This window comes from Peromyscus leucopus, chromosome 5 (assembly GCF_004664715.2).
Source record: "Peromyscus leucopus breed LL Stock chromosome 5, UCI_PerLeu_2.1, whole genome shotgun sequence".
NCBI lineage: Eukaryota > Metazoa > Chordata > Mammalia > Rodentia > Cricetidae > Peromyscus > Peromyscus leucopus.
In genome coordinates this window covers 1,491,526-1,635,704 of record NC_051067.1, presented here as the reverse complement: position 1 = coordinate 1,635,704, position 144,179 = coordinate 1,491,526, and the positions used below count along the sequence as shown (strand labels likewise).

Genomic DNA, 144,179 nt, shown 5'->3' with positions numbered 1-144,179 from the left:
CCCTTCAGTGAGACATATGTTAAGTAATGCTTAAGAGGACTAATCTGGTAGCCATATGTAGAAGGGACTAGAAAGAAGAGGATGGCATAAAGATCAATGGAAATTCCATGGCAAGACCAGCAGTGTGGAATCCTGATTGAAGAAAGTGGAAAGCATGTGTGAGAGGAGGGAGATGGCAGGCACCATGATGAAGAGAAAAACAGTTTTTGGTGCCTTGATGTCAATGGGGTGGAGACAGTTAGTTCTCAGAGTCTTGAGTCTATCTCTAAGATTTTGTATTTGCTCTTCCTACAGCCCTGGATTCCTCCTCAAACACCACTAATTAACCCCATGAGTAGCCTGTGAGTTTGGCTGGGACTGCTGAGAGACCATGACCTTTCAAGATACATCAGGACACAACAGGTTCCTATTAACCAAAAAATTACAAATTACACCCAGCTCTGCTGAGACTGGAGTAATGGGAGTAGTACATTAAATACATGAATGTGCCAAACTGCCATTTGTTCCTGAAGTAGGCCAACAATGCTTTCTTTTCCACCTCTCCTATGCTCCTATGAAGCTAACTCTTCCAAATTCCTCCAACACCTTGCAAAGGAAGATCTCAAGATACAACCTGTTGGTTTTCATTCCATGGCATTGTATTGGGATCCTCCCATGGATCCAAGGCATGAAAAGAGGAAGTGGCTGGAAACATTAGTTCTAGCTGGTTTGTAGCTATAAAGAGGGAATTGTGTAATGTGATGCATTTTGCAATTTCTTGGATTCTTTGGTCTTGAAGTCCAATGTGGGGGAGGGGTGGTGGAATGGGGGAAGAGTAGAGAGAGAGAGATGGAGTTGCTTAAGGAGATACATTTTTGGTGCCCTATGGTGTCAATTAGACATTTCTTTTCAGTCTGCTTGACAGCACATTTTAATGAAGAAATAGAGTGCATCAGAGCCTGGTAGTATACACTTCTTGCAGTTTATGAGCTGAGCTTCTCTTGGCAACCTACATCTGGTTCTTTCTGCGAGTGTCAGTAGAACAGTGTATAGGCACTTTCTTCTTGACAGGTTTGCTGTTATTAACAGCTCTGCATTTTCCTCTGCTTAATTCATTAGGACTGTTCAACTTCATGAAATTGCTTTCCTTATGTTAAAAAAAAATGCATAGTGTTGGTCAGTCTGAATAACAATGGGATAGTATGGGAATGTGCTAGCTTGTGACAAAAGAGGCTGTATTTTAAGGGTTATAGAATGTAATGTTTGCTTGTTTCTTAAGACAGTGTCTTATGTAGCCCAGGCTGGCCTCAATCTTTTACAGTTCTCCTGCCTCGAACTCCCAAGTGCTAGGAGTACAGGTGTACAACACCATACTTGACTTTGGGAATTTTTTAAGTGTCCCCCCCCCCATTCCCTTTAAATGGGATGCTTCCTGGAAAGTGAGAATAAATCCTACAGGAGTCCTACACCATCTATGACCCATCAGAAGCAGAAGGTATGTGTGAGACATCCTGATCACCTAAAAATGTGAATGCTTGGAACAATGTCTTTGGAATGTTTTATTTTGTAAGATTTCACCTGTTTCTGTTTAATAGTAGGCCCTTAATAATAAACACATCTTGGGCTAGAGAGATGGTTCAGTGATTAAGAGGACCTGGGTTCAATTCCCAGCACCCACATGGCAGCTCACAACTGTCTGTGACTTCAGTTCCAGGGAATCTGACACCCTCACATCAATGAAATGAAAAGAAAGTTAAATTACTATAAATGAATAGATACAAACAAACACATCTTTAGCTTTTCACCTCCACCCATGAGTGAATGTCCATTACCACCAGAGAGTAATGGAGAACCATACATTTTTATAGATGAGCTAGGAAAGGCAGTTGCAGGAGAGAAGAATTCATGCATCTTTCCCTTCTGGGGACAGGAGTGGCTTAGAGCTCAGGATAAGACTGAACCAATAAACTGAGGGGTAAGTGACTCCAGTAGAAGGCTACAGAGGCAGAGCAGGGTAGGTCCTCATAAGCTTCTTCAGGGGAATGGAAGAAGCATTGAAAACACCCCCAGGAACTGCCTGGAATGCATAGTTCTCTTAAATAAGAGAGCTTTGTGACATTCAGAATCAACAAAAGGAGAGGAAAAACCCACAGCTGCCTTCTTCCCTGTTCGGCTAGTACTGTTCTGTCTAGGTGGTTCGTAAAGAGCCCTCCACCACAGTCCTGGAATTTTGTGAACTGCAGAAAAGGCTTTTGTGCCTTACTGAGGACCCTGTGAAGAATCCAAGCCCAGCTGTTCATCCACCTGCCTTTCACCATTATCTGCATCCAAGTTGCTCAGGTGTGAAAAGTGATAGAATTCATCTTCAATAGCTGCAGACAAGTGCTATTGCAGACAAGGAGAGTGCCAAAGTTGAGGACCCATTCAGTGACATTTCACTGATGAGAGCTGGGCCTTGTCACTCCCACACCTCCCTCCTCTAGCTGTGAAGGAAAGAGAAATTTATAAGTTTTTATTACATTTTTTTTTTTACTTCTTGTGTGTGCATGCATGTGTGCATATGCATGCTAAAGCACACATGTGGAGGTCAGAGGACAATTTTCAGCAGCCATTTTTTTTCCTTCTACCATGTGGGTCCCAGGGATAGAACTCAGGTCATCAGACTTGGTGACAAGCACCTCTACCTGTTCTGCCATCTTGCTGGTCCCAAAGGTGATCATTTTGAGGGCTGAGTCCACACTGAGCTCTTGGATACCTCTGTATCCACATAGTGCCTACAGCACTGTTTTGTTTTTTACTTGCAAATGCATGATGCACTCTGAATGTCTTATTTTTGCTTCTGGTACTGGACTTGTCCTGTGTGCTTGGTTCTATAACAGATAGCTGCTGTACTTGAACTGACTCAGAATTATCTCTCCCACACAGGCAGGCATACGCAACTCCCCTCAAACACAAACCCCATTTAAATGAACAGCTGCTCTTTCCTCCATGCCTAGACCTCACTTTAAAGTTAAGACCTGAATTGCTCAAGAGAAATGGGATTTGAAGCCTCTTGCTCTCCACATGGGGAGTTGGAAGCTGGCTAGAGTTGGGGTTCTAGGCCTGGAGCTGAGCCAGAAAGGTGACCAAAATTGCTGTGAGATGGTCTTTCTGTATGTTGTGAATATGTGTTGCTGTTATTGGTTAATGAAGAAGCTGTTTTGACCTATAGTCAGGCAGGATGAGAGCCAGGCAGGAAATCCAAGAGAGATCCAGGGAGAAGAGGGCGGAGTCAGGGCAGATGCCAGCCCACTGCCCAAGGAGCAACATGCCAACAGACTGGTAATGCCACGGCCCCGTGGCAAAACATAGATTAATAGAAATGGGATAATGTAAGATGAAAGAGCTAGCTAGCAAGAAGCCTGAGCCATAGACCAAACAGTTTGTAATTAATATTAAGCCTGTGACTGATTATTTGGGTACCGGCGGGCAGGAAAGATTTGTCCAGCTACACAGAAGTTAGTGGGTACCTAAAGCTGATTCAGAAAAGAGCTGAGGGAAGACAAAACGCCCGGGAGCAGAGAGGCCAAAGTTCTCCAAGCAGAGAGGTCTAGTGTAGATGAATCGCTAAAGGGTCTTATTAATAAAAACTTGGAGCCAGAAATTGGGGTTAAAGCCTGAGAGAGATCAGAGGAATATGAAAAACCACAGCTAACCTCACCTCACCAACTCTGCAGCTCCCAAAGGCGAGCTACTTCCTGTCTACCCACACCTATTTGCCTTCCTTGCTGTTCTGCCATCTGATTTGCTCTTTCTGTCCAGCTATACCACTTCCTCTTCCTGCCCAGCACTGTCACTTCCTGTCTGTCTGTACAGACCTCCAGACCTCCATGGTTAATAGTGTTGGAATTTAAGGCATGTGCCACCACGCCCAGCTGTGTTCCCAGTGTGGCCTTGAACTCACAGAGATCCAGACAGATCCCTGCCTGCCAAGTGTTAGGATTAAAGGTGTGTGTTACCATTGCCTGACTTTTATTAGTGCCTGGCTTTTTCCTCTGATCTTCAGTCAAGTTTTATTGGGGGACACGGTATATTGGGGGGTACAATACATCATCACATTTCCCCTTTTTTGTCTAAAATAAAAGTAAAATAAAATAAAGTTATAACTAATAAGAAAAACTATATACAATAAGTACAATAACTATATACAATATATATAAGCAATAAATACATCAACAATGTCTAGTCTAATTGCATTTGACAAATTCAGAGAAAATAATCCATTATCTATCTTATTTTTGTGAATCCAAAATGTATCTAATTCACTTTCTATCCTATCTTGTATTACCAACAGAAAACTATTTTATGATGTCTTTCAAACTTATACACCTAACAACACCTCTTAGTGAGTTTCTTTTTCTTTTTTTGGTTTTTCGAGACAGGGTTTCTCTGTGTAGCTTTGCACCTTTCCTGGAACTCACTTGGTAGCCCAGGCTGGCCTCGAACTCACAGAGATCCGCCTGCCTCTGCCTCCCAAGTGCTGGGATTAAAAGTGTGTGCCACCACCGCCTGGCCCTTTTCTGAATTTCTTAACAAAGAAAACTATAACTATCTAATCTTCAACTCCCTCAGAGACCCGAGTAGAACAGGAAGTGCAAATAAGTAATTTCCAAAAAAAAAAAGTGAGTTATGACAGAAACAACCAGCTTTCTGGACAGTCACCCAAGGTTTCCCTGCAACATTGAGGCATCATCTTCGGCCTACAGGCTTAGCATATCTGACAGACTCATTTGTGAAGCAAGTTGTACGCAAGGCCTACAGCTAACCCCACATTCAGTGTAAGTATTCCATTTATAAACTTGAATTCTGCCAGTGTCCTGTCATGATTTAGGATTTACATTCTGGAAATTGCTGTTGTTTTTGGAATTTGGCTGCCCATTCTTCTCGGCTTGTGGGTGGCTTCATCTTCTTTATTAAATGCCAGTCTACCATCCAGAGGCCAGACTCTGTCAGCCTAGTTACTCCTCCAAGAATAACTGTTCCAGCTGCTGTCCCACTGCACATCAGGAGCCATCAGCCCACTGCCTGCCTTCAAAGGAAGGGGCACTGTACTTTTTCCAGATTGCAAAGCCACTTCAGCGATGGTGTCATATTGTCCTGGCCTCAGAGGACGCCTGTTACGAAAGCTGCAATCACACTTGTCTTGGCAAGGATTGGCAGCCGCGTGTGTGTGTGTGTGTGTGTGTGTGTGTGTGTGTGTGTGTGTGTGTTGCTTGTCCATTTTGGACAGCATGTTGTCAGCAGTCGATGTGAGGGCACTTTCTTGCCCAGTCGCTAACTTTTGCCACAGTGGAAGTAAGCTCCAGGTGGAGGATCTTCAGTGCCCATACCTTCTCTGAAGTAGATTGGTGCTGCCAGGAGCAGACATGTCTCATAGTCATAAAAAAAAAAAAAAAGAAAAAAGAAAGAAAGAAAAAAAATCTATGTTATTAAAACAACTTAAATGCCATATTCTATAGATCTCTGAAGGGTTTGAAGATGACTTGTCTATCTAAAATATATTTCTGCTTGACCTTGAAAACATACCTAATATGACTACAAGTTCAATTGTAATGACTAGCTACTAACTTTCATTTCTTTATATCCTAATTGTTGATAATAATAATTTTCAAGGACTAGCATTTTGCATTATATTGTTAAATGAGCTGTATAGGTACAATATCTTGAACAAGATTAGAAATATATGTACAGCATTTTCTAACAAAATTGATCTCAAATTTGTATCAATATACATAATTTGTATACAATACACAAAAACCCAATCCAATGTAAAACATTTAAAATTAGTAGTTGCTTTCTAAAAGTAAATTCAATAATCTACCTTTTTATCTTATCATATTTATATAAATCAATCTCAAATTTGTAGCAATATACATAATTTGTATATAATACACAAAAATCAATCCAACATAAAATATTTAAAACTAGTAGCTGCCTTTTAAAAGTAGATTCAATAATCTACCTTTTTTATCTATATCATATCTATATCCTCTCTTTTTTCTCTTTCAGAGTAAATTCAATAATCTACCCTTTTTTCTATCATTTCTATATTTTTTTCAGAGTAGATTCAATAATCTACCTCTACCTCTTATTTATATCTTCTTTTTCTTCTTTTTCTTGTTTTTTTGAAACAAGAACCTTAAATCTAATTTCATTTGTTTAATATTTTTCCTGACCATTAACAATTAACCATGACAATATCCATAACACAAATGACCAAAAACCACCCACCCCACCTCTTGGGAATGTGGGTATTGGGTTCTTAAAATTACTTCCTGCTGTCTGAGAGTGAAGGCATCTATAGGGGATCCTGAAAAGAAAATTTTTTGGGTTAATTGTCAAGTCCTGAGAGATTTAGCAGTATCATTTGTCCAGTCTCTGCACAATGAGAAAGTGCAGGACTTGTCTCAAGTCCTTGCTTGAGTAGTTTTATTCTAAACAAAAAAGGGGAAATGTGGTTGATATATTGTGCACCCCAATAGCCTAGGGGAAAAACATGCGTGCCCTAGCTCCTGGTGAGTGTTTGGCAGTGGCAGCCACCAGCTCAGTGCCTAAAGAACTAACCAAGTTACTCTAGCTTTTCTGAAAGATTCCAGGCTCCTGGAATGTGTAAAATTCTTGAAACAAATAATGATTGCACCTGTGAATGTCTTCTTGTAAACATCTTCTCAGTGACTCTTACATCCGGGCCATGTTTAATATAGCCTCAACCCTTCCTATTTTGATGTTTAAATACTCCTAACATCTGGTTTGAAATTCTGTCACAATGTTGTTGTGGGCAATTTCTTGTTCTTTTTCAAAGGACACTCTCGGGTGCTTTGCTTAGGACTTTGAGTTCTCAACTGTCTGACAGAGGAAAGGAACCTTTTTCTGAAACTGATGGGCTGTGATTAGCTCACTCAGGGATCCCCTTTCCCAAGGCAATTAACACAGTGATAATGCAATAATCTTATCACCAAGTTGATCCTAGGCTTGTGATTGATCAAACCCATTGTCAAGGACCTTCACTCCTAAGCTATCCAAAGTCACCTGCCAGGTAACAAGACGCCCCTTTGATGAAGTCAAACAGTGCAGCATAGGCGGCTGCGGGCCAGCCAACTGGACATGAAGAAAAGCCATAGGCAGATGACTGAAACTTACCTTCTTATGGAAATGGGATACTGGTTGACTAGACTGATCTAAATTGCTTGAGACTTGAGATCCAGATTCTAGAATATTCGCACACACCATCATGAAGTATCTTGGGGATGGCATCAATGCCTAAGCACAAAACTCACTCATGTGTTATACACACCTTATGTATAGAGCTTAGAGGAAATTGGCATAATAAACTATTTTAAATTTTGTACATGAAACCAGGTTCCATGGGATGGCACTTTCCTGTGGCATCTTCTCTACAAGTTTTGCATTTTAGGATTAGAGGTGGTCAGCGACTGACTCACACTATGTAGAGAACTAGGTATCACAGTAATTTAAGTTCAGTTCTCATACTGGAAGTGTTAGGTAAGGCGGCATCATTATGACTGTCAACATGAGCAGCATTAAAGCAGCCCAGCACTGTGTGCAAGCTACATGTAAGCTGTTCATCTGTCAGGGTAGACACATGGTATCGGTATTTATTCCCATCACCATCTCATCCAAGGCCACAGCTCATCATCAGCTACAGAGCTGAAGCTGTGACCCATTTCTACCAATTCTGTTTTGGGTTCTGGAGACAGGGCCTGTCTCTACAGCCCAAGCTGTTGCTCCTGCCTCATTCTCCTGGTGCTGGATCATGGCACGTGTCACCACAGTTGGCTCAAATCCTGTTATGGCTGCACGGCAGTGCAGAGGAAGCAGCACCTCTTTTGTTGGAAACGTTACGTTTTTATTAACGCATCCAAGCACTCCACTCACTCTTACTAGCAGCTCATCTGAATTCAAAGTCCTATAAATTCCAGAAGCCCTTTCCCTGTTATGAACCTTCCTACTCCTAACTCACACAGATGATATTCATGTCCATCTTCAGTGTGTTGTCCTGACTGAGCCCCCCCCACTTGTGTGTGGAAATTCCTCATGTGTGTGTGCATATGTGTATGTGTGTGCACACTCATGTGTTTTCAAGACAGGGCTTCTCTGTGTAACAAACAGTCCTGGTTGTCCTGGCATCTGCTTTGTAGACCAGTCTGGCCTCAAACTCACAGAGATCCTCCTGCCTCTGCCTCTGGAGTGTTGGGATTACAAAATCCTTCTCTACCAGGTGTTCTGAGCCAGGCTCCCTGGTGTTAATTATCACTGTTACCAGGTGACTCATCTGAGAGGCTACTTTTGAGCTGCTTTGCATAGACCACCCGGTGCACAAACATTTTCATCCAAAACTTCGAACTCTGTGAAGCTAGGGATTAACTGTCCTCGGCCCAGCACGGGGGTGGGGTTCAACTGACCATGGCAGGGAGGACCCTGGTGCTTGCGTGCTTGTGTCTTCTCTGGCTCCCTTTCCAGAAGGCAAGATCCTATCTCCTCATAAAAGAGAAAATTTAACAGGAAAAAGTGCAGAGCAACCTATCCAGTTTCCATGGAATCAAGCACTGAAGAGAGGTCAGAATGGAGCTGGGGGTGGGGGTGGGGGTGGGAGGCAGATGGGACAAAAATTGGAATTAAAATATTTTAAGTGTCACCTTTAACGTGTCAGAACAAAAATGGACCAGATTTGCCATGGCCCAGGAGGAGAGGTGGCCATTCCGGCAGAACACCAGCCAGATGCTCACAGGAATTCTACTCATCTGCTTAATTTGCAGGCAAAGAATAATATAAACGTCATTGTTTGAGGGGGCAAAACCTCCTCTTAGGAAAACAGAACAAAAACAAAGCCGATCTTCACTGCTCCGTGCTTATTTCTCCTCTCTGCTCTGATGAAAGTGTTCGCACTAATTTTCCAGGGAGACCAGAAAATATGTACGGTGTGTTTTGTCTCTGGTGGCATCCTGGGTCACTGAGCACCGTCATTCAATGAGATTTGTTGATGGATAGATGGAAGAATCGAACCTTTCAGCTTAGGGGGTTGGGGGGAAAAAAAGGTAGCCTGAACTCAGTGTTCTTAGGAACCCACAGAAAAAAAAATCACTTGAAATGTTAAAATCTTAAAGTTTCAGAACACTCAGGCCACAGGAAAAAAGCCTGGGCGCTGTCCTGGAGACGGCACCAGCTGGCTGTGCCTCTGCTGGAAAAGGTGCCTCTAGAAAGCGCTGGGGGTACTGACAAAGTGAGAGCCTTCCACGTGGTGTCTGAATGGCCCAGACTTGGGCCCTCAGTCAATTGTGTACAGAGAGAAAGGCCCAAACTGCTAGCCAGGGCTGCCCCAGAACTGGTGGGCTGTGGGAGTGAAGGGGGGCAGGGCAAGAGAGGGGAGGGGATGCTGTCTATTCAGAGGAGTGAATTCTCTACAGGCTTCTTCCCAGCTGAGAGCAGAAAGGCAACATGTCCCCATACCCTCCCGAGTTCCCAAGGGAACCAGAAACAGCTTCAGCTCTCTTGATTGCCTCTTGGTTCAGGGACTGAATTGGCCACTTCCCTGGGGTGGGCCAGACACTAGGCAGTCTCCCCACATGGGACCTGCTGCACCTTGTATCGTAGAAAGCTGGGGAGCCTGATGGTCTCCTCCCGGAACAGGTCACAGGTGGAGGCTCCTGGGAGCCTGGATGGGGTGCCTCATTCCCTCAAGAGGGCTGGGTTCTGGAGTGAGGCACAGGAGCAGTGTTTAGAGCCAGGCCTGCTCTAAAAGGCTTTGTAGTGATTCTCTGCCTCAAATCAACCCATTTGACAGATGAGAATGGCTTGGGGCAGTACGCAGTATGTAGAAATCAAATATTACATCAGTGTGAGCAAAAGATATCTGATGAGCTTGGCCCAGAAAAGCAAGGGCCTGGGGGGGGGGGGTCTTACCCAGCCAAATCTCCAGGATTTGCTTCATTTCCACATAGACATTAGTCTCCTAAGGCCTGAATGTAACTACTATCAACATGACAGGGAGTGTTGAAAATGTTGCTTCCTGGGAGAACTGCCTCTGAGAGTTGTGGGACATCATCTACAGAGAGGATGAGAAGGAGTCAGGACCCCTCAAATTATGTTTTTCTCACAGGTCATCTACATTCATCCCATCCTAAAAGGATTGAACATATTCCAGCACCTGAAGTATCAACTAAATATTGTCTAAACTAGATATAAATGACTTCTCAGCCTTCTGGCTAAATGTAAATCAGACATGGGTGAGATTTAAGGTATGATTCATTCAGAGGCAGAATTCCTTGCCTGTCAGCTATGGGTTTCCAAAAGACAATGATGGGGGCAGGCACAGGATAGGCAGCCCAAATCCAAGGGGGAAGAAATAAAAATTAGGAAGGATTGAGAAATCCCAAGTAAGTTCCACTATAATGCAAACTCCATGATATCTTAGTACTCAAAAACTGATCCTCTATGACTCACTGTCCTGCCTTCCTGAGCAAGAGGGCATGCATGCCCCAGCATTCTATTGCAGGGCTTGTCCTCAGGTCTGTTTAGGCAGATATCAGGTTCCTATATTCTTGATTGGAAATTGACTAGTTAATTAAATCCAAAGTTGGTGCTCTCGGCAGCCCCCAAACACCTTTTTGGTCTTTTGACTTCTCTTGGGGAACAGCTTTCCTTCTTTCCATCCAATTTTTCTCTGCTTCTCATCTCCCTAACGTCTGTGGAGGTGGCTAATTAAGCCTATGAGTCATAGCCACACTTATTTTACTATCAAATGATTGGCCTACAATATCAGATTTGTATATACAAACTATACAACATATAGATGTGTAGATATCTACTATAGATCAGATTACAATTCATCACTTTTTATAACATGGAAGATAATCCATAATAATCCATTGTCTGTTGACCTCCATATGCACACACATGCACTAAAGAGAAATACAGGGCTGGCCAAGTGACTTATGTAGTTTAAAATGTTCTAGTAGTCACATCAGAAGTGAAAAGGAACAGCTGGCCATTCACACTTGTACTAAGTCTGGATTTGAACCAGCCACATCTTCAAGTTTTGGTGAACCATACAACATTAGCAGCTACTGCACTGAATCCAGCAGAGAAACTACCCTATAAGATCCTACAGTTTGCTACTTTTAAGCTGTAGTGGTGAAGACAGGGTAGGTTTTGGGTAGAACTGCTGTCTCTTTAGTTACCAGCACGTGCAAACTCACCCATCCTGTCAATCCCAGAGACTTCACACAGCACCATGTACAGCAGAAGAGTGGAGCAATGCTGTATTTGCCTGGGAAGGAGTTAGATGTTCAGTTTATTGTGGAAACAAGCAAGCTATTCATCATTGCAGAAGCAGCACTGGTATACTGGGGGAAGCTACAAATGGTGCCTAGCTCAGGGGAACACCACATGCTTAACATGCTTGATGCCTCCTCAAGTTCAAGCTCCAGCACGGGGCGGGGGGGGGGGGATTTTTGCTACCCAGAGATCGTGTGTGTCTGTGTGTGTGTCTGTGTGTCTGTGTGTGTGTGCATGCCTGGGTCTGTGTGTACATGCATGTTTGTGTGTATGTGTGTCTGTGTCTATGTGTGTGTACCTGCTCTTTAGAAGCAATGCAGAGCAAATAGTCAAGAATGAGGAAAAATTAAAACAATTAAGAAGGCTGAAAAGGAGCTGGGGAGATGGTTCAGTAGAAAAGAACATGGCTGATCTTGCAGAGGACCAGGGTTTAGTTCCCAGCACCCACGTGGTAGCTCACAACCATCTGTAACTACAGTTCCAGAGAATCAGTGTCCCCTCTGGCCTTTGTGGGCACTGCACATGTGTGGTGGACATATATGCAGGAAAAACACTCATATACATAAAACAAAAAATAAATAAATCTGTTTTAAAAAGAAGACCAAAAGTCTCATGTTGCTTTGCTTAGGAATTTTTTACCTTACTGGTATTTTGCTTGTACATTATGATTCCTGGTTTTGTGTTTTTGCGTTTTTTAATGTGTGGGTATCTCTCTGTGTGTATGTGTTTCTTGTGTTTTTTTTTCTTTGTTTTTTGTTTGTTATGCTACTTTATTTGCTTTTTTCCTTACCTGTTTGTTTTTTAAAGAGAGAAGAAGATATGATGTTGGATAGGTGTGGAGGATCTGGGAGGAGTTGAAAAGAAGAAACCAGAATCAGAATATATTGTGTGAAAAGAATTGATTTTCAATAAAAAAAAAAAAGACTAAAATGTCTTAAGTTAATCTTCACACTCCACAAGAAATATTACCCAAGGTATGAAAATAACAAGATTATAAAAGCTGATAGGTTCGAATTTTCAAGGTTGCTTTGTCACAAATTAGAGTTATCTGGGAAGTAGAACCTCATTGAGAAAAGGCCTCCACCAGATTGGCCTGTATGCAAGTCTCTGGGACATTTTCTTGGTTAATGATTGATGTGAGAGGGCCCATCCCACTGTGAATAGTACCACCCTGGGGTAGGTGGTCCTGCATGGTATACAAAAGCAGGCTGAGCAAGCCAGTAAACAGCACTATTCCATGACCTCTGCTTCAGCCCCTGCCTCCAGACTCTTAGTTTGATGTCCTGCCTTGATTCCTTTAATGTAGGAATTAATGTAGAAAATAAACCCCTTTCTCTCCAAGTTGCTTTTGGTCATGGTGTTTTTCACAGCAATAGAAAGAAAATTGGGACATAGTTGGATCAACTCACCAAACCTACTTACTTGGAGTTGTAAGTAAGATATCCACTAACATATTAATTAGCCTTGCCTGGCAGTGGTAGTATATGCCTTTAATTCCAGCATTCAGGAGGCAGAGGCAGGCAGATCTCTGTGAGTCCAAGGCCAGCCTAGTCTACAAAGCTAGTTCCAGGGTAGCCAGGGCTACACAGAGAAACCATGTCTCAATAAACAAAACAAACAAACAACAAAAAACTAAGGCTGGGGCCTAAGTCTTACTTAAAGTGAGGTAAGTAAAAGTCTCAGGGGTTTATATCAATAGGGCATTGGAGAAATAAATAAATTTAAGAAAATATAAACTAATGCCGGAAGGCTCTCCACAATTGGGAGGTAATACTGACTGACTGGATCATTTATCCTCAAAGATCCATGCCAAAACCATAGGACTACCATGGAGTGCTGATAAAACCACACAGGATCCATGTCTCCATGTTAGGTGGAGAATACTCTGAACAGAGAAATAAACACCATCTCTCAACTTACAGATGCTGAACTTCAGAAGATGGAGAGCTTTTGTTGTTAATTTTTGTTTGTTGGTTTGCTTTTTGGTTTTTTGAGACAGGGTTTCTCTGTGTAGCCTTAGCTGTCCTGGAACTCACTCTATAGACCAGGCTGGCCTTGAACTCATAGAAATCCTAGTTTGACTCTCTAGAACCCACATAAAAGGCACATAGGGTGAGCATCCCAGTGCTGCCACAGGGAGATGGGAGCAGAAGACTGAAGGATCTCCAGAGGCTAGTGCACCATAGTGAGCACATGCAACAGAAGAACGACAAGGTGAGCCTGTCTCACACAAGGTAGAAGGTGAGGACTGGCACCTGAGGTTGCTCTCTGAACTCTGCGTGCACACCATGGCATGTACTCACACACGTGAATGCATGCACACACATAGACACAGAACTTCACATCAATAAAGCTCTATAAAATCACTCTTTAACTAGGACACTGCCTATAAAATACCTAGAAATAAAAGAAGGAGGAGGACAGGCGGAGGTGGAAATTCCTTTTTATAAGGTACTTTTAAAGATATTTAATTTTATATTTATGTGTGTGCACTTGAGTGTGTATATGTGCATCACCTGTGTGCAGGAGACCAGAGACATCAGAAGAGGCTTCGGATCTTCTGAAACTTGTCTGTAAGCTATACTTGGAACCATACCTGGGTCCTCTGCCAGGGCAGCATCCCTCCTAATGCTAAGCCATCCCCCAAGCCCCTCAAAAGGTAATTTAAAAAAATGTAGCATTAAAAACTGGATTAAGTATCCTAAAATCAATATCTGGAGACAGATTATTGTTTAAGAATCCTAGAATCTCAATTTCCTTTAAATGACTAGAAATGGACACAAAACAGGAAAACATGCAACATGAAGTGTTTTATTCAAGAAAAGTATTGGGGGAAATGCATTATTTCAATAATGAAAAATAAATTATAGTCTCCATGGAGAATTTCACAAGGGACATTGAGAAAAGGTAGGCTAATAAGCAAGAGAATTAAAATGAGAATCATAATTCAAAATATCAATAAGAGATGTATCTTAGTCACTGTTCTATTGCTATGAAGAGACACCATAACTACAACTCTTGTAAGTGAAAGCATTTTACTGGGGGCTTGTTTAAAGGTTCAGAGGCTTAGTTCATTATCATCATGACAGGCAGCATAGTGCTAGAGAAGTAGTAGAGAGCTTCATCCTGTTCCACAGGCAGAGAGGAAGAGATTGGAACTAGCATGAGCTTTTGAAACCTCAAAGTCCATCCTTATTGCAGGCCACACCTCCTAATCCTTCTCAAATAGTGCCACCACCTGGTGACTAAGCATTCAAATACATGAGCCTAAGGGGGGCATTCTTGTTCAAACCACCACATGATGATTTTGAATGTTTGTGTCACAAAGAGATGATACATGTTTGAGATGATAGACAACCAATACAGTGTATTCATCAATGCACAATGTACAAATGTACATAGCATCACATTGTACTCTATAAAGACATGCAAACATTATTCTTCAATAAAAAAAGAAATTCAAATGTGATAAAGAAACTAAATGGCTAGTCCAAAAGGGTCTGAAAAAGAAGCCATACAGAGAAGGTCCAACATAGGATAATTGTGTCATATAAAGCAGCAAACAGGACATTGGAATAGAGTTAATATTCCATTTTACATGCTAACAACTTTCTGCAAAACAAGGAAAATTTCAATCTTTATAGAGACTGGGATTATGACACAACTGGAAAAGTCAGCAAATAGGCTCTCTAAAAGATAGCCTATAGAACCCACCAAACTTTAAAGACCAAGGAAATAAACCCTCAGAATTTCCAGGCAAAAGACCCAGCTACTTATCAGAAGGAAAGTCAGACATGATGCTGGAAGAAGTAGTTCAGTGGGAAAGCAGTTGACCAGTGTGCATGAGACCCCAGGTTCAATCTGCAGGGGCAGGGGAAAAATTTAAAGAAGAGGAGGAGGAGGAAGAGGTCAGATGCACTATCGCATTTCCACAAGCCATAAAAAATTAATGTGAGTGTGAAGCAGCCCTCCCATGAAACTCAAAGGCAGAAGTAGATTGCATGTCCATCTAACCAGCCAGACTTTGAAATACTGTGCTGATGACTTACAGGATGCCGCACAGAATGAACTTCACCCAATGAAGTGATGTAGGAGAACGTCAGCAAAATAACCACAGTGATTGCTGAGCGGCAGGAAGCCCAGAGACTGAGCAGGAATGGAAGATGTACAAGGACTTCCTGACAGAAAAGAAAAAACACAGAGAAGAGAGAGGTGGGAGGAGAGCAGAGCAAGGACACTGCTCATAGAAGTGAGAGAAGATTCTCTGAGTGACCGACAGCAAACGGTCAAGGGAAAACCGAAAAAGAGCTGGGGAATTGTAAGATATAAGAGTAATAATTAAAACAGAAAATTTAGGGCTGGAGAGATGGCTCAGCAGTTAAGAGCACTGGCTGCTCTTTCAGAGGATCTGGGTTCAATTCCCAGCACCCACGCGGTGGCTCACAACTGTCTGTAACTCCAGTTACATTCATTGATACAGTCCAGGGGTCTTGATAGGGCTCATTTGCTCTGTCCATTAAAGAATTAAAAGGCAGGAAAAATCTGAAGCACAGCAGGGCAGAAAAATCTCTGCAGACAGAATCAGCAGCTGAAGAAAGGTGTTTGTTCGGGGTGAGAAAACACACATGTGCAACAGGCACACACAGAAAAAGACCCTCCGCAAAGCAGAGGGAGACCTGGAAAGCCAAAAAATCCATCTCTTCTTGAGGGTTGGGGATTTTAAAGCCTCTGAAGAGTTTTCCTCTGCTAATATTTCGGTTGGTCAGTTTAAAGACATATAGGACGGTTGTCCACAACTACTGTATAACACGTCCTCATCCAGCCTTGAACTGGCCAGTCCCTCAGCAGGAAGCCTGCTGATTGGGGACAAAAGCTGCCAGGCTTTAATCTAAGTCACAAGGTTAAGAAGAAGCTGGCCATCTTGGAAATTCACCACCTTTATTATGAGCTAGTCACAGCCTCTCTCCCTTTCTGTCGCCTACCAGGAGACTGCCCAGCTCCTGGCCTCACCCTCTCTGGCCTTCTCTGGCACCAGACATACGTGAGCTACATACACATACAGGCAGGCAGAACAATCATGCACATAAAAAATAATAATCTCAAAATAAAATTAAGTATTATTGCCAAGCTTGGTGGTAAACACCTTTAATTCAGAGGCAGGGGCAGGGCAGTAAATCTTTGTGAGTTCAAGGCCAGCTGGTCTACAGGGAGTTCCAGGCCAGCCAGGGCTACATAGATAGACCATGTCACAACAAACAAACACCAAAAACATTTTCAGTAAATTATTATTATTATTATTATTATTATTATTATTATTATATTATTTTGTTTTTTCTAGACAGGGTTTCTCTATGTAGCTTTGCGCCTTTCCTGGAATTTACTTGGTAGCCCAGGCTGGCCTCAAACTCACAGAGATCCGCCTGGCTCTGCCTCCCGAATGCTGGGATTAAAGGCGTGCGCCACCACCGCCTGGCTCAGTAAATTATTAAAGGCTAAAAAAAAAAAAATCAAACCTATGGTCTGAAAGCAGAAGACTCCATAAATGCTAGGTGGCTGCTGGGATGACCCACTTTTCATTCTTTGTCCTCACTGGACAACCATGAAAATGTTCCCAGGAGTGCCAACCTGTACCTCACCCTAGTTCCTGAGAGTTGGGAAGAGTACATTTTTTAATTAATCGGAACTGGTCTCGAAACTCTAGCTCCGTTTTCCTTTTCCTCTGAGTTCTGTAAGTTGTCCCAAAGCTGTTCGTTCATACTTCGTATTTAACGCAGTGTTCGCTGGCGCATGCGCAGGCGCACACACATGCACCTGTGTTCTCCGGAAGAATCAAAGCTGGCTCCCACTGCTGTGGAGGTCTGCTGCTGGTTGAGTGTTTTAGGGTAAGAAAAAGGCCATTAAAATTCTCTCTGATGGTGGAGTTACCCCGATGGGGGAGGGGACAGACGCAGACAAGGGAAGAAATTTCCTGGTAAGCGGAGCCCACTTAAAAATTTTCCCGTTCTTTGTTTCTCACTTTTTCCCCCCTTGAAGCAGCTCTCCCTGGAGTCAAAGCATTTTACAAAACAAACCACTCCAAAGCTTTCAAGTTGAGGGAAAGCCCAAGCAAAGTTAATTAACATGAAGGTTCTCACAAAAAGTTAATTAACATGAAGGACTCACAAAAGCTGTCTGTGGCATCTGCTGGCCTGGCCTGTGCAGCAGCGGTTCCTTTGTAGCGACAACCGCGAGCCAGCCCAGCCCAGCCTCGCGCAGCATCTGGGACTCTGAGGCCTCCATCTCCACGCAGTATGCAGACTCTTCTACCAAGCTGCATGTGCTGCAGAGTCCACGGGGCAACGCTCTGCTGGAAGATTTCCGCTGCCTGCTAGAGATGGAGGGAGAAAAGCTGGCTAGGCATGTCCACTTGAGAAGGAAGAAGGGACTGAATTTCGAGAGGGCAGGAGGCGGGGGGACAGGAAAGCAAGAAGACTGGGAAGTCATCAAATCTCTTAGAAAACTGCTGCGTGTGAAAGGAGATTGTTTGGAGCAGAATAATTTTAAAAATACCACATATATGCAAAACACACACCACTGAAACAATAACATGAAGAAATGCCAAATGAAGAACACGGGACACACTGTATAGTGCGGTTCAATAAATAAATAAAGCACAGAATAGCAAATCTCTTGGTATGGGTGATGCGATTATAATGAAAATCCTCATACCATCTCTGACCTTTGGCTCTGTGCTATGAGACTATAATATAGACTATAGTTATGAGACTATAATACTCTACTCTTTTTGCATTGTTTGAATTCTCTTCTCTTCCATTCCCCACTGCCCTCCCACACCACACCCCGTGTGTGTGTGTGTGTGTGTGTGTGTGTGTGTGTGTGTGTGTGTGTGTGTGTAGGTTAGAGTACAACTTTTGGGAGCTAGTTCTCTACTTCTCCCCTGTGGATCCCAGAGACTGAACTCCGGCTGTCAGGCTAGGTGACAAGCACTTTTCCTACTGAGCCTTCTTTCTGTCCAGTGCTTTCCTTTTCTTAGGAACCTGTCAGGAAGCCTGAGGTATCCACCAACTAGGTAAAGCCCCCCTTTTCTACCTCACTCATTGATCCATTTTGCCAGCCAAATGCTTTGCTTTTTGATTGACTCATAAAGGATCTTTTGATGTCAGTAAATATTACATTGTCCCTGCAGATACACAGGCTTTCCTAATCTTCCAGGTGATCAAATCACACATATCATATAGGTGGTATTTCCACGCCACTCTTAGATGTGCACTGTGTCTAGTGTGTGCAGTGCTTATTTATCCAACACACAAAGCAAGGTGACCTTTCTTTTGTAGTTCTGGGGATGAAATCCTTGCCTTGTGCCCAGTAGACTAGTGATCCACCACTCAACTATGGCCCTGGCTCTTCTCGCTCTCTTATTTTCTGTGTGTGTGTGTGTGTGTGTGTGTGTGTGTGTGTGTGTGTGTGTGAAGACAGGGTTTCTCTATTAACAGAGCCCTGGCTGTCATGGAACTCAGTGTGTACAGCAAGCTGTCCTTCAACTCACAGAGATCCTCCTGCCTCTGCCTCATGAGTACTGGGATTAAAGATGTGCGCCACAATGCCCCAGTGGCTCTTCTCTTAAACAAAGGTTTAGTGTGGTGATTTTTTTACTTCCCTAGAATGAAGCTGTACAGTGTGTTTGTATTATAAATTTGGGCTTTTATGTCATTTTCTTGGAACTTTGATATTGCAGACATCTGCTAGGAATCTGAGTGGCTCCCTGGAGGAGTGATGGTTCATATGTCACTCTTTCTGTCTACTGAGTGGACTATGTTCATCTCTTCACAGGCTCCTGGCCCCTTCAGCCATGCATTTGCCCAGAAGTTGCCCAAAATGGTCAGGGAAACTTCTGTTGGGTTGTTGAGAAATCTGAAGGTATAGGAAAGATGTAACTGAGACACGAGAAAATTATGGAGGCAGGCTGGGTTATCATCCTGGTATATTGGCTTATATTTCTACATATTATGTGGCTTATATTTCTAACCACTCCTTAGAGGTCTGGGCTCAATTGCACTCTAACTTCCCTAAACAGAAACATTTTGATATGGTTGGTTCTGGACAGAAAGTTGCTCCACATCTACAGCCTTCCTAAATCCTCAGGCTATGTGCATGGGCTAGAAACACATGAAATAAACTTTAGGTTTATTTCTTCCTGTGCAGAATATCCCAGAAAAGTCCACCAGTATGACAGGAGCAAAAAGATGCCCAGTCAGAGCCTGGAAGTCATGGGACCTTGGCTCGAGACTCCCAAAGACACCCAAATCTGATGTTCAAGTCAAGTGTTAATATTCTGATCCCGCCCCTTGGCACCACCCTATGCCCTGTAGAATGTAGAAGCCTATTCTTAAGGGGAAACTCCACCCATTTCTCTCTTCTACTTTCCTCCCATGAGGTGCCCACCTCTTGAACACCTCGCCTCCCTCCCTCTCTCTCTAACCCTCTCTCTCCCCTCCATCTCCCTCTTTCTGTCTTTCTGCCTCTTCATCTTTCTATTATAATAAACCATGTCCATGTGGATGCAGAGTCTGGGTTGTGTATCTCCACTCACCACCCTGCCGCCATGCCCACATGAACTGGGCCGCCCAACAGCCTGCTGCTGCATCTGGGGGTCCCACTATGTACAATTCCTAACACCGAGTCATTCACATAACGTGGCTTAACACTTGCCACTCATTCATATATGATGCATATACACTCCTCTGTACATTCTCCTATGCATACTCCCCTATATAGCGTTTGAAATTATTTCTAGGTTACTCATAATGTCCATGCTATGGTGTGGATTTTGAGTATCCTCCATGTCTTAGTTTGCTTTCTATTCCTGTGATAAACACTGTGACCAACAGCAACTTGGGGAGGAAAGAATTTATATCATCTTACAGTTTGCAGTACATCACTAAGGCAAGCTAAGGCAGGAACCTGGAGCAGGAACTGAAGCAGAGACTATGAAAGGATGCTACTTACTGCCTTGCTCTCCATGGCTATGCTCAACCTGCTTTCTTATACAGCCCAGGACACTTGCCCAGGGGTGATACCACCCACAGTGGCTGGATCCTTCTACATCAATCATTAATCAAGAAAATGCCTCACAGACTTGCCTATAGGCCAATCTTATGAAGACATTTTCTAGGTTGAGAATCTCTCTTCCCAGGTGACCCTTGCTCATGTCAAGTTAATTTTAAAAGCTAACCAGTAGTACACCCTAAAAACTTGATGCTATTAGAAAATGGCAGAAGATCTAAGAGATGAGCCATAATAAGAGGCTTCTGGGTCATTGCCTGGTGTGTCCTTGATAGTGAAGCAGGGTGTGGTGGTGTACACCTTTAATCCCAGTACTCAAGGCAGACACAGGTAGATCTCTGGGTTTGAGGCCAACCTGGTCTATATAGAGAGTTACAGGACAGCCAGGGCTACATAGGAAACTTGTCTCAGAAAGGGGGTGGGGGTGGGAATAAAGAAAAGAAAAAGTAAAAAGAAAGAAACTACTCTTCTCTCTGTGTGTCTTCCCCCTCACCCCACCCCAGTGGCTCCTATGTCTAGTGACAAACTTTGCCAGCAGAGTTAACTCTGTGACAACCATTGATGTGTCACCGTTTGTAGAACCAGCTACCATACTCGGTGTTTCTTTCCCCGGTACGTTTCTGGTGTGATTAGAGTGGACTATGAGGATACTGTCTTTGAGACTCAATCAAAGGATAGGGCTGGCAAGATGGTTCAGAGGGGAAGGCGTTTGCTGTGCAAACCTAATGGCCCGACTTCAGTCCTTAGACTCCATGGTAGAGGGAGAAAACTGACTCCTGAAATTTGTCCTCCACTTCTACTCACGCACCATGGCATGTACACACCCTCGCCCCCACAATAATAATAATGATGATGATAAACAATACTATTAAAAATAGTTAAAGGGGAGCTGGGCAGACAACTTAGCAGTTAACACTGGATGCTCTTGTGAAGGATTGGGGTTCCACTTTTAGCACCTACATGGTGACTTACAACTCTCTGTAACTCCAGTTCCATTAAATCCTGATGCCCTCTTCTGGTGCACATACATGCAGGCAAAACACCCATATACATAAACTAAAAGGGCAGGGGGAGAAAGAAAGGAAAAAACCTACTCTCTTCTCTCTGTCTCTCCCTCACTACCCTGGTGGCTCCTGTGCATGTGGCACCTCAGTGTATGTTTGTGCACCATGTGAATGCCTGGTGCCTGTGGAGGTCAGAAGAGGGCATCAAACCTTCTGAGACTGGAGTTATAGACAGTCATGACCCACCATGTGGGCACTGGGAATTGAGGCTTGGTCCTCTGGAAGATCAGCTAGTGCTCTTAACTGTTGAACTATTAACTGAATCTCTGCAGCCCCTCCCACTTTTTATTCTTGGGTGGAGACCACCCTGCTAGGAAATGATCTCTGGCACCACCCTAATCCTCCACAGAACCCTTATGATGACCCTGCCATGACAAAATGATGACCAGCCTCTGAGTTTCTTAACTCTGATAACCTCTTCTTGGAGATGAACCTTAACCGGCCTCCTAGGATTATTGAATCATCAGCTGTTCTGCCTTATGCATCACTTACCCCTCCCAGATACCACTCAGGTCATCAGAAAGATGTTGCCATATGCTGGTTATCATAATCAACTCCCAGTTTGTCAGAAGTTGCACAATAAACTTTGCAAGCAAAATGTATGTTATTAGTATCCAAGGACCCTTCCTTACCTGTTGCCATGGTTGGTTTCTCTGTTGCTGTGGTAAACACAAAACTAAAAGAATCTTGGAGAGGAAAAGATTTACAGGTTACAGTCCACCACTGAGGGAAGTCAGGACAGGAAGTCAGGGCAGGAACCCAGAGGCAGGAACTGAAGCAGAGGCCATGAAACAACACTGCTCACTGGCTTGCTCCTGGTGACTTACTCAGCTTGCTTTCTTATACAAGTCAGGCCCACCTGCCCAGGTGTGGCACTCCCTACAATAGACTGGACCCTACATCAATAAGCAGCTGTGAATATGCCAGAATAGACATATCCAATGAGTGTGTATGATAGAGGTAATTCCTCAACTGAGGTTCCCTCTTCCCAGGTTAGTTAAGTTGACAATAAAGCTAAACAGGACACCTGTCCTTTAAGAAAAGGTGGTGATAGGAAGAGGTGGAGACATGGACAAGGCTAAACCATGGCCACTCTGAAGAGCATGTGGTACATCTGTTGAAATGAAATCTTTTTTGTTGTTGTTTTGGAGACAGGGTCTTTCTAGATAGCCCTGGCTATCCTGGAACTTTGTAGACCAGGCAGGCCTCTAACTGAGAGATCTACCTGCCTCTGCCTCCCAAGTGCTGAGATTAAAGGTGTGTGCCACCACACCTAGCTTGTTAAATAGAAATTTTAAGGGGCAGATAAAGAACACAACACTGTGGTGGTATTGTGCTCCCCAATATAGTGTGCATCTTAATAAACTTATCTGGGGTCAGAGGACAGAACAGCCACAATATTAAACATAGAGGTTGGGCAATGGTAGCACACACCTTTAATTCTAGCATTCAGGAGGCAGAGATCCATCTGGATCTCTGGGAGTTCAAAGCCACACTGCAAACAGCCAGGCATGGTGACTCAGCCTTTAATCCCAGGAAGTGATGGTAGAAAGCAGAAAAGTATGTAAGGCGTGAGGACCAGGAACTAGAGCTGGTTAAGCTTTCAGGCTTTTGAGCAGCAGTTCAGCTGAGATCCATTTGGATGAGGACACAGAGGCTTCAAGTCTGAGGAAACAGGATCAGCTGAGGAATTGGCAAGGTGAGGTGGCTGTGGCTGGTTCTGCTTCTCTGGTCTTCCAGCATGGACCCCAATACCTGGCTCCAGGTTTGTTTGTTTTTTAATAAGACCTTCTAAGATTCTTGTTGCACAACACCCTTGGGTTTGTCACCCTTATCTGTCCTCCAAGGGCACTGCACACAAAGGGAATCCACTCACATAGACACACATATATACACAGGAATAAAAATAAAAACAAATCCTTAAAGTAAATCTTAAAACATAAAGAAAACAGAGGCTCTGCTTTTTACTTGTTTGTCTTTTCACTTGTATCTTAGAATATTGCTGTGGGATGGTCTGTATGTCAAATTACTCTGATTGGTCAATAAACAAAACACTGATTGGCCAGTGGCTAGGCAGGAAGGATAGGCGGGACTAACAGAGAGGAGAAAAGAAAGAACAGGAAGGCGGGAGGAGTCACTGCCAGCGGCCACCATGACAAGCAGCATGTGAAGACGCCAGTAAGCCACGAGCCACATGGCAAGGTATAGATTTATGGAAATGGATTAATTTAAGCTATAAGAACAGTTAGCAAGAAGCCTGCCCCGGCCATACAGTTTGTAAGCAATATAAGTCTCTGTGTTTACTTGGTTGGGTCTGAGCGGTTGTGGGACTGGCGGGTGACAGAGATTTGTCCTGACTGTGGGCAAGGCAGAAAAACTCTAGCTACAGAATATTGTTTCACGAGAAGACTTGGCTGTGTGGTGAGGAATCGGTCAAGGCCTCATACCTGCGGAGGCCTCCTCATTCAGCCTAGTTTACCGCTGCACTCCTCAGATGCTGTTTCTGCTCCTGTCACCCTACCTCCACCCTCCTCACCTTTAATTGCTGCCATAGCTCCCGCTGCTGCTGGTTCATGGTGAGTCTTTGCAGATGAGCCCTGCTTATTGAGTTCATTAGATGCATCACCTGAGGCCTGTCACGCATCAAACAAGAAAAAGGGAGTTTCGTTTCACGGCTACACAGGGATGGGCTTAACCATCTTCATCTTTTTATCTGTGTGTGTGCATACATGCATGTGGGGACAGTCTTGGGTGTTGCTCCTCCTGCACCCTCCACCTTGATTTTGGATACAAGGTTTCTCACTGGGACCAGAAGCTTGCTGATTAGGCCAGTGAGCAAGAGGGGTCCTCCTGGCTCCGCCTCCCCATTGCTGAGATTATAAGCATGTGCCACCCCGCCCAAATTTTTACATGGGTAAAATCCAACTCAGGCAATCCAACTCAGGTTCTTATGCTTGTGTAGCAAGCACTTTAAGGAAAGAGGTCCCCCCACTTGTGTCTTACAGATGAATTTCAGTAGACTTTAGTATTGGGAGTATCTAGCTTGACTGATGAAAAGAAAAGCATTGAGAGAAGCAAATGAGTCAAAAGCATTTGAGGAAACGGTGCATGTGTATGGAACACGTTGATCTTTTTCTTGTAGCTATATTCTAAGTTATACAGGATATCAATTTCCATAGACTTACATTGCAATGGTCATTATAAGTAATACAGAGATGATTTAAAGTCTGCAGTAGGATGAGTGCAGGCTGTATACCAATGCCACACAATATTTTACGAAGCACTTGGGCATCTGAGGATTTAGGTGTCTGTGGAGTCCTAAATGCTGAGGGATGGCAACAGAGAGTGGTAAATCCAGAAGGGGTCAAATGTCACAAATGCACTTCTTTGGGGGTGTTTGAGCAAGCATGTGTACACATGACATGTGTTTTACAGTAGATCTTGGCTATGTAGTCAGCAATGGAAGAATAATTCATAAGTTCAGACATTCTTCCATTCCAACACTTTGAAAATCTCCCTGTAATTGTGTGCGTCTTATGATTACAGGCCATTAGAGACCATTAGTAAATGAAGTTGGAGATTTCAATCGTGAAATGTAAACTCTTGTGAAATGCAAACCTAGTTTCATGTATTAATTGCTTCTAATTAAGGAGGAACATTTTAGCCAATTAGCTTTTGGAATTTAGGTGTAATCAGAAGGAGAATTCAGAGATTTGCTAATTGCTTCCCTCACTGCCACTGTTTGCATTAGCACAAACATTTGCTGGGCATGCAGGGTAGTGTACATGCTCCTGGAGGTGCAAGACTCAGAGGTTCTTTGGCTTCAACAGCAGTGTGGATGGGAGTCCCCTGTCCTTGAAATTAACACATCAAACAAACGGTGTAAGATGAAGACAAGGAGGTAACAAACATCATATTAATCCAATCAATGGTCCACCTTGATTGCTGTGGGTAATGGCTTACGTTAGGCACGCCATATTGATTCTCCAGGTTATAAAGTGTCAAGGGTCCCTGGAAGCCTTAATCTTCCATGAGTCAGACATCTTTGTTCCTGGTAGCCTCCCATGATGCCATATGAAGTGGGAACTGTGAGGAAGTGCAAAAATGCCCATCACAAGAAAGGCAAATGCGCCGGGCGGTGGTGGCACACGCCTTTAATCCCAGCACTCGGGAGGCAGAGGCAGGCGGATCTCTGTGAGTTCGAGGCCAGCCTAGTCTCCAAAGCGAGCTCCAGGAAAGGTACAAAGCTACAAAGAGAAACCCTGTCTTGAAAAACCAAAAAAAAAAAAAAAAAAAAAAAAAAAGGCAAATGCATCTCAGAGTTCAAGCATGAAGGGCTACCTCCCGTCTTGCAGACCACAGACCTCCTGTAGGCCTTTGGCCGGCTCTTGACATGCTTCCAACCTTTGTCAGTATTGCCTCCTCATTTGGCCTTTCTTTGAAGGGTGTGTTGGTCTGTTTTGAGATGCTGGCCTTACTTTCTGCTCATCTGACCTATTCCTTTCTGATGGTGCTTCTTTGATCCTGGTCTGCAGCAAAGGGCCTCTTGCTGTTCTCCTTTCCTGCTTCATCTTGCTTCTCCGCTGGCTGCAGAGGCTTTCAACACTAGTTCACCTGCCTCTGCCATTGGTTCACATTTGTAATTACAAAGAGGAGTCTTTGGCATCTCAACTTGGGCTTACTCCCGCAATCCTCATTATTATATAATAACTCACCAGTCAGAACTTGCTCATCAAGTCTTCCTCCATCTACATAGTTTTTTCCTTTATACAAATAAAACAGGTTATTATCCACCCCACCCTGCTTTCCAAGAGAACATAAGCTGTTGTCCGTTGTGTGTAAAGATGGTGTCATTGATAGAGACATTTCCTGCAGTTGTTCTCTTAGGAGCAACTTGACTTTCTTGTTGCCCTTGCTGCACACTCTGACATCATGTGCTGGTACCCTCAGATGAATTAAGATAACACTCTCCAGGAAAATGGAGTGTCATGGGGCTTCCCATGCTTCTCCCAGCAGGCACTGCTGCTTGCTGAGGTCTGACTCTGTCTTAGGGAAAGGACTGCGTGTCTCTGTAGTGGTGGTTCTCTCTTGCAAAGTGTCTAACTTTTCAACATTGCAATTTCAATATGACATTGTGATTTGTGAAGTTCATGCTGGAGACCTGCACAGTCAAATTACTCAGTCCTACCCCCAAATAACCTCATGAAAAAGCTCTCATGTTTTAAGTTTATGGATTTTGTTTGGGGTCCTATTTATTGCCTTCTTTGGCCACACGAGGCTGCATTCACAGGCTGCACAGACACCTGCAGCCATGTGAGCTCTGTTTTCTTTGCTTCATGGGGGAACCCTTACAGAGAAGCCTCCTTTCAGTCTTGGCAAGTGGAAAGTCCCAGCTGTGCCATGTCAATTGTGATTTGGGTCACCTACATTGGGCACACTTCTTTTTGTAGCAGAGCCCCAAGACCCTCTGTTTGCTGGAGTTCCATGATCTGAACAGGGCAGAGTATCTCTCACAGAGATTCATGATGACAGTTGTTCTAATTTCCTGGCAGGAAACATATGCAGAAAATGGTGTCCAACACATCCTCCATCATGACTATGTGAATGATTAAACAGACTCATGCTTACAGTGTGTTCTCATTATGTACGACCTTCATTAAGAGCAATTAAAACCTGGCCAAAGTTCTTTTCAGACGATTAGTAGACCCATCTCCATTTCTTCTTTGGAGAGGTCAGTTACCAAAAACAAAACAGCTGTCTCTATATCAGCATGGCTGGTGCCTGGAGTTCAGAGGCCTGGAGCTTCCCAGTAGCTGTGGTATAGTTGTTGTGGAAAGGAAGAGAAAGAAAGGAAGAGATGGATAACGGGAGGAGAGTGGGGGAGAGAGGAAGGAGAGAGGAGGAGAGGAAGAGAAAGAGAGAGGGAGGAAAGGGAGTGGGAAGAGAAGAGAAAAAAGAAAAGGGGTCCTAGGTCCTGAATTAAAGTGGCAGATCTTGGTAAACAGTTTAATTAAAATTTGTCCCAGGCCAACGTGATTAAAAATGAAGTTACTTATTAGCTGTAACTTATTAGCATCAACAATAAAACGTATAAACTGGCTGACAGGATGGCTCAGTGAGTAGAGGCGTTGCTGCCAAGCCTCAGGACCTGAGCTCTTCTATCCTTAGGCCCACATGGTAGGAGAGAACTGATGCCCCCACGTTGTCCTCTGACCTCCACATATACAGTAAATGTAAAAATAAGATTAAAAACTTAAAACTGGCTTTTAAACCTAGTGCTCAGGATAGAGAAGCAGGTGAGCTCTGAGTCTGAGGGCAACCTGGTCTATAGAGCAAACGCCAGGACTGCCAGGGCTGCTACACAGAGGAACCCTGTCTAAAATAATCCCCAAACCAAAACCCAGCCAAATAAATAAAAACAAATCATCTTGTGGAACAAAGTATGTCTCAACAAAGGCTCCTCATGGCTTGGGTTCTAATTAATGCAGGGAATATTTCCCATGGTCAGATTTGGAGAGTCCACATTCTCCTTGACTTGAATTCTGGAACCAAGTTAGCATTGTTTATGAAATTCACTATAGGACTTCAGAACGAACAGGTCACTAACTCTACCAGGAGGAGAGAAGATACAGTTCTAAGACATAAAGCAATGCTTAACTTTTTTTCCTGGACAGTGTCTACTATGGAGGTCATTGTATTAACTGAGTGTTTGATTCTTTGTCTGTATGTGTGCTCCTGCAAAGCTTCAGTGTTGTTTCTCAGGAACCATTCACTTTGTGTTTTACGGCCAGTGGTTCACTGATTGGTTAGGCTGCCCAGCAAACACCAAGGATCCTTTTATCTCCACCTCCTCAGCAAACACAGCAAAGCCTGGCTTTTGATTCACCTGGGTCACGCTTGCACTCCATCCCTGGCTGAGCATCCCTCCAGCCCAGCCCCACCTGGAAATCACCTTGGGTTTCAATATAATGGCCCCAGTCCTCTCTGAGATGGGAACCCAGGTCAAGAGTCATTGTAGAATGTGTGGGATGTGGTTGATCCCATCCCCACTCACCCAGTGGCCCAAGACTCCACCACCATTCTTACCTTCAGATATCACCCTCAGAGAGCATTTGTATTTCATTTATGGATGACACAGGCTTCCAAGGTTGCAAGGGACTTGCTCTGAGTTGGTCAACTGGATGCTAGGGAAGTCCCTAGGCAGGAAGGGCAGACAGAGGGCCCCACATCCCCTGCGTGTTCTATCAGGGATGCTCACAGCTGTGAGGCAGAACACTGGGAAGGGAATTCCTCTGCCTGGACTCCCAGACATAAATGCAAAGTTCACAGGTCTTGACTCTTTCCCACAGAGGAACATGTGTTTTTGTGGAAAGACCACACAGAAGAGTCAGGATCTCCCTGTTGTTTCCAGAATCCGGCCTGTGCTGGCCTCTCAGCCTGAGTTGCATTAGGGAACCAAGGCCACATCCGCCTGGAAGGAATTTAGAGATTGTTTCTGCTGGTGCTTCAGAACCACTGGAGCTGCTCAGAGCAGACTCCTGGGCTTCCCTCCCACAGACTGATTTAGTGGGTCTGGAGCAGCATTGGATTCTGGCTTTTCCAGCAAGCTTCCAAGGCATGCTGATTCATGGACCACACTTGAGTAGCACTGGCCAAACACTTCCTTGTCTTAAGAGGGACTGGCAGGCTTCTTCCTAAAGGCCAGAGAGTAAATATCTCAGGGTCTGCAGGCTAGTCAATCACCATTGCAAACTACACAATTCTGCCATTATAGCGTGAAAGCAGGCATGAACAGTGTGTATAGACACAGATATGGCTCTCTCCTAACAAATCCATACAAAACCAGGAGGCAGTCTTGGCTGCAGCTGGCTGATTGCTCTCTCTAGGACTTCCCACATGCTTAGAGGATGGTTTGAGCCTTCCTGACCGCTTATTTACAGTTGCAAAAACAACACATGATTAAAAACAGGGGTATTAAACTGCCTTTAATCCCAGCATTGGGAGGCAGAGGCAAGTGGACCTGAGTTTGAGGCCAGCCTGGTCTACGGAGTGAGCTCCAGAATAGTCAGAGCTACATAGTGAGAACCTGTCTTGGAAAACAAAAACAAAACTAAAACATCCAAATAGAGGTGATGTTTTAAGTCATGTTTTCCTCATGCATGATGACAATGATGAAATCAAGTAAGTGATCACTCAAAAAAATTAAAAAAATCACCCAGTACTAGGTCAGTTAGTACTACATTATCAGCTACAGTGTTAATATTCGTGTCTTGTGTTTAAAATACTTCAGTTTTTAAAATCATGTCTCTGTGTGTCTGTGTGTCGCATGTGTAAGTGTGTACAGGCACCAGCAGAGGCCAGAAGAAGGCATCAGATCCCTTGGAGCTGGAGTTACAGTTCTGAGTGACCCTCTGCAAGAACAGTAGGCACTCCTAACCACTGATCTACCCCTTTGCCAATTTTGTTTAGACTGAATTTGGCCTTATGTAATTCCTGAGTGAGTGTATGGAAAGATAAATAAAAGGGAACACTCACTTAAAAGGGTCATTAAGTAATTTCTCTGTGTCCATAAAATAAACATAAAACAGCTTCTACAAGGCTAGCAAGAGGACTTTAAGGAACAGTCTAGAAACAAGCACATAAACCAACAAGTTATATTATCTTTATTCATGTTAGAATTTCTATCAGTGTTTGAACATTAATATTTAGAGAGTTTTGTACATTTTCATCTGAGAACCATACCAGGTCACAATGCTCACGTCAACACTTCCCAATCACATGGATAGCTGCTCACTTGAACTCTCTTAACACTGTTAAAAGTTTCCTCTTCCTGCTGTCATTTACAATGAAAAGTGTCCTCATACTCATGTCTCAGCAAAGTTCCAGACATTACGGATTTCATCACATATAAATTCTTTAAAAATATACTTCTGTCCAAAGACTTGATGACTACTATGTACACTACAAAAATAAATTTTCATATAAATAAATTATATGGCATACTTTCATCTCTGTAATTGAAATGACACAAACTCATTTCCACCCAATTTGGCAGACGAGACCCAGTTTGAATATTTATTTCCTTTAAACTCCGTACACTAAAACCTACCATGAGTCCTTAATGTAAATGTTATATACTCTGAACTATTTAACATTAGTAAGCACTCTATACAAATAAAACTTCTGTTCAAAAGTAAAACATAACTGCAATAGTGTTTCCAATAGAAATAAAATCCCTGCATTTTTTTTTGTTGTTATAAACTGGCATGACAAATTCTGGAGGACATTCTTATGATACAAAATTATAAATATCAGCAAAGATCTTTTCTTTTAAAAATTAAAACATCCAAATAAACAAACAATACAGACAAAATAAAACTATGATGAGACAGACAGACAGACAACACTCACACTCCAAGACTGCAGTCTCCTGTCAGCTCTGTGTTCTTCCTGCCTTGGCTGATGCATTTCACAATGTACAGAAACCAAAGGGCTGTACAAATTCCCTAGGCCGCGAGCGAGCGAGGCTCAGGAGTGACAGACACAACTAGGAATTGCAGGGAGGCGGCTTCAGTTTCCTATCTCCCTTCTCAACTCAGGCACCAGCTATCTGAGCAGAGCTGGTTTTGGGTAGGCAGACAGTAGCCTGACAGGCATTAAGACAGTAGCAGTGGGTGTCCAGGGCCTCTGCATATTCACACACGCACACGCACATGCGCACGCGCACGCGCACACGCACACACACACACACACACACACACACACACACGCGCGCGCGCGCGCGCGCACGTACGCACGGCAGCCACAGGTGGCTTCCAATTAGTACCTTACAGTTTGGGGATGAGTTTTACGGACTGAGGTCACTAGACTGCTGGTACTACCAGGGGCCCATTGCTGTTACAGATTTCCACACAGGACAGGAGGGACTGAAGGAAGTTGCTTGCAGAATGTACTCCTCACAGAAGCTCCCACGTGCACTAGCTCCCTTCCTCTGAGACAAGTCCTCAGTGTTCACTCACAAGGGAGGATATTGCTTCCCCGCCACTAGTCTCTGGCCAGGGAAAGAGAACAGGATCAAACTTTCAAATCTAACACCTGGTTCGAAGAGCTTCCTCTATATACTTCTTTGGGATGGCACCTTCCTGCTCTTCCATGGACATTATACTGGATGAATTCTAACAGTGGAGAAGGGAATGGAGTGTGCACAGGACAAGAACACATGAAGAGTCTTCAGCAGCTCACATCCCACACAGCTGACTGCACCATCAGTACACCCCAACCAGGCAGTCAATGTAGCGAGAGGAATTCGGATTTGTAAAGGTTTGAATATAGATCTTGAATGAAACAGATTTTTCTGCCTGTATCTGGGTTATGGGGATGGGAGGCTGTGTGCCAGGTGTTGCTCATCAGAAAGGTACAATACCACACTTCCTTTGAGTGTAATCTCACAACCCGGCTGAGATTCACCACCAATGAAGACTGCTGGCTCCACATACAGAGGCCCTGACACCTGACATTATGACTGATGAGAATGTATTCTCTTTGAAGCACAAGGGGCAGTCCCTGGAGGGCTACTCATGACCTCAGGAGCTGCTGCAGGCATGAAGCCAAGTTTCCTTCTCTGGAATATTTCCAGAGAATAAGGCAGATGACGGGTCCACCCTTCCACCAGCACCAAGACAGAAAGAGACCTGGACTTTAGGCCATAGCTAAGGTCACCCGAAGCAAAGAGAAACAAAAAAAAAAGAACAAAACAAAAAATCACAGTACAGTACACTGGGAAATCACACACTCACACACACACACCCATAAAAACTGCACAAAACTACCCCTAGAGAAGCCACTGGGATTAACCTGTTTTCTTCATGTCTGCTCGTTAAACAATTATCACGCATAGCGTGTTCAAAAGTTAACAGTAACATTTCATCCTACCACAGGGTTGTGATATGCAAATTTAAAATATTTTAAACAGAAACCTTTACAAATAATCCTATTACATAAGCAATATTTGCATAGAATTATACAAGTAAATTATACAATATTTAAGCAGCAGCGACATATGCTGGGAGATTTTAAAAACTAAGTTAAGCTTGGTTGTGGCACAGAGACCAATGTACACAGGGGAGGAGCCCTGTGGTCTCCCCACTCTGGGGCAGGAGTGGAGAGGCCCCAGGCCATAGACTTTACAGCATTTCCATGTATATTACATGTGTACACCTCTTAAATATTTATAGAAATATTTCACAAAATAATACAATCAATTACAGTAACAATGAACTGCTTTCCCATAATTCCAAGCAGTTCTCTTCAAGCAGTCAGTTCTGGAAAGAGGTGGGGGTGGGGTTTTTCCAATCTTTGGCCTCTTTGCTTCAGATTTTAATTACCCTTTAAAAGAAAACAAAAAAGGAAGTCACATCATGGTCATGACCACAGAGCTGTGTGCCTCTCACACAATACACCCCTTAACTCCAGGTCAGAACAAAGCAACTCTACAACGGGCTGACTGTTGTGCTAAATTCATTTCATGTATTTTCACCTTGCAAGGCCATCTGCATGCTGGTTAGAACTCTGCTGCAAGCATGGCAAACAGGCAAAGTTGTTAAACTGCATTCAAGAGATTACGAGTTAAAAGAAAAGAAATCTAGTTTGGAACTGTATTAGTTTGGCCATTATCAGCCTTGCCTTGGGGAGACAAGGTCCCACAGGGTCCAGTTTGGGATGTGCCAGTGCTCAGTTAACCCTGGAAAGCACCCTGGGGCACGCACCTCAGTCGGAGCTGCTCCCCCACGGCCTCTCCTCACACTCCACGTCCTGTAGTTCTATGACCTCCACCTTCGAGTCCCTCCTCTCGCACCTGACATGAAAAGGCACATGGGGATCCTCAAACACCCCATGGTCAGTCTCAGGGTAGCTCTCATAGCCTGGACAGGGACCCCCTCGGGGGTTACGCCCAGGCCCAGGTGGGGGATGCACAGCGACAGTCACAGAAGCGGAAGCCGTCACAGTGGTGATGGGCTGGCCGTAGCTGGGCACAGAGCTGCCCATGGCAGTGGACGCTGGGTTCCGAGGGTTGTGAGAACGGGCCCCGCGGGGGCCTGAGCGGTCCCTATTGCTAGGGCCAGAATGCCCTTCAGTAGAAATTTCAAAAGCGTCTCTGCGCGGTCTGTATGGGGGTGGCCGCAAGCCTTCTCTGGGAGGATCCCTTCGAGGCTGCTGGCCTTGCCGTCCAGGGGACAAGGAGCCAGAGTCCGAGTGGGGCTGCTGCCGAGAGTTCAAGGGAGGGTGCCGTCTCAATTCAGGATGGACCACCTGCAGAGGTGACACAGTTAACACGGGGTAGAGTGGTGTCCTTCCACCCACAGAAGAAAACCCACTCCTTTAGTAGCCTTCAGAGTGTGCATCCTGCATGCTCCAGATCCTAAGCTGGCTGGAGGCATATAGCTGCCGCTCACAGCTGCAAGAACATCCCAAGGGCTTTACTTCTACAAACCAGCCACCCCCACCCTGATCAGTCTATCCAGATCCTAGGTTCTTTTCCTCAAACTGCTAAGTGTCTGGCCCTGGCTGGCCAAGAGGTGGGGTGTATTGATACACATGCACTCACACACAGTAGCTTTTAGAGATGTAAGATACCAGTTTCTGGGTCTTCTTTCACCTGCCCCCAACCCCAAGCCAGGTGTGGCTGAGTAGCTAATGTACTAAAGAGCAGAGCAAAACCCTCTGCTGTCACGGACAGTTCTGTCACACGCACTCGTCTCAGTCTGACCATTAGGAATCTGGTTTCTGGGTCTCTGTGCAAAGCTAAGCAACACAGTGGCCACATCAATCAAAAGGACCGTGACCAACTTCAAAGTCATTGAGCTTGTACCTATTTTTAGGCTCCTGCTGAACAAAACCAGATTCACACTGCAGCTCAGCAGGGCATCGTCATGGGGGGTGGCGGGCACACAACCGCACAATTCACTGGCCAGCCACTCTCTCCTTCATGGAAGGCTGCTCTAGCCTGGGACTCAAATACACATTTCCTGTAAGGATGGTGGGGGCCTCAGGCGAGCAATGGGAACTCTGGAGCCTTCCTTGGCTCTTTAAGGCTGAGCATCTTGACTGGGGGCTAGTGCGGGTAAGGAAGCAGTCTGTCGCTTCCTCATTGTCTTCTGGAATTAAGGAAAGAACTCAGGATGCTCCTGCACTTCATTAGATCTCCAGCCATCTACAACAGTAAGAGCTTGAAGCCACAAAGGTATGGGAAAGTCTTAGATAATAATTAAAATAATTCTTGTACCAAGGCCAATTAAAGGGAATAGAGATGAGAAGGAAGAATTGCTTCTCACGGCAGTACAATACGCTATTTGTGACATTTCCTCACCTAACACTCAGACAGAACGGGAAAGGGGGTCAAGGCCTGCAGCTGAGTCTACTCTGAATAAGGGTAGAACTGGGGTTGAGCCCCAGGGCGTTGAGTATTCTAGGCAAGCTTTGCCGCGCGTAACAATGTTGGCAATGCCGCTTCAATCCACAAGATTAAAAGGATGCATGTCATAGTTTACAAAGAATGGTGTGCTGGCAGTTCCTGTGATTTGACCTGGTGTATACACTTTTTTCTTGCACCTATCTGTCTGTGAGATCTGCTGCTCAGATCTCCCTGGACCTCCCCTGGACCTCCTGGCCCACTGCCAGAGGAGAGATGAATCTTTCCCAATCCCTCAGGTGACTCACAGTGGACCGGGCAAAGACGGGGTTTTCTGTGGCTTCCACAATCACTTGGTGGGCAGGACCTCCGGAACCCTGCTGTGCCTCATAGTGCCTGAGTTCCTCACTGATGCCAGACACTGTGGTCTGAGAGCTGTACTCTGAGTCAGAGGAATCAGACCCATTGTTCGTGTGTCCGGGAGGCACTGCAAACCGGACGACGCTTGGGGGCGGCTCAGGCGAAGGAGTGGGCAACCGGTTCAGGCCACTGGCTGGAGACACCTATTTAAGGAGAGTCCCAGTTAAAGTGTTACATTCATTTATCTGTTGCCCATCTTAAAGTTCAAAGCCCAATGCTATTCATCAGCCTCCATCACCTGACAAAAGAACCCCACACATCATACTGCATCTCCTCCCCTCTCCCTGCTGTCCGGCAGACCCTCAAGACACTGGCACAGAAACACTGCCCATGTCTTCCAACACCAGAAAGGCAGGATAGGTGTCTTTTACACCTGTTAAGCCCAGACACTTATCTGAAGTAGAAAATCTTCCTTTACATATCCCCAAGACTGAATTTGACCATCAGCTGATCTAAAACAGTTTGCTCGACAGCCCCCAGCCTCAACTACCAAATGGAAAAGTAAAACGGTGATTATTGCTGGGTGTTTACTAAAGCGGTCACACCATCAGCAAACACAGCAGCACCTAAATATCTAGATCCGGAGCAGGCCTGGGGAAAGCAGGCGGCCTGTGGGGTGAAGGTCCCACCCTGGTAATCACTGACCTCAGGACACGGTCCAAAGAAGGACAAGAGTACGGGCAGCAAAACCAGCCCGTTGAGAACCCCCAAGACAGTGAGGATCGCCAGGACAGCAAAGAAGTATCTGGAAGACAAAAGGGACATGAGACTTGTCAGTGTGGAAAGAAAGCATTCCACCTCCACGCACGAAAATGTTACTTTGCACCAAGAGCTCAGCTCAACAATCCCAGTCCTCTGAAAAGTCAGCCACAAAACTGTAGTTCAAACTTTAACACAAGATTAGTATGGAGCTTTGTTCTTTTTTAACCTTATGACTCTGAGGACTACATTCCACACACTAGAGTGTTAGTTCATTAAAGGAAAAAAAAAAAAGTTTGTTAATTTGCTGAGATCTCGTGCCTGTAATGTTATTTATGAACGTGTTACACCAATACAGGAATAGGGAATGTGAAATGAGTGACTGAACAACCTGGAAGCAGACACAATGCCGAGGGGCCCCTGCTCACGAAAACCCGGCAGAAGCAAACAAATGAAGTGAAGGGTGTAGAATTTAAACAATTTGGCCCAGGAGGAAAAGCAGCCTGCTTCTGCAGGCAGCTAATCCACTGTGAAATGCCCCTGCCTCTTACGGCAGAATCTCTAATTAAGTCTCCAGCCCATCAGGTAAGGCATTCCCTGGGCTTTCATTAATCACAACTTTCTGCCTAGAATTCTCTGGGTTCCAGTTTTACCAAATAGCTCCAATTGCAACCTTTTTAGAACACAGGAACCAGCTCTGCAAAGAAAACGCTGCCCATTCTGTGGGAGCGGGGGGCATTGTGCGGGGCGAGGGCGCTCCACAATGGCAGGCTGCTCTGCAGGCCAATCTTTTGTTGAACAATTTAGCATCTTTGAATACTCTTGTTTTGCGTCAGCCAATTCAAACATAAAGGCTGAAGCACCATGGCAGAAGAGGGAGAGTGAACAGCGAGTTCTGCGTTCCCACCATTGAGGGCTAAAGGTCTGGGATCCTTCAAGAATACCAAGGTAAACCTGTCAGCCAGGGCCCGCCTCTGGTCGGCACTCTGCACAGCGGGAGGGTGCACACTCCACGCAAGGATGCTTTTCTGGAACTAATGATTTCTAAGGCTTTGATGGAACTGGGCTGGGGGGTGGGGTGGGGCTAGGATGTTCTGGAAAGAAAGAGGGAGGGCTAGATATCTATCTGTTAATGGTCCCCTGAATCATAAAACTGAACAGCCACCCTACAATGCCATGTCTATGTATGTTTTGACATCAGATGAAAGGAGAGAGAATCCCTATAAAAATACAAATACCTCACAGCTATTGTAAACACTGGAACCCTCTGAGTTGCATTAGTAAAAACCCAAGCCACCAATGTCTTGCTCTAACATAAACTGTAGAACTTTCAGTGGAGGCATATATCAGCGGCAGGCATTAAGACATTTGCATCCCATCCATCTAGCTGCAACATAAACAGACCAATTAGATTTCTGACAGCTTCATGTATACAATGTCTGCTCATTTATTCAACTCTGGTGAGGACTTTATCCATCCTATTTTAGAAAATGGGAAGCCTTTCTAAGTGCTTGAAACAGGAACTCTGATATCTCTGCGAGGGAATGAGCAGCCCCAGCTAAGACAGGGAGGGAATGGGTTCTGCTTTGTGAGATCCTTTGCAAAGGTGTGCACTGGCTAACCTTCAAGGTCCCAGCACACCCTACATTTATTTCTCTTGGCTTTCAACTGCCTGGGGAGACTCGTATCTCCCAATCCCGGCAGACTATAAGCCACACAGCAGAGTAGGTTATGTGCTACTTGCCAGTAGTCACAAAAAATGGTACTCATGAGATGAGGCTGGCATTACCTTTATGTTGGAAGAGCCTAGAGACCATGCCAAAACAGTCCTATTTGGCATTGGGCTTCATACTAGAAAGACAAAGCTAGTACCTGTGTAAGAGTGTGTAGGGGAAATAAATGTCAAATCAACCATTTAAAACAGAACGAACCCAAACCAGGATCTAAGTGTAAGGCAGCCATCTCACCGGTTTCTGGCAAAGGAGAAGCTACTGATCAGCACTAACTTATCAATAGACTGTGTGAAGACTGGTCTAGATAGTATGCTCAGGCTCATCTGAGAGCTGTCTGGAAAGGCCGCTGTTAATCTGCACTTTAAGAGCCCCAGATGATCAGGAAGCATGTTATATAGGGTGCTGTCTACACTGAAATGAATCTGCTTCCTCCACCCCAGACAGTGAGCCAACCATGCCCTCATTCAGAAAGACTGACGCCCTGGAAGCCTGGCTAACCAATGCCTCAAGACTGGTCCTCTCTTTTCTCTCCTCTGGTAGTGGGGATTGAAACCACTTGCCCCACGCACCTTCGGCAAGTACTTGCTGTATCACTGAGCTACACCCCCAATGTAACTAACTTTTGTTTTGCATTAATCTTCAACTAAAACTTCTAGCTAAAATTCTTTTTATCTGAAAAGGTGAGCTTCCCTACTTGGCCAGCCTATGTGTGTACACATGTAAAGGTTATATTAGAGCCAGATGTGGTATATAGTATATATAGGCTATAAGCACATGCCTATAATTCTAGCACTTAGGAGGCTAAGGCAGGACAATCAGCAGTTCAAAGCCATTCTCTGCTACATCACAAGTTTGAGGCAAGCCTGAGCTACATGAGACCTGTTTCATAAACAAACAAACCCCCAAACACTCAATCCCTTAAAAAAGCATTTTCTTGTCTTCCTCACACTTTCCTGTGTTAAACACACAGTAGTGCTTTTCCTAAGGAGTGGTCTGACGAAGCAGCCAGACCATACAGGAGTTCTAGCCCAGATAGCGAAGCGCAGAGTAGTTCTGTTTCAAAGAGTACCAATAAAAGAAAAACCAAATGATGCTACCAAGAACAGCCTGATTAAGTCACCTCTCCAGACATGGAGCACCACACACACTCTCTGGGTTTTTCTGCCTTATTCTAAAGAATATCTACTATCTTACACACAGAGGACACTGGTTCTGCCTCTTTGCAATAGATCAAGGTTCACACCTAGGAGTAGAGACACCCAGTGAGGCCAACAGCACTGTGGAAAGAGTTCTTGCTCCAATCTTAAGATTCTTTTTAAATGAAAACTCACTGTCTTCTACACTTCGGAAAGTTACCATCTTACCCATCTTACCAAGTAGCAAAATCATGCCTTGTGATCCAAAGAAGAGTACATGGGCCAGGCTTGGAGCCCCTGAATGTGACCCTGAAGTCAGATGTTCAGCATTGGTAAACTCTCAGAAGGGACCCAAACACAAAATCTGGGTACACTGCACTCATTTCCTGTGTAAAGTTTAGAACTAGATGACTACACTGGAGGTATGCTAAGTTTTTTCTACAGTTTATTTTGAGGCAGGGTCTCATGCATCCCTAGTTGTCTCAAACTCAATACACAGCCAAGGATTGGGACTATAGAGATGAGCCTCCCACACCTCTTTTATGTGGCATGGGAGACAGAATCCAATGCTTCATGCATGCCTGGCACCCCACTGAGCTACATCCCCAGCCCCTCCCAAAGTTCTGAAGGAGAGAAAACCAAAGCTGAACATTATTAATTATCGGAACCCAACGGCAATCTCAACACTTGGGATACCAGGTGACTCTAGCTTCAAGCTGTGCAGCTGCCTCTGCTCTAACTTTTCCTCTTATGTCTTCCAAGATACCAGACCAGAAAGCTTCTAAGAGAGCTTGTCTGCATGCCTCAGACAGGTTGAGATGCTGCCACCTACCAGACAGAGGAAAAGCCAGAGACTACACGAAGTCTCCTATTCCACTTCTGCTTACCTGACAATGAAATCAAACTCGGACCCTGCAAGCATCAGTACGCCCAGCAGAGTGGACACAGCACCGTCCAGAACAGGAGCGAACATGTGCTCCAGGGCAAGCATGGCCCTGTGGTTCTTGTCACCAATGGCTGTCAGAAAGGCCTGAGCAAAGGAAGAATTGAGATGGTCACATTTCTGGACTGTACGTGGTGAAGTGCTCAACTGTCTATACTTGGGTTCTGTTAATTTTCTCATGTATCTCAGGCTGGCCTCAAACTCACTACTGTACAAGAATGACCTTGAACTTAACCCTCCTGGCTCCACTTCTAGAGTGCTTGGGTTTACAGGTATGTGCTGCTATGCCTGGTTTTATGTGGTGCTGGGGTAGAGCCTGGGCCTCCTGTAGGTGAGACGAGCACCTTACCACCACCTCAGCTGTAGCCCCCACCCTGTAAGTAATTCTTAAGTTCAAGTAGGTAGCTAGAGTCACCTCAAAGAGACTATTCTGTTGTTAAGAGGAAAAAAGAAATCATCTAAAATGTAGCAATAAAGCCAAAAGGATGACTGCGTTTATAACGTCATGATAAAGCATTTGTCTTTATTCTAATGGTCTTCTGAAGAAAAGTATTATGTGTATGGGTGTTTACCTGCATGTATATGTCTGTGCACCATGTGCTTGCCTGGTGCCCACAGAGGACAGAAAAGAGGACATGAGATCCACTGGAGCTGGAGTTACAGTTAGTTGTGAGCTTATGCTAGGCAAGTCCTCTACCAACTTAGCTAAAGTCCCAGCCTCAGGTCTGCCTGAAATGCTGGATGTTGCCTCTATCTTTCTCTCCAAAACATATGCTCAAGATTTTACTGCTTAGCTCCTAGAATGTTTACTTGGTTTCACTACAACGCCCTGTTCATATTATTGGGCCATAGTTAGTGATGCATTATCTTGAATAAAACCCAAAGCATGATGGGCCAGGCTTATAATCTGACAGGCAGATCCCTGGACCCTGCTGATCAGCCAGCCTAACCTACTCAATGAGCTCTAGGCCAGTGAGAGACTGTCCCCCAAAATAAGGTGAATGGAGTCTCAGTAACAGTATTTGTTACCCTCTAGCCTCTACAAGCATGTGAACCTACACACACACACACACACACACACACACAATTCTAAGATATTGTTTCTAAATCATCATCTTACTAATAGCTTCAAAACATTCTTTCTGAACATCCAAGTCCACAGCCTGTGAGTGCGGGGACAGTTCTGAGAGGTTACAGGAGGCACATACCACGTGCTAAGCTCCAAGGACAATGTGGAGAAGCCATGCTAACATCACTTGGTTCAGGCCAAGAGCTGAGTTTCCCAGCTTGGGCATTCCAAACACCAGAATTTACTCAGTCAGTACTTATTTACTGAATGCCTGTTAACAGCCCCAGGTACTCAGGATGTGAGCACATCTGTAGGCAGAAAGTAAACTGCACACTGCTACAAGGCTTTTGACTAATTTTCTCATCAGTGTGTGCAGCTGGCTCATCTTTTGGATTCTAGACTCTCTTTGAGGTTGATTTCTTCCAACACAAGGCAGTGTGTAAAGAAAGAAGGCCAAGGTCCTGGTGAAAGCATCCCTGGTTCTCTTGTTTTCTGCTGCCATGGATGCATGAGAAGCTGGGAGGTCTACAGAGATGGGTGGGCTGAGGTGGAAGAGCAGGCTCTTCAGGGCTGTGCACCCGAGCTTTCGTTCACAGGCCTGAGGGTATTTCTGTGGCTGCCAGCTCACCTTACCCTCAATTATGCTATCCCCACCAAGCCTGAGGGTGGTCTTGCTCTATTCACCCCCACTTTATGATTGTACTTAAAACTGGATGGATGTTTGCCTAAATACACAGAATATCTTGGGACCACAGTGACAACTTCAGGACAGGTGTGCTACTAGTCAAAAAAAAAAAAAAAAAAAACCCAACAAACGACAACAAACCAGTATCGATGTGCAGTCTTTACAGTCCCAACACACGACTGTGGTGAGCAATCATTTTTATTCCCTTGTCTCTTATCTAGGACTCCCCAAGAGATTAAGAACCCCCAAAACATTTCAGACTTCCTTGAGAAAACTGTGCTTGAAGCTGTCCCTGTGACATGTAGAAAACAAAAGGCCCAGGTTCCTTTGCCCAGTCAGCCAATTTCCCCGAAGGACCTCTCATACCAAAGCCACATGGACGGTGAACTCCACTCCGATGCCGACAGATGCAATCAGGATGACCACAGGCACAGCACTCAGCTTGATCCCAATGAGGCCCATCATGCCAAAGAGCTCAACTGTCATCAAAGCCAGGACCATGACCTTGAGGAAGGCACACAACAGGTAGTGATTGGTACAAGGGATACTAGGAGCAGCCAACAGTGCAAATCAACAATCCCAGTGCGGCTTTGTCTAAGACGGGGAGCAAAAAAACCTGTCACCTGAATACTACAGAAAAGCACTACCGTCCTTCACCTCTGGACACGCCTTACATTTCAACAGCCTGCTGAAGGGAGATGTTTGCACAACTTACTGTCAGGCTAAAAAGAGTTTTTGCAAAGGCAAAGTTTAGTTTTGTGTGTGTGTGTGTGTGTGTGTGTGTGTGTGTGTACATGTGTAAACTAGAAGTAAAGCTGGTGTTGCTCTCTGGAGTCTCCACTGAGACAGGTTCTCTCACTGAGACCTGAAGTTCACTGATCAGGCTAGGCTGGCTGGTCAGGTCTCCTCCTGTTTCTGCCTCCCTAATCACACATTACCACACCCAGCTTGACCGAGCTATCTCCATATCTATCAGTTTAAGTATTCTTTGCAAATTATTTTTCTCTGCTCCTATCCTAGAAAGGGAAAAATAAAGAGACCACATTCTGGAGCCATCTATAAAGAAGTATACTATCAGAGTCCAGCCTTTTCCCACTATTATTTCATCAGCAACACAGTTACTAGAAACAGTTGAGTGAGCACAGGTTACATGCAAATACAGTAGTGCTTTAATATACCCAACTTGGGCCTGGGGTACTCTGGTATAGAGGTCCCAGAGCCAATACCTAGGACAACCGTGGTCCACAACAAGGCTTTAACCTTAAGCACCGGAAAGTGTTCTTTAACTCTTTGAGTTCATACTGCAGTGTTTTGACTGTTACAGCTGCAGCCTAAGGAAAGCTGATAGGATGGGGTGAATAAAGGATTCTGTAGGTAAAGGAATTGTGCTTTGGTTGGAGAGCCCACAGACCAAAGAAGAGCCTGGGGAGTGGGCTGGGCCACCAGCATGTCAGGTTACTGGGCCTCTGTGCTTTCAAGAGATGGGAAGTGCTACCGGGTCCACAGCTTTGGAGCCTTTCCTCTTCCCTCTACAGTGTGGAGAATGGCATGAAAACCTACAAGGAAGATCTGCGTTTCCTCGGCCAAGGAGGAAAGAACTGGTTCACAACCAAGGACGTTCTCGTGAGCCTCCCCGACTTCCACCACACGGAGGAATGAAAGTAAATGATCTTTCTTGCTTGGGGATAGGACAGTGGGTGGTGGCAGAGGTTGGGAGAAACAGAGAAAGATGGACGCCATCCATGACTTAAGTGCTGTGAAGGCTTCTGCAGACTAAACAATTACCTTTAATGTACCTGCTGCCCAGATTCAGCACAGTAACAAAATCTGTTTTTATAATTCTGGCACTTTAAAGACTATACCACAGTTCATGGGACTTAATGCCAGGATGCCAGACTCTACATGAGACTCACTTCAAATCTGAGGGTAACCTAGAGAGAAGATGCTCCAAACTAGCCATGAGAGGCAATTTATCATTTCCCCAGTAGTTACAGCGTACACGATGCACCAAGAGCCCACATGTCATCCCCACCCCTGCATCTGTCTTAACTTCTCTGTGCAGGCTTCCCCATGACACACAAAGAACCTTCTATACATTATTAGGATGGAGATGCGGCCACAAAATAACTTTCCAATTAGAAAATTAGTTATGCTTTGGTTTTTTTTTTTTTTTTTAAGTAAAATTTCAGTGCCTTTATGCAGTGTGCTTAAAAAGCCTCCTATCTTATACATGCATGTTTTAATGCTGTGTGAGAGGGGACACAGATTCTGGCCATTAGAGGCTCTACCTTCCCCATGAACCTCACCACCTCAAGTAGAATAAATATCTTACAGATGATGCAATCTATACCCTCCTCCTCCAAAGGCCCAGACATAAACAAAACTTCCTGGCTGCAGAAAGAGCTATGCTGAAAGGAATCCGACTTCTGTAAAGACCCTTATAGTAAACTCACGATGATCCCAGCCGTCCAGGGGTTCAGCAGGAAGACTGCACACACCAGAAACGTGCAGGCCAGCACCACACTGATGGCCAGCAGCAGCCAGTGGCGCAGGCTGATGTACTGCTCCCAGAACAGGAAGGGGTAGCCATTGGGGTAGCTGGACAGCCCCAAGCTCGTGTAGTTGTTACAGATGATTCTCACTTTTTCAATGGCTTCCACAAAGTCTGAGGTGTCTCGCAGGCCGTTGAGGTAGAAAGGGAACTGAGCATATTCGATGGGCTCTGCTGCTGGAACTGGACAAAGAAGAAGCAGGGTGAATGAGGGCCTCAGGAAAGAGCCTCCTCCACCCCAACTCCACAGATGTTGGGTATGTAATATAATAAAGAGAGAACTTCCCAGAAATTCACTCATTATCTTTCTTCCAACAGAAAAGGCAAACAATACATGATTCTGGGCTTTCACAATATTCAGAGATGGTTTAAAATTTCTCACTAACAATCCATATGTTTTTACTGCGTGTGCCCACTTCAGGCATACATGTGGAGGTCAGAGGACGACCTTGGATGTCAATCTTTTCCTTCTACCTTCCTAGTGACAAGTCTCTTGCTGTTTGCTATTGCATATTCCAGGCTAGCTAGCCCTGGAGCTCCCAGGAACATTTCCCATCCCCCTCTCATCCTGTCTTATACATTGGGGTTACAGGTACACTACCACACCCAGCTTTGTGTGAGTTCTGGGGATTCAAACCCAGTCCTGATGCTTGTGTGGCAAGCTCATTTACCCAGTGAGTCATCTCCTGAGCCCAGAATCAGCCCTTTGGTTTTTATTTGGTGGTGGCAAGTGGGTGAAGAGTGAGGAAGGCAGAAGGCCTCTGTGATCTGCATTTTTTTAAGTCTTTGATTTTATTATTCCAGAAACAACTACCATTTGTGAGAACTCTAAATGCTGTAAGACTTCAATGTTGAAAACACCTTTTCGTTTCCACATTCAATTTGCTCTCCTTGACCATTTATTTATAAGACCAAAGTAATCCCAGAGTCATGCCTTGCAGAAAAGACACTTTACTTTCTTGTCCTTTAGTGACCTTGCAACTTAAACCTTGCCTGCTTTTCTAATGCAATGCTAAGTCTTCAGCAAGAGGGGAAGAAATCCTCACACAACAAGCATCTAGTTACTGCCCTGTGTGTTCCACACCCTTTGGGGTCATTCAGTTGACTTGCTAAACATGATTTGCCCTATTATAATCTCAACTATAAATTTTCATTAAGACAAGCCTTGGCTGCTTGCCACCAGTCTCTGGGGGTTGGTACAGGGGAGTTCAGACTGCTGCCTGCCCTGTTTGCAAAGGGATCCGTCTTCTTTCTCATGTCTTCTCTTGGCCCAATAGCCAAAGCATATGCTGCTACTAACATCTCTAACATAAATGCAAACTAAATCCACACAGAGCCACCTTTCAAACCCTAGGCTTAGAGGTGAAGGGAAGAGGAGAACACTGATGTATACAGACTTTTCTTCTCCAGTTTAAACAGCTCTGACAGAGCACAGGTGCTTGGTGGCTTATAGAAATGACCCAACATGCCAAAAATCCCTTCAACACCAGAGTTGACAAAGTTAAGATAAACATATAATCCCTAGCGATAAAACTCGGCAATAGTAAAATAACACTCAATGTGGAGGCGTCCCCAGCTTTCACATGGAACAGCTGGCATCAGGAGAGATGCCTGGAGTTAAGGCTACAAAAGGAGGTTAGAAACGCTTATTTCTCAAAGTGAGAGTGCAGGGCTGTATTCCATTACACATCCTCGTCTGTCTCCCAGAGTTTTAAACTAAAAGAAATATATTGTTCTATTTACACTTTTGAACCCTGGGTAGTGTCAACGAATGAGGCTGTTGCTGAGCTCCAGGCAGCAACTACAGGAGCCTCTGAGAGCTCCCAGCCTCTCTGGATAGACTGCTACTTACTTCTCAGCCTGGTCTCTGGCATGTAGTCGGCTTTGTCGTGGACCCACTCTGGTCGGTGAGGCCGGATGTTGGCCTGGGAGGCAGCGTAAGCTACAGGGTCGTTGCTGACCCAAGCCGTCAGGTAGATGTAGAAAGCGCTGGGATTAATGATGCCATCTGCATCCACCAGACGCTGTTTAGTCAACTACAAAATGGGAAGAACAGAGGTCATTCAGAGCAGGCTGTGAGGTAAACACACTCCTGCTGGGATAGTAAAGCTTTGTACCCACATTTCCAACAAACAGTAGAATGCCCATGGCTTGACAGTGCCCTAAGTCCCTCAAAAATACCTTTGATGTCTTTCAAAATGCACTTATTGGGGGATGCAATCACCAGTGTGTTTACAGCAAACACAGGTTCTGCAGATGGCCCAGGAATCGGCTGAACCAATTAAATCTGGATGCTAAAAGAGACTGTCTGCAGCCAAGGCGGGTAATGAACAATCTGGAAAACCATATTTACAGGAGGGGCAGGGGGGAAACCTGGCAAGCATCCCCATCCACGTCTGTGTGCAGTTAACCTCTGTTGTTAACACTGAAGGAAATACCACCCAGTAAATGGAGGGGAGCTATAAAATAAAACAACATCTGTATAAATTTTGCTAACACAGCCTCCGATGACCTGTGTATTCAAAAAATGCCCATTGCCAGAAAGTGGAAGACAATGATGTAAAGCCAGGGCCCTTCTGAGTAATCTTACTTCTGAGCCCTGGTCAGATGCAGTGGCCACATCTGCTCCCACAGTAGGTCTTGTGGGCTTTGCTTGAGTCAAAGACACTATGAGACAGAGTGTGGATTATAAATATGGTAGATACACCGAAAAAAAATTTCCTGTTTACTTTAGATCCAGGCCTTCTTCCAACGTTTGGTCTTTTTTAACAAAATGAAAAACACCAGTGACAGCAGTTCACAGAGAAAAGAGTGGAAGAATAAAGAGCGTGGAAGAGATGGAGAGAAGTAGACGGCAGGGATCTGGATTCAATTAATCCACGGGATTTCTAACAACTGTAGGTCCTCAGACTGTCTCTGGAATTACATAGCACAGCTCCTGGCCTCCGTGCATGCAGCATGCTCTTCTTTCTCCCGGGAGAGGAAATGGTATCTTGGTGCCTAGCCCCACCACAGGCATCCCACAGGCTCCCTGATTCCTAAGTCCAATTCAGTATGTCTCTGCTCTATCCTCTCAGGCAGACTGGTCTGCCATACCCTTGTCAGACCTGACAGCCCATTGCATGCCACTATAAAGCACCAAACTTCACACTCCACAATGACCGAACAATGTACTTTGTAAATCTGTCACCTTTAATGCCAGCAAAAGGGAGAAGACAATGTACAGAGCTGCCGAGAAGATCATTAACATGATGTTTTCTGCCTAAAGATAGAGAAAGCAAACTACGAAGAGCAAAGAGGCCTAGGACTCACTCCAAATCCAGGGTGCAAATGTACCCTGCACATGCCCAAGGAAACCAGAAGGGATATGCCAGAGATCAAGTGCTTCAAATACAGAAGACGATCAAAAAGAACAGCCCTCATTACTGAGGTGGAGCAATGTAGGGAGGGTGCATGCCTCTGTTTGCTATATTCAGGCCACAGCAAGCTGCCTGTTCTTAACATCTACTCTTGGGGCCAAGCTGACCCTAAAGCATTAATACATCCTTCCACTATCCTAATGACCTCTCTGATCTTCTAAGCCACCCATCTACCCAACCTCTGTTCAAATGACTGTTAACCAACAAATCCATTGTCCAATGTCTGAATACGCCATACTAATGTGTTAAACTCTGAAAGCCCAGTATGCGTCACTGGGAAAAGCACTGTCAACACCCCCGTATTCTGCTCATTGCTACTGTGTTGGAGGTAACACCTGTCCTAACTGACGAGAAGGGAAAGGAAGGCTTCCTGGCTGGCTCGAGGTCACAGTTACTATCTCCCCTCACTTCAGACCCTTATGGAACACAAACTGGGATCACACACTGCCGACCCAATTTCCAGGGGTCAGCTGCCTAGAAGTTGTTGTTTAGAGTGCCCTGAAACAGTGGGAATACCTGACTAATGTCGATGGGCTTGTCTCGGCTGCCAGTCTGCACCAGGAGTTTGTAGGCGAGGACCCCGTCGTCCGAGCCATTTTTGTAATTGTTGGGCATGATCCTCCCAGTTTCCCAGTCACTGTCAAATGCATCCTGAAGTCCTGGAAACAGCAAACATGTGCAGCACATTAAAACCTGGACCAAGAGGCCGCCTGGTCCTGAGGGAGTACGCCGAGGACAGTGGGCAGGGCGGGAGACTTATCTACAGCTTTCTCTCACTTAAGAAAGGACTGCGGTGCTAGCCATCGCTGCTCAGCGAGGAGAAGAAAAACACATGATCCACTTAAACTGAGGAGCAGAAGTCCAGGAGCTAGACAGATGGCTCAGAGCACTTGCTGTTCTTCCAGAGAATCCAAGCTCAGATCCCAGAGCCCACTTTGGAGGGCATACAAACTGCCTGTAACTCCAAGGGAGATGTCCTCTTGTGGTCCCCACACACCCCCAGAAAGGGGAGGGGGAATAGTGGCACAAGCCTTTAATCCCAGCACTAAGGAAGCAGAGGCAGGCAGATTCCTGTGAGTTCAAGGCCAGCCTGGTTTACATAGTGAGTTCCAGAACAGCCATAAAGAGTGACCCTGTCCCACCCCCTAAAAAAAGATAAAGATCAAATTCTCTCTCTCTCTCTCTCTCTCTCTCTCTCTCTCTCTCGACAAGGTCTCACTATGTATCCCTTCCTGGCCTATACCTTGACCTCAGTATGTAGATTAGGCTGACCTGGAACTAACAGAAATCCACCTACCTGCGTCTGCTTCCCAACTGCTGGTATTAAAGGTGAGCTCCACTATGGCTAGCTCAACTCTTTAAAAAACAAAAACCAAACAAACAAACTTCAGGCCTATTCTAGCAAGCAAGGGAGAAGAGAAAGACACATACTACATCCATTAACCATTTCATGGCACACAGGGAGCATGCCCGGAGTTCCTCAACAGGACCAGAAACTCTACCCAGAGCAGTAAAATCCCATTCAAGCTCCCAACTTCCAACAGCAGCTTGGCTGCCCCTGGAGCCCAGGCGAGCGAACACGACTCTGTCAATCTGATCCATCTGTTTGACTTGTGTAGCTAATACAAGCTGTGGGATCCGCTGCCAGGTTGTGTAAAGATCACAGCCAACACCTATTCACTCTCCTCCTGCTCTCTTCCTCTCTGCCACCCTTCCACGTGGAGGAGAAGGAGCACGAGGAAATCTGGATCTGTCTGAGAACAAATGGCAAACAGCAAGCCCTGGGAGAGGAGAGAAAGAGCTTTCTGGGCTGGGGGATGGGTGAGCCCACCAGCTTACCGCACACAGCTGGGCTTGGCCTCGGTAATCAAAACCATCATTACAGACCTGACACTTGGTTACAGCTGTAAAGAGATAAGCATGCTGGACGAGAAAACAAGGCCCTGGTGACCCAGTCTTAGGGTCTGAGCACTGCCTGGAAGGCACTCTCCTCACCACCCAGCTCTGCTCCTCAGTCACCTCCCAAGTAGACTCCCTAAGTCCCAGGTGCTCCGGAGACCCCTATCCTGTTGAGTTAGACACCTCTGCTCAGAGAGATGCATTTTACTCCATTTCAGGACATGACTAGAGGAACTTCAAAGACAAAACCAAAAACAAACTAAACAACAAAAATACATGTTCTGTGAATGCTCAGCATGGTGAGGTGTTTGGGGTTGGGGAGCGGGAGGAGGTGGGGCTGCCCTTAAAACAAAAGCCTCCCTCCAATATTATTATGATGTGGGCATTGTCTCCAGGGTGTAGGCCGGGTCACCTGTGGGCCCTGTACTTCAGGGGCTGGAGGAGGCAGGCAGAGGGACCACCAGCGTGGCAATCTTCAGTCTCAGACGGACTTTTCCACAGTAAGGTTTGCACAGGCAGGGCCGAGCAGATGTTATTTTATGACCCAAAGTCCTTCCCTACCCCCATTCTGGAAAAAAATAAACAGGAGAGGAGGACAACCACTCCCAACCCCCCACAAGGGGCCTGGTCTGTTTGCCAAGCCAGGAGAGAGGAAAAATGAGAGAGGAGAGCTTTTATGACTCCAGACTTGCATGGCTCTAACCTTCCTCTTGGCTCAGTGTTAAAGGGCTACTCCACACAGTCCACCTTCCCTAGCATTCGGTCAGTTCTAATGCTCACCTCCTGAGAGGCTAATCAGCACTATCATTGGAAAGGTTCAAGAGTCAGAGCTAAGCTTTGAACCCAGGCAGCCCAAAGCCAAACTCCACACGTATTACTCATTGTGGAAACTCACTCTGAGAGCAGTATGCTGTCCAGGAGAATCACCAAATGCATGGATAACACCAGTAACTTAGCCAATGTACCAGCAGCATCTGGTGTCACAGTAGGCAACCAAGTGCATTTGCAAAGGTATGCTCACACAGAGACTTCTGCACTATTCAGGGAAGCCAAAGATCAGAGCTGCAGGGTCTGCCCTGCAGCCAATTCAGAACATATTCCTACAACGCTGACCCAATGCACTCTACAGTTACTGACTTTATGACTAGTTGAGTTTTTCCACAACTAGTTCAGTATTTTCTGACTAACCACTGAAAATCTTAACTACCATGGGCTAGACACCAAACACTTGTCCCTTGGCTGACACTTACATTCCAACAGTTTACAGCAAAACCTTACATTTCAGCTGCAGTTCTCTTATTAGCAACATTTTATAAAAAAATTATTTTTAAGTTTGGGCTACAGGATTCACCCAAATATACAAGCCTCTAGAAGTGAAATGATAATCTATTTCGTTCACGTAATTCAGTATGAATTAAAAATAAATGCCACCTGTACATGATGCACATGTACATCACCTCTAACTTCACCTCCTTTATGTGCATGTTCACCGATGTCCTAGGAGAGCTGGGGCTATATCTAAAAGGTAGAATGCTGCCCTGGGTTCTACCTCAGGACCGACTTTGAAAACAACACCAGATAATCCCTGTGTTAGCCATTAAATATCTTTTAGGAGTGAAAAAACAAAATTAAATGAGATGGCACAGTTGAATGGACTTCAAAATACACCAAGCATTTGGAAGAAATGCTGCTGCGAGAACTGCTTCCTCCAAGGAAATGTTCAAAGACCTGAGCAACCACTCAGCAGCCAAGGGCCCTGGTGTCTGTGAGCAGTGCTCTGGAGGACCCACTGAGGCACTACAGCTCCATGGCCACATGGGATTCTGACTTCTTAGCAGGTACCCACATAACAGTTTGGCTGGGTACTGCTTGCTTAGCAACCAAATTGTAGTTCAACTATATAGGTATTTATGCATCCAAATGTTTTGGGTCTTACAAGAGGAGAAACTAGAGACTGTCTCTAATACTGTTTTTAGAAGACTGGCCTTCAAACTGCCTAAAGAGAGGGTCTATTGCACTCTTCCCAACCCCAGCCAACCTCACCAAAGGGAAGGCACTGGCCTAAGACACGGAGAGCTCCTTCTACCACACCCTCCTCCACTCAGCACAGCAGACCTCTTTGTCATTTGTGGCAAGTTATTTGCATGTCTTTGGTCAATGTGTGTGTGTGTGTGGAGGGGGTGAGGAGAAAAGCAGAGACTCTGGCAACTGTTTGGCTCTTTGTTAATTCACTACTTAAAAAATAATGCGTTGAGAACCGAGTGTAAGAAAATAAAACTTGGGGTGAATTCAAGTTAATCTCCTGGACTTCCTGGTCTGTAACAATAAAATGATGCTTTCTCCACCTTCCCTCAAAGTTGGACCTGGCACACATGCATAAGCAAATTCTGGTCACTGCTCAACACTAATTCCCGTCAAACTAAGTAGTTTATCACCTAATGCAGACTCATAAGAAAACTGGCTGCCCGATTTTTACATGCAGGAGTACTGACTTAAGACAAAAAGAGCACTTAAATATGTGTTTAAATAAGCCTAATTAAGTGGGAAATTAAGACAGCCACTGGGATAATCTAAGCCAACATATGCTGGAGTTGTAATTTATTTGGGTGCTCCAATAAAAGCAATTTTGCTTGAATTGTGTGGATAATGGTCCTGATTGTCTACCCGTGTCAACATTAACAGATGTTCTGGAAACCACTGAATGCGTTTATACTCAGTCAGTCAGCAGTTACAAGCAAATTTAGTCCATCTTATATTTTTCTCCGGCAGACTAATAATATTTCCTAAAGATGTATCTAAGGGAGTAAAAGGCACCAAACCTGAAGATCTGAGTTCAATCCCCAGGCCCCACATGGTAGAAGGAGGAAAGCTGTCTCAGTATGCACACTGTGGTATGCACATGGTCACCCTCACACACAAATCAACAGGTAAAATAGGGGCGGGGCGGGGGGAGCAGCAGGATTTGCCCCTTCAGAAACAGCAGTATGTGGGTAAACATTTCTAAGTTCATCACAAATGGAAGGACAGTTGGCATGAAGCTCCTTGGAAGACAATAGTGTCAAACATCAATTTGAAGATGAAACACGTACATTTTAGTGTTGGCTATTGACACACAGGGAAGGCCTGGGGGGGGGGAGCGAGCAATTTCTACACCTTCTACTCAAATTTGCTATGAACCCCATGTATATGAACAAAAATTAAAAAGATGTTTAAAATATGCAATGGCTGACCCCAAATCCACCGTTACAGTAGTCTGTAATTTAGCAGACCGCTCAGAAATCTCACCAAATACTCCTGTCTCACTTGGTCACTCAACTGGCCACCATCCAAAGGGAAAAGAGCAATAGAAGCCTCCAGGCTCCCTGTTTTCTAACGTCTTTCCCCAGTGTGTGTTCACAAATGTGTTAACAGTTCCCAGCACCCACAACTCCAGTTCCAAGGAATCCAATGTCCTCTTCTGAACTCAGGGACCAGATACATAATTGATGCACATACCATGCAGGCAACACACACACACACACACACACACACACACACACGATAAAGCTGTTCCATTATGATGGTACACTTTCTTTCATACAGTGGACAGAAGGGAATCACTGTGGGTGAGACTGAGGAAGGAAAGCAGAGGATGGCACATCCTGCCGCATGCCCTACCTTGGAGCCAATCTCTGAAGTAGTGCAGCCACATTTGGGGAAGTTGCTTGTTCTCCTCCAGCATGACATACTTCACATTGCTGAAACTCTTATGAAGGTCATAAAGTAGGTGTTGGATATTTGGGTAATCTGCTTTCTGGGTGACTATATACATGTTGTAGAAAGAAAAGTATTTGAACTGTGCAGCAATGAAGTCATATTCTCTGGTTTCCCGAGGGACAATGTCTGTGAGGTCCAGCCCGTCTCTCACTCGGGTGGTCCCATAAAGACTGACCCCCAGCAAGCCCAGGAAAAGGAGGATTACCACAACCTGCAACAGAGAGAAGGGCACCGGATGAGACCCAAAAGAACATTCCTGATACCTCCAATACCAGCACCAACTGCTTCCTTTATTCTTCTCACATAAACAGCCCACACTTAGCATGGCATCTTAGGGGTCAGTCTCCCAGAGGGAAAAGCATAAACCACACTAAATCATCTTTTTAAGTAATCTCACCAAGAATAAAAATGCATATAAACTGAGGACCTCATTTATATTCATAATAATATCTGCTACACGGAACCTCCCCATGTAGGAGTGTGCTCATTAAAGCGGCCCTGAAATTTGCAGTCTGACTTTGGTGGGCATGTCCTGAAGCACACGTGCACACGAGGATGGATCCCAAAGGTGCCAACAGTTCACATATTTTTCTTCAAGGCAGGAAAGCACACATGGTGGAAGGTTACCTTGGCTTTGGGTTTCAAGAGGAAAGGAGCATAGTGTTTCTCTGCAAACGAAGAGAGCGTCCACTTGGTGCAGGGGGGCTCGAGGCAGTGAAGGCTGGAGTCTGAAAACTGGGAAAGCAGGTCCCTGGTGGAGCTGGTGCTCTCGGGGCTCTGACAGCTGAGGGTGTCCTGCGTGACGGTGACAGGCTGTACAGAGATCTCGGATCGTGGCTCAGCGGTAGTGTAGTACACATGTGTATGAGGGTCGTACTCTGTGCGGAGCTGAACAGTGGACTGCATGGTGATGTGTGTTTCGTGGGCGAAGCTATGGCTGCTGTAAGGAGGTGGGGGGCTGTAACGGGTGTTACTGTGAGGCTCTGTGTAGGCCTGTGGTTCCACCTGAATCACCCTGCTGACACAGGGGCTGAAAGACAAGAGAAAAACACACTGTAGTGTGTGGCCGTGATGGAGAGTGGGCTTTCATTTCTGCTAAGAACTGATGCTACCTGCTGACACCACTGACTTAGGAGAGAAACATGTACTGTTTCTCTGCATCACCTGGCTGCTCTAGACACAGATGTGATCAAGTCCAAGCCAAATCCACAGTGGATCCTGAAATGATGATAGACCCCTGCACAAAGCACAACTCCAAAGAACTAAAAAACTAAAAACAAAATCCACCACCCTGTGTTTCTAAACAGGTGGTTTTCAGCATTCCTCTGCTCCAAAGAGCTACCAAACAGTCCTGAACAAACATGGGTTCATGATGGAGAGACCATAAGCAGCAGAATCTCCAGGGGAGGTTTCTGGGCATAATCAGAGGGGGGAAGTGTGAGAGCTCACACGTGCCAAGGAGTCCTTTGTCTAATACCCTTCCCTGCCCTCATCACACCAGCCTAAACCCTATTAGCTAATCCCCTCAGAAGAAGCCCACAGACTGGAAGGGTTCTCTAAACAGTCTTTCTATACGTCCAATACAGGCCCCAGGACCCTGAAAATGTACCTTGTGAAACAGCAGAAAATATCCAGTCTTCTGTCCTCTCGTCTATATAAATCCATACTGAGAATTGCAGGGAAAATGAGCAGCACCATGGCAAAGTTGAACACCACTACCACGGCAGCCTGGAGCAGAAAGAACGGAAGGAGTCAGTCAACACACCTGCTAGTTAGCCTGCTGCTGTACAAGCAAGCATCTCTTTTGTAATTTTCATTTTATGTGCATGAGTGTTTGCCTGTGCACCATGTGCATGCAGTGCCCTCAGAGGCTAGAAGAGGGTGTCAGACCCCTGGGATCTGAGATGTGAGCTACTATGTGGGTTCTTTGGAAGAGCAGACAGTGCTCTTAACCACTAGTCATCTCCCCAGCACCCCACACAAAGACAACAGTGCTCTCTCAATAACCTGCGGCTCCACAGTGAAGCAGAGCTGGCAGACAGTGAGGTGTCTCCTCCCCTCCTCACCACTAACAGGCTGTGTGTAATGGAAATGGGAGAGCCCCAAAGTTACACAGGTTGGAGTGAAACTACTGCTGACTTGCTAACCCTACCAGACCACATCTACAAAGCCAGGCAAAAAAAAAAAAAAAAAAAACTTGAGATGTTTCACTTCAAAACAAAAAAAAACATTTTCCTTCCAGAACATTTCTAAGAGTTCCCACAATCCTGATTAATACTCTGTATATAAAGTAGATCAAGCCTATCAACATGTCACCTTTAAAACATGAATTAAAATTTCACACATGTCCCCTGAGGTTTTTAATAGGCACATTCCAAATAGCCTCAGGAGCAGCTTTTGGGGTGTTCTAGTGAGCAACAGCCAAGGTCAAGGAGAGTTAAGCAGAAAGAAATTCCTGTGTGTGATTATAGTCTGTAGAATAAATAAGTATGGATTCAAAAGCCACTCTATAACCTAGAATAAACACAGGGTTAGGTTCTGCAGCACTTGGGCAGATCTCCTGCTGACCTAGTAAAAATTGCAAAATTGCGCTGTTTTTAGGCAGAGCCGACAGGACATCCAAGGGCAGTGCTGTTCTGAGAAGTGGACAAGAAGCAGAAAAGGAAAATGGAAAGGGAATGCTAAATAGCCAAGAAATAATCAGAAATTCATTTAAAAAGTAAAACCTCCTAGCAGAGCTTTCAAAGGACAGCTTCTGAGACCTTCTCAGAATAGGAAAATGGATCGGAGTGAGGAAAGGAGGCATGGCCATCACTGGTATCAAGAATTAAAAACCAAGAGACACTTCACAAAGGGCTTTTTAAAGGGAGTGTTGGTTTATGCTGCAGGTGAAACAGCAATCTGGAAGACAGGCCCTTCAATAAAGAGTCCCGTTAAGTCTACAGAGCTACAAAGTAGCCAAGTCTTCTACATTGCCAACTCTGTCCTGAGTTGATTTTAAAAGGACCTCATCAATTCCAACAGAACAGGTTAACTACAGCTCAAACGCATGTGCAGGACTCTGAAGGCTTCTTTATGAAGCAGCATGTGTGACAGGTTCCTGTCACTACTGTGACTGGAGACTCTATCTAGGAGATTTATCCCTTCTCTTTAAAGTCTAGTCTGTGCTGGGTGCTGGACAAGTAGAGAGAGCTACAAATAAACTGCATACAAGCCTGAGATGTGTCATTAAAAAAAACTCCCTCAGCAGCTCAGGGAGTGAGTGCTTATGGGTTGGGTGGACAGGGTGGCTGGTCCAAGAAGGCTTCCTGAGAAAGGTTGAGAAGATGAAAATAGGGTCCAGGAGGAACAAGGAAGATACAAGATGCTTGGTTGGAAGATACAGGACAAGAAAGACACTCTTGATTCGAGCCACTCAGTCCTGTGACAGGTGATGGGAGGCCAGACTGTCAGTATGCACCCACTGCATTCCCACAGTAACCAGAATGTGGACAGTTTGCTACAGACAGAACCAATTATGTAGAAAGCCTGAGGCTTCCCAGCCAATCAGATTCAAATGGAGGTTTGATGCAAAGTCCTCATCTTAACTAGTTTGGATGCTTTTGTTGGGGCTGGTGACTTTTTGAAATGGCATACTCGCAGTAGGTGTGGACTGCTGACTAATCAGATGCAGGGAATGCTGGGAATAATAAGACTCGAGATTTTCCATGAAATCAGTTATGCTGGGGCTGCCTTTTAATTCCAGACATGTTTACAGCTCAGGAGTGGGATGCAGAGGTAAGCCCTAGGCATCTCTTGAGGGTGAGGGCAGAGACTCCAGAGTCACTAAGCCTCACAAATGCAGAGGCGGCATGTTCTGCCACGGCAACACTCATTAAAAAAAAACACTGTCAAAAAGTCTGACAGGCAGCTGTCTTTGCTCACTCAGAGGGAAGCAGAGGGACAAGAGCCCACAGCAATAGCTCTTCTAACCTATTTTTTGACCATGTGATCCATATTGAGGGGGGATAATTTCCTGCAAAGAAAATGAACGCTGACATCCCCCATGGGTGTCAAAACCTTAGAAGCAGCTAGCAAGGATTTCCCAAGGCAGAATGGTCTCTGCAAAGTAAGATGATACTTTAAACAACAAAAAGAAATTCTAAGTAAATTAGAGAATCTGATGGGAATGATCTTGGCTGTGGATTGAATCCAGTTACTCTTAGAGATGCTGCCCCCACCCCCAAAGCATCTATAGTAGCCCTGCAGAGACACCTGTGGCAGAACCCTAACTTAAAACCTTTTACTGGTGTAAGGGTTTAGTTCAATGGTAGACTACTTCTTTGTGTGGTCTTGGGTTCAAATCCCACTGCCACAAACAGAAAGTGGGGATAGCAGGTAAGAGTAGTCACTGAAACCTGAGGACCTGATTTCAAATTCTGTTGCGTAAATAATTTTCTCCGGAACCAAAACATTCTATCCTGCAGAAAGCTCTTTAAACAGGAACATAAACAATAGCTTTAGGAAGTCCCTGAAACTGATCAGATTCACTAGGCCCCTCCCTGCCAGAGTAAGCAGAGCCAAGCTGCAAAGAAGACTCCAGACAACTGAACTGCAAAGACCACTCGGGAGATCAAACTGGTTGTCTGGAAGCACAAGTTTAGACCAGAAGTCACCTGGAAAGGACACTCTCCACCCTGCTGCGCTGCCTACAGGCTGTGCAGTGGGTCCCCGGTTCCTAGCTTTGTGAACTGTCACTCATGCTGGGGTGGCTTTGGTGATGCAGCTCTCTTTGAGTCATTTCTGCTCTTATAAGTAACCCATCACTGATACTCCTGTAAGTATCCCCAGTAAAAATCATTGGTTTACCAAGTTGGACTTTGGTCTGTCACGGGTTCCCTATGTGGGGTGAGTAGACTTGTGTGTTGCATCTCCCCAGGAAAAGTCTTGTTACACAACCAATTCCCAATATCCACATAAAAAGCTGAATACTGCTTCTAATGCCTGTACTCCCAGCATTGGGGTGGAGCTTACTGGCCATTGAGCCCAGAGGGCAGATAAGCTTCAGGTTAAGTGAGAGACCCTTTCTCAAGTCAGACAGCGAAGGAAGATACCTGATGTCTTGCTTTGGCATCTGTACATGAATATATACACTCATACACTCACATAGTAACACACACACACAGTAACACACACAGTAACACACACACACACACAGTAACACACACAGTAACACAGAGAGAGAGAGAGAGAGGGAGAGAGAGAGAGAGAGAGAGAGAGAGAGAGAGAGAGAGAGAGAGGGAGAGAGGGAGAGACACTAATAAACATTTAAAGCAAACCTTTATCATTAGAATGGGTAAGGGTCTTGGTCTGGGGGTCACTGGGGAACTGAGACGACTGTGAAGGCTGATCAGGAGACAAGCTATTTCTTTGAGAGAAGGAATGCTACTATTTTGGTCAGGGCAATCATCAAAGTCTCACAAGGAAAAAAACCCAAATGCCACACTGGTTTATTCTGGCACAGAACCTCTCTGGATGCTGTTCGTGGCTACAGACAACAGACACACAAAACGCAAAGCACTCATTTTGTCCCTGAAAGGTGCTTACCTTGGGAGAACTTAGCGCTCTGGATTTTCTAAAAGGCTTTTCTATCCTCAGGGAGAGACCACACCGTGGGGTGTCATTAAGGGAGGAGGAGTTTGCCTTGAGGAACCATCAGTACTGAGAGGAGAGGAGAGCAAAGAGTGAGGAAAGACAAGGTGTGTGTGAGCAGACACAGCGAGGGGCAGGCAGTGAAAGGAGAGCAGAGGCGTTATGTCCGTTCTAGAGTCTGCTGCAACGAGCAAGAGCGGACACAAGAGGAGCGCGTAGCAGATGCATGCCTCTGTACGTCAGCGGCGCCAACAAGGCCACCGGCATCTTTTCCCTTATCTTTCCTATTACAAACCTTTGGTCATTTTCATTTTCTTGTGTCTCTGTCCAGTTTCAGATTTGACTTCACTCATTAACCACTGCTATCTCTATTTCCATAGATGTTTTTAAGGACAAACCTCTTTCTGGTATTTCTTTTTTTCAGGAGTTGGTGCTTATGACTGACAGAGGAGAGGCTCTTCTCAATCTCAGATCTTTCACTAACTGTTAAGGTTGCACCTCACCCACAGTAGGGTCTCTACTGGTAGGTAGATGAAGCTCAGACACCTCAAGGGCTGTTTCTACTCAGGTGACAATGTGTATTTAAGAGTATAAATAGGAACACGAGGCATCATCTGTCACCGTCTTTTCCTGGCCATGGTTCTTAGAACCTGCTGCTGAGTGGAGAGCATGAAGCTATGCAAACTCAACAGCAGATTCACACAAGCACATCAAAGTGGTTCCCTTCAGGCAGCCGGCCACCTCGTGAGTTTTCTTAGACATCCTAAGAAACATCTTAGACTAGGATGTCTAAGAAAAAGAGAGACAAATGTTCCCTTCAGCTAAAGCTTTAGAACTTGAAATTAATTCAAGAAATTTCCACCCTGTCATGAACTACCTGGAAGCCTGCTGCTCGGACTGCTTCAGGCTTCCTATGAACTACTACAACTTACTAACAGGTATGAACTACTCCTATGAGCTACTGTGACTACTAGGTATGGCCCACAGCTGCTCCTCTCACACCCAGGAACAGGCTCTTCAGACTGGCTGGGAGGAAGCTGTCAAGAGTAGTGAGGCCAGCAACACAGCTTTGCACAGTGAGCGGTGGGCACTCTACGCTTGCTTGAGCAGCCTGAGAAGGGAGTAAGGAACCAAAGAGGACAGGATGGAATGCAGAGGAAAAGGTAGTGAGACACAAGGATCCCCAAGAGATGCCCCTGTAGGATACAGCCAAGTGGCCAATACACCTCATACAGTGTGACAGTCAGTGCCTGTCCCAGGATTTGAACAACCCTAATCTGCACACACCAGGAGAGTCTTCTATGGCCTTGAGTTGGGTCTGGAGCTATTTAGGGAAGGGAGATATGAAGTGACCAGAAGGGGAGTAGTCTAGAAATGGGAGCCAGCCAAGGAGGTCTTCAAGGCACATCCCTGGACCCACTGACCTAAACCACACAGTACAATTCCAGTGAACAGCTGCTGGGTAACAAGGTCTAAGAAAGCAAAAAGCTCTGGCACCTGTTTCTGGAGTGCCAGGTCATGCCCCGAAGCACCCACCCAACAGCACCAATACCCAAATGATGCCGGCATGCACTTGATTTGTAAAATAAGTGCTGAACTCAAGGAGAGCAGAGAGGAGATGTTGAACGGCCAACCCACAGGGCTCTGCTGCTGTCCACTCACCTGGAGGGAGAACGCCCGCAGAGCAGGGATAGGGATTAGTGCGGCCATGAAGAAGGCGGTGACATTGCTGATGGAGGTGAGGGCCACGCTGGCTCCTGTGCGCTTGAGGCACTCCCCGGTCCTGTCCTGAGGGAGACAAGCCACCGTGCTGAGGGCTGCAGCTCATACTAGCCGCCCCTTAGAGCACGCTGGTTGTGGAAAAGCCACAACCAACCTGACCCCAACAAAAGGTCCTGTTGACGTCTCCCTCATGGGCATGTGTTCCTCATGGTTACCGTCACCCAAATCAGAAAGCTGAAGAGAATGATGACTTAAACGTAAAGTCGTAGCCAAAGAAAACCATAGAAGCAAACTTGGGCTCTGGGAAGGATGGCACAGGAGCCTGAGATAGAATGCGAAGACACCCGCATTTCCACGGGCATCCTAAATGGGGCTCTCGGCATTTCTCACAGTGATGTGTCATTTGACTTGAGACTGACCAGTCGGAAAACTACAGGACTAAGGAAGGGGGGGCTTTGAGTGACCCCCAAACTTCCTTCTTTTCTCCTGTGGTTACCTCAAATGGAATCCTTTTATTTTGTCCTGTTTCACTGAATGCATGTGCCAGGAGGAAGACATCGTCCACACCAACACCAAGAGCAAGAAATGGCAAAACCTACAGCAAACACAGGCAATCACAGAATTAGCCCAGTAAGAGCGCACAGGGAAATGGTGCTGCCAGTGCCCCACAGGCGCCCAGGGGGAGCTTATGCCAGTCTGGTGGACTAACGCACCTATCTAACAGTTCGCATCCCTAAAATCTTTCAGGTATGACTCAGAGATGTTCTTACAAGCTTCTACTTCTAAGGTCCAGGAATAAGAGCTTATTTTAGAATTAAAAGTAAGAAGCCAGCTAACGCATATCTAAAGCTATAGTTCCTAGTGATCCCTAGACCAGGATCAGGGAGAAATGCTGAAAAATAAGAGAGTGCCTCCATGCAGACTGGGTCCAGCCATCTTTGTTTTCTCAGCATGATTCTAATGCCCACTAGAGTTTGGGAATCAGTAAATGATATAAACTATTCTAAGTGAATGTCTCTATCTGCCAAGAGCATCTCCAGACTTAAAAAAAAAGTTATTAGTGTGTGTGTGTGTGTGTGTGTGTGTGTGTATGCACATGATATGTGTGTGGGCATGGGTGCCACACAGTCCACTGTACGGCGGTCAGAGGACAATTCTGTAGTCTGTTCTCTTTTCCACCTTTTATGTGGGCTCTAGAGACTGAACTCAGGTCGTCAGGTCTGCATGGCAGGTGCCTTTACCCACTGAACCATCCCACCAGCTCTCCAGGCTTTTAGCCTACAGACCAGACTGGCCCACTGAGAGCTCGACCTCCCCTAAGATAAATGGCATCCTCATGGAAGAGGCTTTAAAGACTCTTCAGGTGAGAAAGACACACAGGGCCGGCAGGTGGGGAAGGTGTTGGCCAGAGGGCAGCAGTGAATGGCCCTGTAGTACCTGAGTTGTCGCGGCATTAAAGGAAATCCCGATCAAGGAGCAGAGGCCCAATCCTGCAGCCACGGACAGTGCAACCAACAGGACGCCAGCCAGCCCCACGGCACCCTGGGACTTGGAGCAGTCCCAGCGCAGCATGGTTAAACAGGCATAGGCAAGCTGCAAGCGGAACAATGGGGGGGGCACGGGAGGGGGCAGGGGTCAGAGAGAAGGGGGAGGGGATGGGGGGTCAGAGAGAGAAGGGGGAGACACAAAACAAGAGCCAAACATCAGAATGTGTGTGATTCTAATGTTTCCCCACCCACTGCTCCACATCCAAAGTGAGAACCTATTAACTCCAACAACAAAATCATCACACAACAGGCTGGGTACCATTTCTGCAACCCTTACAAGGCTGAGCTGTCTCTGTCTTGGATGTGCTCATATGTTAGGGGCAGTTAAAAAGCAGGTATTGTCACAGAATAGTAAAGAACTAAAATTAAAAAACAAACCAACTCAAACCGAGCTGACCACCCCACCCGTGGGAGCCCAGAGTTACCATCAGGAGGTAGCCACTGGCCACGCGGATGACGCTGACATCAGAGAAGGATTTTAGGATGTCGTCCAGGGTTGTGGTGGTGAAGGAAAGCACCTTTTGAGTGGAGTTTGGGGCAACGCTTTGATGAACCACCTGTGGTCACAAGACAAGGCTAAATTTCCAAAGGAACTAAAGCACCAGCATGCTCCACCAGCACAGACCTTGGGGACACCACTATGCACCCCACACTCTGTGCTGAGACATCAGCACAAGGTCCTATGTGGTCAGATGAGGGAAGAGAAACCTCCCTCTGACAGTGAGGGTCACTGTGATTGAAGGAGAGCAGGCGGCCAATGGTCACCTAAAGTGTATTATTACTTTGTAACTCTAAGGTACTCTCTCCTCCAAGCCAGGCAACTGTTCTCTCTTAATCCAAAACAACTCATTCTTATAAATTCCACCTCCCCCCACTTCATTTGCTGGCCACTTTCAAAAGGTCAGAGGCAGCCCCATAGAGGTCACTGCTTGGGAAACAAAGGCCAGCCTCCTGTCACATGACCTGCAGCTGTGAATAGGTTCTGTCTTGCTAATGCTTTCCAGACACCTTTTCTTGCTCACCCAGTGGTTCCCCCCACCCCTTTTTACACTCCCTGGGCTCTAGAGTCCACAATAGTTACTAGGCATGTTTCAAGGCACCTCCGCTAAGAGTGTCTCTTCAGACACTACTTCCAAGTTTCACAATGGCTCAGTAAAGAAAACCAAGCTTGCATCTCATGCAATGCTCCGAATTAAAATCTGTAATGAAAATTAATCCAAGGCTGGGTGTGGTGGTGTAATCCCAACCATCAGGAGACTGAGGCAGGAGGATAGCAGATTTGAGACTGCCTGGGCTGCACAGTGAAACTCAACAACAAAGAAATTATCCCACTAAACCTACTGGGAAACACTGCTTTCAATAAAGACAGGAAGACTGGACTAAGTTACAAGTTGTCTCTGATGTCAAGGCAGGGGCTCACCTCCACATACGTCCTCTGCCATGCCTCCAGGATGGCTGCTGCCCTATCCTCATTCCAGTTGATATGAGAGACGTACTCGTAGCCTCTAAAGTGCTCATACATTTGCTTGGGAGTCATTAACTGGAACATGGTCTGCAGGGCGTGAGCACTGCGTCAGGGTAAACAGAAGGCAGGTCAGCACCGCCAGCAAGCAGTGTGTGCCACGTGAGATCCCAAGAGAGCAACCCCAACTCTCCCTCAGACCTCTTCCCTCCTGTGCGCACATGTTTCCATTCAAACAAGACCAGGATGGTTATTGTATTTAATAGATTGATGTACCATATTAAAGGTGTAACCTTACAAACCTTTTACAGATAGACCCCAAAATTAAATTAATAGGCAATTTCCTTTCTCAGTTCCTATTCCATGAAACAGGAAGGAGAGGGGAGTAGATAGCTTGACCAGATACACTGGGTTCAGCCATGCACTCTTGCGGTGCAGAAATCCCAGAGACAGTATCCCAAGGGAGAAACCTCAGACGGAACACCTGACACTTGACTGACTGGAGTCCCTGACTGCACAAAGGCTAACTCTTGCTTTGCCTGTAGTTCCTGGTCTTTGACTCTTAAGAGTGTGTAACACTGATCAGCTCCCACCACTCAACTACATATTATTACTGGATTTTCTTGCCCCATTAGTCTACACAAAGGGCAGACCTTTCAAAACCCTGAAATCAACAGCTACAGCTCTGATGAAAACTACAAATCCATTCTAGAAAACTTCTCCCACAAGATTTCTTTGCATGCTGGCCTGATGTACTAATGTTCCCCAAGATTCAATGATACTGCACAGCTAGCAGGATTAACATGATTCCGAATGTGTGTGCACATGAAGAGAGGCACAGGATGGTGTGGGGTGCTGGGCTGGGTTACCTGACCAGTCTTCCAGTGGCATTCTTGACTGTGCCACCCACAATCAACTCCTCCTGCCAATGCATATACTTCCTGGATAAACCTTGACATCCACCATTCAAAACAAGGGCCACATCAAGAGGCTGTAATGAAAAGACAGCCACATAATTATGGGAATTAGTAGGCAGGTCACATGCCTCGTTAAAATCCAGTGCGTTAAGGGCTTGTTTGTTTCAGAGAAAACATTAATAACAAGGCTAATGAGGGTTATGCTAAATCTTACAGCAAAACTTAGCTCTGTAAACAACCTTAGTTCCATACACCAAAGTAAAAAAGAAACAAAACTCATAGCAAATAAAATCTTTAAGATGAAAATATAAAAGAGAGCTGTAAATGAAACAGAAAGGCTTTTTTTCCCCTGCACTCTCTGGAAACTCACTTTGGTTGAATTTTTGTTGGGGGCTGTGGCAGGGCAATCTGGGTCGGCTGGGTTGAGGCAGGGCCGGTCCATGTACCCATGGCCAACTTCAGCTTTATTCAGCATTTCCTCCCAGCTGTCCACTTGGTAGTTTATTTTCTTTAACTCTTCTAGGAATTCCAAGGGGTCAAAGTTTGTCCACCGCAAAGGAGGCTTACCTCTGCGAAAGAAATTAAGAGGGGAGGCCATGAAAAACCGGCTTCAGACAGGCAGGAGGGCACCAAAAGGGAAAATATGGTATTCCTCCCCAGGAAAGCCATTTACATTTACAAACAAGTCAGGAAAAGAGCTTGAATTTAAAGCAGACACCAGAGGCTTTTAATCCCCTAATATTGTACTTAATATCTTTTAAAAAAAAATTAGCCGGTGGGGGTGGGGGTGGAGGTGGATACTTCTAAGTAGAACACAGAGATCCAAAATTAAAAACCAAAAGAGAATTATAATATTATATTAGTACCTTCTAGCTTTTAAAAAAAAAAAAGTTTTCTAGATGGTCACCAATCAAAGTATCTGACCTGTAACCTCTAGCGATTCATTCTTGTGTGCCCTCTTTTGACAGGCTGGCAGTGGGGTGGGTAAGCCCCCCATGGGCTCTGCCATCACCACCATCACTGCCACTTCCCCCACACTCACTTTGGAAATTGTGCTGTTGACAGACCAGAAAGGCTTTTGGCTGCCTGTTATGTGGTTCAAACCGCACTGTAGCTGCTTAACCAGGCTGAAGTCATTATTCAGACTCTCCCAACCAGAAAACACAAAACCCCTTATTTCCCATCTAAAACTGTACACTGAAGGTCGGGGGATGGCCACTGCAAATTGCTTTTGCAGATACGTGCCGGCCAGGATGGAGGCAATAACCCAAGCACTAACTCTTGCGTAATTAGCTGAAAAATGCCTACACTGAGTAACCGTCGTTCTTTAAATGATGTGGTATATGTAATTCCCAACTGCTGGGCTATGAAGCATCCCTTGTCATGGCCTTCACAGAGGGCATATTTCCCCCCTTAAACATCATTACTGTGATCCAAAGAAGGGTTCATATATTACTTTGCAGGAAGATCTTGAACCTTAGCTTGAAGTATTTCTTTGTGACATGTACCCAGTAATAAATTCTCTTCTTAAAGGTCTGAGTGTTGGTGTGCATAACTACAAGCATTTTATAAAGAGTTTTTAAAAAAATTGCACAGACTGTGTGGTAATTTGCATTTATTTGCATATAAATAGGTTGGTAAAAGTGAATGAAATTTAATGATGCCTACAGAACTGTTTTTGAAAAGAGAAAAAACATTCTGCTGAAATCCCCTCCTCCCCCCACCATTCACTCAAAAAAAAAAAAATTCGCTTGGAATTTCAATGTTTTTATCTCTTGTCCAAAACTGAAACAGAATAAACAATGATAAGCCACACCGGAAACTGTCACAGAGCCCAGCAATTCAACACCGAGGGTACACTTACAGGAGGTATGCTGTCCCCGACTGTAACTTTGCCCCTTCCCAGAAGCAGTCCAAAGGTGTAATGATTAAGCAAGGGTAAAGGTATTCTATTATCTGTCAAAGCAGAACAACAGGTGTGAGTGCATTAGGCTAACATGCTGGGGTGGTTTCCAGAAACTATGACATTCTCCCCTCTTTGCAAACAAGAAAAGAATGTACCTGATCCATGTAACCTGTCTCTGTGATAAGTTCCCCTGACTTGTAGCACAAATGTTCCAACTTCCATTGCCTATTGGGATGAAAAGCAGAGAAAAATAAAAAAGTAAAACAGAACACTTCTTACTGCAGTGAAACGAGCTGAAAGCAGGAGCAACAGGACTTATCAAAAGGCTGTAACTTCGATCACGTTGAAGCGTCTGTCAAAACCGGCACAGCTTTTGCCAGCAGAAGGCTGGCAAGCCTGCTTTAATGAGTAGATAACACTGGATCGTAATTAACATGTGGGGTGTTTATGTAAATGAATGCTACCCAAGTACTTGAAAAGTCTTGTTTCCTTAAGTGTTCCACCAATAATCTTGTTTACACCATTAATCTGCTTTTCTACATACATTAAACAACCTGCAGCAATCCAGTGGAATTATCACAAATTCAAAATAAGTGGAGCTTGAGTTAGTGTAGTGAGTGATGGAATATATTCAGGTGGGAAATTATTACTGGCTTGTATTTATCTTTCTTTACTAGCAGATGTTATTTGTAGGTCACGTTTGAAACATTTCTGCTCTTAATCACAAATGTTATAAACAACCTCTGCCAGGTAGATTTGGATTCCCAGTCCAAATCTGGGAATCATGTCATGGTAGACATGACCTTAAATACATGGACTATGTATTAACTTGATTTTAGAATCTTTAGGAGAGTGTTCTGTAAACCCATGGCTTTTTCAATGTGTTTAGGGAAACAAACCTTACTCAAAAATAAAAGGGTATATGGAAAGAATAGAGATGGGAAATCAAAGGAATAAACAAAAATTAACACACACCCCCACCCCCACCCCCCGCAAACTGCTCTACTTTATTGGTCTTCTTAGGAGGCCTGTCTTTACCCAAGGGCACTTTTTGTGCTTTGTGTCCTCGTCCCTATGCTTTTTTCTAGAATTTTCCCATCTTTCGCTCAGTGCCCTTTTGAAATTCTACCTTCTTGCTAGTAAGCTTCCTTTGCCTAATGCTGGTGAAAATGACCCTCCTGTAGAGCCCTGGCTCCTATGTGGTACCTGAGGTATGTAAGGTGTGCACTGCTCATGTGGCTTTAACTGTGCCTACCTGTGCTGACTGTATTTCCTTCCCCAGTGTAAGGGCTGACATTACCCATTCATTCATCCACCCATCTCTCCCATCTTCTTCTTCCCTCCACTTACTTATCAACCTGCTAACCATGTAGGTATGTGTCTGTCTGTCTCACTCTGTGTCTCTCTCTCTCTCAATTCTGTGTAGTGCCATCAGAATATTCAACATAAGCAGGTTTTCAATGCCATCTGCTGAGCTAGTTCTCTGTGGTTGCTTGAGAAAGATACTGTTGATCATTCATTGGGCATGGATCCAGAAGAAGGGCTTTGAAGCCTGGATTGATAATTTAATAACCCTAGGATCTTGGACAAATGCTCCATTTGATCTCATTTTAATTTTTTTCTAAAATATGCATATATTGAATATGCAAGGGTTTGTTCCTGTGCCTAACTCTGGGTCCATCTTAGCTTCCTTGAAAAAGATGTAACTTCACAGTAGAGAACCTTAAACCTTGTCCTGAAGAATGTGAGTGACAGGTGCCTCAGAGTAGGTCTTCACATATGATGTATATGGAACAACCCATGCCAGGTTCTCCACAGGGCCGCTGACTGCAAATTTTGCCATCTAGACCAGACAGTTACTTTCTCTACAGTGCACACTACTGATGGGAAGAGAGCAGGTTGATGAAATATGTCCACACATTTCCCAAAGCCTTTTCCTATATCTGATCTTCCCCTGCTCAGCAATGGGCCACATGTGCTTATGGCTTCTATTCTTAAGTGACTGACAGTATAGACATACTAAGGGAAATAAAAAAGTTGTTAACTTTGTTCCAAAACTCTCTTACAAGGTGTATGTATGAATCTCCTTCACTCAGACCTCCCAGAGAATTCCCAGGGAGGGTCAACACCCGCTCTTCCACTTGCTTTGTAACTAATGTCACCTGTACATGCAAAGTAGGAAAACTAATTTTTTCCCCATCTCTCCCCTTCTCATCTCTCCCTCTGCCCTTCAACATTGTTGAATGAGACTACCCAACATGTAACTGCTCCAAAGAAAGGTTCAGTAATAAAGATAATTTACCAAGTTAACAAAATATCCAATTTGAGAAAAAATATCTTAAGCAATGAGATATAGCCTAGGTATCCCCCCAAGGGAATGAAATGACATTCATTTGTGGACCATGTCAAGATATTCATTTGAAATACAATATAGGGCGGGAGAGATGCTCAGAGGTTAAGAGCACTTGTTGCTCTTGCAGACAATGGGCTTGGTTCCCAACATTCACATGGCAGCTCACATGCTCTAACTCCAGTTTTAGACTGCACACATGTGGTACATAGACACATATGTAGGCACTCATATGGTCAAACACATCCCTAATCTGAAAATTTGATATCTGAAAAGCTCTAGAATCTGAAACTTTTTGACACCAACACCATGCCACAAATAGAATACTCCATATTGTGAAACTCCATTTTATGCACAAAAAATAAGTACTAAGATATATAAGACATATTGGAACATAAATCAATTCTGTCTTCAGTCTTGGATCTTGCCCCCAATAAATCTTATTAGCTACATGGAAGTATTCCAAAATAAATTTTTAAATGTTTGAGACATGCCTGGGTCCCAAGCATTTTGGATAAGGAAAATTCAATGTGTAGTATTTTGCTATCAAACTCTAAAAACAGCACTGTGCAACATCTATGAAATCCTGGGCTCTAAAGTTATCAGAAAACTGTTGCAACTAATTTAATTACCCAAAGGCAATGTTATTTATGGAAACAAAGGGCCTACCTGCTGACCTGTGCAGATGACACAGGGCTGCCCTTACCTGTTGTACATGTAGACGTGCACACGGCTGGCCTGCAGGGCTGAGTCCAGGTGTTGCAGGAGAGCCTCTGTGGTTAGGACATTAGCGCCTTCTTCTTTTGGAGTCTGTATCATGAGTTGAGGATTAAACATAGCCTCTTCTCCTATCTTCTGCCGGGTATAATTTAATTCTCGACTCACTCGTCCACCAACTGACAAACATGGATAGGTATCGATCAGAACAGAACTCACCTCAAAATTGTGTTGTCTTGCTCCCTAGAAGACAGGTTCAGTAACAAGGAGCAAACTGGCGATGAAACTTGAGTTAGCAGCAATGCTGGCTTTGGGAATGATAGCCTAATAAAAATAACGCTCTCTAAGCACAGTGTCTGTCAAATACTCAGATCTACTGGATTCATTCTGACTAGACACCATGAGTCTAAAGGGAAGGGGATGGGAAACACGACACACCTTTCTCTTCCCTGCGAACCAGACCAAAACACCTTTAATCTCTTTGCTTATATAAACAGTATGCCTGCAGCACATTTCATGATAAATGCTGCAATTTACTCTTCTCTCTAGCACAGGTAACAAGGAAAAGTTTCTCCTCTGTGGAAAAATCCACAAGGAAGGTGGTTTAGTGAGTGTTCAGAACACAGCCTGGGGACAGATAAAGACTGTGATCAAGTCAGAAGAGCCAGGGGAACTGCACAGCAGAGGAACAATGGGTCAGTCGTGGCTACTGCAGGTAGCCCCTGGAACCTGGCTCCATCCAGGAAACAGGCCTCAGGTTCTGAGTCACCTGGGGGAGTGCCACCTGTGTCTGTAAGCTCCCAGGTGATGCTGGACTTCCTACTGAGGCCAAGGAGGCACCCTATCCAGCACCAACCTTTCTCCTCTACAGGTTAGCTAAAGCTAGGCATGCTGGCAAGCAGGTCCATTTGGTGGTTTTTAAATTGTTTTTACTCTGGATCTCCTTTCTGTGTTCTTATGTATAAACTCAAGAATACCACCTCTGTGCTGAGAGGCATCTTGGGAAGACAGATGTCAGAGGATCTGCCTTCCATGTGCACACAAGGCAAAGGACGCTGGTCTGAATAGTTCCCAAAGTCACCGATAAGCTCAGTTTCTGAAATGCAGACCTCCGGCAATAGCTTGGAAAGAACTCAGTGATTGTCACTTTCCCACGAAGAGGAATCCTTTTTCTTCAAGTTTAGTATTCAAGGACATAAACATTTGGTTTGGGAAAGTAAGTAAGTACTGAGAACAGTGGGCTGTTTGGTTCTCTTGGCATATTTTATAAACAAGGGGGGCAGTCTACAAAGCAAACAATGCCCTCATTAGGAAAACTAGTACAGAATCTCAAGCTGGCAGGACCCTATGTGTAGGCCCACGAAGCCGCCAAGGCCACCATGGAGCTCAGAGGTGAAGAAGCTAGAGTGTGGTGTGGCTGTGGGCGGAGGGCAGCAAAGGCTCATAAAAGGTGTTCCAAGTGTGCAGACAGCTTGAGGAACGCCAAAGGGGACACCGGGGGCTTTACCAGGGTCAAGTTATGGAAAAGCAGGACTAGGGGTGTGGCTCAGTGTCGGCCTGGCATTCACAAGGTGCTGAGTTCAGCACTAGGGAAACTTGGAAACTGCACCCCTCTCATCCTATCCAAAGACGTCTCTTGTTCACTGTGGTCAAAGTCACTAGCCAGCTGAATTTGACATCTGCCAGTGTAGAAGCACCAGGAAGCACTCCTGAAAAGCTACAAGGCCACCCAACATCTGCTCAACCTCTTCAATTTTCCTCGCCTCCTTGTGACCAGATCCTGTTCAACACACTGTGCTTCCTTTTGCATTTAAAATTAAAACTCAGGTGACTTCAAACCAAGATGCTGTTAATAATAATAATAATAATAATAATAATAATATTTTTAAAGAGAAAATAAAAACCGAACAACAAAACAGAGTCTTTCCCTCCCCCAACAAACTGCTTTTACAGCGAGGAGCTTTCTGTGCACATCAAGACAGTTTGTTTGATCAGACTTTACTCCTGACCCCAGGGCCTAAGCAAAGAATTCTGTCTCTATGTAATGCTCCCCAACAAGTGCTCACAAAGATCAGAAATCCACTCATGGTATACGTCACACTGCTAAGGACATCACTGTACACTTTCAAACTAAACTCATCATAGACGGTTTCAGAAAGGAGATTCTTGCCAGGTGGTGGTGGTGGTGGTGGTGGTGGCGGTGGTGGCGGTGGTGGCGGTGGCGGCGGCGGTGGCACACACCTTTAATCCCAGCACTTGGGAGGCAGAGGCAGGCAGATCTCTGAGTTTGAGGTCAGGCTGGTCTACAGAGTGAGTTGCAGGACAGCAAAGGATGACTCAAGGTCATCCTTAGCCTTATAGTGACTTTAAGGAAGGATCAGCCTGGATTATATGAGGTCCTATCTAGTTAACAAATAAACAGGCTCAATACATACACCTTACTGCATCTTTTAATCCGTCTCATGCCTAAATGTATTATTTCTAACAATAAAATAATCACTAGTCTCCCTGAACAAGACTCAGGATCCCAAGACCCCAAATAATCTTTTGCATTTGTGTGATACTGTCTGTCCACAGAGCTCTTAAAATCACTATTTGCTTAGAGAAACTTTGATTGTAGCTGTAACTCCATTAACTCAGGCCAGCTGTGTTACACAGACCTCAGTTTCCAGCACCACCACTGGAGGAGGGAAATCTAGGCACAAGGCCATAATGGGGCTATAAGAGGCAGGCAGTACTGATCTAATCCAACTACCTTGCCAGCTTCCTTACAGCTCAGGGGGTGACTGGAAGCATCAAATTCTGTATCAGTGAGTATACTAAGCTCACAGTTTGAGCTTTGAGAATGCAGATAAATAACTTCCATCTTATTTACTGGACAAATTTGTTGGATTAATTGTTTTATTGTCACTAAGAAGGCTGCACTGTTTAATAGGACCCCATGGACTATAGCCTCGTTTTCCTTCTGATCCTGAGCCCTCTTTCTTTTAAATTTTACATATCATTCTCTACAAATTTAAAGCTGATGCCAGTAGTTTGAAAGAGGTGGGACAAGCATTGCTTCTGCAAAGAATTTCTCAGTCAGGCTCTGTGCGTCCTTTTCTCCTCAAACCATAGTTTTCCAAAGGGAAGCATGGGCATTCAACTAAGCCATACCCTCCGGATGGGCACCATTCCAATCTACTACAGACCCAAGCTGCTTCCCCACCATGTCCCCCGCTGAAGTCACTGCCTTTCATACAGCCTAAGTAAAAGATGTACCCAGCATTCCCAATAAAAGTTTTCAGCAAAAGCTTCTTGTGAATTACTGAAAGATGATCTGAAGTTTCAAATCAAGGTGTTTCTCCCCCAATGAGTGAAGAGCAGAGGCAAACCAGGAGCATGGCACACACTCAGACTGTGTTGCACAAACAAATGAATGAACGACCTCAGAATAGAGCCCTGGGAACAGGCAGTCATCTGTACAAGATATTAATTCCCCCCAAAAGTCAGTCAGTCAAAACAAATGACCCTTTCAGCCTGTAAAGTACCCACTCAGAGTCCAATTAGGAAAATGGGGTCTGTGCATACTAGGGCACATTCACATTTGATTAATCCTGTGAATTATCTAGCAGCCTCAAAGAGAGACTTTCAACCTGTAGCTGATTCAGTTCCTTCTTTCAGTGATTTGACTAGTTACCATGAGGGCCAAAATATACATACTGCTAAAACGAAGGAACTCTAAAATGATTGGCACTGGTTCATTTCTAAAGTGAAAGAGAGAAAATGGTAATGTAGATAGTGGACTGGCTGAAAACTCTGGGTGAAGTTTAGTCCCCATCCAGCCCTTTTTGGGAAGGGGTGTTGCTCAAAGGTCTCCCCATCCACCCTTTGTGGAGGAGGGGTGCTGCTCAATGGTCAGGACCTTTTATTTCTTTCTCATCATGAGAGTATGAAGTGCCTACCATGGGAATATGCTGGAATCAGACAGTTCAAACTACACTGGTCCCTCCTGAAAGGACAACCACACAAAAACACATTGAAAGCAAAACATACTCACTCACTCATCCAGCCACAAACCACACCTCAGAGAGCTGAAGGCAGGTAGTGAGTGTGCAGGTACCCACCAGAGCCCTGGGCAGGCATCCGTGCCCCGCCCACCCCCACTCCATAGACCAGCAGCTCCAAGTGCCATCTGTTACCAGCCAGAGCTGCTTCCTCTGAATGGTCTTCCCTGAGACCAAACCACTCATCCTGTCAGACGCAATCATGTCAGTCCAGTACTCTGCCACCAGGTCTGCTGCCTACAGCAGCTTCCAAGACAACCCTGCATCTGCTGGTGGACCCTTCTTCATCAGAAAAGGCAAGGGAAGGGTGTGTGTGCTATTACCCACACAAACTACAGTGTTTTCCTGAGTTCCTAAAGGGCCCAGCCAGACACATCCTCTGTTCCTCACTGTGTGCTTGCTAGGCTGTGTAGTGCCCCAAGCTCCAAAGACCACCACCTCACCTGATTGCACAAGTCAAGTCTGATTATTCTGCAGAAAAGTGAGCACCGAGGGAGGTCCAACCCCTCCAGGAGGTGGAACCAGAAACCAACACAACTAATTACATCTAGTTAAGGCCTGAGTTCTTAATTTTTTTTTTTTTTTTAAAAAAAGGGCTGCCTGGCATAGTGGTGCATGTCTTTAATCCCAGCACTTGGGAGGCAGAGGCAGGCAGATTTCTGTGAGTATAACACTACCCTGGTCTACACAGGGAGTTCCAGGCCAAATGGGACCATATATAGTAAGACCATCTCAAACCACCAAAGTAAATAAGTAAATAACAAAATGGGGCTGGGATCACTCAGTTGGTACCACCTTTGCTAAGCACATACAAGCCCGAGCCTGGTGGGCTCCTGTGAGTCAAACATTCAAAGCCATGCTCAGCTACATGAGACTCTGTCTCAAAAAAAAAAATAGAAAGCATCAAAACCCAAGTATTTGCTGGCCATGACTGTGTATGACACCAATCCCAAGTCCCATCTCAGTGTGTTCTCCAGTCTTTGGAAAGCCTGTATCCAGCCTCTTCTGGAGCAGGCATGCAGGAGAGACAGACAGTCCCCACCTTTGCAAGCAGGCTCCCTGGCTTCTGGGAAATGCCACACTGGCCTTCCCTGTGCATCTGTGCAGGGAGACATGCAGCACTGGGGGCCACTTTCATGATTTTGTTGCCATCAGGATTAGCTGGATTAGGGGCCAGTACATAAGGACCCCCTGGTGCCAGGAGGAAGCTTCATCACCGGGTCAGCGTGGTGTGTGAACTATATTCTGTCAACACTACCACTTCTTTCAGCCACCAACCAAAAAAGTGGGAGAGGGGAAAACAGAGAAAAATGTTTTGAGTGGAAAATGTACAAATATCTCACTTCATCCCCCAACAGGCATTTCAAAGTGTGAGCCATTCAGGGCTGTTCTTTCAAGCAAGGACTCTATTTGTTTTTTTTGTTTTTGTTTTTTTCTATTTTATCTGTAAAGAATTTAGTGAGTCTGACAGTGATTACAGATAGGAAGTGCTGCTGCCCACAGGACGGACACACACACACACACACCTTTCCCCTAACCAAACAAGTACTTTGGGCAGAGTCCCACCAATGAAACCTTGCCCTCCGGTCAAAACTCCTATGTCCAAGGTAGTCCCTTTTCCCTGAAGAATAAAACAGTGTCCCATCCAGTAAGGAATTCTCCCCACATTTAATGTGAAGGAAAACAATGTGGGTAGGAAATAGAGCCAGGGGTGAGGGAAGGACTCACAAAACCACAACCTTCAGCTCCTCTCCTCCCCCTCCTGGAAACCCTCAGGTCCATTTTCCCACCTACCCCCATGCATACCACTCATGAAGACCTGCTTGAAGTAAAAATCACTTGTAGAGAAAGTAATGGGATTTCTGCAAGTTTGCACAAGCACGTGTATGTGTGTGCAATGTTACAGAAGAGTTCCTCTTGCACAGAACTGGGCTGTTCCGTCAAAGCAGTACCTGTTATATTTCTGTCTTTCTCTTCTGTTTGGCGTATTCACCAACGAGAGAAAAGGAGGTAAGCTTTGGCGGCCCTGACCTGCAGCTGGGACACAATACTTTCGCACAGCCCTGCCGACCCCTGACATAAATTTTACTCCGCAGCTGGCACTTACACACTCAGCATTACCATATGTATAGCTGCGCTGTGCTAATTATGCTAATCACCTGTCTAACTCGCTGCTGCGAAAAATGGTTGTATTTAGCAGTCCAGTGCTTACCAATGCAGCTTACTGTGTGGCTGAAATGTACATTCAGACGGCCCTGAATGGCAAGATTTTTCCACGTTGCTGGCTACATTCAGGCCTCAGAAAAATTTATTCAAGTCAACTGGTTTCGGTCCGCAACAAAAAAGTTACGAGAAAAAAGTGAGTGTGTTCTTGCCCTAACATTCTGGATCTGCTTGCAAGCAAAATGATAAATCAATTGGTGTGGGAAACAAAAAGGGAGAGAGGTTTCTTTGGGGAGCCCATGTGAAACTGTAGCCTATTTTAAGAAAAAAAAAAGAAGAAGAAGAAAAAGGGGGTCATCCTATCCCCCAAATCTCTAGAGAGAGCAGCTAACAGATATTTAGTCCTAATCCAGAGTCTCTCAAATTGCAAGCACTGGCTGCAGCTGAACCGAGGTATTAGACGTGCTTTTCTGGACAACAGATAGATTAAAATGACGTGTCATACTTGACATATTTTTAACTAATTATAACAGTGTGAGAACTTCCTTAAGGGAAACAGGTAAAAACAAATAACTTCTTAGGCAGCTAGGGAAAAAATGTTTTAGTATTTTCTTCCTTGGACTATTTAAGCCGAGGCGTTTGTGATGTGTAACTATTTTGTAAAGGTTTCTGATTTCCCAGTAAAGGAGCAAAGGAAACTGAGGAGTGTGGGAGGGAAAAGGTGGGGGTGGGGCAGTGGGGGAGAGAAAGACAGGGAGTCAAGAAGCCTCAATTTCCTGTTTTTACTATTACCATTTCTTAAAGGAGTGCTCCCAAGCATGCTATGGATGACTTTCTCAAACCAGGAAAATATTAGAGCACTTATTTTAACAATTGCCAAAATCCGATTTCCTCCTAACTCACAAAATATGTTCCTTTTTTAAACTGAGTCTGGTCCTTCTGAGGAAGGCTGAATACATGTTCTTCGGTCTTTCTAGATTTTCCGAGTTTTAACTGTCTGTAGCATTATAAACACATACCTGGGTGGACAGCGCCAGAGGTGCCCAGCTGCCCGGCCCTGGCCGGTTGCAGCATCCTGACTTCCCTCCAGAAAGCACAGCCAACTGGAAAGCCTTGCATCTGACAAGGTGTCTTGAGCCACCTCCTAGTGCTATATCACGCAGCCTTGTGATAAATACTGGGCTTAAACCCAGAAGGTGAACCAACCCAGCGGGCTTTCTCTGACACTGCAGGAGGTCCTGAGGAGAGCTGGCCCATCTTGGCCTAGCTTCCCCTTACCTTTCAGTTTAACTAAGAGCAGATGGCAAGAGCACCATTCACAGTAACTTAAGGATGCTCCTTGGAGAACCTAACTTTCTTCCTACTCACTCCCAACCCCTATGCTATCCAATTTTTGTTTGTTTGTTTGTTTTGGCAGCAGGAGGGCTCTAGCTTTGGGCATGCTAGCAAGTGCTGTACTACTGAGCCACATCTCCAACCCCCTGTATAAAAGGCAAGCTGCTTCTCTATGGCGTTTTAGTACAGGATGCTGTTTGTTGCCTTCTAAAGTGTTAATTTATCTGGGTTTTGTACTTCTAAATCTTGATTGTGCAGCTCCTTACTCAAGGAGAACCACTGTGCTCAGTGGACAGACAGCCAATGACCTGCTCTGCAACTCTGGGTCTCCTGCTTTTCTTAAATAGGAGATGGACCACCCTGCCTCGTGGCACGGAGCAGTGTTTACATTGCAATCCTTGACTATGTAATACATCTGGCATTTTTGGGCAGGATCCCTGAGCTAGTAGTCAGAAGCTCTTAAGCACACTGACTGAAAGCCCATTTCTAGCTCCTGCTTTCTTCTGTCCACATCTCATCAATAGCTGCAAACCATCTCAGCTGCTAAGCTGAGCACATCTGCACCAGCTTCTTCCTGTTTTTCCCAACTGGAGGGATATAAAGCATATCCTGTGATATGCATGGAAACCTGCTTCTTCACTGGCCTCACCTCCACAGACAAGAGCCATGGGGCCCACAGGCAGGGTGGACTATTCAGTCCAATTCACACCTGGGTTTATGGGTTACAAGTAAGGCCCTGCCTTCTCATATTAAATCTCTCCAACAACCTTGTCTTTCATCAGAAGGTACCTGACTATCCACCAAAAAAGTTTCCCTAACACAAGGCAACTGTTTTGCCAACTGTGGTCTAAACTCCAATTAAATCCCAACATCACTACCTAACCCATGACCCCCGAGGGGCAAGGAATGGGATACAACTTTCTGGACAGTAGACTCCTGCACACCTCACAACATTCAGGCAGTTTCTCAATGGCAGCATTTTACTGTCTAGGAAGGCTAATTTTTTTTTTTCTGCCAAATCTACTTAAATGTAGATATGCAGGAAAAATTTAATATAATGTAGTATAAAGGGAATATCAGTCTAATATAAAAGGATCCACAATCTGATTTGAGAGGGAGAAACCTAGTAAGGAACCCAAATTCAGAGACTGGCTGCAAAAAGGCAACAGAAGAGCTTGTATTTCTGGGGCAATCCTGAGTTCCCACTGAGAAGACTCCAAGAGCTTCTTCCTTCTGTCCACTCTGAACTGCCTCCGCAAGCGGAACCTTCTGAACTCTGCGTGTTAACAGAGCTCTCATGAGGACGGAACACCTGAGGCTATAGAGTAAGCCAAAAACTGGGTAAGATAGTCCCTTCTGTCAAAGCTCCGTATTTCCACTGGCTCTGGTGGGTGTTCCATTTAGGGAAAGGCTGAAGTAGGGTGCCTGGGTGGAAATGTATGGTTAGTGTCTCACTTAGCAGCTCAGAGAGGGTACAGGGCTCAATTCTCCCCTACATCATATGCCACAAGGACAGGGGGCTAAGACTTGCTTCCTACACTGGTCATTTTATACACACAGAAAGAACATGTCCATGGTTCCTGAAGTTACCTTGTAAGTCTGGAAAATGTCAGGAATCCTCAACAGGAAGAGCAGCTCTTCTGCTAGCAGAACCCAAAAGAGTACCCCACGGACCCCACCACCCCAGGAGTGTGGTGGTTCTGCAGCTAGTGCCTCACACCACTGGTTCAAAGGGCACATCGACCAATTCTCTCCTAACTGACCAGGTGAAAGACCTTTTCAGAACTGACACACTTGTGAGGAAATGAACTTGAGCAATTTTGGAGTGAGTGGGTAGGAGCAAGGAGGGTAGGAAGGGTGACAAGAAAGGAAGAAGAGAGAGGGAGCAACCAGCCAGGAGCCTGCAGCAGGCACTGGAAATAAGAGCAGCAGAATATGAGAATCCTAGGGGTACAGTGATTTTTAGGGACCATCTTCCCCCCCACAAAGTGTCAAAAGAGTGTTGCCAAGAGATCAAAGACTTTTGTGAAAAATGGCTTCCATGAAATCTAGTCTCCTTCAAAATAACTGTAAAATATTGTATTTAAGAGCCCTGACACATCACACCCTGAGCAGAGCACACACTTCAGGGGTTCACTCTCAGGCACTCACCATGTGGGAGGCAGCCACAAGAAGCTCCTCTGCACCCAGAAACCCCTCTCTACAGAATTTAGAACCCCTTCTTTACCCCCCAGCAAGAGAAATTAAGCAAGAGAGAGTAAGTACCACCTCACCCAAAGTGGATAGGGTTCCAGGGGTCATGGGCAGGTCAGCATTGAAGGAGAAATCCAAATGAAATATAAACATGGTATTGTGGAAAGCAGACCAATCTCCCTAGCTCTCCAGCCAGCATTAATCTCAGCATCAGCTGTGGTGTATAACCTAAACACACAGACCAGGCGGCTCATACATCTGGAAGCTGTCGTCTCCAGGAAGCTCCAGGCAGCGCTGGATGCATCTGAAACAGTCCATGACCCAAACTGGCTTATGAACGAACTTCTTGGTGTGTCAAGAATGGTGGGCAGCATAGAGATGGGTTCAGAGCTCACCAACTGCCCTGTGTGGGGAATACCTGAGCCACCTGCTATTTTTTGCAAGCAGTTATTGGTGATTTTTACTTGTCATTCATTTTACTCTGAGTACAAAGGGAATAGAGTAACAGCAAATTGGTTGCACCAAGTGTACACTTGCTCTTTGAATAACCACCTCTTGTTCATCAAATTGTACACACACACACACACACACACACACACACACACACACACACACACACGGTGGTGCCTTTGCAAACCCAATCAGACCTGCAAAGTACGGGTCTTCTACCCAGTCCTTTATCACCCAGCTCAGTGGTTCTCGGTTGGGGCATCTAGCAATGAGTGGGGCTGCTGGGACCTAGTGGGTAGAGTCCAGGGGCTCCAGTGAACACCCTGCAGTGTGTACAGCCTCTCACAGCGGAGTATTATCTAGGCCCAAATGGCAAGAGTGCCAAGGCTGAGCAACTGAAGGACAGTGGCTCTAACTGTGCAAAGCACACAGAAAGCATACAGTACAGACTTGAGAGTGCAACTGCCCATCAAATAAGCATTTTTTTTAAAAAATAAAGTCTTCTATTTCTCTTTAATAAATTCTCATCCTCCTCCCCGATACTGGCCTTAAAGCCTTCAACAATCAAACACCAGGGCAATATGGAGTCATTTCAAGGTTGTTGCCCTTTTCAAAAAAGGAGGCCAGGCGCTGGCTAAGCTTTTATCTCGGGGAGATAAATGAAGATTCTGTCACAGGAGTACCTTGACAACAAACTTGTGACAGAGAGTTGGAGGAGAGGGAGGGAGTATGCAAAGGGAAGCAGATATTAAGGAGAGCAAGAGGGCAGATCTGCTAAGTCAAAAGAAAGAATTGCCACTGGGAAATGCGAACGGTTTAAAAAACAAAACAAAACAAACAAAAAAACTGGTTTCCTTCAGCACCCTGAGAAGCAAATACAAGCACTTCTGCTATCAGGAAGAGTACCAGGAGATAATTAAGAACCACAGACCCAGCATCTTGAAGAGAGCCTGCAGGCCGCAGCCACTCTAGGTGGCACACACCCCTGTAGATCTTCCAAACCACCGGATGCCCAATGCCCCCCCCCCCATTCACTCCCTCACTGGTCACTGGAAGAGTGACCACACACACACACACACACACACACACACACACAGACACACACACACACACACGCACACACACACAGACACACACCACACACACCACACAGACATACCACACACACACAAGCACACTCACACACATACCACACACACAAGCACTCACACACACACACACACACACACACACAGACACACACCACACACACACACACACCACACACAGACATACCACACACACACAAGCACACTCACACACATACCACACACACAAGCACACTCACACACATAACACACACACAAGCACACTCACACACATACCACACACACAAGCACTCACACACACACACACACACACACACACACACACACACCCCTCTTCCTTATGCCTAGAATGTCCTTCACCTCCACCCTCCCAGCCTGGGACCATCCTGGAAGTCTCCGCTGATTTCCCTAACAATTTGGCAATTAACCATCTACTGACTCATCTATAGATTGTCATCACCCTTTCTCTCAAGAGTTTTGGGCAGTGCCCAGTGCAGAGCAGGCACAGAGACCCCGCACTGACCAAATACTTGTGGGTGGAAATCACCATTTGTGATTTTGTGTTTATGTACCACCATGTTTTTGTGACAGCAGGTGCCCAACACCAAGATCTTTATCAAACCTTTTGGTCTAATCACAAGCAAGCTCTTGTTGACACCTGTGACATGCAAAAAAATACACCCTAAGACTCAGGTTGTCACCTCATATATAACTGTCAGTTTCTTGAAAGGCAATTATTAAACCAACATGTTAAAAGAATCAAAACGTTATCACTTATGCATGCATAGATGCTGTGTACTTGTGAGAAGGGGGAAGGGAAGCCTTGTCTTCATCTTTGTGGTGAATGGACTGACTGTCTTAATAAGCTCCATTTCTTCAGGATGATAAGCCACGGCTGTCAAGGAGACTCCTTAATTTTCTGGTCATATTAAGAATATTTTGGCAGACAGAACACACACAGTAAGCCTGTGTATAGACACACACAAGCACAAAGGCAACTCATCACAGGAGAAATAGCAACCTTTCTAAACTGTCTCTCCAGCTTCCCTTTTCTCTTACAATCTGTCTTTCCTCTCTTCTCATCTTATCTGTGTGTACAGCAAGCTCTTGGCTCTTGTAATCACCCAGAACCTGAAGAAAGGATCATGTAACAGATGACTTCGCTGACAGTGATAAAGAATTTATCTAATAGACTGAAGCAAAGATGAACCTAAACTTGAGCTACTGCTCACTGTAACTCACTGACCTCCGCCATCACCCACAAACACTGGGAATTTACTCCTAAAAGAAAAGGCTCACAATATAACATTAAATTCCATATACCATAAACAAGACCTCTGGTTACTATGACAATGGGTTCCCCTAACCCAATTTATAAAACTTGCTTCTTGTAGAAGGCAAGAATGAATAAATGAATGAACGAGGCCAAGGCAGTATCAGACTAAATGACCTAAATCAATGGTAGGTAAAGTGAACATGAATGGACATGTGGATGACCATTCATGGTCATTATTTGGAAAGAGTGACAACTGTTATATGGAACACATATATGAGGTGGCTCAGTGGAGGAGGTTTGCCTAGCATGATGGCGCCCCAGGTTTGGTTGTGGGCACCCTCAAGATGCCAAAAGCAGGCCAGGGTGTCTGCCTCAGGTGTGCCCCCCTTACTGAACATCTTCCCACTTAACTCTGGAGTCCCTCTTCATAAGTCTCATGTCATTCTTGAAACAACTGCTCCAACTACAAAAAGCAAATCACTGTATGGTCATGGTGTGGAAAAAGCTCTATTTCTACACTTACAGTCCTGCTGGTCAGTTCCATGCTGAGGACCTTAACCTTCCTTTCCAGAGGTCTTGCAGGCCATGGCCTGTTCCTACTACAACACCCTGTTGCCTCCTGTCTATCTAGTATCCCTGCCTGCCTCAAGACATCCACTAAGGCCTTTTTTTCTCCTAATTTAACTTTCATGGACCAGTTCAAGTGTAAACCTAAACTCAGTGAAAATGCATTGAGTTCCAGAAGTCTGAAGCACAGGACACTGGGCACTGTCTCCCACCACAGTGACTAAAACAGTATAGAAACTCAAGAAATTTGTTGCTAGGGGACTTGTGGGTGCTCAATAAAACTATTCCCTGAACTACCAATGACAAGGAAGCAAAGTGGGGTAAATTACCTAATGGAATCAATCCAAAAGACACTTGTATTCATTAACCAAGCTACTTAAGGCAGGAATGTGTTCTGCTCGTAATGATTTGGATTATTATTTTAATTGTCACTTTTCAACTATTATTTTAATTGTCACTTTTCAACTAAATACTTCAACACTAGTTTGCAAAACACTGAAAGGTGAATATTCTCGAAGGTTAGTTTCCAATACCATCCTGAGGAATTACTCATTAACTCCGGTTTCCAAATTCTGTCCTGGGTGGCTTACAGAAGACACACACCAGATACTTGGGGTTGAAATATCTGTTCAACTACTCTAATGCCCAAAGCAGTGTTTGCCTGAGGCTAAAATGTTTTCAAACAAGGGATTGATACGTTTCAAAGAGATAACTGAGAAACGACCAACGAAGAAAAAAAGGAAAAAGAAAGCCTATAGTGGTGGGGGTGGGGGAAACGGCGAACCTATTTTCAATTTACAAGTCCTTTTCTAAAGCAGGTCCCCAACCCCCCAAATCGAGAAACGTAGATAAAAGACCGGCATACAAACCCCAGGGGGAGCTCCCGTGGCCCCTCCCACCAAACCTGCATTCTTTAAAAAAACACATTTCTTTCTTGAAAGCCTGCCAAGCCTCCCCCCAGAATAATTCCATTTAAAAAGCCCCCACCCGCGAGGAAACATTAATCTACTTTGCAAACACGCGTTCCAGTTTGTGCTTTACTATTTTTTTCAACCCCCACCTTCACCGCCCCCCCTCTTTTTTTGTACCTTGAGACAAATGTTTTTTTCCCCCAGAGTTGAAAGCAGTCCAAAAACAGGACCACACACGCGGCCGCCTCCGCAGGCCCGCGCGGCGCCCGCCCCCCGCGCGCCCCGGGGGCGCGCACACTCCCTGCAGCTAGAGGGGTGGCCTTGCCCTCCACCCCCTCTCCTTTCTCCGCAAACGCGGTGGGTGGGTGGGGGGAGGGAAGGAAGTCGAGCCCAGAAGCCCAGATCCGAGAGGCCCTCCTCCGGCCGCTGGGACCCTGGCCAGAGCCAGGCGGGCGGCTGTGGCGGGCCTCAGGGACCCCCCCCACCCCCGCGGGCCTTGCCGAGTGGTCCGTCCCGCGCAGGGGCCTGGCGCCCCCGCCACTCTCTCCCACCACACCTAGCAGGCGCAGCGCCCCGAGTAGATTACAGCGCGGCCTTTGTCGGGCGGGCCTGGCCTTAGGCCAGGCATGCAAACAATAAACAGTCGCCCCTGGTGCGGGCAGGGGCTTCGCTGGCCACAGCAAGGCTCTAGGTGCAGGCTGGCAAATATCTTTATCAAACACAGGGAAGGGAAGGAAGACGAAGGACGCGCGCCAGGTCTCTTACCTTCCACCCACAGCTCTTCCACATTGGTCTCGAGATTAGCTGCCTTTAATCCTACAGCGAAGGCCCCAAATATGAGGAGACCCACAACCAAAAATTTGCCGCAGTTCTTTTGAATGTAACAACCCAGTTTAAATAAGAGTCTCTGAAACTTCGCTCTCAGCCACAGCGGTGCTTTCCGGCCAGTAGCCTTCCCCTGGGGACGAAGCAGAAGGGAGGAGTGAACGCCTAGGAATCACTATCCGTGCGCACCCGCCTGGGGACCCCCCCTCACCCCCAGCAGTGGAGGGCGTGAGCGGCCGTGGCTCAGGGAGAGCCCCAGGGTCATGGGGGACTAGGTTGTAAATCAGAGCGAGGCTGCAGCGTGGGAACTACACCCTAGGGACACAGGGCGCCCCCACGCAGCCTGAGCACCATCCCTGAATGAGACTTGGGGTTCTGGGGAAAGAGGCTAACAGAGGAGACAACAAAAACAGGCAGGCACTAGTGTCTCGGACCTGGAGAGGTAGGGCCTGAGTGATCCTAGTGGAGAAGCCCAACACTAAACCACCAGGCCACGACCCCCTTTGCCCTAAGTCCTGCTACAACCGTTCGGCCTCTTCGGATACCCCGGAGGCGGGTGAAGAGCGCAAGCGCACTTAGGGACACTATACAGCGACCGTGGACCTTATGGCCTCCGGCCTGGCGTGGCTGCACGCGGGGGTCCACGTGGTAAGCCCGGCAGCCAGAGCTCGCTCCAGACACTTCCACGGCTTTGGGAGACGCCACAGGAGCTCAGTTAGGAAGTGCAGCAGCCATCTGCAACTTACACTTATTTGTGCTCTGAAGAGGGCGGCCACAAGGATCTTTCCCTCCTCTCCCACTCCCTCCTGGTGAAATCTTTAAAAAAAACAGCCAAGTGTACGGGGAAGAGGCCCAGGCCGGCGCCGGCGGGGGTCCTGGCTGGGCGCAGGCTGCTCTCGGGACGGCGGTGCCCTGGTGCTGGCCAGGGACCCTACAGGCCCCAGGCTAGGTACTCGCCTTCCCCGGATTCCACACATTTCAGCCATCCCCGTAAACACAATGAACCCGGTGGTTCCGCACACCAGCACCGAAGATTTAAGGTGGCAACTTGTTTACAATTGCCCCTCTCTCCAGCAGGCTGGGAGAAGAGGCGGCCCAAAACCTGGAAGAGAGGGGACGTCCTCTCCCGAGAATAATTTTTAAGGGAGCAGAGATTTCAAGCTCAACGAAAGCAGAACCGGCTGCCAAAAAAGGAAACCACCTTTACTTTGGCTCCCTCCCCTCTGCCTCTCTCCGCCTCTCTCCACTCCGCCTCCCCCACGAAGAGGTTAAGAAATGTGGCAACGCTGAGATTTAGGCTACAACCGAGGGCAGGGGCGCGGGTGAAGGGCGCTAGGGCCGGGGGCAGTGCTGCACCGCGGCCGCCCTGGAGGTGGTCCACTCAGGACGGTTTCCAAAGCTCCGGAAAAGGCACACCAGGGAGGGCGTGTGCGCGCGCACACACCACACACGCACATACACACGCACGCACGCACCCCTCCACCCCCTGCGGACCTCAGACAGCCCTTTCCTCCGAAGTCCGGAGGGAGGGTTTGAAAATTTCAGACTTCACTTGTCTTCTGCTTTCTCAGGAGAGTGTCTGTGTGCGTGTGTGGCAGGGATCCCAAAGAGGAAGAGGAGGGAAGAGTGGAGAGGGAGGAGGGAACAGACGTGCACCTTGGAAATCTGCTCCAGAGCGAAGGCGGCGTCGCAGTAGCTGGGCCGGTGCAGATAGTCCCGGTCCGGCGCGGCGCAGTGCGGTCCCCCGGTCCGTCTGCGCCTCCCGCCGCCGGCCTGCCTGCCCAGGGCCCCGGCGGCGTTACCAGCCGAGGCCATGTTGCCGCCGCCGCCGCCGCCGCGGGCTCCGGGCGCGCCTGGGCGCTCGGCTCGCGAGGACGCTGCTGGCCGCCGGGGACTCCGGCTCCGGGTGACAGACCCGCTGCTGCCGCTCACACGGCGGGCGCTGCGGGTGCTGCGGCCGTGGCCGCTGCCGGGGACTCAGACCCTGCGCCTTCCATTGCCACATTGCGCGTGGGTCCCGAGGTCTCTGCGGCCGCCGCTGCCCACATCCAGCTCGCGGGAAGGCGAGAGCCGGCGCTTCCAGGGCACGCCTAGCGGTCCCCAAGTCCCCCCAGACGTCCCCGCCCCACGCCGCGACCCCTTCACGGCAGAAGGCGCGCGCAGACCCCCGCCACTCGCGCTGGCTCCCTCGGCGCCCGCTGCCGGCGACGCGACGGTGCCCGGCGGGTCTCAGCGATGCCGGGCCGGGGCAGCTGCTGCTCCCGCTGCTGCTGCTCCCGCTGCTGCTGCGGCTGGGGTTGGCGGTGGTGGCTTCTGAAACGGCTGCTCGTTCTCGGACTGCTGGGTTCGCGGTGGCTGCTTGGTCCCGGACTCTGCTTTCTTGTTCTCCTCACCGACCCGCTGGACCATTCTGCCCCCGCGCCGCGCGCCTCTCTCGCTCCCGGGACCTGGGGACTCTGCTCTGTGTGTGTGCAGCGGGCAGCGGCCGCAGCAGCTCCTTGACTCAATAGATGAGATGGAAGAAGAAAAAAAAGAACTCTCTCCATTTGGAGAAAGAGGAGGAGGAGGGGAGGGGGTGGAGGGGGAGAGAGCGAGCGAAAGAGAAAAAGGCTGGAACTCCCGCCCCCGGGGCTGTCAGATGGCTTGGGTTTCTGCGACGCGATTGGCTCGCGGAGGGCAGAAATTACTCAGCAAACATGACTATTATTAGCTGCTTAGCAACAGCTCACCAAAGTAGAGAGACCACCCAGGTAGGCAACCCCCGTGTGTGCATCCCCGGCTGGGGGGGGGGGACCGCTCAGCGCCAACCTTCTCTCATGCAATACTTCCATTAAGGAATGCTCTCTCCTTTCTTTCCTATTTCTTTTCTTTTCAACAGTGTCTTCTTTTTGTGAGACGCCTTTTGCGAGCGCGCGCGCAAACACACACGCACACGCTCACACATACAGGAGCATTTGCCTCGAGATAGACACGGGGGATATGTAATATTTTTTAAGCGCTTAAACAATTTCTGAGATTCCTCAAAGAAAACCCTTTTAGAGGCACTTTGGCCTCAAGCTGCAGCAAATACTGGGAGGTCCGCCTTGAATTCCCAGGCTTGCACCGATAATGACAGGGTGGTGGATAGTGCGCCAGTGTGTGCCAATTTTTTTTCTCCTCTTTTCTTTTATAACCAAAGGCAAGACTTAGACTCTCGCAGGGAACAACGCCTCGTATTAAGATAAACAAAATGGAAAGTTAAAGAGGAGAGCAAGGATGTTGGGAAAAGCCACCCTTTAAAAGAAAAACCCTGCCCCCCCCGCAAAAAAAAAATACACAATACAGTCCCATTTGAAAGAGTTTGTAAAGAGAACCCAGACACATAGTCTCTCGTAGAAGTAGAGACTTTTTTATTTGAATTTTTAATATATAAAAAGAAACAATCTTTTCAGCAGTCTAGAGAAATGGAATTGAGAAATTTCCTGATTATTTGGGTTTCATCTGGACCCTCCGCCTTTGAATTAACCACATTTTTAAAGTCAATTTTAGGCTTTTTTTTAAATTACAAAACTTGGTGTGTATCCTGTAATTTTTAATAGTGTGACGTAGGAGAGAATAAAGGCTTTGATGTCGGATTCATTTGAAACAAATTGTGCACAGATCTCGAGGATTTGTCCCAATATTGCGCCCAGTGTCACGAAGACATCCCGGGGATTCGCTTTACGTTGAACAAAAAACAAGCGACCTTCGCGGGGTGGGGGTGGGGGTCCTGGAGCCAGTGACAAATTAAACGGTCTACACAACTACGCTCTTTAAGGGGGGTAAACCCAACACTTAAGAGAGCACATTCCATTCTCCAATAAGTTTTCAAGTTACTCCCTGCAGTAGACACCAGACCCACAAACACTGGATTCTGCTATATCCTATTATTTTTCTTTTCCCACTTGAACTGTAGAGGGAACCGTAGTAGTGAGAAGCCAACTGAAGCCGTGAAATGGGGCGGTATGGCTTTAAGATGCACACGGTGTGTGTTCATTGAAAAAAAAAATAAGAAAGAAAAGGAAAGAAAGAAACCCAGATGGAGGAAAAGGGGGAGGAGCGGGGGAGAAGGCGGAGCCTGCTCTGCCACGTGACTCAGACCAAGCGGCCTGTCCGCGCGCACGCGTTAGCGCGCACGCGCACGCGCGCTCCGGTCTGGGGCCTGCGCGGGGCGCGGGCACAGCAGGTAACCCTGTCGGCGCGCTGGGCGTGCGCGCCCCGAGCCCTCAACGCCGAACGCACCGCCTTCCCGGACTCTGAATGGTGTGCGCGCCTGGCCGGCGCGGACAGACGTGCCGGACACGCCGTAGTACATTCCTGAAAGCGGCCCGGCCCCCTCGCGCTGCCCAATGCGCGCACGGTCTCCCTGCTGACGGCCAATGGCTGCACTTCGGCCCTTCCATTCAGCGGCGCAGGCTGCAGCAAGGCAGGGGCAGTGCACGCGGCTCCGGGAGGACGGGGCCTTCCCCTCCCACCGCGTTGCAATCCTTCGTCCCTGCCTAGCCTGCCTCCCCCCCGCCCCCCAGCCTTATCTCCTTCCGGACTTCCCTAGGACGCTTTGCCATCCTGAATCCCAAACCCACAAAACCTGTGCGGTTCCTGAAGTGGGGTGGTAGATGCGTTTGGGGTGCTCACAGGATAAGGAAGAGGACCTGAGTGCCGGGCCAGCGCGGAAATTCAAAATTCCTAACACCAGGGAGCACGTGATTTTCCAACAACTGACTTTCGACAGAGCAGTTGAAAAATCCTGAAGGGAAGGCATGCAGAGTGAGGGGAAGGACACTCACTACCTTAACAGCGAGCAGCGTGCTGGAAGCAGAGCTGTTAAGCCTTGGAGTAAAATCCTTCTCTCTGATAGTTTGGTTATCAGCATAAAGCAGAAAAGGATGGACTACTATTTTAGCTTTCACATTTCGTACTCTTGAAAATTGGATTGTTTTCGAAACTTTAAGGTGACACCTCGAGTTCAAAGGTCAGCCTGATTTTAAATTTGAAGCTGGCTATATGTATGGCAGGCAGGTAACCACATAGCCCTATGAAAGTTGTCTTTAAAATTCCTTACAATATTTTACTCCTAAGCATTTGCTGCCCCCACCCCCACCCCCAGGTTTTTACTTCTTTGGTGGCAGTATAGCTGTTTGGATTCTGGGATTCTAGAATGAAACTATAGTCTAGCTATGCAAAGCCTCTTCCACTCGGACGCTTTTCCCTCGGTTTGACTTAATTCTTAAACGTTTTGAACATGGAACCCTGAGGTTTGCAATGCTCTGCAACCCCTCACCCGCTGTTTGATAGGTTAACTTTTCAGCATCCCAGACAATGGTCCTGACCTGTAAACTCTGCCCGTAGGTTTCAGGACACAGTCCCCAGGCTCTCTCTAACAAACGCTACCTTAATCTCCCCACCCCCACCGCCGCTTCCCCTGTGGTCCGCTTTTTTCCGTAGAGATGAATTACTTTGAGGATCTAATTGGCCTTGTTTCTGTAACGTTTTAAGAAAGGGAAGAGGAGCCAGTCTAAAAAGGCTGCTCGACTTGGGTGGTCAGGGCCGAGGCTGCCCCCAATTTGCCTCATTGCTGATGCATGTGAGTGACATTCCCAGCTATAATGTTGTTCCTAATCAATCTACCCTTATTTACATTTGTAAGCATTGTGGGCTTTAATATGCATGCCCTGTGCAGGGGACCGCTGAGCCACACCGGGTTTGTTAACTTCCAGCTAACCGCAAGGATTCCACAGACCTGAGAGAGGCAGAGTGGACGAGCCAGGCCTGCTAAGGTGTCTGCCTGCAGTACAGTCCCTTTAAGAGTCTTTTGCCTGGTGTTCCCCCAAAATAACTGAGAGCTTAGGGTCTTGACCAGCAAGAGTTGCCAGCCTCTGTGAGGCCAGATTTGAGTGATCGTCCCCTCTACAAACTCAAGTTCAACTGAAAACATAAATTGTCATTCTTTTCTCCCCATCACAGTCCAGGACTGTTGGTTCCATAGCAGATTCCTTCAAAGCTCTGGATCCCCTCACTGTCTCCTCCCCTGTCTGTTCCAGTGCTTCAGATGTCCATAGTCATGCCACACACATCTCAAAAATGACATCAGATTGTCCAAGTGCTAAGATGACACTTGAGATAAAACATCTGCCCTTTGTGTTGGAATGTTCCAATGGTGCAAAGTTATGGGTGCCAGACTTGTTGAAGTTTAACTTTTCACTGGCTTCTCAGATGAAACTAAGTGAATCTTTAAGATCCATACAAGCGAATAAAGGGGCAAAGATGTTCCAGCCATTTGACCCTAGGATTAGTCATCATTTTCCCCATCAAGTTTAACAGTCTTCCAGAAATTCAAAGAATTGGAAATATGATACTGAAATCCTACAGTATTCTTGTTGCAAGGATGGGATGCAGTGAGGAAGTGGGTACAAGGGTAGGGTAGAGGGAGGCTGTGGGGTTCTATGGATGGGTGGGTGGTACAGGACACAGGACATGGGTGTTAGGCCAGGGTCTGGGTATTGCAAAGGCAGTTTGAATAAGAAGGAGTCCTGAGCCAGTCTGCCACCATCCCACCCCATTTTCTTGGCTCTCCACTAATGTCCAACTGCACAGGGAGACGGCAGAAAATGAGCCCAAACGGCTTCAGGGAGGTGGGAAGGAAGGCACAGAAGTGTAAAACCATTGGGCTTGACTCCCTCACTTCTTTCTACCTCCAGCTTCCTGCCCTTACTAACTACCCCTCCCAACCCCCCAGGCTGGAGGAAGGGGAACTGCTGTAGCCAGCTTGTCAAAATAATGCTGCTAATTACCTCTGATCTCCTTTAATGGGAAGCTGCTCCCAACTCCACAAAAGAGTAAATAAAAGGTCCACAGCACAGACCCAGGAGCTTACAGTGAGCTGGGGGTGGGGAGGGTAACCAAGAGGAGATGTCCTTAGAAGGTCCCAGAAATGCCAGTGTCATCAACTGCAGAGCCTTCAGTGAACCTGACAGGAAACTCATCATGGACCCCTATATTGATTCCTCCCCTACTTTAAATCTCTTCGGCTACATTTTTACACTCTAATGGATAGAGATGTGTTCTTGAAATACTCAAGCCCCAAGCATTTTTCCCCCTCCATCACTCTCCCATCACCTTTCTACCTCCCTGTCTAATATATCTGTACCCTGCTCTGACTCTGGCAGAAAGCACACTGCATTTCAATGCTCCCTGCCTTTGGGTCCTGCGTGGAAAAGAAGCTGAGCAACATGATCCCTTTGACCCACTGCTGGAGCAAATTTATTAGAGATATAGGCATGAGAAATGAAAGGGAAGTAAAACAATTCCAGCTTATTGTGTGTCTTTCTTTCATACTCCTAATCCGGTTTACACATCACGCCTACATGTCTCAATGGGGCATTATACACTGTGGCAGAGGCTGCAGAAAATAAAAGGTGTGTGTGGGGGGGGAGACAGAACGGGGGAAGGTGGGCATTTTAATTCATATTTATCTTACAAATTTCTTATCTGTAGACAATTGAAAGCAATCTGTTAAAAGCCTCTTTCCACAAAACAGTTCCAAAATGGTGCTAACTCCTGTTCAAATGGCTTGTCAGATTATGACAAAAATACATAACCAGAAATTAGATACACTTCTCACAATGAGTTTAAAATAAAGCTAATTGGTATATTAAGATGGCAGGGCCTATTGGTGTCACCTTGGTTCAACATTTTAATTTAAAAAGATCATGGATTCAAAGGCATTTTATTGCCTGGTGGAAGGATGCTGGGTGACAACTGGAACACACACATTCACAATTGAAAGGCCCTTGTTTTACAACACAGAGCACAATGCACCTGAGGCAACAATGTATCCCGAAGAACCACCCAGAAATAATAAGTTACAGTAACAAAGGATGACACCAAAAAGCATTGTCTTGCTTTGTGGAGGCAACTAATTGCGTGTTGAAGAACCGGAGCCAAGAAGAAGAAAAAACAATCCGAACACACACAGAACGATGAAAAATAACTATTGTGGTTCAAGAACTCGGTGGTCCAATTATTAACTATTTAGACGCACCCAGTGAGGGTCTTCATTATTTCTACCTATTTCCGAGGGAGGAAAGAAGGATAAAAAGGGAAGATGATGGTCTCACCCGGGTCCAACACAACATGGGTCTCTGGTGTCGTTCATGAACAAGACTCCTCATGGTGGTTCTTATGAGACAGACACTGACATCAGAAACACACCAGTTTTTAAACATGAACTTAAATACATGAAGACATACCACGTGTCACCGAAAGCAGTCTTTGGGAACAGAGGGGGGGGGGTCCCTGTGTTGGGACGGACTCATTCCATGAGGGTCTGGGTCAGTAAAACCTACTTCAAGGCTCCCCTGAGGCCCCACACAGCGTTCTGGGCACTGCGCCACCCGCCCACCTCTTTAATGGGTGACAGGCACCAGAGTGCCCGACTCCGTAGGCACAGGAGTCAGCACACACCCCTCTCCTCTACCCATGCCCAGCGGTGAACTCTAAGGGCCCTTGGCCTCTTTTCTCCCCACGAACCGCAGTAGGGAGGAACCCGCGGCTTTGACAAGGCGCTTCTCTCCGCTCTAGGTGTCGCGTTCAGCCAGGTGTCTGCGCCCGCCCTACGTGTGGGTGCACGGGTCACCTCCAGTTGGCGTCCCCGGCTCCCAGAAAAGCATCTGCGGCGCGCGTGCTCCCTTGAGCAGCCCCCTGCCCTCCCCCTAGCACTGTCATTCTCGCCACCAACCCTTCCATCAGCCGCGCTGCCTGCGCTGGCTAGGCAGTAGTCACCACCCGGCTCGAGGAACGGAAGCCAAGGTGGCGACCCTTTCAAGCGTGCAAATAGGATCCCAGGCGACCCCCTCCGTGGGAACTCCCCCCCCCCGGAATCGTTCCCCCGCGCGACACAGCCAGCTCTCCTCCTTGCCGGGTCGGCCTAGGGGCAGGGGTCCTGGCGTGCGAGCCGCAGGCGAGCGTGGAGACGCGGACCTGGATCCTGCACCCCGGAGCTGCAGCCTCCCGGCCGCCCGCCCTCCTTCCCGGCCCAGGGGTCGGGGCTAGGCGCGGGGCGTCCCCGGGGGCACGGCGCACTCACCATAGCCGGCCTCAGCCCCTGGCCGGAGCGCAGCTGCCGATGGCGCAGACGCTGGCCGTGAGGTTCACATCAATTCCTTTTATTAATTTCCCGGGGCCCCCCTTGGCTGGTGCTGCGTGGCTCAGTCTTCTCCCTGTCTCCCTTCGACTCCCCCGGACCCTGTCGCCGCGGGTCTCTTTGTCTGCCCTGTCGCCGTCTCTTTCCCCGGTCTTCGTCTTCGTCTTCTCCTCCTCCTCCGTCTTTACAAAAGGAACGGAAAGTGTAAAAACCCCGGCGCGCGGGGCCGCCGCAGGCTTTCGGCGGAGTGCGGCGCGGACTCACAATTACAAGCCTGTTTCTATTAAGCAGGTCCATGGCCCTCGGCGTGGGTGGTCTGCCGCGCCATAGGCAGGACCTGTCAGGGTCACGTGACGGATCCGAAAACTTTACCCCTTTACAATAAACCCAAGGAAGGCAAAGTAAACTGGAGAAACGTGCTATCAGTGCAGCCCTCCTGGGTAAACAGGCTGCCCTCCCCGCCGTCCTGGGAGGCGCCCAGCCGGCGAGCCCTGGCGAGCCCTGGCCGCCCCCTGCACGCCCCCTGCAGCCTCAGTGCGGGGGGTCCTCGGCCCTATTCGCCGCCAGCCGGCGCCCCCCTCCCAGAGTGGCTGCGTTCCTTTTGGCCACAGTTCCAGAACCCTGGGTTGGGGGGGGGGGAGCGAACGAGGAAGTGCATTTTAACATCCCAGCAGCCTGCAAAGTGTGTGTGGGTGGGTGGGTGGGGGTGCTTCCAAAAGACAGCACCTTGCCCCGGCCCTGTTCACTTTCCCACAAAGCGCCGAGAAGCTGTCAGCGTTCCAGTTGACAACCCCCAGGCACACAGCAGGGTCGTGGGCATATCACAGAAGTTTCCTGGGAAAGGAGACCAATGTGGGTGCTGGGTTGGGGTGGGGGTGGGGGGCTTGATTGTTTTGTTTTTTGTTGGTTGACCTGGGAAGCCACTACTTCTGAAGACACCAAGGTGGGGCTCCTTGGAATCCAAGCTGGGAAAGGGCTGAGGGATCCTAATTGATATTTGCTTCCTTTCCCCTCCAATTACTGTGGTTTTTGGGGGATACCACCCAAATGATCCCACCCACGCTGCATTCCCGTACCAGGTAACCTCGGGTGGTTGGTTTGGGGTGGAGGCACTGGTGGGTCCTGCAGGGCCTCTCCCCTTGGATTTCAAGGGCCTGCTCAGGAAAGAGTAGCATGTATCTGTTAAACTACTGGATACACCCTATTTCATATACAGCTGGGAGATGATGTTTTAAATGGACTACATTATAAAGATGAATTCTAGATTCGAAGGCGTGGGGGGGGGGGCGCGGCGGTCAAGGTGAAGGCTATCAAGAATTCACTGGCTGGTCTTCCAGCAGAGCCGCCTGACCAACCTTGTGCATGCTAGGTAGGCAAACCTCCACCTCCAAGCCACACCCCAGGCCCCAAAGTTGGCCTGTGGGCTCTTCATTCTAGCTGACTGTGATTAGGTGTGTGTGGGGACATGCCCAAGCCCACGAGTTATTAAATAATAATAATCCCGGGAGTTACCATTTATCCCTCCCCGTGAGATGATGTTCTGTAATAGGGTCATTTGAGTTGCCAGAATGGTTGCACTTGAAGAGCTTTAAGTAATTAAGCATCAGAATGCTGGACAAACGTGAATTAGGCTGGTCTAGGAATAGGTTTCATGCCAACTGACTTTAGCCAAAATGAAGTAAAATGAGGGTTAGCCAAACGCTGGATTCTGAGTCATAACTGAAGAAAAGAAAGAATGAAAGAAAGTGAGGAAGGGAGGGAAGGAAACGAAGAGACAGAAGAAGAAAAAGAAGAGAAAGGAAAGGGAGGGAGGGGAGAGAGGGAAGGAGGAAGGAAAAGAAGGGAGGAAGAGAAGAAAAGGAAGGGGTAGAGGAAGGAAGGATGAGAGAGAGGGAGAGAAGAAAGAAAAGGGGAATGGAAAGGGTAAGAAAAGGTGAGAGGAAGAAACAGAGGGAGAGGGGAAGAAAAAAGAAAGGGGGGGAGAGGGGAAGGAACCTTTTCACCACAAGACAGCAAAAATACCACCCCAGCATCTCCCTTAACATCATATCTAAGAACCCCCTCTTCATCTATAAGGATGGGTGGACTGCTGGGAAAATGACTGTATTTCCAAATAGAGTGATCTAGAATATGAAAGAGAAGGGAGGTGAGAAAAGAAAGAGCTATGCAAGGGGTGTTAGATGCCCTCTAGTAAAAGCTGTTAAGTGGGAGATTTCCCAGAGACCTTATGAAGCTGGCATTTTCTAGTTAAAAGAAAGACCTCGTTTGTAGCACATGTGGCTACTTGCTCCTTTTGAATTTGATCAAGGCTGATAAGAATGAACACTCATTTGGAGAGCCTTAGATGTTAGCAGTTTGTGTGGTGCTGGATGTTTCTTTGGCACTCAATTTGCAAATACAGAATTCATAGTGCTTGGAAGAGGCCTAGTCAATGAGGGACACTCCCTGACTTTCCAGCAAATCATCTCTGTTGGGAGTACGGAAGGGGAGACACAGTCACATAGCATTTGGCCTTAGTGAAAACAAAGCCATCACCTATATAACTGAAATACCTGTGTTCATATTTTAGTTCCTGACCTTAAAATTGGAAAACTGTTTTCAGAACAAATACTTGAAATTGGGCAAGGACAACATAGTGAGACAGGAAGAAGCAAGCCTTTGGTGCTGGAAGTGATAAAAACTAGGGAAAAAACACAAACACCCTCTCCTAGAGCAACCTGCCCTTGTCTTTCCTTTGGAATCAATCTTTGCAAAATTTCCTCTGTACCTCTCCTCTACCCACTGGATGTTCAAAGTACTTAACCTTCTTGTTGAAGAGCATTCTAATTGGCTCTTAACACAATTCCCTCATGTGTTACTTTTTGGCATTTTGGAGACTCCAGCAAAGGGACATTTCTTATCAAACGGCTACTTCAGTTTTCTAACATTGCTTATGCTCTATCCCTTCCAAAAAAACCAGCTTCAGAGCCACACAGTCTGACAACCCATTTGGCATGGGGGTGTTAATGACAGACAAAGCTACCAGACAACACAGCTTAACTCTGGCTTGTCTGGACTGATAAGCAATTGGCATGGAGGTGTTAATGGCTGATGAGCTACTAGATAGTACAGGTTAACTTGGTTTTTTAGGACATACCCAGATGAGTAATTCCCAAAGTGGAGATTTCAGGGCAAGGCCAGATGGAGACTGAAGGCATCAGAGAAGAAAGACTTTTGAAGCAGGTCTGGAAACAGACCACACAGAGGTACGATCAAGTCTGTGGCTTAGCAAGATTGTCCCACCTCTGCCTGTATTGAATATTTTGGCTACTCGAGATGTTGCTGCCCTGTACACTCCTTTGGCCTAAGCTCGTCCATTCCTTTCTCCCTGTAAGGAGCTCTAACACCTGGAAAGCTTTCAAGTGAATAGCAGGTTCCTAAAGAGACACTGGCCCACAGCTAGGAGGCTCTCCACACAGAGGTGGTGGCTGTACCATATTGACCACATTTGGGTGTGGCCATCCATTGAATCTGGCATCAGGCAGGTTCTCAAGCTTTCCTGAAAGCACTCCTGCTCGATGCAGGGATTCCAACTCTACAGTGACTGCCCATGACCCCCATACTGGCCTCTTCCCTGTAAAAAGGTAATCACATGCAGCGAAGCCAAATCCTGCCAAATAATAGAGGGAAGACTCCGAGGACTAGAGTGGTAGGTAAGAAATGTTTAAGGGTGAAGGTGTTTATTAAAACACTGATTCAGAGGAAATGAATAACTGAATTACCAGAAGATGCCTTGAAAGAGTCAAGGGAATTGTTTAAACAACAAGAACAAAAAGAAGGAAAACAAGATTGCCAACTGACAAGGCAATGGTGTGGTGTGAATAGAAAAACCAAAGCAAACAGCTTGGAAAGGAGGGAGCTGAGCAAATCCTGGGGTGTCCTAAACCAAAGGCTCCGTGGGGCCGCACTGCGGAGAAGAGAAAGGCCCACAGAGTGTTTGCAGTGTGCAAAAGAATCCCATGGTAATTCCACAGCACGAAGAAGCCCATGGGGCTGGGGATGTGGCTTAGTTGAGGATAGGTGCTTGCCTAGTGTGCACAAAGCCTGGCTCTGTCATCCCAGCAGGAGGCCAGAGGCAAGAGATCAGCCATAGTTGAAGTTCATCCTCTAATACATAGAGCTCAAGGAAAGCCCAAAATGTGTAAGAGCCTGTCTCAAAAAGAACAAGAAGGGCTGAGCATGGTGACTTGTCTTTGTCCTCTAGAGGTGCTCCCCCCCATCTCTCTCTCTCTCTCTCTCTCTCTCTCTCTCTCTCTCTCTCTCTCTCTCTCTCTCTCTCTCTCTCTCTCTGTATGCTCTTCTTAAAAGGACACCAGATCAGGACCACACTAATGACTTCACTTTGACTTGACCTTTCCAAAGTCCCCATTGTTAGTTCCTCCTGCTGCAGCAGCCCACCTCTGCTGCCAAAGCAGTTGCATCATCACCTGTCGCCAGGTGCCTTCCCACCATCAGCTGTGCTACATGTGCACCCCTTAAAAATGCCTGCTGGGCACAGCTCTGCACCCCTTAAAAGTGCCCGCCAGGCACAGTTCACTCTCTGCTTCTTCTTTCCTCTCTTGCCTCTTTTCTTCCACTTGTTCCCTGTCTCCCTGCTTGGCTCTCTCCTGTCCGCATGTCCCCTGCATGGCCTTTCATTCTTTCACTGCCCCCCTCCCTGAGTAAACCTCTTGCACTAACTGTTGTGTGTGGAGTGTTTGCTTAGTGACATCCTTGGCAGGGCCCGCCGAAAGGTACCCACTTCGCCTTTCTTTTTTCATCCTTTTACCCATCTTTAAAAGCATACTCTGGGGCTGGAGAGATGGCTTAGAGGTTAAGAGCACTGACTGCTCTTCCAGAGGTCCGGAGTTCAATTCCCAGCAACCACATGGTGGCTCACAACCATCCGTAATAAGGTCTATTTATTGCCCTCTTCTGGTCATACATGCTGTATACATAATAAATAAATAAATCTTTTTTTTTTTTTAAAGCACATTCTGAATTAATGAAAAGAAAGAATTCAGCCCATTGAGAACCTAGAACTGGGTCTGAAGAACAAGGTCATTTGGAGGGAAGAGTTGCGGCAGACTACTGGGGAGCTCTTCTTGGTGTCCGATGCTGAAGACCTGTACCACCACCTCTGAGAAAACCATCCACACTTTCAAAAAGCTAACACATTCCCTAGGAATGCTGGTTATCTAAAAAAAATGCCTTTAGGCATCCAGCGCAACTTTTTTTAAACCCCAAAAGATGAACAATGCTAGTCTCATAATGAATCTATGTTTTTTATTGATTTCAGTAAATTCTTTGATTACCAAGTGGTTTCCAAAGCTGGTTGCTCATCAAACTCACCTGAGATGTTAACCCAAAAATAAATAAATAAATAAATAACCAAAGACAAAAAACAATTATTCACTATCACCGTCCCCATCCCATATGTGGGCATAAGTATTTAAAAAAATAATTTCTCTAAAGTGATTATATAGAGAAATGCTCATGGTAGGAACTAGGTGTGGGCATACATAGTTGTTTATGGTAAAATTATTATACCTTTAGTGTATGTTTAAAGTTTTTTCATTATAAAACAACAATATGAAGGTAAAATGCTCCTAAAGACTGTTAGGTTTCAAAACTACTTATCTATTTGTTTAGTGTGTGTCAGGGTGTATACATGAGAGAGAAAAGTACAATAAGCTGGAGTCAGTTATTTCCTACCATGTGGAACTCTGACCTCTAACTCTGGTCGTCAGGCTTGGCAGCAAGCACCTTACCTGCTGAGCTGGCTCACAGGCACACCAATCTTTTATTTGATGAGTGAGCAACAGACCTATAGTAGGAGACAATATGACAAACATATTCATAAATAACCAAATGTCCTTTGTCTTCAAATATGATTGGTAAGCTTCTGCTGTGTGCACAGTCCTCTGTTAGGGGCTGGGAATTTGAGGGAATGTAAAGATTATCTTTCTTAAAAACTGTAAGAAATACCATTTTTTCTTACTCAGCAGATTATCAAAATTGAGAATCTTGGCCTCTACAATAGGAGTAAGACTGTAAAAACAACTGTAACAGGACAAACACGACAGAATCTGAATGTCCATCTAGGTAAAAAATAAACGATGGGGACACATGATGGAATTCTACCAAAAGCTGAAAAGAAGTAAGCTTCAGAGGAAAAAAACAAGCTCCTTTTGAAAGCAGAGGACGAACCTCGGGAACATGATCACAAGTGAAAAGTCTGGGTCAGGAGCAAGTCTCCCTGAAGGAGGAGAGTGGATAAAATGAGTAGAACATGGATATATATATTCATATGTGAGATTTATAGATGGGTTTTCAAGGTGTACTCTGTGTAGTCCAACCATGGCTGTCTCACATCAGAAAAGATGAGAACCTGGTAGTTGTTCAGTCCACAAGACTGGATGTATCAGCAGTCCCAATCTGACACTGCAGTTCTGGAGGGTTCCTAGAGAGCTGCTGGTCTTCAGTTTACCTTGGTATCCTGAAGATTCTGGATTAAATATTGGCCACAGTAACAAGATAGATGAACTTGCCAACAAGAGCGAGGGTAAACAGGTAAAAAGCAAGATTCCTTCTTCCATGTCCTTATGGGCTGCCACCAGAAGGTGTGGTCCAGATTCAGGGTGGATCTTTCTGCTTAAAATAATCTAGTTAAGAAAAGCCCTAATAGAAGTGCCCAGCTGTTTGGACTTTAGCTGATTCCAGATGCAGTTGACCAAGATTGGCCATCATATCTCCAATGAAGGCATGTATAAATTCCATTGCATATGAGTTACAAAGAAGAGCAGAGAAAACAAAACTCATTGGGGAAAGCTGTTAACCCTGGAAGTGCTTTGAATAATGTCAAAAGCAACTCAATTTATTTACTTAGCCATATCTGTTTGGTGTTTTGATATGGACTCTCACTCTAGAGCCCAGACTGGCTTAGAACTTGCTGCCACAGCCCAGGTTGGCTTCAGTCTTATTCCAATCTTCCTGTCTCAGTGTCCTGAGCACTGGGACTGCAGACATGTCTCATCACTCCTGACCTCAAAAGCAGTTTGTTTTAAAATGTGAGCTGGGCAGGTGGTGCATACCTGGAATCCCAGAAGGGCAGAACAGCCTGCCTGAGCTATAAAGCAAGTTCTAGTCCAGCCTGAGCAACACAGCAAGACCATATCAATCAATCAGTTAAACAAAACCCAATAAATAAAGAAATAAATAATAAATAAAAGCATAAATTGGTTATAATATTTTTGTTGATCTATTTCATAATAAAAATTTTGTTTCTTTAAAGTCATCCTCCCCACTTTCTTCGCTTCCTATCTTTCTTCTCCCTCCTCCTCCCTAGATCAAAGCAAGATCTAGTTAGGTGTGAACACCATAGCATAATAAGAGGAGTGCAGAAGCTGAGGAGTACAGATGGTGCCCCAAGAGCAGAGACAGTGTACCCAAGCCCTGTCTCCTGTATTGTCATGGAGTGAGAGACACACTAAGGAGGAGGAATGGGGGATTGTTGACCAAATCAAAGGGGCAGAGGAAGGGCATTCCTCAGGACCAGGGGAGAAAGTCAGGGGTCTCCTGTCTCGGGGACCCAAACCCTATCTGTGGACCCTAGCTGGCTCAAGCTCTGTGGTACCATCATGCCTTCCCTGTATCAGCCTTTGGTAGAGGCCAGAAAGCTAATGCATTCCAGGGGATTGCAACCACAACAGCCCAAAGCAACAGCAATAATGCTTATATATCCAGAGTGGGGAGCCAGGAGTGTGCAGTGAGTAGTCAGCCCATTAGTGGAGTCATCTGATGACACATCAGTTGGCTTCATGTGAGCCAGGTGATGTTATTATTGACCACAGTGCTTGGTGTTATAAATATGAGCCATAGTAAAAAAAAATCCATAAAGTCATGTCCTTAATGTCTTTTTTCACACTGATGAATTTATTTAGCTATGGAGAGACTATGACAGAGAGATTATTTTAGCACTACTCGGTTACATATAACCATTGAGCTTGAGAATGCAAAGGAGAGGTAGCTTGCAAATTGCTGTTCTTTATTTGCTCGCACAGGTGAACACTTCTGTTTAAGATTCCTGATTTGAAATCACTAAGCAATTCACCCTCACTGCACAGCCAAGTATTTCCGTAGCTCCTCCCATCACACAGACCTAACCCCCCTGCTCCACCTCCATAAGTCTTCCTGGCTCACTCCTTATATCTTGATATTTTCTCTTTCAATGTTCCTAGAGCTGTCTGGCTTTAAAAAAAAATTATGTTTTTGTTTGTTTGTTTGTATTGGTTTGAGTGAGAATGGTCTCCATAGGTACATATGTTTGAATACTTGGTCCCAGTTGATAGAACTCTTTGGATTAGGAGGTGTGGCATTTTTGGAAGAGGTGTGTCACTGGGGTCAAGCTTTCAGGTTTCAAAAGATTCATGCCATTCCCAAGGAGTCTCTGTCTCTCTCTCTCTCTCTCTCTCTCTCTCTCTCTCTCTCTCTCTGCCTCTTACTTTCAAATCAAGATGTGAACTCTCAGCTGTTCCTGCTACCATGCCCTTGCTCAGCCACCAAGGATTCTAACCCCCTGAAACCGTAAATCCAAATTAAATGCCTTCTTTTGTAACATGCCTTGGTCATGGTGTCTTATCATGGCAATAGAAAAGTAACTAAGACATTTTTAAAAAACTATTTTATTTTATGCGTAGAGATGTTTTCCCTGAATGTCTATGCTTGGTGCCTGCAGAGGCCAGAAGAGAGTGTTGGCTCACCTGGAACTAGAGGTGTCATGATCCACCATCTGGGTGGTGGGAATTGAACCCAGTTTCTCTGCAAGAGTAGCTCATGTTCTTAGCCACTGGATCATCTCCTGTCTAATTTTTTAAGTTATAGCACCCATGGAACAATAATACTGTTATGGCACACTGCAGTTACTTGAGCAGATGTGAAGGCAACTATGTTTGGGGGGAACGAGTATAAAACTTACATTTTTAATATTGTGAAATTACCTTTAAAAGCATTAAAAAGAGCTGGGTGTGATAAGCTAGGTGCAGTTAGATGTCTGGGGGCTCAAGGCCAGCCTGGTCTACATAGGAAGTTCCAGAACAGCCAGAACTACATAATAAAAGACCCTACTTTTTTTAAAGATATTAAAAAACATACTAAAAGTGAAACTTTCCTATAAAGCTTCCAAAGAAAATCATTTTGAGTTCTTTCATTTTTTAAAAAATGTCAACTTTGATACTTACAATGCCTATACATAGTCTCGAGCATGACTTTGGTAATGGTCTTTTCAATATTTTGAAATGATGCTCTCTTTAGGTTCCTCAGGTTACCATGATTTAAAACTCTGCATGATGAACAATAAAAATTTAAAACCATGCTCCGTGGTCAAGAGCACATACTGCTCTTCCAGGGAACTCATATTTGGTTTCCAGACCTACCATCAGTCAGCTCACAACCACCTGTAACTCCAGCTACAGGGGATCTGACACCTCTGACCTGAGCACAAACCTACAGGAAGATAGACACACATATATACATAATTTAAAATAATATAAATAAATCTAAATTTAAAAAATCTAAGTTAATTTCCTTCTCTCTCTCTCTCTCTCTCTCTCTCTCTCTCTCTCTCTCTTTTATTTTTATTTTTTGAGACAGGGTTTTTCCGTGTAACAGCTCTGGCTGTCTTGGAACTCTGTAGACCAGGCTGACCTTGAATTCACAGAGATGTACCTGTCTCTGCCTCCCAAGTGCTGGGATTAAAGGCATGCACAATTACTGCCCAGCCTCTAAACCAATTTTCAACAACACAAAGTTATACTCACTAAAATAATATTCAAAGAATCAAATGTCATATAGAAATAACATATGGCACCGGGTGGTGGTGGCACACGCCTTTAATCCCAGCACTCGGGAGGCAGAGGCAGGCGGATCTCTGTGAGTTTGAGGCCAGCCTGGTCTCCAAAGCGAGTTCCAGGAAAGGCACAAAGCTACACAGAGAAACCCTGTCTCAAAAAAAAAAAAAAAAAAAGAAATAACATATGGTGATGGGGATGTCGCTCAGTTGGTAGAGTGCTCATCTGCTATGTCAGCCACTTTTTGCCTTGATAGACTATCTTCGCAAAAAGCAACTTGGGAAAGAAAGGGTTTACTTTTGCTTACTCCTGCAGGTCATAGTCCATCACTGAGAAATGTTCAGGCAGGAACCTTAGCAAGAACTTTGCGCAGAAGCCATGGAGAAATGCTGCTTACTGGCCTCTCACTAGCTAATGCTCAGCCTGATTTCCTAGGCTACCAAGGCCCACCTGCCTAGTGATGTCATCACCCACAGTGGGCTGGGCCCTGCTATATCAATTAGCAATCAAGAAAATGTCCCACAAACATGCTCAAAAGCCAATCTGATGGAAGCAGTTTTTAAGTTGATTTCTATGTGCTTTTTCCAGGGCTAACATGACAAAGTGCCACATAGTAAATATCTTAAAATAAGAGAAATGTGTTTGTTCTCTATTCTCTCTGCCATGAGCTTCAAAATCCATATCCAGCTGTCCACCACATGCAAGGATATATGCAGTCCCATGCCTTCATTACATGCCCAGTCCATTGTAAATTGAGCAGTTTGTCATTAGACTTTTGAACCCCTTCCTTTGTTGACATGACCCGCAAGAGGTAGATTTTGGACACATTGGCAGAACCATGACAGTAGTGGCCAAAGTTAAGGATTTCAATTTATCATGTCCTAAACCTGTTGATGGGTGATCCAGGATGAAAACCGCAGCCTCTGTAGATTTCTGCTTACATCTCACAGGCTAGAATGGTTTTTGCATCCACACCTAGTTCTCAACCTGAAAAAGTGAGCTATTGAATTAGACACACAGTGTGAGGGTAGCTTTAACAGACAATTTGACACAACCTAGAATTACCTGGGAAGAAAGCCTCCACGAGGGAGAGTCTACATTGGATTAACCTGTGAGTATGTGTGTAGGGGATTGTCTTAATTTAAGTTAATTGATGTGAGAAGCACCAGCCCACAGTGGGTATCACCCTTCGCTAGGCAGGACCCTGAACTGTTTAAGAGTGGAGAAATTGAGCTGAACAAAGCAAATAAGCAAGTGAATATGCATACATCCATTGCTTTCTGCTCTCTACTGCGGATGTGATGTGACTAGCTGTTTGAAGTTTCTGCCTTGGTTTCTCTCTAATTATGGAGTGTAATCTTGAAGGAAAGCAATAACTCTACCTAGTTGTCTGTTGGTCTTCACACCTCACTGTAGCATGAATCTTAAAAGTTCTTATTAATAAAATCAAACCTGAGGCGAGTTATTAGGGTCCATGCTGGTAGATCAGAGAGACAGAACAAGCCGCAGTTCTCCCGTGAGAGGGCCTTTGCGGTAAAGGCAGCATTTGCTCAGCAGCGGAAGACTCCGAGTTCTCGGTACTCTTCAGGGATGAGTCATGTGGCAGTGGAAAATGCGCTCGGGCTGGACCAGCAGTTTGCTGGCCTAGACCTGAACTCCTCAGATAATCAGACTGGAGGAAGTACAGCAAGCAAAGGGCGCTATATTCCTCCTCATTTAAGGAACAGAGAAGCTACTAAAGGATTCTACGACAAAGACAGTTCAGGGTGGAGTTCTAGTAAAGATAAGGATGCATACAGCAGTTTTGGATCCCGGGGTGATTCAAGAGGGAAGTCTAGTTTCTTTGGTGACCGTGGAAGTGGATCATGGGGAAGGTTTGATGATCGTGGACGGGGAGACTATGACGGCATGGGCAGCCGTGGAGACAGAAGTGGCTTTGGGAAATTTGAAAGAGGTGGAAACAGTCGCTGGTGTGACAAATCCGATGAAGATGACTGGTCAAAACCACTCTCGCCAAGTGAACGCTTGGAACAGGAACTCTTTTCTGGAGGCAATACTGGGATTAACTTTGAGAAATATGATGACATTCTAGTCGAAGCAACAGGCAACAACTGTCCTCCACATATTGAAAGTTTCAGTGATGTTGAGATGGGAGAAATTATTATGGGAAACATTGAGCTTACTCGTTATACCTCACCCCATAAAAACTGAAACCAACCAAACAACCAACCAAACAACCAACCAAACAAACAAATAACCAAACAATCAAACAACCAACCAATCAACCAACCAACCAACCAACCAAACAAACAAACAAACAAACAACCAACCAACCAAACAAACAAATAACCAAACAACCAATCAACCAACCAACCAACCAACCAACCAACCAAACAACCAAACAACCAACCAATCAACCAACCAACCAATCAACCAAACAACCAACCAACCAACCAACCAACCAAACAAACAAACAGACAAACAACAAACTAAAGAAAAGTCTGTGACAGATTTGTGTATAAATACAGATTACTGGGACTGTCTTCGGTTTCAAGATGGGCACTTGGTCTGAATTCCACCAGTATATTTAGTGGTTCCATAAAACAAAGCCCTTTATCACCAGCCTAGTACACGGAAGTTATTTAAGGTAGTGTTTTTTCTATGCAAATAATCTCAAGAGTCTGACACAATGCCTTCACTGATTCATAGGAACTATGCAGGAGGGCCTAGAAAATCTTATGCTGAGCTTCATTGTACAATACTCAGCTATTTCACGAAATTGCTTCCTGACTTCAGATAGCAGACACTTTGTGGCCCAAAGCACTGAGGGACCCTCTTCTAATTGTATTCAAGACTGGGTGGTTCAGCCCTTCTTAGTCAGACTCAGCAGAAATTCATTAAACCTCCTTTTTCACTGAACCCTGGCCACATACACTGTTCATTTGAAAGTTCAGTCAAAGGCACTCAGAGCTCCGCTATGAAGCACAAAGTTGTCCTGTATTTGACCAACTGACTATTGAATAATTGGCACAGCTCTCAATGCCAACCCCCCAAAAATGGTAAAGGCAAGAAGTGCAGTGCCCAGGAGCCAGAAAGGACAGACATGCTGGTCTTCCATTAGGGCCACTGTGCGTGGGATGGGTGGTCTGTATATTTGTTGAGAAGGAGAGAGAGCTCTTCCAGTATGGGGTCAAGGTCCAGAGGGATGCTTGAGAGACAGATGGATCTTGTTCTGTATTACTAGTACATGACCTGGAAAAATTTACCACCCTCACATATTTGTTGTACAATCCTAAAAATAATAGCTTTCTCAGAGGTTTGTTATAACCTGGTAAAGGGAATAATAAACAGAGAAGTGTTATACTCAACCAGAACTCAGTAAGGAGGGATTATTTTTTAATATCTCATGTCGGGGGTAGTAGATGTGAGTGTGGGTGGCAGGGCTTTTCCTCCTACCCACTCTCAGCACACAGGCCCAGTTTCCAGCTGCTAGCATCTATATTTCTTTTCCCCAGGGTTTTTTCTTCTTCTTTTCTGGCCCTCACACAACAAACTGGAACAGTGGTTCTCAACCCGTGTGTTGCGACCCCTTGGAGTTGCATATCAGAAAGCCTACATGTCAGATATTTACATTATGATTCATAACAGTGGCAGAATTACAGTTATGAAGTAGTAACAAAATAATGTAATGGTTGGAGGTCACCACAACATGAGGAACTATATTAGAGGGTGGCAGCTTCAGGAAGGTTGAGAACCACTATGCTGGAGGACCTAGGACTGGAAGGATTCTGAACACCCCCTCCAGGAAGGATTGAACACACCCTCCAACCCTCCTGCCTCACACTTACAGTCACTCTGGCTCCTGCTTTGTGTTTGGTTCCTGAATCTAGAGCAGCCCAGTTATGCACAAAGATGATTTCTGTATCAACTACTTGGCCATCCCAACAACTTCCGTTCAAATCCTTCTTCAGGGCAGCCTGTGTAAAACAATCTCCTTGACAGTAAGGAGAGGATTTGCACAATGGATACTGGACTTGGATGTGCATGCTTATAAGATGCCATTCCTGAAACCCCAGAGGACTTTTACTGTAAGTCAAGCAACCAAATCAAACATGGGCTTTTTTCTTAATCAGCATAGTGGAGCCAAAGGCTAACTGTTCAGGAGATTTTGCAGAAAGTCAGAGTTCTATTCCCAGCAGACACATGGCAGCTCAAAAGTCTGAAATTTCAGTTCAAGGGGATCTGATGCCCTCCTCTAACTTCCATGGGCACTGGACACATACATACATGCAGGCAAAACACTCATACACATAAATGATAAGATAAATAAATCTAAAAAACAAAGTAAATAAATAAACAAGCTATGTGGTTGCTGGGAAAGCAACTCAATATGTGAGAGATCTTGCTGTACGACATTAGGGACCTGAGTTCAGAGTGCCAGCATCTCCATAAAAAGCCAGGTGTGGCCGTGCAGACCTGGGACCCTGGTACTGTATGAGACAGGGGATCACTGTGTTTGATGGCCACCAGCCTAACTCTAGGTTGGATGAAAGATGCTATGGTAGTTTGAATGTAATTGGCCCCCATAAGCCCATAGGGTTTTGTTGGAGTAGATATGGCCTTGTTGAAGGAAATGTGTCACTGTGGAGGTGGGCTTTGAGGTTTCCTTTGTTCAAGCTATGTCTAGTGCCTCAGTTCACTTCTTGTTGCCTTCAGCTCAAGATGTAGAATTCTCAGTTCCTTCTCCAGCACCATGTCTGCCTGCATGCTACAATATTCTGCCATGATGATAATGGAATAAACCTCTGAACTGTAAGCCAGCCCCAATTAATGTTTTCCTTTATAAGAGTTGCCATGGTCATGGTGTCTCTTCACAGCAATAGAAACTCTAAGACAGATGTGTGATATTTTGTTTGTGTTCTGACAAAGTTTGCCTGAAGATCAGAGGGCGTGCTAGCCACTAGTTAACCATAGAGGCCAGGCAGTGGAGGCACACACCTTTAATCCCAGCACTAGGGAGGTGGAGACAGGAAGTCATAAGGTGGGGTGGAGACAGAATCTTGGCCTTTTCAGTCTGAGGATCCTGAGAGGTAAGAAGTCACTGGTAGTTTCTGCCCTGCTTCTCTGATCTTTCAGGTTATTAATTACCCCAATATCTGACTCCTGGTTTTTATTAATAAGATTAATTACATTTATGCTTCAGACAGTTGCATATAACACACACACATGCACATGCATGTACACACGCACATGCGTTCACACATGCACCACACATATATACCTCATATATACAGATAATAAAATAACAAACAAATCAGCTATAGGGTGTGTCATCTAGTGGGAAGTAGACAGCTATTATTTGTCCAATGACACAAATGAGTGTTTAATTGTACCATGAAGTACATGGTTATGAATGATTTTGGATGCTCTGATGGGCAGCAGTGTCCACCCTGGGCTGAGGAATAGGTGCTGATCTGAGAAGGATAAGTAGAGTTGTATGATAAACCGTCTTCTGGCTTCTTTGGGCACTAAATGCATGTCATGTATGTACATACATGCAGGCAAAGGCTCATACATCTGTCTCCAGCTTCATCTGTCATCTAGAAGGTTTGGCTTGGATTTGGGGTCCAGTGAGGAAAATGTTTGAGCTGGAGAGAAGTAAGTACAAAGACCAAGGGTGGGGAAGGAGACAGACAGCATGTGTGAGGACCTGAAAAAAGGCCAGGCACAGAGAGGGTGGAGAACACTGCGTTAGATGAGGTTAGACTCTAGCTGCTCTAGAGAGAGATTCGGAGGCCATATTGGGAAAGAGTATATTTTGGAATGCAGTCTAAGAATGGAGTTGTGCAAGGAGATTCTGAGTGCCTGTGAGAAAATTCCAAGAAAACAAGCAGGAGTCTTGTGACCTCAGTTTCTCCAAAACACAGAATTGTTCTTGGAATGTGTTTTCATGCTTCTCCCAGGTGTAGGGATATAAGTGAGTTTACTTCAACTGTTGTTACTTATATGCCTGTGGTGGTATTGTGTTCCCCAAAATATTGTGCACCCTAATAAACTTATCTGGGGTCAGAGACAGAACAGCCACAATATTAAACACAGAGGATAGGCAGTGGTAGCACACGCCTTTAATCCTAGCACAGAAATCCATGTGTTCAAAGATACAGCCAAGCATGGTGACTCACGCCTTTAATCTCAGAAAGCAAGACTTTAATCCCAGGGAGTGGTGGTAGAAAGCAGAAAGGTATATAAGGCGTGAGGACCAGAAACTAGAAGCATTTGGCTGGTTAAGCTTTCAGGCTTTCGAGCAGCACAGTTCAGCTGAGAGCCATTCGGATATGAGGACAGAAAGGCTTTTAGTCTGAGGAAACAAGACCAGCTGAGAAGTTGGCCAGGTGAGGTTAGCTGTGGCTTGTTCTGTCTCTCTGATCTTCCAGTTCACCCCAGGTTTGATTTTATTAATAAGAACTTTTTAAGATTCATGCTACATATGCCTTTATGAAAAACATGTTTTAGCCATGTGCAGTTTGTCCTTGTGATTGTGTATACTTTATTCAGGTGATTCTTCCTATGCTCTGAAAAGTTGGCTATTGTAATAGACTTAAGTCTGCCTCATATTTAGGCCTTGCTCTCCCAGGTTCATGGCGCCAACTAGAGCAGTAAACAAGCATGAACCATTAAAAGAGTCCTGTCCTAGCCAGGCAGTGGTGGCACACCCCTATAATCACAGCACTGGGAAAGCAGTGGCAGGTAGATTTTTGTGAGTTTGAGGCCAGCCTGTCTGCAAATTAAGTTCCAGGACAACCAAGACTATTACACAGAGTAACCCTGTCTCAAAAACACCAACCCCCGCCCCCCCACAAAAAGTATTGTCCTTGTCCTGTCTGCCACAGAAAGCCAATGAAGTGTTTAATATAGGAAGGAAATGAGATCGGGTGTACATTATGTGAAATACTTATTTATTTCTATGTGTATTAGTGTTTACCTGCATGTATGTGTACCAAATGCGTGCAATGCCCAAAGAAGCCAGAAGAGAATATCGGGTCCCCTGAAAGTGGAGAGGCATGTTCCAGGGAACTCTCTTCCTGCCTCTGAGGGCACTGCATACATATATAACAGATATAACATACACACAGGCAAACACACTTATACACATAAAATAAATCTTTGCCCTAAAGGCTGGTATCTGGCATTTGTGATCTGGAGGGTTGGGGAGGATAAGGGATGGGGAAGATAATTAAAAGACTCTTCAGAAGTCTTGGGAGAGATGGAACTTCCTTGGATTAATGTGGGATGACAGAAAAAGAAGGACTAGATGCCAGAGACAAGTGAGATTTCAGAGTGATAGGACTTGAAGATGGTGTCATCATGGAAATCAAGGAAAAAAGAAGTGTTAGGGAGATGGTCCCTGACCTATAAGTATGAATGCTGGCATTGTTTATTCCAAGTTATGGGAAGATCAAGTGAATAGAAAATTGAAATACACACATACATTCCACAGCAACATGCACCCCCAACACACACACACACACACACACACACACACACACACACTCACCCAGAGAAAGAGAGAGAGGTGCACATACACTAAAGAAACAGATAACTTGTTAAGTATCACCACAGCTATTGTCAGTAACAAGCACCTGTATTTCTAGTTTAATCAAATTATAAAACATTGCTCCTGGTTATATTGGTTACATAGTATAATACCAACATTTATATTCACACAGTTATCTCCAGAGTGATAGGAGTGGGGAAAGCAAATTTTAGTCTCTTGTGATGCAGGCAGAAGTCTGATCTTTTGACTAATTTTGACAAGTGGCTGTGAAGACCATAGAAGGAGGCACAACCCACCCATGCCATGGAGACAAGGCTTCAGATTCCATCCAGTTTTACAAAATTAAGGGAGGAATGAATTATACAACAGGAGAAGAGCATGGAGGCAGTACAGTGTCCACTTTTTTAAAAGTAGGGTCTCTCACTCTCTTCACTGGCCTGGAGCTCCTGAACAAGCTAGGCTGTCTGGCTAGTGAGCCCCGGGGATATGCCTGCCTGTCTCTGCCTCCCAGCTCCAGGATTATAAGCATGAGCCACCACTCGAGGCTCTTTAAATCTTGTACATGGGTTCTGGGTCTCAAACCCAGGTACTCACACTTGTGTGGCAAGCACTTTACTAACTAACCTTTCTCCCCAGTCCCCCAAGCTGTCTGCTTCTATGTGGCTGTATATTTTCTTTCTCATTCTGCATGTCTCTCTGGACAATTTATTTCACTCCCAAGAGTTTAATTATTCTACTTATCAGACATTGATGGTGTATACTCTTCTAGGGGCTGAATATATCATTGAATGAGAGACATTGAAAACAAACCCAACTAACTCTATGCCTATATAATGCATAATACATGACTCACCCCATCTGTGTTTAGCTTAGAGCTCTCTTCAGAAATTTAGACTTATTTGCACTGAACTGCTGTGAGATGTCTTTCTGTATGCTGTGAATATGTGTTGTTCTGATTGGTTAATAAATAAAGCTGTATTGCCCTATGGCAAGGCAGCTTAGAGGTAGGCAGGAAATACAAGCAGATAGACAGGAAGAGGAAAGGCAGAGGCGGAGGAGACACCATTCTGCTGTCCAGGGACAGCATGTATGGCACACAGGTAATGCCATGGAACATGTGGCAAAATATAGATTAATAGAAATGGGTTAATTTAAGTTATAAGAGCTAGCTAGTAAGAAGCCTGAGCCATAGGCCATATAATTTATAATTAATATTAAGCCTCCGAATGATTATTTTATAAGTGGCTGTGGGACCTTGGGGCCAGGCAAGACCAGAGAAACCTTCTGACTACACTGAACTGTCCCTTAAAACTCTAGATATTTAAAATTCAACTTCTTGTCCTTTCATTATAGACCTATTCTTCTAAAGTCAGTCTTCCCAACTATCTGTCCATCCACCCATCCACCCATCTACCCACCCATTCACCCATCTATCCATCCATTCCTCCATCCATCTACTCTCTCAATCCAGAGATCCTGGACCATACTTAATTTCTTCCTTCCCTACAGTTCCCAAGTTCTATCAGGAACTCAGTTTTAGTATGCTTTCTAAATATTCCTTGGATTTGTCTCCTCAACCAGTCCCTAAATGTTCCTGCTTAATGAGGTTGTTGTCAACGTCTCTTGCCAGGGGTCCCCCTTGACCCTCAGTTTTACGTCACCTCCTTTACATCCTTCTCCACTAAGCCACCAGAACAGCTGGTTTAGCATGCACATTTACAACTCTTCAATGCTTCTAGGCACCTGAATTCAGATCCCAAAGGCCTATGTATTAAATGCTTGATACCCCATTAGGTGCTTGAGATAGGCAGTGGTAGCTTTAATTTGTGAGGCCTAGAGAGAAGTGTGAAGGTCATTGGGCATTGTGTCCTAAGGGACTCTGTGGTGGTATTGTGTTCCCCAAAGTATTGTGTACTCTAATAAATTTATCTGGGGTCAGAGAACAGACAGCCACTAAATACAAAGGCTAGAAAATGGTGGCACTAACACCTTTAATCCTAGCATTCCAGAGATAGAAATCCCTCTGGATCTCTGTGAGTTCAAGGCCACATTGGAAACAGCCAAGCATGGTGACACACACCTTTAATCTCAGAAAGCCAGCCTTTAACCCCAGGGAGTGGTGGTAGAAAGCAGAAAGATATATAAGGCGTGAGGACCAGAAACTAGAAGGTTTTGGCTGGTTAAGCATTCAGGCTTTTGAGCAGTAGTTCAGCTGAGACCCATTCTGGATGAGGACTCAGAGGACTTCCAGTCTGAGGAAACAAGACCAGCTGAGGATCCGGCGAGGTGAGGAAGCTGTGGCTTGTTCTGTCTCTCTGATCTACCAGCACTGACCCCAATAACTGGCCCCGGATTTGATTTTATTAATAAGAAATTTTAAGATTCCTGCTACAGGAATCAGAAGTCTCAAGACACTTCTCTTTTCCTGCCTGGCTTCTCCCCCTCCTTTCTCTGCTGTGAGATGGTCTGTATGTCAAATTACTCTGATTGGTCAATAAATAAAACACTGATTGGCCAGTGGCTAGGCAGGAAGTATAGGCGGGACTAACAGAGAGGAGAAAAGAAAGAACAGGAAGGCAGAAGGAGTCACTGCAAGCCGCCACCAGGACAAGCAGCATGTGAAGATGCCGGTAAGCCACGAGCTACGTGGCAAGGTATAGATTTATGGAAATGGATTAATTTAAGCTATAAGAACAGTTAGCAAGAAGCCTGCCCCGGCCATACAGTTTGTAAGCAATATAAGTCTCTGTGTTTACTTGGTTGGGTCTGAGCGGCTGTGGGATTGGCAGGTGACAAAGATTTGTCCTGACTGTGGGCCAGGCAGGAAAACTCAAGCTACATTTCTCCCCTCCCCTTTCCTCCCTCTGTGTCTGTCTCTCTTTTCTTGGCCCCGGTAAGGAGTGTGGCATGTCCCTGGATTCTCTGCTGTCAGGTGCTGACTTACTATAAAGGAAAGCATGTGAGGCAATCAAGCATCAACTCAAACTACTAAAACTGTGATCCAAAATATCCTTTTTCCTAGTAAGTTGATTATCTCGGGTATTTGTTATAGCAGAAGAAAGCTGGCCACAGTGGTTCCCATGGTTGTCTTTCACCACCTCTCCTGTTTCTCTTCTCTGGCTTTATCCCTTCTTTCATGACAACAATGCAGTCTGCAGTTGCCATGTGCCAAGGTAGGAGTGCTTTCCTGGAACTCTTCCCTCATCTAACACTCGCTCGCTCAATATGATGAGGCTTATGACCCCTAATGTCCTCAAAGCTGTCTTCTAGCTTCCCTCACAGGAGTAGTCAGGTGTGAGCATTCCTTTTCCAGATCACCTCGGACAGTCTGTCTTGCACATACTTTGCAAGTAAGAACTGTGTCTTGGTCATGTGCGTTTCCACAGCACCTACCATGGGACCTGAGGCATTCATTGCACTGAAATACCGAATATGTATTGCCTTTCTGCTACAGAAAATTTTCAGAACACGTCCGTGAGATTCTCCTCCCACTCCTACCCCCAAGCACAAGGATAATTCAGGAGTCCTTTAATATAAATTGTGCTTGAAATGAAGCTGGAAAGAAAGGGAGTAGACATTTTTGCAAAGAGAAGCTATTATCTACAGGGGGAAAGATGTACAATCTATGAGATTCACTGCAAAAATGCTTTGTGATATGTAAGTTTACTCAAGGTGCTGTTGAGTTGTCTCCAATGTAATTGCAGCAAAACCTGTGCCAAGTGAGGTGGTCCCAGGTGATTTTATTTTCTTTGTATATGTCTGTATTCTGTGTGTGTGTGTGTGTGTGTGTGTGTTTGAGTGTGTATGTGTGGCAGTCAGAAGTCAACATCAGGTGTTTTCCTCAGTTATTCTCCTTTATTTTTGAGACAGGGTCTCACTATGTAGCCTCGGCTGGCCTGAAACTTGATATGTACACCAGGTTGGTCTCAGAGTCAGAGAGAATCACCTGCCTCTGCCTCCAGAGTGCCAGGATTATAGGTGTGTGTCACCACTTACCCTTTTACATATATTTTTTTGAGATGCTGCCTTCATCCTACATGCTCAATAGTCATGCCTGGTGAGCCGTGGGGCAGCAGATATCGAGGGTGGGGAGGTGTTCGGCAGCCAAGAGCTCACACGGAACCTCTGCTTAGCCACAATATCACCCTGACTCCTGGGCAACATCAGGATATGTGAGGTGAGCTGTAGCTAGAGTTTTCCTGCCTTGCCCACAGTCAGGACAAATCTTTGTCACCCACCAGTCCCACAGCCGCTCAGACTCAACCAAGTAAACACAGAGACTTATATTGCTTACAAACTATATGACCGTGGCAGGCCTCTTGCTAACTGTTCTTATAGCTTAAATTAATCCATTTCCATAAATTTATACCTTGCCACGTGGCTGGTGGCTTACCGGCATCTTCACATGTTGCTGGTCATTGTGTCTCTGGTCATGGTGTTGCTGGCAGTGTCTCTCTGCCTCAGCCTTCCGCTTCCCAGAATTCTCCTCTCTCCTTGTCCCACCTACTTCCTGCCTGGCCACTGGCCAGTGTTTTATTTATATAGAGCAATATCCACAGCAGTGAGCCTCAGCAATGGTCCAGAATTTATGGTGCTTCAGAAACCAGAAACCTTGAAACAGACCAACAACTCCTTGCAATGAATATTTGCATGTAAAGCTGTTGGGGTAAAAAATTTACTGTATGACACACTGCAGTTTCTAATGCCCCTACAATGAACAAATATGCCATGGAAAGGTGGGAAGGGAGGTAGAACCAGAGATGTGATGTGGTGATAGGTATGAGAGAAGGCTGAGATGTTGTGTGTTGTTGCTAAGTAAGACTGGCAGGGTGGTGTGCAGAAGCCTGGAACTAGCGCAGACTCAGCCTCTGAACATGATGCCCAGCCACAAGATCACTCTGGTTCTGAGCAATGACAGGATATCCTAGATGAAGAATGGTTCATTTACTGGATTGGACCTCCTCAAAAGGCTTCTATGGTCTCTGCTGCCCCTGGGGGCCATGTTGGTGTCTGTGTTCTGCTGCCCCAGGCAATATTGAAGCCTGAGGTTTCTGTGGATGTGGGTGATCTGGGCTGCCACTGGAGACCATATGAATGTTCAAAGCTCTTGCTACCTTTGGAGGCCTGGTGGACTCCTGTAGTCTGTGCTACTGCAGGAAGCCATGTTAGTGCCCCATGGTCCAGGTTGCTACTGGAGCCATGTTGATGTGAGTGGCCTGTACTGCTCCTTAGGGCCATGACCCTTGTTACCACTGAAGGCTATGGGGATGTCTGTAGTCTATGCTGCCACCTGAAGCTATGTTGATGTTTGTGGGCTGGACTACTGCCAGGGACCATATTGATGTCCATGGCCCATGTTGCCTCAGAGGCCATGATGATGTCCTTGGCCTGTGCTGCCACCTAGGGCTATGATGGTGTCTGTGGCCCATAGTGTGGCAGAGGACTGTACTGATGTCTGTGATCTACATTGCTACTGGAGAACACACTGAGGTATGTGGCATGTGATGATGCCAGAGACCATGTTGATATCTATGGTCTGTGCTCTTGCCAGAAGCCGTGTGATGTCCATGGTCTGTGTTCCCACTGACTGTAAAGGCAAGGAAGCTGCTTTTGCAGTAGTATTGGTGACTGCAGACTCAGTTTAGAAAGAGGGACATAGAAGGCTTTGGTGACAACTCCTACCCCCATCCGACCCTCACCCCTAAAAAAGTAACAACGTAGACAGAAAACCATCAAAGAGAACTCTTAAAAATTGTGATAAGGATGCTAAGTGTAGCTCTCCACAGTTGAGGGCTTCTGGCAGGGGTATGGGTGGGGAATGACCCAGTTTTCTTTAAGGGGAAGGTTACTGGGAGGTTGACCATGCTCCTGTAGGCAGATTTTTCTTTTCCACCTGCCAGCTCCCAAATAACCACATGGAGGCTTCTTATTAATTAAGAAAGCTCAGCTGATAGCTTAGGCTTGTTTGTAACTAGCTCTTATAACTTAAGTGAACTCATTTCTATTAATTTACTTTCTGCCTTGTGGCTTTATTACCTCATTTCTGTAGTGCCCTTACTGCTCACTCTCTGGCTGTCTGGTCCCTCCCCTTTCTTCTTCCCAGCATCCTGTGTGCCTGAAAATCCTGCCTAGCTATTGGCTGTTCAGCTTTTTATTAAAATAATCATAATGACACATCTTCACAGTGTACAAAAAGATAATTTCACAACATGCTCAGTAAGTATATGGGCAACATGAATTACACTTTTCCTCCTCCTCCTCCTCCTCCTTTTCTTCTTCTTCTTCTTCTTCTTCTTCTTCTTCTTCTTCTTCTTCTTCTTCTTCTTCCTTTTCTTCTTTTTGATAGGGAGGTCAAGGGTAAGGAATGAACCTGGGAGGACTGGGAAATGAGTGTGATTGAGGTGCATGATGTGAAATTCTCAACTAGTCAATAAAAATATTATGTTAAAAACTCATAGTAAAACTTAAACATAATCCTAAGCATATATATACATGGACAATATAAAACTCCCAAATGAGAACAGTGTCCAAGACCTTGGGTTAGACTGTAAGAATGTTCCTTGACTTCTAATGGAGTTATGGTCTGATTAAGCCACTGCAAGTCAAAATGCACCTACCATTCTGATAATTTTGTCACAAAGTTGTAAAGTCCTAAGACCAATCCTGTAAATCCAGAAGCTGCTTAATCAAGATAAGGCTATTGCTTGATAAACCCACTGTAAAGCCAAACATCTGTAAGGAGAACCAAGTTGGAAACTGTCTTCCTTTTCTGGGGAAAAAAGGCACCAAAAGCACAAAAATGAAGAAAAAAAAGAAGAAATCAGACCACCACTAAAATTAAAATTATTATGTATCTAAAGACATTATCAATAATGAAGACTAGAATGCTGAAGAATAGAGGAGGATGTCTGGTAAGAGACTTAAGTCCTTACTCAATAGTAATGACAAATTGGTGAAGAATTTTAGTAGAAAAACTTCTTTCTTTCTCTCCCACCCCAGTACCAGAGAGTGAACCTAGGGTCTCACAACGCTTGGTAAGTACTGGGTGCACAGAAGTCCTTGCACTCACAGATAAGCACTAGGGAGACAAGGAATGTTGAACATACAAGGTTGTCTCTTCAAAGAAAGAGATTGAGAATGGAGGTGGTTAATAGCCTAGGTGACCTCTTCACTATTTATATGTCTGAAACCACACCAGATCCTCCCCCAGACCCTTAAGATAACACGTATAGCCTATTTATAGAATCTATCTTCATGGAAGAAGTGACATGTACTTTGAAAAGAGTTTTGATGTAATTATGACTTAATGTGGACATGGGATTGTGTTACACCAGAAAACTTTTTTTCCAAATTGTACTGTCCTTAAATATGCCTACAATAAACTACCTGGTATCAGACTCTAGAACAGCAGTTCTCAACCTATGGGTCAATGACTCTTTCACAGGGGTTGCCTAAAACCATCAGAAAACACAGATATTTACATTATGATTCATAACAATAGGAAAACTACAGCTATGAAATAGCAACAAAATTAATTTTATGGTTGGGAGTCACCACAATGTGAGGAACTGTATTAAAGGGTTACAGCATTAGGAAGGTTGAGAACCACTGCTCCAGAAGTTTGAACCAACCCTGGCTACTGTGTCATGTTGAACCAAATTTCCTTCTTGCCTCATGCATTTACAGAGACAGGGATACAAATTAGTCCCATCTAATTTTCAGCCCATACCCATGGATGTGGGTTGTGATATACAAAGGAAGCTACCCCAGCAACCTTTTATTCAACTTCTCACTTATATAAGAGAAATTCCAGGCCCTGGACTCTGGGTTAACAGTTTTCAGCACCCATGGTTCACTAGAGCTCACGCCTATGGCAATGTAAACACAAAGAGCTTCCTGTTTGAATGGGGCGGGGAGAAGAAAGTTGGGAAAGAGGATTATAAAATACACAGGATGACCTGGGGACCTGGCTCAGTGGTAGAATACTTGCCTAGCAAATATGGGGACCTGGGTTTGATTCCCAGCACAGCAAGAACACGCAAGTACCCTTAAAATAGTATGTCAAGATATTAAACAGCCATCCTAGAGACTTTCAGTTGGATAACTGCAGGAACAAAAGATGCAGCATAGACTTTGTATAATTCTCCTTTTAAAGAACTAGAAGAGATGATCAGACTCTTACTTCAGCACCTCAGAAGAGGGGAACAACCATCATTCCCAGCCTTGGATGAAGGGGTGAGCCTTCAGAAATGGTAGACTCTGGAGAATGCTGGGAAAGAACACAAGAACACTGAAATACAAACACCCAATGGATGTAGGACTCTGATAAGAACCCAATACAAGTTGTTGAACTTGTAAAGACCTTGAAATAATGTACTACCAGTGAGTAGTAGGTACAGAGGCAAAGACTGATGATTCAAGTAATGTGGAAGCGGGCAGAGGGCAAAATGGAAAAAGGATGTATTCTCAGAAGCTCATCAAACCAGACTGGCAGCAGCCAATGAGAAAGATTAAACAGACAGACAGACAGACAGACAGACAGACACACACACACACACACACACACACACACACACACACACACACGGCCCATGCATGCACACATGTGTGCATACACACAGGTGGACATTTACTCATCTACTATGAACATCAGAGCCTGAAGGGGAACCTGATTCTCTGACTCAGGTCCTCAATCTTTTCAGTTACCAATGCTTTTTTATTTTAGAATATTAGAATTCCAAGAGGGCCTCCAAACAACAATGTCTTCACTTAACGCAACTCTGGCAAATCAGATTCTCTCAGGGAATGGCCTAGAGGTGAATTTTTTTAAAAAATATTCCCAGGTGATGTGGAATGTAGCCACAAAGCTGTGCCATACTGCACTTGATCTTAGCCAAAAGGCCGAGAAGCGATAAGCTGTACCATACTGAATCAATGTTTCCTTTGCAAATCACATACACAGTCTACACACCCATCCTTCTGGCTCAGTATCTCTTCCTGATTCTGAATAACTATGTCATTGCCCTCCACACTGGTTCAGTATGCAATGTTGGCCTTTTATTGTGGGCAGCTGCCATCTCCACAGGTATCTTTGAAATATATAGTATGTTGAATGGCAGCTCCCCAAAGGATATATCTATGTCCTTGCATTATGAATTTGACCTTGTGTTGAGTTTGCTTTCTATTGCAACCATGACAAATACCATGACCAAAAACAATTTAGGGAGGAAGGGTTTATTTCAGCCTCTAGGTCACAGTCTATCACCGAGAGAAGTCATTGCAGCAACTCAAGGAACAAACCTGAAAGCAGGGACTGAAGCACAGCCCATGCGGGAACACTGTTTACTGACTTGCTACTTATATAGTCCAGGACCACCTGCCCAGCGAATGGTGCTACCCAGAATGGGCTGAGTCCTCCCACATTAATCATCAACCAAGATAATAATCAATCATGAAATGGCCACAGGCCAATCTGATCTGGGCAACCCCTCACTTGAGACTCCCTTAGATGACTCTAGGCTGTGTCAAGTTGACAATTGAAGTTAACTAGGACAGAGGCAGAGAAGGATACACCTATAGAGTTTTTGGGAGCAGAGACTATGCTCATACTTTGATTTTGGACCTGTGGCCTCCAGAACTGTAAGGAAATGCATTTCTACCACCACCTCTGGGATGATTGGCTATGGCAGTCCTAGAAAATGATGGTGCAGCAAAACCCTGCTTGTTCCTGTTTGACAGAAAAGCATCCCACTCTCTTTCCTGCATTGTAAATCCATGAGCGTTTGCTTTCTTCTTTTTCTTTTTTTCTCCTCCTCCTCTCCTTATTTCTCTCTCTCTCTCTCTCTCTCTCTCTCTCTCTCTCTCTCTCTCTCTCTCTCTCTTTCTCTCTCTCTCTCTCTCTCTGTGTGTGTGTGTGTGTGTGTGTGTGTGTGTGTCTGTGTCTTGGTCATATGTCAAGGTCAGAGGACAACTTTCAGGAATCAGTTCTCTTTCCACCATGTGAGTCCTGGGGACTTGAACTCAGGTCTTCGGGTTACCAACTAGGACGGTATTTTCCTTTTTTTAGGAGCTTATTAGGAAAGCTTGAGGTGTCCATTATGGCAAAACCCCTTTCTTTTTCCACCTCCTTTAGCCTTCCCTATTTAGCGTAGACAACATCCACCAAAATCTCAATTCAGAATGTTTATGTTCCAATCTCTAAAAACAACCTCACAGATTTGATGCATATATATCAGTAAACAAAATGTGTGCCTGATTGTTGGTTTCCATTGACACAAAGTGGAATAAGTTCTACCTTTGCCTTCAATTTCATCCCATTTGCTGACTGTGGAAGCCACTCTGGGAATACCTTTCCAGTCCCTTCTCCAGGCACACTCTTTTCAAGTGCTGCTTGGCTAACACATGTGAGAAATAAAAAGTGAAGCACAGGGAGACACCAACCTGCACTTGTTGAAATGGCCAAGGATGGGGTTTTTAGAGTGTACTGATATTCCTCCTGAGATTTCACCAAAGACTCCATAGGCTAGAAAGAAAGCTTCTGGGACTTTTGGCTTGGGAACCAAGTTTAAGACTATCATTTGAAGGTATATGTCTTCTCCAAAATTTCCGCTGAAGAAATTCTCAATTCAACAGTATTAAGAATCAGAGCCTTCTGGGGGCAATCAGGCTGTGATGGCTGTGCCTGCATAGACCGAGCTGAAGCTTTATAGAAGTACTGTTGAGAACTAACTAGGTCTTGTTGGTCTATATGAGTTTGTAGAATTGAGGCACTCTCCTGGAAGCAGAGCCAGCCCCCATTAGGCACTGAACCTTCTAGAACCCTGATCTTGGACTTCTCAGTCTTCATAACTGTAAGGAGTAATTCTTGTTTTCATAAATGACCCAACGTGTGGTAGTTGTGTTGTAAGGTGAGGGGGGTCATGGTAAAACCAAACACACTCATTCTCAGGGCTGTGTAAGCCTTAAAAGCTTCTCATGAGATGATGAAGACCCCAGCAGCACTGGAGGAAAGCCATGACCACTACTCCAGTGGCTTCTGGGTATTTTAAAAGGAGGAAAAAGCCATTATAGTTATCTCCAGCTGTGTGCATCAAGAATCAAATTAAAAGCTACCTGGGTTTTCCCAGGTCATTGAATGAAAACTGAAGTCCTGGGTTGACACACCTTGTGGCCTCAGCCATGCCCAAGATTATTGCTCTCTGATCCCACATCCTGCCACGCCCTTCACTTGCCCTCCTGCAGTTACCCTGCCCCCTCCCTTTTCCTTAAGCATGCTCTTAAATTCCGTCCACCCTGGACTGTTGCCTTGGCTGTCTCCATGCTGGGAACATTCTCTCCTCCCACCTTGTAGACACAAACTCACTCCTTACTTCCTCCAGACCTCTGCTCAAATGTCACCTAGGAGAGTTAGGTAGGAGTCCCTAACCACCCTACAAAACCAGTGCACATGTCCCCTTACCACATGTGTCCCCTTAATCCTGCTCCCCTCCCTCTCCAGCACGGTCACCTGTCTCTCTAGCCACAGACAGACAGAAAAAGTGACTAACTATACTGCATGCAGGTCTTTCTGAGAAATGATAGAAAAATTATCCAGATGTCTTCTCCCACCAGGCACACTTTGGATATGCCACTGAGTATGCTGTTTGCGCTGTTCCTCATAGAAAAAACCATGGTTTTGGGAAACTGAACAACAGAAAGCTGTGTGTCTCTGGAAGTTCTGGTCTATGTGTTAGGGAAGTTTCCATTCCAAGGTGATAATTGAATATCTACCAGGCTTCCTTCTCTTTGGCTCTTGGGAAGTTTGAGGTTAGATTTGAAGCTAAACAGTACCATCTCCATAGAACATCTTTCTGGTTGTGATTTTTCCAAGCCTTTTTTGCACTTTCCCATCCATTCCTGTTTGCTTGAGATGCTGTGGTATGCTGTTTATACCATGCTGTGCCATGTTGTACTGTGCCAGATTGGGCTGTGGGGACTCACTGAGGACAGGAATAAGCAGGAAAGAATATGGCTTCCTGACTAATTATATTGCCAGTAAGGGCTGGTGGCCTTCCTGGCCCACAGGACCCATGGGAAATTTAATACCTTGAGCAGACAGGGAAAGGTGAATAGAGGCAAGTGCCACAGTCACATCCCAGCATCCAGGTCTTGCTCACTTGGTCCTTATGTGGAACATCATACAAACGATGAAATACAACCAAAGGCTTATAGAATTTTTGGACTGGGAAGAATTGCAGATAAATCCAAATCCTTCTTTATAGACACTAGAAAAACTGAACAGCAAGCAACTTGCTTAAGGCTGGGACAAGGGAATGAGTGCCTCTCTCCTCCAGCCCAAAGCTTTTTCCATGATCCCACCCACAAAGTTGCAGTGCCTCTCGCTTTGCCCGTGAAAAGGTTTTCATTGCAGATCCTTGGAAAATGTGCAAAGAGGTTATGTCTGCACATGTGTGATTCTTTTCACCCCAATAGACATTCCAAATTGAATAAACATGGGAGCTAAGTCCCTAAAGATCATTTTCCTTGAAACCTTCCCTGGTTTTAATGCTCTGTCTTCCCTGTGCTTTAGAGGTTTCTGGGTTGAGGTTGGGGTTGTCCACACAGTTCTGTTGGAAACAACAGGGCCTGGGAAGTTAGGGGATTGTGGCTGAAAGTGGGGAATAAATAGTAGGTGGCAGGTGGGTTGCTAAGCAGGGGGACCCAGGGGAAGCTGGCTGTCTGGTCTAAGAAGAGACAGATAGGGATTGTAGATGTTTCCTGACACATCTGGTTTTGGTCAACATTGGAGGGATCATCAGTGTAGCTTCTTAAAAATTCCTGAAGTCCAAGGGGGTGGGATGACTAAAAAGGGGATGTGACGACCTTGCTTGCATAGGGTGCTAATAACTTTTCTCATTCCTGTAACCAAACACAGAATGTGGTGATATGTTGTGTCCCCCCAAATATTGTGCACCCTAATAAAGCTTATCTGAGGATCAGAGGAAAAAACCAGCCACTAGATTAAACATAAAAGTCAGGCAATGGTAGCACACGCCTTTAATCCTATCACTCGGGAGGCAGAGATCCATCTGGATCCCTATGAGTTCAAGGTCACGTTGGGAACAGAGCCAGGCATGATGACACACGCCTTTAATCTCAGCACTAACCATAGAGGTCTGGAGGTCTGTACAGACAGACAGGAAGTGATGTAGCTGGGCAGAGAGAGGAAGTGAGATTGCAGAACAGAAAGGCATATAGGCGTGGTTATACAGGAAGTAGCTCTTTTTGGTTAAGGATTTCCAAGGGGTAAGAACCTGGCTGGCTTCTTTCTGTTTTTCTGATCTCTCAGTTTCTACCCCAATATCTAGCTCCAGGTTTTTTATTAATAAGACCGTTTAGCAATTCATCTTAACGAAGAACAAGAAGCAACTTAAGGAAGGAAAGGTTTATTCTGGTTTACAGTTCAAGGGGATCATAGTGGGAAAGCATGGACACAGGCGTGAGAGGCAGCTGGCCACATTGCAGCCACAGTCAGGACAGAGGGCAGGCAGGGAACCGGACTGGGCTGGAACCCCAGGGCTCACCTCAAGCCTTCAAACACATTAGCTATTGGGAGGCATTTCAATTCAATCCACAGTGTCAGGGCAGTATCAGCTTGATCTCTCCATGTCTGTGATGAAAATGTTTGGTGTCTTCAGCAATAAGACCTTGCCAACACAGTTTGATGGGTAACTATGAGCCATCTTAATAGCCTATATTATTTTGGAGGTATTTGGGATCCCCTGGACACTTGAAGATGGGTATCCTACAGCTGGCCTTGGGCTTTTTGTTGGACAACCTATCAACTTCTGGAAGGAGCATTGTCCCTCAGTGATGCTAAATTCAATTAAACTCTTATTTCAGTAAACTCTTAAAATAGTCGGTTTCCATATGGCTTTTCCAAACATCCTTCATGTTAGTTATTCTTCCTCTACACCCTCCTATGTTCTCCCCTCCATTTTCTTCCCACTTAAACCTTCCCTTCCCATTATTCCCCTTTCTCCTTCATACCCTGTGTTCTGCTGTCTTCTCCCTCAAGCTCCCTCTCCACCAGCAGTGGTCCTTCTCCAACTTCTTGGCCTCTCCTGGTGTTACACACAAGTTAAACACACAAATGTAAGAATTTGAAGCTGGGATGCACACATGAGAAAAAGCACACAGTGTTTGTCTTTCTAGGTCTGGGTTACCTTGCTCAGTATATTTTTTTTCTAGTTCCATCCATTTACCTGCAGATTTCATATTTTCATTTTCTTTTACAGCTCAATAAAATTGTGTTGAATATATGTACCACATTTTCATTATTGATTCATCAGTTGACAGACAGCTAGGCTGAATAGTAGGGGGAAGGCAGTTGTAGGTGGACATGCTCTAAGTAGATTATATTCATGTATAAAATTATCAAACAATACAGAATTTAAAAACAACAACAAAAGAAAAATGTAGAGTAATAAACCACAAGTACAATTATCATGTGTGTATGTGTCTGTGTGCATAGGCCAGCACACGCATGTTGTTTTTAGGAATAAGAACCTCACCTTAGGATACAAATCATCCTAATGATTGGGTATGTTTGTCAAGTTCTGGCTGAGTGGCTTTCAAAGGAGGCTTCAGTTCAGAGCCCTAGGAAGCTCAGCCTCAGCGCCTGCTGCCATCTTTGTTGTGTTTAGAGTCAGCCAAACACAGAGTCCTGTGGGAGAGGGGCTCTCTTGAGAAACGGGTCACGAGCTGTGGGAAACGTCAGGAAGCACTGGGTCTGCATCCCACTCTCCCGACTTTGCAGGTGTCTCACCACACTGTCAGGACCTTTAAGCAGGGGCTCTGTTCTGCTACACGTGAGCACTCATGGATTTCATGCCCACATCAGGATGGGGCCTAGTTTTCTATCTTGTAAATTAAGGGCATTTGGCACAGGACAGCTCGCCACCAAGGATCCCTGATTGGCCAGTGGTCAGGCAGGAAGTATAGGTGGGACTAACAGAGAAGAGAATTCTGGGAAGTGGAAGGCTGAAGAAGGGAGTCACTGCCAGCCACCATGACAAGCAGCATGTGAAGATGCCGGTAAGCCACGAGCCACGTGGCAAGGTATAGGTAGATTTATGGAAATGGATTAATTTAAGCTATAAGAACAGTTAGCAAGAAGCCTGCCATGGCCATACAGTTTGTAAGCAATATAAGTCTCTGTTTACTTGGTTGGGTCTGAGTGGCTGTGGGACTGGCGGGTGGCAAAGATTTGTCCTGACTGTGGGCAAGGCAGGAAAACTCAAGCTACAGATCCCAGTAATGGCCATGTGACTATTCTTATGAAACTGAATGGTCAGGTTTTGCAATGATTCATTTTCCTCTGAGACAAGCAATGCAATTATGTTTCACCCTTACTTTGTTTCAGAGTGGACCTAAATCCTTTCCCAGCTGGGAGATGTTACAAACATCTTGGAGTGATATATTCCTTTATCTCCTTGCTGTGATCAAAAGAGGGTGGGAATGGGTGAAGGGAATGGAGTCCGAAGGACTTGCGTTAGTGATGCCAAGGCAATAAGCTGGGAATTGCAGTGAATTTTCTGGTTGTTCTGGAAAGTGTCCTGCTTTGAGCTTTTTGGCCATTATCCCCCCAAGCCTAGCTACTCTCTGAGGTTTGCCGTTACAAGCGTAGCCGTGGGGCTAGAGAGACGGCCTGGCAGGTAAAATGCTGAGAACCTGAGTTAAGAGCCCCAGCTGGGTGGTCTGAACCCATAATCCAATCTCAGGACTGAGACAGGAGGGTCCTTAGGGCTTTATAGACAGCTAAATTGTCAGAATTGTTGAGGTCCAGGCTCAGTGAGAAACCTGGCCTCAAAAATTAAGGTAGATGTTGGGTATGGTGGCACTTGCTTTAATCCCAGCACCCAGGAGGCAGAGGCAGAGGCAGGGTGAGTTCGAGGCTAGTCTGGTCAATGTAGTGAGTTCCAGGACAGCCAAGGGTATGTAGAGAGACCTTGTCTAAAAAATACCTAAATAAATAGGTAGAGGGTCTTCAGAGATGGCTCAGCAGTTAAGAGCACTAGCTTCTCTTGCAAAGGAGCCTGGTTTGGTTCACAATACACTCACAGTAGCTCATAACCACCTATAACTCTGGTCCCAGGGAATCTGATACTCTCTTCTGACCTCTGTGGGCACTGCATGCATGTGATACACAGACACATGAAGGCAAAACACTCATACATACAAAATAAAAGTAAGTAAATTTTAGAAAAATAAGCAATGTAGAGATTGTACCGGCTAGTTTTATGTTAACTTGACAAAAGCTAGAGTCATCAGAGAAGAGGGAGCCTCAATTGAGAAAATGCCTTCATAAGATCCAGTTGTAAAAAATTTTCTTAATTAGTGATCAACGGGGGAGGACCCAACCCATTGTGGGTGGTGCCACCTCTGGTGCTGGTGGTCCTGAGTTCTTTAAGAAAGCAGGCTGAGCAAGTTGTGAAGAGCAGCACCCTTCCACAGCATCTGCGTCAGCTCCTGCCTCCAGGTTCCCACCCTGTTTGAGTTCCTGTCCTGACTTTCTTCATTGATGAACAGTGCTATGAAAGTGTAAAGCCAAATAAACCCTTTCTTCTCCAAGTTACTTTGGTCATAGTGTTTCACTGTAGTAATAGAAACCGTAACTAAGACAGAGATTACAGTATACAGGAGGAGGTGTGTTGGCTTTATGCAAACACTAGACCTTTTGTACAATGGATTCATATTCCTACATTTTGATGTGGTGGATCCTAGAACCCCATGGATACCAAAGGGTAAAATGGATTGTTTTTACTCCAGTCTGAGGAGAAGTAGAAACTTAGAAGAAGACAGTGATCATGTGGTGGTAGGAGCTGGAGACAATTGGATATGGTCCCAAACACACACTGTTAACTCCTCTGCTGGCTGTGGCACCCCACTGCCATCAAGTCCGAGTTCCTTGGCTCTACAGTACACAGGGACACAAAAGAGGCTGAACACACAGCTCTTTGCTTCCTATAAGTGATCTTCAGAAGATCATTTGCCTAAAAACAAAACAAAACTCTTAAATCAGAGAGGCCTGCCAATGTAGGCATATATTTAAAAGCTTATATATAATTTTTACTTATGAGTATAAGTTTGATTTATGTTTCCCTTTTGTTTTCCTTGTAGTTAGCACTGGTTTTTAAAGTCATACATTTAATATCAAAATGCATTTTCATTCTCAGAGATTCCAGTAAATTAGAATGACAGAGTCAACGTAAAAGGGTCTGACTGTTTCCTTGCTGGACATGCCATCTTCTTCCTCAGAGACAATGTGGATTACTTGCTGTGACTCCTTCGGGTTCTTTTTCCATACACTTATGAATGTGTATGTGCTTGTGGAATGAAGACCCCCTTCATATGAATGACATACTATAGTCCTCTTCCTTTTCCTCCTGTAGAGCCTACTCATGCACCACTTCTTAACTCCTGTCTTACTGATGGAAGCTTGGGTTGGTCTCACATACACAAAGAATTGCAAACTGTAGCTTACTATTTACAAAATATGTTATTATTACCAATTGATCTAAAAATTCCCTAAACAACAGGAGTACTCATTTGGTATTGAGATTCACCGTTCCTTTTCATACCCATAAAGTCGGAGGCGCTGCCACTTTCCAGAATGTGGATTGTAGTCTACTTTGTTTTTGCAAAATCAGTGACTCACAGTGCACCACCTCCCAGCTGAGAGAGGCCCAGCCTATTCTGCTCTAAGAAGCCTGGGATGTCATCACACTTGGCTACCCAGTGGCACAAAGGTCTTCCAGTGCGACCATACGCTCTTGTCCTCGTTGGCTCTTCAGAGGCTTGGCACAGATTCTCACAATGGACTGGCTCTATACCTGTGCAAACAAGGCTTACCAGTGTGTCTATGTGGGGATGTGCATAATACAATGTAATGTTCTTGCCTGGTATAGTGTTTATTGTTGGGGTATGTAAGGTGTGAGGAGTGTGTGATGTCCTATGGTGTGGTGTGTGAATAGTGGATGAAGTGGTGTGAGGAGATGTATGTTGCAATGTGCAGTGTGGTGTATATAATACGGCATATTTGATGTATGTTATTTGTGTGGCAGTAGGTATGTGTGCTAGTGTATCTTTGTATGTGGTCTGATGTGTGGTGTGGTATGTTTGGTGTATGCAATGTGCTGTGTGGGGTATGTAGAGACTCCAGCCTGCTCTTTGGTACTTATTGGACCACTCCTTTGAAAGCAGGTGATCTAAGAGGAGGTAGTTTACCCAGAGATGAGGTGGTGAGGGAGGGTTGCTCCCCAACTCATCCCATTTCATGGCTCCTGTAATAGTCCTTCCAAGTGAGGAACATAGAAAGAACTTAGGAAGCACTATTCCCTCTCTGTGTGGACTGCAGGACAGTGGGAACCTGATGAAGCTGCAACAGAAACCCCCATAGGGGAGAGTTTGGGCACCTTTCTGGTGCCACTCAACACATAGTTTGAGGAGTGCACTTTCCTGATGAGTTTTGTGGAATCTACTGTTTAACCTGCATCATTCTACTAATGTTAAAGACAGTTGACAGTGCTGTTTTCTGAAATCAAAGAGATGGGCTTGGCTGATGTAACAAACCCAATGTTTATTCTCTCTCATTCTCTCTCTCTCCATGTTTCTCCCTCCCTCCCTCCCTCCCTCCCTCCCTCCCTCCCTCCCTCCCTTCCTCTTTCTTTCTTTTTGAGACAGGGCCTCACTATATAGCTCTGGATGACCTGGAACTCATTATGTAGACTGAGCTGGGTTGAACTCACAGAAATCTACTTGTCTCTGCTTCCTGAGTGCTGAGATTAAAGTCATGCACTACCACTCCAGTCCATTTTTAAAAAAAATTGATTTAGAGTTACAATTTTCTCTTCCACAGGCACATAGAGTCTTCCATTAGAAAAGTTTCTTTTTCCTCTAGTATCCAGAGAGAAGCTTTTGTCTCTGAGACTGGACCCCAAGATGTAGAGAACTGATTTAAAGATGAACACCTTCTCAGACCCTAGTGAGAACAATGAAAGAAGAGAACCAATGTCTTCCTCCACTTGTGTGCACACCTGCAAACACATGCACACACATGCATATACTACATCAAACATACACACACATATGTGTGTATATGTACATGTGTGCATACATGCATACACAGACACAAACCTAAATAAATAAATAACAGATGACTTCGTTGTTCTCAGGTTTTATACATCATGTTTCATTTCTCTTGGATAATGTCATTTAAGACACACTGTCACTGGATGTCAATTATTTCTATCTGACACCCCTCCTCAACCAGGGCTTAGAGGAACCCACCACTGACTGAGGGTCTTATCAGTGAGTTTTCAGGATAAAAAATTGCATAACATTCTATTTATCATGTAGGGAAGGAATCTAGACTTTATGTTCTGCTGCCCTTTGGGTTGGTGTGCTGCGGCCCGCGCAGCTGGAGCATGAAATCTGGCGAGGGACACCGAGGTTAAACAGCACTCTAGACACCCAGTTTCAGTTCGTCAGGGAAGCAGCTCTCTTTAGTCATACCAACATGGGCTTATATACCCCTCTAACAGCAGGGGTCAAGGAATGGTTACTCTGTATCCGGAGGCAATCTGGACACTGTTTTCCAATCAGGAAAAACCACAAGGGAACTGATCCCCAGCACCCTCCGGAACTCAACTGCATATTTTTCACACAAACAACTTAACTGGGACAGGACAAAAAAGGGCATTTAAAATTAAGTCAGCAAACTTACTGCTGCCACCATTGGTGAGAGACTAAGAATAGACTCAAGAAATCAGATGATGATAAAAAGATAATACACAGGCTTTGGAGGGCCCATTTCCTCTCTGTGCATCACTTTTGAGGGGGCAGCTCTCTCTGCAGAGTAGGTGCTGGGAAGCATCCTGGATGGAGGCTCTCAAATGCTGCCTCTCACTCCTAGACATGGGATACCTTAAAGCCAGAAGCTGACCCTGCTGGGAACCAAGTGCTAACACCCATTTGTGGCTCCTGCCCCTGACTTGGAGGCCAAGCAGGTGGCACTTTTCTCCAGAGCCCCTGCATTTTTTGAAGATGGAGTGAATGTTTATGTTTTCATGAGGCCATGTGAAAAGAATGTGGATATTAGAAAAGAGCCCTGTTTGTTTAAATGACAATTGCTAGATGCTCTGAGGCAGCCCTGTTTTCTCTTCCAGTCTCAGGAAAGACAGTGAGACAGGACAGTGTCTGGTTCTGAGGACCTGTGCTCAGATCCCTCCCAGATGAGAGTTTTCTGCTATTTTCCTTATAATTTTCACCAGTGACTTAGCTTCTTTGGATGCATCCAAATATTTCAAAGCAGTTGGTTTCAAGGTGTCTAAGAGCTGATGAGCCCAGCGTCTTGGACAAATGAACTATGTGGAGGGAAAATGTGAATAAGATAATAAAGGAGTGCACAAATGTGCATAACTCATGTGAATCAATATTCATGCCTAGTTACACCATGGGCCTTTTCAGATGTTGTCAAGCCAGGCCTGGCTGGCCCCTGCAGACGCCCCCTGCAGTAATTTCCTCAGGAAGTGAGCTCACCTCCCTTCATGGAAGAGTTTCTAAAATGCTGCTGTTCCCTTCAGACTAGCTCTGAAGGGCGGGGATTCACAACAGCCTTTTGGTTGCTCCTCAGAACTAAGGCAAGAGTCCTGAGGAGCAAACCTGCCTCTCTGTGCCTTTAAACTTGCAGATGGAGTATGGTGCCTGCAGTTTCCAGTGACTACAGGGTGAAGAGAGGGTCAAGGAATGGAGGAAAAGTGGCCTGAGGCCTTGGTCCTCTTTCATGGTTTCTCTGGGTCCATGTGGCTAAGGGGAGACATTTGGTAGATGGAAACACCTGCATGTCTTGGCTTTTATAACTTGAAAGTGTCAGGCTCTATTACCCGAGATCGCCATGCTGATGGTCCAGTGTGAAGGCTCCCTTGTCAGGCTAACAACTGGTTAGAGTTCTGCTTCTGTACTTTACCAGCTGTGAGGCCTTGGGCTATTTATTTAACCTCTCTGCATCTCTGCAATCAAGCCTGCAAACCAAGGATGACAGTCGGACCTCTCCTGTGTGCTCAGAAAAGGGCCTGGTTCATAGAGAGACACACCGGAAATGGCCAGAGACTGTGAGGTCCTAAATGAATCTGTATGTGTGTGTGCATGTGGATATGGAGGCCAGAGGTCCACATCAGGTGTCTTCCTCAATTGCTTTCCACCCAGTTTTTCACATTTAGTGTGTGTGTGTGTGTGTGTGTGAGAGAGAGAGAGAGAGAGAGAGAGAGAGAGAGAGAGAGAGAGAGAGAGAGAGAGAGAGAGAGAGGATAACCTGCAGGAGTCTGTTCTCCCTTCCACAGTGTAGGCCCTGGGGATGGAAGTCAGATCTCAAACTTGGCAGCAAGCACCCTTACCCACTGAGCCATTTTATCAACTCGGCTCATCCACCGTTTTTTTGAGACAGGCCTCACATGAGTCAGAGTTTACTGATTCAGCTAGACTAGCTGGCCAGCACACCCTAAGGGATCCTCTGGCTTCCCAGAGCTGGGATTGGAGGTGTGCACCTCCATGCCTGGCTTCTTATGTGAGTGCTGGGGATCAGACTCAGATCCTCACACGTACAGTAAGCGCCTTACTGAGCCATCACATACCCGCTGTGTTTACTTTTTGTGCAAACTACTCAGAGCAGAAGAGAGCCTAGGCTTCACAGGTTACTGCTTCAGAAGTGTGACTAAGGCTGTTCATTCTCCTCTGCTTTGGCTGTGCCTTACCCCTGTTACAGCTACCCTTTACTCTGCACAGAATCCTACTGGACATAAAATTCTGATGCTCCTTCTATAAAGTGGAGTGTCTTTGCATGCCATCCTCACACATCCTTCTCTAAGACTGAAATCATCTCTGTGACTTGAAATTCTTAATCCAATGTTAATGTCATATAGATGGCTGTTAAATGTATTGTCAAGGGAACAGGGGAGTGAAAGTCTGGACACATTCAGGACAGATATGTTTCTTCTGAATATTTTCTATTGGTGTTTGACAGACTGAAACCATGGATAGAGAACCCCATAAGCTGGGCATGGTGGTGCACCCCTTTAATCCTAGCACTTAGGAGGTAGAGGCAACAGGATCTCTGTGAGTTCAAGGCCAACCAAGGCTGCATAGAGAGACCCTGTCTCAAAAAACAAACAAACAAACAAAGCCGCCCCTCCCCACCTCCAAACCAACCGACCAATCAACCCAAAAACTCTTGACTATGGAGGGCTGTTGATTTTCTCTGTGTTTCCTCAAAGGTGGATGGATAAGTTCTTCCTTGGTGTGTCACAAACTCTGGCCTAGGATGGACATCTGATATACAGATTGAAGCATGCATCTCAAGCTTCTGCACACTTCCCTCCACTGCCCAATCTTCTCTATTGTCTTAACCAGCTTCTCTCTCCTCCTACCTTTAGGCCTCCCCCTCCCATCACTAGTGGATATGCGTGTAGAATCTATTTTCTTTAATGTTAAGGGTTTCTCAACATCATTGACATTTTGGTCTGGGCAATCCTTTGCTGTGTGTGAGGGGATTGTGCTGTGCACTGTAGGCTGTTTGGCAGCATGCCTGGCCTTTGCCCACTGGAAGTGACTAGCAGGCTTAGTTGCAGCCATGACAAGCAGAATTGTCCCTAGACACAGGAAGTATACAGAGAAATGGGAGAAATCATTCCTGGTTGGGACCATCCTTCCTACTGGGATACACACTGCTTTTCCAATTTCATTTATTTAGTTTTAATAAAACTTTTGAATTTTTTTGCTGGGTGTGGTGATGTGTATGTTGAAAGGATGATAAACAGCGCTGGTTGCGGCACTGGTTACCACGTGGAAAGGTCACGGTCACGACAGAATCCAGTGCTAGTTTTTAGAGCTTTATTAGGATGGAAAAGGGGTGGGGGGAAGGGGACCAGGCCTGGTGAGAGAGAAAGATGGTGGAGGGGGAGGGAGCAGAGAACAGAGAGAGAGGGTGGGGTCGTGTCCAGCTTTTTTAAGGTGCAGACCATGCCACCTGTAGGTAGCCGCCAGCACCCCTGATGACATAAGACATAAGACCCCGAGCTGTGCATGTGCAGGAGTGAGGGCAGGATCCTAACATATGTGCCTTTAATCCCAGCACTCAGGAGGCAAAGACAGGTAGATCTCTGTGAGTTCAAGGTAATCATGGTCTAAATAGTGAGTTATAGCACAGTCAGGGCTACATAATGAGATTCTATCTCACTCCCCCCCAAAAAAAGATAAAAAATGTTTTTATTTTTACTTATGTGTTGCAATGTGTGTCCATGCCACGTGTGTGGGGGTGCCTTTGGTGTCCAGAAGAGGGTGACAGCGGGAGCTGCTGGTATAGACAGTTGTGGTCCACCTCACATGGATGGTGGGAACTGAACTCAGGTCTTCTGCAAAAGCAGGAAACACTTTTAACCTTGAAGCCATCTCTCTGCCCACCCTACTGCTCTTTTTAAATATCTATGTTTTAAGAATCACACCTATGTATTTGAGGGGGTGCATGGCACAGTGTACATGTTGAGGACAGAGGACAACTTTCAGGAGTGGTTTCTCTTCTCCCACCATGTAAGTCCTGAGGATGAAACTCAGGCCGTCACGATTGGCAGCAAGTGCCTTTATCTGCTGAGTCATCTCAAGAGTTTCACGTTGCTTTTAATGTTAGCTAAATACCAAGGTTGAGGAGCACATAGCTATGTGCGTGGGGAGAGATGATGCCACAAAAACAGCTGTGGAATCCAATCTTGTCCACTATCTGTCTGTCTGTCTATCTATCTGTCTATCTATCTATCTATCTATCTATCTATCTATCTATCTATCTATCTGTTATTTAGTGTGCACATGTGAGTTCACAAGTGCACAGAGTGCATGTGGTGCAGGTCAGAAGACAACCTTTGGGAGCCAGTTCTCACCTTCCTCCTGGTTGAAATCAGGTCCCTCCTGTTTCCTGCTGAGTTGTGCATTACAGACTAGCTGGCCCAAATGCTTCCTACATTTTCCTCTCTCTTTTCTCCTCCCACCTAATTCTACACTGGTCTGAAAATGAGTCAGGCTGGGTGAAATACAGGCAGCTGTCAGCCACCTGAAGGCAGGAGGGAGAAACTGGAAGAGACTATTAGGTGATGGAGGGAAGTGCTCCTGAGCCTGCAGTGGTCAGTTAGTCTGTCCTGAAGCCTCATGGTCTTTGTTCTCTGCGTTCCTCTGTGTTCTGGGGATGTTAGAGTGGAGGTAATCTGGAAGTCCATGGAATATACTCCTATGGGGGGAGGGTGGAGTTCTGACGAAACTTTTCAGGGTTATTTTAGTTTTTCTTGGTGTCTTTCTTCTTGTTTTTACTTCTTCACAGTGTGGCTGAGGAGTTAGGACAGTACAGACGGCAGAGGCTCAGCCGAGAGAGGCTAGACTAGGGCTTGCAATAGTGGTACAGGCAGTGTCTGCACCCACCCTTGGCAGAGATCACATCCACACATTTGCTCGCTTGCCTTCCTCCTTCCTTCCTCCTTCCTTCCTTCCTTCCTTCCTTCCTTCCTTCCTTCCTTCCTTCCTTCCTTCCTTCCTTCCTCCTCTCTCCCTCCCTCCCTCCCTCCTTTCTTTCTTCCTTTCTTCCTTCCTTCCTTCCTTTCTTTCTTTCTTTCTTTCTTTCTTTCTTTCTTTCTTTCTTTCTTTCTTTCTTTCTTTCTTTCTCATGAGGCAACAAATAAAGCTTTACTTTACAGCCCATTGAGAATGAATTTACACATGACACACCCATTTAACCCTGACTGATACTGCTTACTCATGCCAGTGCCGTCCATACTCTATAAACCTCTTCCTGTAGGCTGGAAGTGGTTCAATTGGGGGATCAAGATTAAAGTGCTGGAGAGAATGTTCCACCTGGAAGAAGCATCCCATGGTGGAGAGACAGACTCCCCATCAGAACCATTGAGCAGAAGATAAAGCAGCTAGCAGACTTGGGAGGGTTGGAATCTGAAATGCTCTCTTGAGACTCCTGAGTTGGAGTTATGGTACCCAGATGGTGCTCCGGAGATGACGGCTTAGGGAAATGAAGCCTTGCTGGAATAAGTGGTTTCTGGAGGTAGACCTTCAAGGCTGTGTTGGTATCTTAACTACTCTCCACCGCTCTTCTCTGCCTCCTAGTTGCCACAAGGGGAGCAGCCTTCTCCATACACCTTCTGAGTTCTGTGACACCTGGCTCTTCTTAGGCTACAGGCTGCAACCTCTGAACTCATAACTCCAAATCAATCTTCCAAGCTTTGCCAGGTATTTTGTTATAGTGTCAGAGCAATGACTAATACAGAAGTGCTGCAGACACAAATGATCACCCTGAAAGAAGAATGAAAAACCACTGGACAGCTGAAGCCACAAGGTACAAGAAAATAGAAGCCAGAACTCCAGAGCCTACACAGTCCAGTACAACAGCCCCCTCTTATCCACTACTTTCTGTTGTTAAAGTTAGCTACAGCCAGCCACATTCTGAAAATGTTAAGTGGAAAATTCCAGAAGTGAATAATTGATGTTTTAAATTAAATGCCATTCTGACTAGCATGGTAAGATACATGCTCCCTCCCCACATTTGCTACCTTTCACAAATTACTTAGGAGCCATCTCAGCACCAGACAGCGTTACTCTGTGTATGTAGGCATCCTTACTGTCTGTGGCTTCAGGAATCTACTGGAGGTATTGGGAAAGTGTCCCCTGAGGATGAGGCAAATACTTTGAGAAGTCCTCCTGACCTTGGGAGCTGTTGTGAGAGGTGACCAGCAAGAAACAGGTTAGCAAGAATGATTAGTATAGTTTAGTTTGGACCATTTAAAATCACACTGTCCAGTGCTGATGACAGCTGGCTACCGAACTTGAAATGTAATTATTCAAAACTGTGGTGTTTGTTAAGTTTGAAACACACCCTGGATTTGAAAGACTTAGTAAGAAATAAGAGTATAAATATCTCATTTCTAAGTTTTTAGATTCCTTACCTGTTGCAATAATATTTTAGATATATTGGCTTAAGTAAAATCTATTACTAAAATTACATTTACCTGACCCCTTTTGCTTTTTAATTTTTCCAGTTGGGAAACAAATCCAGTTTTACTGAGATATAATTAACAAATACATATTAAATAGAGTTAAGGTAGGAAGCTAGAAAATGTAACATCACAGTTTATTTTACTTTTTTTGTGGTGTTGGGGGCTGAACTCAGAGCCTGTGCATACTAAGCAAGAGTTCAGCCTGCTGAGCTGCATATTTTCTATGGGGAGCATTGATACAGATCATATATTCTCAAAGGGGACTATATAGCTCTCTTCAGGGCAGAAACATGAGTCTCTGGTGGTGGTGAAACAAGTATAATTCATGCATATTTATGTTTATATGAACAGATTTATGATGTATCTGTAGTCTTAAAATTCATAAAGCAGAAGTTAGGAAAAATGTCTAAGAAAACCCCTTATATGGATAATAATGAAAGTTGAGAGACACTGCGGAGAATTGCATCACGTGATCCCAGAACCACTGCTCGTGGCTGCCTGCCTCCATGCTGGGTTTAGCATGGTATTTGTAGAAATATTTTAATCGTCTTGTGCAAACAGGGAAAGAGTCAAGTCATGATGAGTTTATAATAAATGAATCAAACTGCCTCCGAGGTGCCCTGCAAAGGTTCCAGATCAGCGTGAGGGAGACCAAGAGTGCCGAGGGCTTGCTGAAGGCTGTGTCCCCACTGACTTTAGTGATCTCATTCTGAGTTGACAGCATAATCATCTGTTGTACACATGCTAAGAAAAGGACCCTGGGGACTGTAGGCCACCAGGGTTGCATGGGTTAAACCAACAGAAGAGGTGAAGTGTGGGGTGGAGGGGACTAGGGTACGACCCTAACAAGATGTGGTTTGATGTTCATGTTTTTGTGGAATGTAATAAACAGAACTAAGGTAACTGTGATGGGCTCTTAAAGACCGTCCTCATACAGCATGTGAAGAGTGTGAGCTGCTGGCATTGAGGCTAGGAGACTTTAAACCATTTATTTTGAGCCTATGGGGGAAACTTTTGCTTACTTGTGGCAGGTGGATCTGAGTTGATGGATGTCTGTGGTTATGCCATGCCTGCCTGGCCTTATTAAAACACATTTTTAGTGAGTCTTAATCAAAGATTTATTCACTGTTTTAGTGGGAGAACTAACTGGTGGAAAAGCAGGTGAAAGACTGGCTTAGACAGTTAGCCAAGGAAAATGTTAAAATCTGTCAGGCTAGATACAACATTGGTTGATAGGGTCATAAAGCCATAACTTCTAATCATCTTCTCCTGGATAGGAGGAACTTGCTTTTCTAGTGGTCCAGATTTCAGCTTTTACAATTTAAAATCACACTTTACACAATTTAGGTGTTGATAAAAATTGCAGATTGAGGAAGTCATGTAACCTTAGTAGTGAAGGGCTCTTAAAGAATGTTCTCACACCACATTTAAAGAGTGTGAGCTGTATCTCTAAGTCCATGTTGTGTATAATTGTGTAAGTCAAATTTCTGTCACCTTGGATAATAAACTTAAAAGGCAGAAAGATTTGTTCTGGGCCATGGTTTTCTAGGTCTCAGTCCACTATCTCTTGGCCCTGTTGTTGGACCCATGATGACCATGTACACCTGTGGGTTGGGGGTGGAGATGGGTGGAATACAAAGTAGAGGAGATCTGTACCTCATGGTGGGCACGAAACAAAGAGACAACCAGGCAGGAACTGGCATTGCAATATTCCCTTCAAGAACACGCCCTCAGGGACTTAAATTTTTCCCACTATGTCTATGACCTTCCAAAAGCACCAAGCTGAACTTTAACAAAGCCTCACAGGATTTAAAGTAAGTTCTTATAGCAAAAATAGGTGACAGAGATTGATATAAAGTCTTTGGTTATAAACCCTAGTTGCACTTAATGAGAAATTTTTAAAAATCCAATTGTCACTTAAGCTAAATTTCCCTATCACATCCAAGGAACTTAGCCTTACGTTTTATTCTACTAATTATTTTCTGCCATTCCAAGCAAGTGAGTAACAGAAGACTCAAAGTCAGCCCACACTTGACAGTGACACACAGGACAATTCTTAACTGTGACACTCTCTGGTCTTGAACCACATTTGAACTTCGGGTACATGAACTCTGCTGTCGGCTGGCAAACCATTAACTTCCTGGTTTTTAGACTCAAGAGAGGCGCCCTGGACTTCAAATGGCTATTACAAAACAACATTTTGATGAGTTAAGTGTAAATGAATCAGAAGCATGTGGACTTAATTAGCCCCAAACACAGGCATTTCAAAATGTAGAAGTGAAAAAAAAAAAATAAAAAAAGCATGCTTGTGTCAAATCACATCTTGGAGGTTTCCTGCTAAATTCAAAAGGGTGGGGGAAGGGGAACATCCACCAGGCATTCAGGTTGCTCAAGTGATGTGCACTATCTTATCGGGGACTGGGGGACTGTGGGAAACTTTTCCCATAGCCATCGACAGTGCTTCAATGTTGTGGTTGCCAGCCCATTCGTGGCCTACATTTAATTAAACCAGGCCTACGCATGGCTGGAGAGAACGCAACTTCCATGTTTTTGAAGATGGGCCAGGGTGCAGTCCACATGGGACCATGTGTGTGGTCTTCTTTTACAGTTAAAATAACCCCATATTATTCTTCTCATGCCCTATGAGTTTTTCCATGTTTCTCCTCATTCTGGTCACAGAGACAGATGAGGGCTGAATACAGCTTGCTCCTGTTGCCTCTCTGGGTGGAACTGAGTAGTGTCCAGCAGAGTCAAGGAATACACATGCTTTTCCACTTAATGGTTGAACTGCCCTTTCTCTCCAATGAGAAAGGTGTTAAAAGCTCAAGGGTCAAAAATCAGCCTTCCAGCTTAATGAAAGGAGGGCCTGTAATAGGAAGGTTTTCAAGATGAAATAAGCAGGGCTTACTCCTTGGAGGCCACAATAGAAACATGAAAGAGTTATTTTCGTAGTTTTCAAGCAGTCATGGGTCAGGTCTAATCTTTTTTATGCATTGAGCTTGCTCATATTTGCTGCAGAATGGACAGATACCTGCACACAGTTGCTGAGTAAGGCTCTCCTCATCGATTGATCTTCTCAACATCTTTGCAAACAGAATTGTTCTCACTTCAAAACTGCCCTGCTGGAGGCTGCGATCTGCTCAGATTCTGTGGTTCAGGAAGGGGACAGCTGGGCATGAATTCAGATCTCTAAGTTCCATGGTTAGGAAAATTTCCAGTACTCCCTGTCTACCGAGGAGGAATAAGGCAATTAAAAGTGAGTTGGGTTGGGATCATAGACTTTGCTTGTTGTTCCAACAGGACTTCCAGCAGGTGGGACAGGGCATGCTCTGGGTCTCTAGAACAGTGGTCATTTTTGATTATCCTGGTTCATGCCTCTTGTCTGAGCTTAATTATTAATAGTATCCCATTTCCCTCTCCAAGGTGTCCTGATTTGCATGGTAAATTGCTTGGATACTCAAATATGAACAGCCTAAAAGGATCAGATCTTAATGGTTTTATTTGGCTAAATCATTGAACCTTTTCATTCCCGGGATTTTTTATGTTTTTCAAATCAGAGTTTTCAGGAGTTGATGATGAATAGTTTGTGTGTGTGTGTGTGTGTGTGCACTTTCTATTTGTTTTGTTTTCAGATCTTGATATAAATACCTAATGTAGACTCAGGCATTACCTAGGCACTTGTGTGACTCTTTGCCATCTAGTTCTGCTCAGAAATCCCATAAATTGTGTCTTTATGGGATTGTCTCTGAAGTATAATATTGTCAGTCACCTCACAGAGGAAAGAGTGGAAAGGCCTATTGCAATCCAGTATCCAGGTAGTCAAACTGGTCTTGGATGCCTTTCCACATTCTCCTCCTCCTTCTCTTCTCTTCTTCTTTTTCTTCCTCTTACTCCTCATCCTCCTCTTTCTTTACCAGGAATTGCCACTTCTCTGTCTTCATGATGACAATGTCCCTAGATTGTCCCTTGGGTTCACTAATCCCTTGAATCAATCCTCATTGTATTCTGTCACTGTGCTCTCCCACTATACTCCATCTGGATTCACATTCTCTTAGTTTTATTGTCCTGGAGCTTTATAAAAGCAACTAAATGCTCTAGTTTCCACCAGCCCTTGAATACTTGTTTCAAGGAGATGAGGACATTCTACATCCTTGTCACTCACAGTAGGGATAACATTTCCCTATGAGCGAGGGAATGAGAGAAGTGGTCAAGAGTGAGAAGGTACTGTGGGCATCATCAGCTGGAAGAGTTGCCTGGCTCTCCTATAGGGAGCTTGCTTGCTGTAGACCATCTGTTTTTGTGAAGGGCTCAGTTACATTCATATAACAAAGAAAAGTTTTGTGGAGTTAAGAGTACCGACTACTCTTCCAGAGGTCCTGAGTTCAATTCCCAGCAACCACATGGTGGCTCACAACCATCTATAATGAGATCTGGTGCCCTCTTCTGGCATGCAGGGATAACTGCAGACAGAACACTGTATACATAATAAATAAATCTTCTTTTTTAAAGAGAGAAACCCTAGTGATTTCCAAACAACCTTGCAGCAGATATGCAGCCTTACCCTTCAGTGCCACTGACCACCCTGCTACCATATTGGCTAATTCTTGATTCCATGGCTTTTCAGCCATCTCATTGGCTCTCTCTGCTTTATCTCACCATTTTTGGTGGTAAGCAACAGAAACCAACTTTACGCAAGAAAAAAATATTTTGTGGAGAATGTGGGGTGTGATAGCTATTTCAGAAGCAGACTTTGAGAGAAGGTTTGAGCACAACCTATTGTTTTGAGAAGGGCTTTTAGGAAGAATGTGTAAAAGAGTCAGGGAAGTCAAGGCAACCTCCCAGGAAAGGAGCAGTATCCTTCTGGGGACTCTGCCTCTGAGCTAACCCAAAAGAGTAGGAGGAAGGTTGACATTTGTTTTCAGTTCCTCTCTTTGTCACTGTTCTATTGCTGTGAAAACCCACCACGACTAAGCCAATCCATATAAAAGACATCATTTAATTGGGGGATTGCCTACAGTTCCAGATGCTTAGCTCATTATCATGATGGTGGCAGGCACGGTGCTGGAGAAGTAACTGAGAGCTGTATCCTGATCCACCGGCAGAGAGAGAGAGAGAGAGAGAGAGAGAGAGAGAGAGAGAGAGAGAGAGCCTAGGCCTGGCATGGGCTTTTGAAACCTCAAAGCCCACCCCCAGTGACACACTACCTCCAACAAGGCCACACTTCCTAATCCTTCTAATCATTTCAAATAGTGCTACTCCTGGGTGACTGAGTGTTCAAAGTGAGTCTGTGGGGGCCATTCTTATTCAGACCACCGCAATTCCCATTTATTTTTAGTTAAAACTAACCTTGGTGTGTCAACTTTTCTGAATTCTGGTTTGTCTTAGGTAGGCAGACTACAAATGCAGTCAGAGAATACCCTCAAGCATAGGCATGTGTAGCTGATGAAAAGAGACAAAGACATGTAAAGGTGGTTACATCTGGTGGTCCCTTTCCTCAAAGTACACATAAATTATCTCTCCATGGGGAGATGGTATATCCTCTCTTCTCTTTGACCTGGGCTGAAGTAGAATATAGTAGGAGTAATGATTGACTAGTAGTGCTTGAGTCTCTGTGGTGATTTGAATGAGAATGCCCCCCCATAGGCTTATCTATTTTAATGTTTCATTCCTAGTTGGCAGAACGGTTGTGGGAAGGATTAGGAGGTGTGGCCTTGTTGGAGGAGGTGTGTCACTGGGGGTGGGTGGGCTTTGAGGTTTCAAAAGTCCACACCAGGCCCAGTCTTGCTCTCTGCCTCCAACTTTGGGGTGAGCTGTGAGCTCTCAGCTACTGCTCCAGCACCAGCACACCACTAGCCCCCAGCTGTCCCAAACCAGATGACTTCTAGGAAGTCTTGGGCATATCCTGCAACTGTTTGAGGAGCTCCAATTAAAATCTTCATCTGAAACCTCTGGCAATTCTGTGACTCTTCAGAACCACAAGAGACAAAAATAAACTGTAGTTTTTATTCTGGTAAGTTTCGAAGCGGTGCCCTGATCCCTGGAAGCCTGTGAGGGAGCAGTGAGGGCTGTGTGTACGGATGTGACCCAGCAGCACTGCCGTGTCACACAGTTCATGGGTGGTGGGAGATGATGTCCACACTCAGACGAGACCCCTCCCCTAAAAGGATCTAGAGAGGAGGAAAGGGGACACTTGGTTTAGGGGCTCTAGTCTCTGTGGTTGTCTGCCAGCACAGGTGAGTGGAGTTTTGAATAGAGACTGTTTTGACATCTTGGTTGATGGTAATGCCAGGACTGCATACAACTGGGAAGGTCATTATTAACCAATAACACAGAGAAAGAAATGAAGCCAGGAAAGAAAGCAATGGCTACTGAGAAGATAAAACCAAGAAACACTCATTGTTTATGAAAGTCCACCCCACGACACTTCCCTAATTTCACCTTGCTGACTGCCTCTGTCTCCAGCCATTAGTTCAACATCTTAGAATAAGAACTTGATTAACCTAGTTCATATTTTTCAAGTCAGGCCACACAGGGCCCTGGGTCAACAACAGTCAACTCTCTACTGCTTGGTCCAAAAGTCCACGGAAGAGAGTAGTTTTGAAATTCTTGGCAACTTGACCAGGTTAGAGTAAACATGACTCCAGTAGACCGAAAGAGTCTTCAGACAAAACGATGCAGGGCTGGCATTTGCAAAGTGTGAGGGGAGGAGGAGTCCTGATGAGAGTCACCACACAGTAACTGCTCTGCCTCTGCGTGGAGAGATCTGGCCTGAGGGATCTGATTCACCTCATTGAAAGTTAAGTCCTTGCCTTCTGGCTGCCCTCATGCAAGGGCTTTGGAGCACTGGTGTGTCAGTGTCCTAGCCCCTTGCCCTATCTGAGTCTGTGTTCCCTCGTATCTTTCTCAGGCCCAGAGGGATCAGGCTCAGGTGGCCACAGTGCTGACATGTTGGCTCCTTAGTTGCTTACCCATCTGTCTTTATCTTTCTGCTTTCTCCCATGTTTGGATCCCCTTCTCAACAAATTACTAACACTTCAATTCTAGTCTCAGGGTCAGTCTCGGGAGGAACCTAAACTGTAAGGGAAAGCAGGATCCCCCATCTATGTACCAGAAAGAACCTGCTCCAAGTAGTGACCTCGTCCTGGCTCCTGAACCTCATGAGGGCGTTCTTACAACATCTGGACTCTGACACTGCAACTGGTGGTCCTCAGGGCAGCTCTGCCCATGTGGGTCTCTGTAACTGACCACTAACTGGG

The 144,179-nt window shown here is 45.4% G+C and overlaps 1 protein-coding gene and 1 pseudogene across 6 annotated transcripts; both read right to left on the bottom strand.

The window, feature by feature from the left end:
• Window positions 1-30,080: 30,080 nt before the first annotated feature.
• Window positions 30,081-93,867, bottom strand: Ptch1 (patched 1). 6 transcript variants are annotated; one of them, XM_028891695.2, is made up of 24 exons: window positions 93,368-93,867; window positions 84,205-84,397; window positions 69,400-69,589; window positions 66,499-66,568; window positions 66,302-66,393; window positions 64,808-65,006; window positions 64,390-64,511; window positions 63,479-63,626; window positions 62,484-62,615; window positions 61,949-62,104; window positions 61,008-61,106; window positions 60,452-60,577; window positions 54,768-54,886; window positions 53,786-54,188; window positions 53,060-53,369; window positions 48,020-48,162; window positions 45,937-46,120; window positions 43,987-44,267; window positions 41,900-42,037; window positions 39,724-39,866; window positions 35,914-36,013; window positions 35,157-35,411; window positions 33,206-33,749; window positions 30,081-32,825 (listed from the first exon to the last, which is right to left on the bottom strand). In XM_028891695.2, the coding sequence occupies exons 1-23, from the start codon at window positions 93,368-93,370 to the stop codon at window positions 33,207-33,209; spliced, it is 4,149 nt and encodes a 1,382-aa protein (XP_028747528.1). In that variant the 5' UTR covers window positions 93,371-93,867; the 3' UTR covers window positions 30,081-32,825; window position 33,206. The 6 variants fall into 6 exon arrangements, with proteins under 6 accessions (XP_028747528.1, XP_028747526.1, XP_028747529.1 ...); XM_028891693.2 differs by lacking the exon at window positions 93,368-93,867 and adding an exon at window positions 85,921-86,848; XM_028891696.2 differs by lacking the exon at window positions 93,368-93,867 and adding an exon at window positions 85,011-85,905.
• A 25,789-nt stretch (window positions 93,868-119,656) lies between these two features.
• LOC114708436 lies at window positions 119,657-119,758 on the bottom strand (annotated as a pseudogene).
• Window positions 119,759-144,179: the final 24,421 nt, after the last annotated feature.

What these genes read in the sequence shown, in the direction of transcription:
- Ptch1 (XM_028891693.2), bottom strand. Translation starts at nt 86,079, where the DNA reads ATGGCCTCGGCTGGTAACGCCGCCGGGGCCCTGGGCAGGCAGGCCGGC. An exon ending in AGACAGGTTACATGGATCAG is followed by an intron (nt 66,394 to 66,498) that starts GTACATTCTTTT and finishes CTGCTTTGACAG; the next exon opens with ATAATAGAATACCTTTACCC. An exon ending in GCCAGAGACCAGGCTGAGAA is followed by an intron (nt 44,268 to 45,936) that starts GTAAGTAGCAGT and finishes TTCTTTGTCCAG; the next exon opens with TTCCAGCAGCAGAGCCCATC.